At 42.9% G+C, this 144,179-nt stretch overlaps 1 protein-coding gene across 1 annotated transcript; it reads right to left on the reverse strand.

Moving 5' to 3' along the window:
• Window positions 1-28,825: 28,825 nt before the first annotated feature.
• On the reverse strand, window positions 28,826-107,911 carry LOC147684133 (cytochrome P450 2J4-like). The gene is made up of 9 exons (XM_086944522.1): window positions 107,250-107,911; window positions 80,262-80,424; window positions 78,832-78,981; window positions 63,513-63,673; window positions 60,208-60,384; window positions 53,348-53,489; window positions 35,371-35,558; window positions 33,206-33,347; window positions 28,826-30,258 (listed from the first exon to the last, which is right to left on the reverse strand). Exons 1-9 carry the CDS (start codon window positions 107,418-107,420, stop codon window positions 30,080-30,082), a joined length of 1,473 nt encoding a protein of 490 aa, XP_086800648.1. The 5' UTR covers window positions 107,421-107,911; the 3' UTR covers window positions 28,826-30,079.
• Window positions 107,912-144,179: the final 36,268 nt, after the last annotated feature.

Below are 144,179 nucleotides of genomic sequence, written 5' to 3' on the forward strand. Positions count from 1 at the left end.
CATATTGGGCAAATTCAGGTGCTGTATTGTTGACTTCAAGCGGGCATTCAAACTATTGGACCGTGGGATTTTGTGGGAAAAATTAGTTAGATGTAGTATTCCCCAATACCTGCTGTCTTTGATAAGGAGATTACATGTAAACAACTGGATTCAGATCGACCTAAATGGACCAAGAATTTCCATGTATTAAATCCCAATAAACAAGGGTTTAAAACAGGGATGAACTTTAGATTCCCTTCTCTTCATTTGTTTTATTTCTGATCTCCCAGAAGTGCTAAGGACTGTGGATTTTTTCTCCCCTAAGATAGGCGGCCACATACTCATTGTTGTATATGCAGATGACCTAGGCCCTTATTTATATGTTGGTGAGAGGGTACTCCATTTCAATGGCAATAGAGTTCCCTCCCTGCCCAAATAGTGCTCCGCCTGCCGAATGTAATTGCGAGCAGAACTAAATTTGGACATGGTGGAGACTTCTTTGTCTCCACCATGGACAAACATATATGACGGCCCTGCAGAGTAAGAACCGTTGTAGAAATGCCTACAAGTCCACCCACCCAATTTAGATGGATGGACATGTAGGGGCAGATTTACAAGGAACTGATGCACCTGCATAGATGCGCCAGTTTCCTTGCGTCACCTTCAAATGTCCTTGTGCCCCATGGATGCGCTGTATTTACAATACAGTGCACCATGGCACAAGGAAGTACAGATGCATCAGAAATTCTGACGCATCTGTTGGAGGAAAAGTGACGCATTGTTGGAGTTGGACACAAAAGTGACACAACCCCAGCAATGTGTCAGCAAACATAGGCAAGTGCCAAGTAAAAAGCCCTGTGTCAATCCCTACCCCTGGTTTGAGCAGGCGTAGTGAAGGCGTAGAGTGACGCAGTGAATGTAAATCTCATGGCCTTAGTTCTACGTGGCTTTTTGCATGAGAACGAGTGGGCTGCATACATTATACCTGATGCAGGTATAATGTGCCGCAGGGCTTTACAACCTGACGTATTTCCCTAGATGAGTCACATTGCAAATTTGACGCATCGTTTGTGCAGCCGTTGCATCAAAAAAAGTAAAGCAATGGCAGCGCAAGGAGGCACAAGGGGCTTGTAAATCTGCCCCGTAGTATGTTTTTTACTGTACTATGCCGCCATTTAAAACCTAGCAGTAAGGAACAGTAAAGCATTTAAAATACTCCCCCACCATGGGAAAAGCCTCCCATGGTGAGGGAGCATACATTATTTTCTTACCAGAAAGAAAATCCCAATTGAAAAGAAAAAATAGAATACTGTTTGCAACAGGGCTGTGTCCTTCCCATGCAGCCCTGTAGCAAACAGTAAAGGCATTGACAGGAACCACAGTGATGGTGGTTCTTTCCAATGCCTTTGCAAATACTGCCTCGTGGGCATTATTTTAAAATGATGGGAGTGTTTGTATTTCGATACAATGTGTGTCTTCGAAGTAAAGTATTTTATACCTCAATGCTTATATATATATATATATATATATATATATATATATATATTTTTTTTTTTTTTTTTTTTTTTTTTTTTTGAAAATGCTCGCTTTAGCCACCAACTCCCATAGGGTCAGAAATAAAAACGAGGCAGACCCTCCTTGGTGCTTTTGCTCAGTTTATTTCACCAGTCCTCACGACGCGTTTCGGCAGATCCCTGCCTTGATCACATGACAACACGTCAGTGAAGCACATCCCTTTTTAAAGTGCTAGTGCTCATAATAGACATAGAAGAGGTATTTACATATATACATCGTGATAATCCATTGGGCATTTCGTTTTCAAAACTACACCATTGTTACATTGTTTGTAATTGTACGTATAATACATTTATGCATTCTGGGAATTTAAAGAAACATATTATGTCCACCTTGCATTATGGCATTACGCCGTTTTCACCAAAAGTACCTGTATAATACATTTTAACTCTTCACCGTTACTCCAATCTTTTGTATAAATACATGTAACAGATTTTCAATGTTGAGATGGCATAGTTACGTGATTGTATACTTTTCCCATTTCTCATTTGAAATTTTGGATGTCTTTTCAATACCTCTATTATTGAAAATCAAAAAAACTGTGCTCCCCCCGGAACATCTCCCTATTAGCCTTTTTTAGTGTCTCACATGAAAAAAAGTGCTATTCAAGTGCATGTAAATAATAAAGTGCTCTGTGCCGTATTTTTTCATCAATACCAATTTCTCGCATATATAAGCCGGTGTCTTTTTCACGCTTAGTAGGTTGCAGGTTAAATGGATTATATTTTAGCTGGGTAAAACATGATTCCCACAATTAATTTTATATAAATATGACTATAAAATTCATAAAAAATCAATTCATGTTTAAATAGCTAAAACTTCCCTTCCATTTAAGATCATAAAACCTATATAAAAGTACATTTTGTAGAAAAGGCACATTTATACAATACAATTCTAAAAGTTAATATATATGCTAAACTTAAGATACATATCAAAAATTCATAAAATCAATTAACTTAGAGATTTACTAATTACAACGATTCCTGGTGTTCTTCCTGACTTGACCCCTATGTGTTTCTATGTTCAGTATGTTATCATTCCAGATATGTGTACATGTCCTCCCCCATATTTAATCCATTGGGTTGCTTGCTATCTAATAGCAGGATATAATGGGTTTCTAGGCGACGTAATGCCCCTTCCCTATTACCTCCCCTTCTCTGAACTGGGACATTATCTATAAGGTAATATTGCAGATCTTTGGGCTTGCCACCATGATGTTCTTTAAAGTGGCGTGCTACTGGGTAGTTAGGGTCATTATTGGTTATCGCCCTAAGGTGTTGTAATATTCTCTGGTACCCTGGCAGTTTGGTACTCCCTACGTACCTGAGACCACACCCACACTCCAGAACATATACTACAAAATCATTTCTACAGGTTAGATGTTGCCTGATCTTATATGGTTTGGGACTAAATGCTGTCATATATGATGTTGTATTCTTTCCATGTGTGCATGCTTTACAGCTAATACACTTGAAAAATCCCTTTCTAGTGCTAAGCCAGTCCACACTATTTTCACACTCAGGACTGCTCTTTACTAGAGTATCTGACATTGACATTGATTTCCTGTACGTTATGGTGGGATATTCTGACAGAGTGTTTCCAATGATAGGATCATCTTTGACTATGTGCCAATTGTTTTTAAATATCTGGCGCAAGGACTTATGCTGACGATTGAATGTTAATATCAGTCTGGGATTTCCCTCCATTTCTCCAGTATTGGATTTGCCACCTTCCAAATCCTTCTTGCCGTATAGCAACAGGTCCTCTCTTGCTCTAGTTCTTGATTTTTTGATTGCGCTCTTGATACACTTGGCACTATAGCCCCTTTCTAGAAACCTCATTTTGCTTGCTAGCTGATTCTTGGACAGTTCTGCCTCACTACTGCATATCCTACGTAATCTTAGCATTTCCCCATAGGGGATGCTTTGAATGAGGTGAACAGGATGTGCACTCGTAGCGTGCAACAGTGAATTTCCAGATGTTTCTTTCCTGTATAGTGTAGTGTTCACTGTCTGGTTTTCTATTTTAATCAGCACATCTAGGAAGGGTATTTGTTCCCTACTCATGTGTGAGGTGAACTTGAGGTTGATTTCATTATCATTCAGTTCTTCAATGAACCTCTCTGCCTCCTCCTCTGTCCCATTCCATATGATCATTAAATCATCAATATATCGTAGCCACGATATAACTTTGTCTCTATAGGTGTCATTGTGCTTTCTCATAAGGACCAGCTCCTCCCACCAGCCCATAAATAGACAGGCATAAGTGGGGGAGAAGCTGGCCCCCATTGCTACACCTTGTACCTGTCTGAACATCTGTTTTTTAAAAAGAAAGAAATTATGTTCTAGACAAAATATTAGGAGATCCATCAACATTTTGTTGTGACCAGTGTATTCAATAGGTCTCCTGGCCAAAAAGTATTCAACTGCTTTTATGCCATCAATGTTACGTATGCAGGTGTATAAAGACGTTACATCTAGAGTAATAAGCATGTAACCTTCCTCCCATTCGACTTTCCCTAGTTTACCCAAGAAATCCCCTGTGTCTCTCACATAAGATTTTAACCCTTGTACATGTTCTTGGAAGAAAAAGTCAATGTATCTTGACACATTTTCAAGAGGGCCATCACAGGCCGCAATGATGGGACGTCCCGGTGGGTGTTCTTTATTCTTATGGATTTTCGGGATAAAATAAATCACCGGGGTTTTTGGAAAGTCCTTCTTTAGGTATTTGAATTCTTCTAGACTCAATAAGCCTTTACTTTTCCATGCTAGTAATTTACTCCAGAGTTCGTCTTGCATCTGCTTATATTTAAGGGGCGTGCTGTGATGATAACACTGTATATCGCTCAGCTGTCTCTCTGCTTCTGACAGATATTCCTTAAGGGGCCACAGCACTATGTTCCCCCCCTTGTCTGAGTTGCGTATTACAATGTCTTGTCGTTTTTTCAATTTTTCCATTAGTGCCCCATAATTCCTTTCTTGAGTGGTAAGTTTCCTTTTTGTATTCATAGTTTTTATATTCAATTTCTTTATTTGTGAATCAACCACATCACTGAAGACATCGATGGCATCTTTTGTCATTATTGGTACAAATTTAGACTTCTTTCTGAATGGGGTTTCTGGTTTTTTATTTCCAATACTGTCTATATCCTGAGTGTTTAAGATTGGAAATCCCCCCTGACTTGCTTGACTTCCTTGAGGAGCACTTTGTGTTTGGTTTTCCGGTACAGTGTTGACTATGGATTGGACATCCCTTAACAATTCAAAGTCCCCGGCTGATAGGTTTGGCATTGTCGTTGTGTCAGATGATAGATTGCTGTTCCTCGTTTTCATGCTCGCCTGCTTGTGATACTTGCACAATTTAAGTTTTCTTATAAACTGATACACATCGGCCCGTGTTTTTGTGTATTGAAAATTGGATTCAGGGCAATATGAGAGACCCAGTAATAAGAGCTGTTCTTCTGCTATTGTTAGATCTATTTCTGCCAAATTGATGATGGTATTGGCAGTACCCGAGGTGCTTGCAGGTTCAGTTATTTGGTTTTCTTGTTTGTCCATGACCCCCTGCCTCTGCCTCCTCTCTTTGTTGTGTTGTTTGTTTGCGGTCCTCCTCGCCCTCCTCCTCCTTGTACGTCGTTTTTTGCCGATTGTGTGGTGCTCGAGCGTAGCGTTTGTCGCCTACTTTGCCTTACATATTCCAATTCCTCAGCCGGGGTTAGTTTGTCCAGATCATCCAGGCTCTCTGAGTCGGAATTACTTCCCCCTATCCCGCTGCCTTCTGACAGTGATGAGATTTCGGGCTCAGATTCCTCCACACGTGCCGACGGTTTATCTCCATTCTGCATGCCTTTTTGACCTTTCTTTGCCGCTGTTTTTCGCATCACGTCAAATTTTCTCGCAAAGGTAAAGATTTTACCATCCTCATAGTCTTGCTTGTCTCGTCTAAATTTGTATTGTTTCCTTGCTTTAATTTTTTCCTCCTCTTTTTCTAGTCTTTGTTCCATTTCTTCGTTGTATTTAGTTTTTTGATCTTGTGGGTCACTCATAGTTTCAATTTCTTTTCTTAAACTCTCTATCTGTGGCACTAGTTCCTCTCTGTCGCTTTCCGCATATTTGACCAGCAGTTCAACCAGTTTGCGTGAGGAATCCAAGTTACATTGTGCCCATTCAGCCATTAGTCGCGGGTTTGGGGTGTCATAGCTAGGGGCAATCATTATTCTTAATCCCCTCGGTATACGGTTCACTTCTAAGTATCTTCTGAGTGATGTGGACTCCCACCATTTTGCTGTTTCCCTACGAATGAGTTTCTCCAGCTGTTTGTATTTGTCTCTCAATCCTGCTCCTACATTTGCGTTACTTGTACCGGCAGTTTTATTGCTTTTCGCCGATTGCTGTGTCTCGTCCGAGAACACGTCGGCCGCCGCACTCTCCCTGTTCCTCAGTGTTGTCGCGGACATGGTGTAAGTCTTTTATATATTATTCGCCCACTACTGCAGATAAGCGCTTAGTGTTACGTTTCCACTTACTTCGCTTTGCGCTACCACAGTCTAGGCTTAGCACTCCCCCTCACCTGCCGGTTATCTTGGATCCCGTCCTTTTCCAGCGACGTCTGGTTTTCCCGCCACCGGGCTCCCTCGATGCGGCTCCTCCGAACCGTACTCGGAAACCTGTAGGCGTGTCACCTTCCGTTCTGCTCAGCCGGACGTGTTCCTTCCAATGCGGCAGAGGGCTCCGTGTATTTTCTCCGTTTCCGGTGTGTTTCGAATCCGACACCCTCCCGAAAAGCGCTTTTCTCCGGGAGTCAGGTACCTTTGACTTCTCTTGTATACATATATATATATATATCCACAGCCTTGGCTCCAAACTCGTAGTCCAATGGCGCTCTTATCATCGGTGCTGACTACAAAGCAGAGCCCCGCTTTCGTATAATCCACAAATCTATCCACTGATAGAGCAAGTCAGCACTCAACAAAGGATTTGCTTCCCAAATTTTCAAGATTTATTTTCAGATTGCAGCATTCGCACAACACCAACGCGTTTCGCAACCCACTGTACCGTGATCAAGCAACAGTGGGTTGCGAAACGCGTTGGTGTTGTGCGAATGCTGCAATCTGAAAATAAATCTTGAAAATTTGGGAAGCAAATCCTTTGTTGAGTGCTGACTTGCTATATCAGTGGATAGATTTGTGGAATATATATATATATATATATATATATATATATATATATATTGACGGAAACTCCACAAAACCTCCGGCAAGCAATTCTGCAACGCCAGCGAAAAAGGAGACCGATCGCAGGCTCAGGTGCAATAATTTATTCCGCACAGAGAGAAACAGCTACGCGTTTCAGGCTACACGAGCTCTTGTTCACGCTGCAAGTCGATAAAGTTTTTGTTGCTTTTTTATGTGTGCATAGAGGTGCTCGCCGATAATAGTGACATCATTCAACACATGATCATAGAAAGGGATAACATACTATTTGTAATCTCATATTTTTGTTTAAAACATACATATTAATAGAAGTTATTGCGTAATTATTTCTGCCTAAATGCAGTAAATATATACAATGTATATTCAGGTTCACAACAATCTAATATTAATGGATAAATCCAATATTAACACAAATGACCAATTTCATTATGTCTGTATAAATACATAAAATGGGAACCTAATAACTTGAAATTTCTCATAACATCCATGATTATTCTATACATGTATAATTAATATGCAGTATTCTATATGATCAAATTGAAGGGCAAAATTTAGCAAAAGCAGCAATCAGTTTAAAGTGCAGAAAGTTGTGCAAATTTAAGTGCAAAGAAGACATGTTTAAATATGAAGTGCAAATAACTTTTCGATTCAAGAGGCGTTTCAATATTCATAACTATAATTCATTTCAGAGCCCTGTAATGGATTTGCTAAAATCATATTAATAGCCTTCTAAAATTCATCAAGACAGTAATAATAGTGCTTAAAAGAGGGGAAAGAAAGATGATATAAATAGGAATAAATATATGCAGATATATACAAGGAAAACATTTCATATAACAAGAAAAGAGAGAGAATTTCATTTCATACTATATACACATCAATTAATATCCAAGATATAATTGTAATACAAATACAGTATAAATATATAAATAATTTCATTCAATGCTAGTACAGCTAAAAAAATCAGACCAGTGGAATGTATTGAATTGTCCTACACTTTTAAATCTTAATCTGTCATAAACCCTCAATATTAGGGAACCTATTTATTGAGAGTCTATGTGGTAGTAAAATGTAGGGCAAATAAGGGAGACAGAAAATATGAATAACAGCGAGGTGTGTATATATATATATATATATATATATATATATATATATATATATATATATATATATATATATATATATATATATATCCACGCTTCAAACATCCAAGAATACTCAATCCATAAAGAACGTAGCACACGCAGGGGGTAGTTCCACAAAAGAGTTATTGCTGGAACTTTTACAGCAATGACGCGTTTCGCCTTCGGGCTTTGTCAAATTGTGCAGAGAGCCAAGGCGCCCATCTGCCTTAAAAGACGGCACTTTTAAATCTTAATCTGTCATAAACCCTCAATATTAGGGAACCTATTTATTGAGAGTCTATGTGGTAGTAAAATGTAGGGCAAATATGAATAACAGCGAGGTATATATATATATACATATATATATATATATATATATATATATATATATTTATTTTTTTTTCACTGAAAAAACCATAGGTTATAGACCATATATAGTTAGGAATTAGCATTTACAAAACCTTGAAAATTCACTGAAAAAACCATAGGTTATAGACCATATATAGTTAGGGATTAGCATTTTCAAAATCTTATTTTACTCGCACAAAACCATTGAAATTCGCATATATAGTTAGATGCACTAACTATATATCGCGCACCCGCAATCCACTGCTGATGATGTCACATATTACATCATTCATGACATGGTCAGTGACATCACTGATGACATCACTGATGACAACTCAAATGACATCACTGACAACATCACTGATGACGTCATTCATGTGATAATACGATGAATCTGTTCAGACTCTAATATAACCTTAGATACACTCAGTGTAAACAGACACTCACAGATTGTCACTTATCCATAGAGTTACTCATACACCTAGTCAGTCATGCAAAGAATCAATCACACCTCCATTTCCTCAACTATACAGTTATACACATCCTACTTATTGAAACTTATTCTAACACATATTTACTCTCTTATACAATCACTGATACAAGTTTTCAATGATCCATGCAGCCACTCACACATTCACTAGCTATTATACACAGTAATTTATATATCTCAACTCTCACATGCACTGTGTTTTACATATGTACTTACTTTGACATATAGCACTGAGCTATCCATTTACTCACCAATACACTCATGCACACCGTCAACCACCCATACAGCTGTTTCCACATGCAGTATTGAACCCATACATTTAGTGAATCAACTGTTCACACATCTATGCACAGAGGAACACACCTCCCAGCCACCCACACACACACACTCACTCTCCCATACAAATACTTGGGCAACCAATCAATTACCCATATAGTTACTCATATAGCTACTTATCAACACATGCAGCAGTTTACAGAACAACAGACATAATGATGCACAAATTAAGACAGTTTAGCCACTAACCCATGCACTCAGTGAGACACATTTAAACACTCTCTCATACAGTCTGTCATGCATCTACTAAATCCTTCATCCAGACACTTATACATCCACTCATTCTTCAATATGTAAGACATATTTTAACTTTACAGAAACATACAGTCACTGGATGATGTCATCAGTGATGTCATTTTATTTGTCATTAGTGATGTTGTCAGTGATGCCATTTGAGTTGTCATCAGTGATGTCATCAGTGATGTCACTGACCATGTCATGAATGATGTAATATGTGACATCATCAGCAGTGGATTGCGGGTGCGCGATATATAGTTAGTGCATCTAACTATATATGCGAATTTCAATGGTTTTGTGCGAGTAAAATAACGTTTTGAAAATGCTAATCCCTAACTATATATGGTCTATAACCTATGGTTTTTTCAGTGAATTTTCAAGGTTTTGTAAATGCTAATTCCTAACTATATATGGTCTATAACCTATGTTTTTTTCAGTGAATTTCAATGTTTTTTTAATAGCAAATATCAAAAGCTGTAAAATGTATTCTTTTTTTTTTCTCCAAAGTACGCTCCCCGGTTCGCTTACTGGAAATTTTTAATTTTTTTTTCTTTATTTTTGCATGTATCAGCATCCTAATCCCCCCTCCGAAAACCTAGAGGGTCACAAAGTGTCTACCGTGCCCCCTTCTACCCATTCCGAACATTGTTTGTCCTCCATTTTGTGTCTCAATTCTACCAATACTCAAAATGGAGGACTCCCATAACGCTGCCGGTTTGCGTACCGGGGAGAGCACCGGTAAGCGCTCGATAAAAAAAGGTGGGAAAGTAATTTACAGAAAAACCACTACAGACACTTTCATCAAATATAGAATAGCCCCTACTACATAGCAGTCCCTACCATTTCCCCAAATTTGATGGAATTTCATTGTGAAAATTATGCTGTAAGCCTGATAAAGTATCCTGAGGTAAATTACCTAACCAAAACACTTATGAAGTGTTAGAATTGACAACCAATCAAAATGCTACTTTCAATATCTTCTATTATTTCATGACATTTGATTGGTTATGTACCTGAATATATATAAAGAAAGAGAGAGAAACACAGCCATTTTGACTACTACTTCTTGAAGTACATATCAAGTACATTTCAACTGATAACTTAAAGTTCTATTTGAAAGGTAAGATGTTATTTTAAAAACTGAAGTACGTTCTGTACTGTAAGTTAATTAGGAAAACATTTTCTGATAGTTATATACTATCCCTCTGTAATACTTATAGAATAAAATAGACTTCTCTGTTTTAGTTATGGATGGAGTTAGACTTGTCTTGTATAATTAAGAATTGACTTAGAGTTTATCACATAAATGTTTGATATTTCTACTTCCAGTTTGATACCATACACTGCCCAACGAAAAAATCACTGTTTAAAAAACCAAACTACCTGTCTGTACTTAAACCCAACAGTGCCCTATCTGTACTGATATATTTTTTTAAAATTCATTTTACAGCATACAAAATGGAAGGAGAGCAGAAAAATAACATGGAAATTGTGGCAGAATGCAACCAAGACACAGAAAATGATTCAGAATTCTTTGATGAATCAATGGACATGGAATTTCTGCAATGTGTTGAAGCTGTGGATTTCTTAATTGAAAATGAGTCAAAATCTGACCAAGAATTATTAGAAGTTCTTTTTAATTTTGAAAATAAATCAGAAAAATAAATTTATATATAAAAATTCAAAAATTGTTTGAGACATTATTCATTTTTATATGTATTTTTTAAACTAGTAGCAAATTGATTTTAATGTAAAATCATACTTTAAATATACTGTGCAACTTTAAGTTTGCTCATAGTTACTTCCTTTCTTCCACTATATCATCTCCAATGTGTATTTAACATCTCTTCATCATCTCCTGCCTCCATTGTCTTTCTGCTTTCCTGACAGACTACGCTATGAATTCCATATACCTCAATAACTTCTGAAACAACCTGCAAGATATCTACAAAGGAAACAATGTATTTTTATTTTTTGACTCTGCATTGGTACCTACATGTTGGTACTTAAATAAAATAAATAAAAAAAAAAAAAATAACAATCAATAAACATACAATATTTGAACATTCTTTCATCCTATTTTCCCAATATTACGCTTCCCGGACCGCTTCCCGGTGAGCGTACCGAGCGCTCCCCCCGCAAAAAAAACGATATAAAAATTATTATTTTTTAACCCTGCGAGGCCCTTTTAAAGCTTCCTCATCAAACCTAGGAAGTCAGGGAGGATGTACTCTGCCCCCTTATGCTCATTTCCCCCTTTGTTTTTGCCACCTCTTGTGTCTCGATCCTACCGAGACACTAGATGGCGGCCACTCTTGACTGTTTAGAATGTTTACAGACACCGGAAAGCCAATCAGCTTCGCTTCGCGAAGTTCCGTTACGCGTCAGGTACGCGAACCGGAGCGCTAACCGGAGCGCTGTCACAGATATATCTGTTTTTTAAAACGTTAATTTCACAAAATCCACTGCAGCACATATATTGAGACATAGCAAAGGCACGTCGGGCAAACCATATCTACAATATTGCCAAGTTTCGTATAAATCCATTCAGCCGTTCGAGCTAAAAGTGAGTCCAACCACCCTATGGAAAACTCAATGTTAAAAACGCGTTTTGGGACCCCCCTTTTTTCTCGGCCCCCCCTTGACGAAACCCCCCAAATTTTCAAGGGCTGCTCAGAAACAAAATGTGCCATTTTCCTGAAAATTTCAGCCAATTCCGTCCACAAACTCCAAAGTTATTCGACATAGAATTTTAAAAAATCCCATAGGAAAAAAATCCTAATTATATATACCTACTGGCGACCGCCAGTAGGTAATATATATCTATACTACTATAATAAAGCAGAAACTTTCAGGCTTTGAGTCGGGTAAACTCAGGAACCACTGCGCCAATCTACACACCCGATACACCGTTGAAATCAGCAGGGTGTGTAGATGGTTATAGGCTACATAAATTAAAAAAATAAACATTATTTAAAATTTTAGATTAAAAAAAAAGTAGTCCCTCAAAAGTAGCGCCGGCCGCGACGTGCGTGGTCACGTTAGGACCATGGTTCCCAAAGTGTGCGCCGCTATGAGGTGCCTGGTGCGCCGTGCTCTGGATGTGGGAAAGGCATTGTCTCATCTCCATTTTATACGCAACTCCGATCGTTTCAGGTGCGTTGTTGCTGTCCGCCGTGCCTCGTGGGAGCCTCTCCTTCATAAGGTTAGTTACAGTTAGTTGTGCTCCGTTTTGTTTTTGACTGTGACTTTCACTCGGTCCCTGGAGCCCGCCTTTGCACAGTAAAATTATTAATCAAGTACCATGCTGATCTTCGGCCCGTTTTACACTCGTATCACCAGCATTATTTTTACTGTAAAATAATGCTGGTGATACGAGTGTAAAACGCAGGTTGGGCCGAAAATCAGCATGGTTATTATTTTACTGTGCAAAGGCGGGCTCCACGGACCGAGTCAAAGTTTAAACACAAAAAGCGCAAATCGTACCTTTGAAGTAGACTGGGACAATTAGTAAAGTCTTTACAACTCCTCACCATGAGTCTCGGGGCTTCAGATAAAAAACGAACAGCATTCCGTTTGTGAAAGTGGAAAAGGCAAGAAGTGCACGGGAGTCTTTATGGCCCAGACAAGGCGTCTGTTTTCTGGTCTTTACAACGCCTCAGCATATATATACCTTTCATTATGACTTCAGAGGGATTTTGAAGCGGCCTTTGATCTTACCTTTTATTTATGAATGTCCAACTTCTTACTTCAGGTCAGACTGGAAAGGGCAAGGGTTATGGCAACTAGATTCAAGGGAAAGAATCCTGTTAAAATTGCTCCCAGCCATATGCTTTTAACTGGTTTCCAGCTTCGGGAGCACGCTGAGCAGGGGACACTCTGGTTCAGAGATTGCGAAATCCATGCCTGCATACATTGGTGGAGGCCACGCATGCAATTTTGGTCTCTGTGTTTCATTTTTGGATGACATGAAGCACTACGGCGGCTACCTACTGCTGTAAAACCAGCTCCAGCCTATTCTCTTCCTGTCACTCTGCGCTCTGGTTTTCAGCACGAGGCCGGATGCATGGTCGCTCTCAGTTTGTAAATACGAAGGTTGGGCCGAAGATCAGCATGGTACTTGATTAATAACCACGGAGTGAGTTAAACTTTTCACTCGTGCTCACTGGACATATGGGCAAATTTAGTGTTGGTTGGGATTTCCAATACTGCCATTTGTTTCGGGGAGGATGCCACTGAGGGCTGTACTGGGCAGTTGTTCACTAAACTTCAGTTATTTCTGATCCTGTGTAATGTGCCTTATAAATGTAGTTCACTGTAGCCACAAGTTAAACTCCCCAACCCAGTCCAAACCCACGTCTGCCTGAATGAAGAACTGGATTATTTGGAGTGCGCAGCCACAAGTTGCTGGGGAGGTAACCGGGTTTAATAAATATATGCTGGCATTTGCAGAAATTGTTTACTAATTATCCCTCTTCTTTAAAAGTATGATTTGCGCTTTTTGTGTGTAAAGTAAACTTATACTTGCTCCGTGGAGCCTGCCTTTGCACAGTAACATTTTTAATCAAATACCAGGTTGGTCTTCGGCCCAACCTCCTATTTACACCCGTACCAGCAGCATTATTTTTACTGAAAAATTTACATGTATTTTAATGTTTCATCTTTTTTTGTTCCAAACGACCCTTATTTCTGTGGGGAAACTCGTGCACATATTAGGGGGGACAGTCAAAGCAAGAGGACCGTAGAAGTGAAGCAGGATGTTATATTGATTTTTTTTAGATAGATGGTCCATTTTAAAGTGCATGGTCCAGATTTTCTGAAGTGACTGAAGTTCCTATGGACATTTCATTGATTTGTCAGCAAACGGAACTGTGAATTGTATCATTTTTCCACGATGGTTTGATTTTTGTGGCGAGAGTGAATCCTCAACATTACATCAAATTGATCAATCCACCTTGCTTGGCACACTGTGAAAGTACTGCAATAGATACTTCATGTGCCTCTCTTCAGATGCAATGGCTTTGTTGTCAATTAATGATGTGAACATTGTTACAAATATGATTATAATACCTTAATTGCATCCCAATTACTTTAGGAAGCCAACTTTAGGTACTCCCGAGGTCGCGCTTACATCCCCCCCCCCCACGCCCACCGGTAAAAAAAAATGGTGGGGAGCCACGGCCAACTGCCAATTAGGTCAAGGGAGCCAGGGGTCAAAAAAGATTGGGAACCACTGCGTTAAGAGCACAGGGAGGAGCGGCGTCCGAGGAGCGGCGGACATGGCGCGGGGGAGGAGCGGTGACGTCAGGAGCAGAGGACCGCCGGCGGAGGAGGAGCGGCAGACATGGCGCAGGGGAGGAGCGGTGGTGTGAGCGGACAGGAGGGAGCAGCGCAGGCGGAGGTAAGGGCACTCATGTAGGGGCAGGCGGGGGACGGGACAGGCGGGCCGGGCAGGGCCCGCGAAAAGACAAACGGTGCATTACAGGAGGAAAAGGAGGAAAAAGTGACGTGTAGCCACAGGGGTTATAGATGAAGGAGCCCCGGCGGAGGTAAGGGGACCCCAAGCCCATTGAGATGTGGTTCGGGTCGGGGAAGGTGGGGGACGGGCCGGGCGGGGGCCCGGCATAATGGACAATGTAGGGCGGGCGGGGGCGGGAAAGCTGCCTGTTGCTCCCGGACAAGGTCGGGACGGGCTGCTAGTATATATATATATATATATATATATATATATATATATATATATATATTAACCAAAGAACCTCTAATCCCCATCAGGAAAAAAGCACGCACTCGAAGGCTAGTCAGGTAAAGGCTTCTTTATTGAATTATGCCTCCTCTGACCCAGCAATGCATTTCGCCTGTCACAGCAGGCTTTCTCAATCATATACATATATATATATATCCTATTAGCTGATCACAATCCCTTTTGAAAAGCAAATCAGAAGGAAAAGACAGCTCTTTTTTCTTTGTGCAGAATTTCAACTGTAATTGTCATCTGTGCTCCTACTTCTGCCATCTCTGCTGGCAGTGGCAACAAGCATTATAATGTCACAGTTCAACTGTAATGACCTATTACACTTCATCATTCATTTACAGATGATTAGAAATGCAATTACTATACTGTGATAAGGAACTAAGGGACATGTTTTATAAAGGATGTGTATGCTCCCTTTTGTTTTTTTAAATATATACCAGTATTAGCCATCATGTAATTTCACTATCATACTAAGGACAAAGTGGGAAAGGAGGTGTCTAAATCACATGCCTTTGGATCTTATTGCTTTTAGTTATTGTTGTGAATGTATAACCTCAGGTCGTTAGGTTTGTTGGGTATCAGTGGTAAGAATGGACCACCTTGAAAATGCCTCACTTATCTGTTGTCTTAGCACTTCCCTACCTACTTTTTTCACATTAACCTGAATCAGCTTTTTACTCCAAAGCTCTTTTTAGAGTCACTCAAAAACAATTCCACTCCTTCCTGACTCCTCACCCTAACTTCCCTACTTCTCCACTCACTCCTCCTATTTACTCTGCCCTCTTGTGACATGCCCTACCCCTCCACTCTTTATATTGTGTCCTGGCATACCTCCACCCTCTCTCTATATGCTGTGGCCTGGTCTTTTCCCACGCTACCCACCTAGGTATTTCTTTCGGAAAGCACTCTTCTTAACTTTCTGAAACTAACCTCTAAACACATGTAAATAAATAAAACCAATGCTGAAAATATGTGCCACACTGCTACGCCCTTCTCTGCCCAGTGGCAGAAGACACATCAGCCACAACCCCTCCACCTTGCTTCAATTTCCCATATGCTAAGTGCATTTCTATAGTTTTTTTTTTCTCGTTTATTTGCATTCTAGAAAATCCAAACATCTCACAGCATTTTTATAGAACATTATAGATATCGCATATGACTGATCCCATGGGTAAACAAACATAACTAAAACGAAAAAAATAAATCACAGACAGGAAACAGCAATCCACATTCTTGTTAAGCAGATATTAGGCATACTATACAATGCTCATCATCGCATTGTGTGTAAAGGACATCGGGCTAGATCATCCCCAGAGCTGTCAAAAGCAGAAGACACAGCTGGCAGTGCCTTGGTACCTACTACCACCCACAAGAGCTATATGTCGGATGCCACACCTGTCAACTTGATGCAAGAAAACTAGTCTGTATGACTCACAAATTGCGCCCCAGATGGCTCTGTGTCGCCAGCCACCCCCAGATTGGGGGGGCGGGGGGGGGCAGATACATCCTCTTTCAGCGACTTTAACCAATCTAAAAAAGGTTCCCATATATTCCTCGGCCTGGAGGCCCTAGGCATCTACTCCCAAAAAGTCGACAATTGGGTATGGCTTAATGTAACATCAATGATCCAAGCTTTAACTGTGGGTGCTCTTTTCTCCCCCCAATAGATAGATACTCTGCGTCCGGCCATCAGGAGTAACAAAGCATACAGTTTACGGTACTCAGCCTTTGTGTCTTTAACATAGCCAAGCAGGCCTATTAACGGATCCAGCACATGGCGTGTCCCTAAAATATCATGAAACATATTGAAGGTGACAGTCCAGTAGGCAGCAATGGGCGGACAATGCCAGGACATATTTAAAAAGGTGACAGGAGTGAAGCCACATCTCCAACATCCAGAGTCTGGTCATAACCCCATACAGGAAAGTTCACTCAGGGTTCTATAGAACCGGTGAATATAATTGAAGTGTATTAATCCCAGTGTATAATTGGGTGAGAGTACTTGGAGTTGGCCGCAGCAGAAGACCCACTTTTCATCTGTCATCTGTTTATCTAGTTCTGTCTTCCAATCTAATTGAGCCTTAGGAATGACAATAGGTGAAGTAGCTTGCACAGAACCATACAGTCGTGTTATGAGTTGCTCAAGGGCTGGCAGCGGTACAGGGGATTTTGGGAAAGAGGAATGCATTTGCCTACGTGTGGCCCGAACTCTGAAATAAAGGAAGAGTGACGAAAAATACTTTTAGTTGTCCGCGCTGTTGTATGTCGTTTTAGATTCTGTATGGATTTTCCCGATTTATGCCCATATATAGGTACAATTTTTGTTGCCCTTATATAGGCATAGATATCCAGCTGAACTATAAGCATTCAAGATGGTGCTTGAAATAACGGACCGTGAATTCCCCACACTCATAGTGTGCAATTCGTATTATTGTGTTCAATCTTACAATAAATACTTGCAAAACTGGCTTCAAAACAGTTTCACAGATGCAAAAGGTGGCACAATCAAGCATAAATTGCTTTGGGAACAGGTAGTTTAGTTATGACAAGGACTACAAAACACTCATGTGATACATACTCTGTGACATCAACGTGATGGCATTCTAGTTGAAGGGAATTCATTGGCTGATGAAGCCGCAAAGACAGCTGTGCAAACGGCTTCCGTAGCTGCAATCACTCATTCAAAAATGAAAATAGACAGCAAAATAATGCTAACTGCCAATGCCACAAGCAAAGGCAGCGGTGCAGCGTTACCTAAAGGCTTTCCACTCAATTACTCATATATAACTGATGCGAACAATGTTCCGTTTGCTCGAATCCCTGGAGCGGGGATAGAGTGAACCCAAACATGGAACATAGATTAGGACTAATCTTAGCAGTGCATGAAGGGCTCGCCTCTGCACATGCAGGTGTTTCCACCACAGTGTCATTATTAAAACAGAGATACTGGTGGCCACGCATGAGGAAAAAAAAACAGAAACTATGTTTTGGAATGTGAAATATGCCAAAAGATGAAGTCTCTGTTGTGAAACGCCCTGCGCAGACGCCCTTGTTAATTTCAGATAAACCATTAGCTTGCATTTACCTGGACCACTGCGGCCCCTTACAAAGGGATGGCAACTATAAATATATCATGGTTACCGTGGATTCGTGTTCAAGGTTCATTTGGATGTGTCCTCAGCGCTCGGCTGATGCTTGAACTGTTATGAAAGATTTGCGAGTCTTTACCGGCACATGCGCAGTTGGCACGCTACATTCTGATCAGGGTCCTGCGTTTAGCTCTTGAGCTTACAAGGAGGCCATGGCCAGTTTGGGCGTTGCATTGCAGTACTCTAGTCCATTCCATCCTGAGGGAAATTCAGTTGTGGAGAAAAAAAACGGGACGTAAAGCAATCTATAACAGCTAGGGTATTTGATTCAGGTGACGGATGGGTCAAACATCTAATAAGTGTCCAACGTAGTCTTAACAACTTGCCAAGAAGTTCTCTAAGGGGTATCACTCCATATGAAGTCCTTTTTGGCAGCACAATGTTAGTAGTGAACTCGATTGTCAGACATCAGTGGTGAACACAAAAGATTTTGATATCAAAGATCGTTTGGCTGTTTAACAGGACTTAAATGAAATAGGAACGAAACAAAGCAACGTGTTCCTGAAGCCAACCACCACTGAGGGAAAACCGACCGTCTCAGCACAGCCTGCCTGGATTCCCAAGCTTGGTGATCTGGTCAGAGAAAAGATTGCGGACAAGAAAGAATATGGGCCTTCTTACAGACTACCAGTACCTGTCCTAGCAATCCACGGATCAAGAACAGTTTTACTGCCGCCCCTTGCTGGAAAAAAGGTGTATGTCCATCGACCTGATAAAACCATACTATGTGATTGAGACTGAGCAGTAGGCCAAGTGGACACCGACCAAGTTGCAGACGCCCTGCTCTAGCTCCCATCCAGGACGTTCAAACAGAGAGCCTCATCACCTTTGAGGAATCTGCAGTACAAAATGAAGGCGTAAGCAACAAAGTTATGGAACTTGTACCTCTTGAGATCCAAATAACAGTTTGTCAAGAAACGCCTGTCTACAATGAAGTAGTATCTGACTACCCAAATGTAACAAGTTATCCTGTGGTTCCAGCGATTTCAACTAATCCGCATGCAATCCCTACAATTGACAGAACTGCCTCTGGCTATTTTATTAACTTTGATACGTTTTCTGAGGGTCCCAGCCTGAAACGAACTTTCAAATAGCAAGCTAATTACCTTTCTCATCGCCTGGAAAAGACTTATCTGGTTTCACCATGGATTGAACTTTGGATTGTGTTGGGTGTATTTTTTCTTTTACTTTAGTTGACTCTGGTGATAACTTTGGGAATGCTAATTAATGGAAGATATGTCAAAATCGACACAGCAAGTAAGAACATCAACTTACTCCTCAAGCCACACAAATCATCCCATCGTGAACAAAGAGACTTGTCATCAGTGAACATCCCAGCCGTTCCTATACCTGGTGGTATAGCTTGGGAAAAAAGGGATTATGACATTTTTTGCCCATTGGAGCTGTTGAAGATTCCACACTTATTCAAGATTTCATTGAGCGACTTTGTTTCATCAAGTACCTTTTCTGATGATTGGGACTTTGAGACTGTTAATAAAATGATGTCAGACTTAGAAATGTCTGCAGTATTCACAAATCATGAATATTTAGAAGGTTCATCAGACTATGAACAAATGTATTGTTATAATCAGTATAGTCACCATTTCTTGCACAAATCAACAATGCATAGAAATGTATTAATATATAACCAATGGGAAACATTATCCTACGCCACCAAAGGGTAGCTCATAAACATTTGCAATGGCATTTCTGTCCTTTAAGAGTTCAATGTAACTAATGCTGATTCATTTTACTTTAAAAATGTAAACAAAACAGGAATGAAAAGTATGTTGACAAATACCCAACAGATTTATTCTGCAGCCTTTTTTGCCCAACTGTCTAAACTAGGTTTTGACTTTTGGAACAACAACATTGAGACAAAAACTGTCTGGGGTACAAAAGATTGGCAGCTACAGGGTATAGAAGCTATGTTTAGAGCCTGTATAATCCCTGAGCAAATTATGTTTTTGAATGACACTGTCCAACAGACGTCTTGCCTTGGGTTACCCAAGATATAAGACATGAACAATCCGTCCATACCTACACCTACACCTGATAGTGATAACACTTCAGAGGGGTAGGTCGATGTACATACTATTTTGCATCACAACAGAACAGATTCAGATTAGAAAAAATGGTTAATCTGGCCCACAGACACAAACAACTGTCAAGATAGATTCCTGAACAAAACACAGGGTTTTACTTTCAATAGGCCAGATCCAAGATATGTTGATGTTCCAAGACAGCATCCTCGAATAGTAACAACATACAGTGTAGAGAAGCTTTGCCTTGAATGGCTACACAGATCAACACTTAGGGATATAAAGCAACACTTATCTTTACTTAAAGAGGGCACAGATTTTAGGGAATTCTTGCTAGGACCAAGAACAGTGTGTCATAAACGTTTTATATATGCCGGTATCTATGCTGCTTATAATGAAGCATGGAAGATTATGCAAGCAGAGACTGCAGAAAGAATACGAGAAATTGATCGTATTAATTTAGAGAAAACTCTGTCTGTGGTTCACAATGGGTTAACAACTCTGTCGTCCAGGATATATTCATTGGACAACATAGTGTCTTCTGCCATAGACATCATGAAACAGGACTTGGTCATGTTGCAACATGGTCAGTCGCAACTACATTCTATCATGCTATTAGGCTGGACGTTGCAAAACCTTCGTTCAGACTATGGGCCTTGGCATTTATCAATACTACGTCACTGTTTTCAAAATTCAATTTAACTGATAAACAGATCAAATTGGCACAAAGGGGAGCAGACTTTATGGTGCTGAGCATTGAAAAACTGGAAAGATTGCTATTTACTGTAGCAGAAAAACCAGCTATTGAATGGATAATACATGGAACAATCACTCTGCCTGTTACACTTTTCCATTTTCAGTATTGCTTCAAACACATACCAGCAGGCACATATGAAAGGTTGGGTAAAGAATACATCAAGACATCCTGGGAATTACCGTATACACATAGATGTTGGAGTGGGGGACGTGAAGGGTTTCTTAGCGGGAAAAACTGTGAAAACGCACTAAGCGGTTCTCTCCTTTGTCAGGGTATAAACTTACACGGGGCCTACGATGGTTCCTCTAATAATTTATCCTACCACCTGCAAAGTTCACCAGCTGTGGTGATTGATCCAATTTTCGGACAACTTTCAAATGGAAGTTACCTCATGTTAAAAGATCACAGCTGCTGTGGCATGTTGCCAGGTATACCATATCTAGTAACTGTTTTGGCCAGGGTCACTTGCTGTATGCAAGTATTGTTTCCTAAAACCAAGACAGACAGGGAATTGCCTTTATGGCCTTCACTGTACATTTCTTCTATAAGAATTAATACTTTAAGCAGAATGAAAGCCATTCTTTTGCAAAAAACTGTGCCACTGACCTCGGCCAAAGAGACCTATGATCTACAAGTCGCAAGGACTTCTGCTGATATACATGCCCTCTTAACTACAAACTGCCCTATTCATTTCTTGGAAATGTTAAGTCGTATCTTAAACATGTCTGATACGAGTGGTATTGTACATGTATTTAAGACCGTGTTTTCTGGACTGTTAGCACCTTTTGAAGCAGTCCTAGGAATATTTCCAAACTTCGTGAACTCTGTGTTTGGCGGATTGTTCCTCATTGCAGAGATACTATTTTTGCTCCTACTGCTATGATATGGCAAGCCAATTCACAAGTGACACCCAGTTCTCCATGGAGACAAATCTATTGGTGATGAAGTGTCGTGAGCGCATCGCCCAAATTTTGGGACTATTTCGTCTACGAGAATTAAATACCACATGATTTTTGTCATTCAGACAAATTTGGAAAGATTGCATCTTACCTGTTCTACGCTGCCTGCTATGGGGAGAAGAATGCGTGTTAGACACATGTCTCACACTCCCATCAGTCATGCCAATGGATGTTGATACTTTGCTTGAACCAGTAATGGCCCATGCACTGTATTCTCCCCAGCGGCTACCAATTCTGATGACGGCATTCATTGAGATCTCACAGACGCAAAAAGCTGATGCTGAGGTATGAGAGGAAACAACAGGCGCGCAGGTACCATCCAATACGAACATTGCTAATGCGGCCAATGCTGACGGCTATGTGAGGTTAATCTTCTAAACGTGGTAATCCAACTTTCACCTACAATTGTAGACGACTTTTTGTCAACAGACATAGAAGATTTCATGTTTTCTCCAAGCCCTAACACTGACTTGATTTTGGCACACAGTGTTCTTAGAGACTTTGAATTCGACCTTCATTTTTCAAAACAAAGTTCTAACTTTGGAACTCTTTTTTCTATGATTAATTTTTTTTCCCAAATTTGTATTTTTCCTTTTTGGCACAAGTAATCTGCTTAAAGTAGAACTATTCATAGAGAACAAGAATTCTTTGAAAAACTTCCAGGGACAATATTGACCTTGTCCACATACAAACAGTTTTATGTAATCTGACATGAAATGGTTTTGGCACTTTTTCTTCTGTATTTACAAGCCATTTCATAAATGTATATTTTCTTGATTCTTTCAGTTACCATTCAATATGAAAATATATGCTTAGAATGAAAATTTGCTTTAAATGCGTACAGCACCAATGCTTTTATGTGTACAACCAGTTCAAATGCATTTTTTATGTATCTTGGGTGGGTTTCCACACTCATGTGTAGATATGTTTTAGATATGTTAAACATGTTTAGGATTTAGTAACGCCATACATAAGAAAGTGGGGTGGGCATTGTATGTCGTTTTAGATTCCGTATGGATTTTCCAGATTCATGCCCATATATAGGCACAATTTGCGTTGAACTTATATAGGCATAGATATCCAGTCCTTATTAAGGCATAGCTCATGCTGCCCTAATACAGGCATGGCTACTTCCATCCGTTCATCTACGTCACAACGATTTCGTGGAAAACCAGACTCTTAAGCTGTTAGGGACTTCCCTTGCTTAAATATTGATTTCTCCAAGAACTCAGTTATAATGCATGAACAACTATTACTTAGGTGTTCATTCATGACGTTCATATGCCCGACTTTACGTCAATGCTGGCATTCCTAAACACCTTCAAGGTATAAATATACCTTCACTTGCTATAGCAAAGCACAGTGTGGTTCATTGCAGTTCGACTACCTACTTGTCCGACGCAGCGCGCTACAGCAAGTGCCGAAGAAAGCCGACTCTCCAGATGACGCACTGACTAGAAACTGTCATCCTCCTGACGAGAAATCCAGCTCCCGTGTTTCTGACTCCCCATGCGGAGTGTTGGGAAATGAAGTCCAGAGACAGAGATACCAACTTCTCTCATTCTAAGGTATGGAGCTGGTTAGAACCTAGAGAAACCTTTGGCAATTCTTGGCAAAACTAAACTTAGCTAAAAGACAGCACCTACTTCCTCCCTGGTACTAGTCCTAGGTTAGGTACATTGGGGTAGGCATATTTTAGAAGCAGCAGTTGAATATTTTTGCCTGTGTTATTTATGTATGTATTTTTGTATGTCATAGCACCAGACATTGCTATTCCAGTAATATTTTATATTACTGTTTGCGCTGTACGCATTATACTTTGCATTCTGTCTAACAATTGTAGCAGTTCACCTCTCTTGCATGAGAAAGAAGACTGTTCAATAAACCCTTTTATTGAAAACGCCCGTCTCACTATTTCTCTGCAACTCTGTAGAAACGAAGCATGCACGATTGACTGAGTGAAATAGTTATCTATTGCTTCCACGACTGTGTAAATATTTGTTCCAGTCCTAGGGAAACAAAGTAGTCATATTTATGTGGTTGTCAGAAACAAATCCCTTCTTGTGTATTCAAGAACGTTTCTAGTGACCTCTGAGTTAGTCAGCACGCTTAATTAAGTTTAATATACTCGATAGAGACATACTGACTTCAGTCCTATGTCAAATCTGTAGTGTATATTATTCCAATGCGCAGAGCCTATTGGGAATATAGGAACTATACTACAGCTCCAGCAGCTGGTGGGGCACAATACTTGTCTCCAGGGTATAGGTCTGCAAATGTTTCGAGTCCCATAGACGTTGCCAGTGTCACATTTCCTCCATTGCTTATGGCCAGGATCTGTGGATTGTAAGGCAGAGCGACTGACGGCACATATAGCGTCTCTAGCCCAGCTCTAATACGGAAGCGTTCCCAGGCCTACCTCAGGGTCTCTACAGTGTCTATACTGTCTCTAAGATTTTCCATATACAGTGACTTGTAGGGGGATAGGGGCCGCAATGTACGTCTCAACAGCCACATGTGGCTGGAATGGAACTGGATGTATCCAAAAATGTAAAAACTGTGCTTGTGCACAGTAAGCGTATAGTGGCATATCCAGGGCCCCCAGACTCCCTTGTGCCAAGGAGAGGGTGAGTATCTACCAGCTCACGCGAGCCTGCTATCCTGCCCAGACCAAGGAGACCAAGAGAGACTGAAGGGTGTTAAAAAATGATTGTGTCAACGGGAGCTGTATGTTGATGAATAGATACAGAAACTTGGGTAAAATAACCATCTTCACTACAGCTATTCTGCCAGTGAGAGAGAGTAGAAACTTGGCCCACATCCCCGTCCCCCCCCAACCAGGCAATGGCGCAGCCATAGTTAAGATTCCATATTTCCTGCACGTTGCAGCTCAACCAGATGCTCAAATATTTTACAGAGCCCTTCATCCACTGGAGTGGAAATTCTTGATCAAAAGGCTTACTTGCCGACTTTAAGGTAACAGAGTCGAGTGGTGCGAGGTTGACCTCTGGGTCGCTTACAAATAGCGCCATGTCGTCTGCATATAACGATATCAAAAGCCCCCTAGAGCTAAATCCCAGTCCCCTAGCAGCATGATGTTGACGGATCCTGACTGCTATCGGCTCCATCGCTTCTACAAACAATAGTGGGGACAGGGGACAACCCTGTCTTGTTCCGCAAGTGATATTAAAGGGACTAGAGATCAAGCCATTCATGCGCAGCCTTGGCAATGGTCTTGTGTACAATAATTGAATGAGGGCTATGAAGTTGGGACTGAGACCCATCCTGCCTAGGATGGTTAACAGATAGGGCCATTCCAAAGTATGGAATAATTTCATGGTGTCAAGAAATGCCACAAGCGCTTTGGTGGTTGGGCTCAGGTAATATAGCAAAGTGAAGAATGTGCGGAGATTGTGAGCGGTAGATCTTCCAGGTATAATCCTGGATTGATCTGGTCTCGCGATCATGGGAAGCAAGGGCTGTAACCTGTTGGCCAATAATTTTGCATAAATCTTTGCATCTATATTAGGGATAGTGGCCCGTACAAGGCTTTCTCACATATTGTCATCTTTACTTCTCCCAATAGCCCACATAGTATCACAGTCTGCGACTCTATCATTGACCAATTCAGCCCCTGCCAAATCAATATCGCCACACCTCTAACATAATTCGAGTATATAGAGGAAAAGGTGTGACCCCAATGTTTATGTTGTAATTTCACATGCGACGTGTTATTCAGATGAGTTTCCTGCAACATACAGATATCTACAACGCGTCTGGTTTTTCTGCAAAAGTTACAAATCTGACAGTAGTCAAGCCATCACAGTAACCCAATATTCATACCATAATCTTTTCTGTCCCTGCTGTGCCATTAACAGCCACATTCTATAGGAGCGGCTCAGTCCGTACCACCATTTTGAGCCATGTGTCCTGCATGCTGGAATACCAGTAAGGTTTTGTATAGTGCAGTAGATTCCATTTCTATTCAACTTAACAACAATAGCAAACCCAGCTCCACCCCCCCACACCAACCCCCCAATCAGGTTGTACAAAAGACCCACCCTCCCAAATCAGGAACAACAAATAGACCCAGGGCCAAACCTGGTGGTAGTGCATGGGAGATCTCCCCTGGGGCGTGGAGGTACACAACCCGGCCCTGAGGCGGGGTAGCCGAGAAATATATTCCACCCCCATGGTGTACCTTCAACTGCACTATATTTTAACCCCAAAGTGTAAAACTAAGCCTAGCAAAGCCTGTCAGCAACCAGGTGAATCACAACACAGCGCCCATGTAAATGCGACAATAAAAGGCATGCCAACAAAACATCTATCACTAATGCTGAGTAATTTTTTGCCATTATCACTCAGAGTCCTCTCAGGGCTCTTCTGGCCCTTGGGGCAGTGGTGGCACCATTGTTGACTTAGCGTCCGTGAAGAATTGAGGGGTGCCTTTGTGGGAGACCTTCAGTTTGGCAGGGTAGAGGACAGCGTAAGGAATCTCTGCCTGTAGCAGCAAGTGTTTTACAGGGACAAATTCACGCATCGCCACCTGAACTGTTGGGATGAAGTCCGGAATAAATGTATTTGTGTGGCCCTGGTACTGGATGTAGTGCCCCATTCCCTGGCAAGATGGAGCACTACATCTCAGTCTCGGTAGTTCAACAGACGGGCCAGGATCGGACGCGGAGTGGCGGCCACAGGAGGTCGAGGCCTCAACATGCGATGGGCGCGCTCCACAATGACCGGTGAGAGAACAGTTGCAAACAGGTCACGCAGTACATCCCCCAAAAAGGTTTCCAATTTGGTAATTGCCGTGGTTTCAGGATTACTAAGCAGTTGGAAGTTGTTACCCCTGGTCCTGGCTTCTAAATTGTCATTTGTGGCTCTAATTAGGGACAATATCTTAACCATTTGCAGCAGTTGTTCCTCGGCTTCCACCTGGAAATTGTGCGCATCCGAGGAACGGTTCTCCAATTGATCCAGATGAGTTTCATGGGTGTCGACGTGTTTCTTGACATTTCTGAGCTGTGAGGTGAGTACTTCAAGTTTTTAGACTAGATCTCATTTCTGATAGTAAGACACGCACATCTTCATCCCGATCATCGGCATAACCAGATGGAGGGTTATTGCCATCACCCTCAGTTCCTGAGTCCATTTGACGTGTGTGCCTCTTGCGGTAAAAGGACAGCTTGGACTGCTTGGGATCTGACTGCCCCATCTTGACTCCGTCACCCACCCTGAAGAGGGCACCGGGAAATCAATCTCCTCAAGACAACCCTCCAAGTGGTGTTCCCAATAGCGAAGTCAGGCATCTCAACTACAGACAGTCTCTCCTTAGTGGTAAAAAGTAAGCCAACAATTCAGGTAGACACAGTGGAGCACCCAATAACACAAGTGCATTCACGCCCACACTGAAGTTCAGCTGAGGCCCCAGACACAAATTTAGATGCTGTGTGCGATGCATGCCTCTCAGTCTAACGCTTCGGTCCATAAATGCACCAGTGATCAATGAGGGGAATGAGATAATGATCTTTATTGCACGATTATTTAAAATCTTTGCAATTACTCTATAAAAAAGGAATGAGATACATAATCAAAGCGTTTTACAAAGCAGATAAAAGCAGTAGAAAAGTTAAAAAAAGAAGGAAAAAAAACCATGCAGACTAGAACAGTACTGTGCATTTGTATAAAAGGCCTTTCAAGATTTGCTGTATTCTTAGTTATCAAAAAAGAATTGTCTTAAGTGCGAAAGCAGATCTCGATAAATGAAGTTCAATCACTAGCCGCTGGATTTAGGGCCGTGTTAACTATTTTCATGGAGCGCACTAGTCTACAGGCTAGTTGGATGTCTTCTCCCTTGAAGCTAATCAGCAGAGCTTGTCTGCGAGTTAGCACGCCACTTTGGTTCCAGAGCTGTGTTAGTTGGCTCCTTCGAGCTCTATCTAGAGCTTTGCATCTACATAACAAGTGCAGAATGTCCTCCTGATCAATGAGGCAGCCGCCACACCCCCACAGTCCGACACAGGGGTCAAGAATCTCACCAGGTCACCACTGAGGGTGGCCCCTATCCATACTTCCACACTGTTCACAGAAGCCTCGGCACAACTCCTGATGCAGCCCCACGATCCCCGTGGGGCCTGTTTCTATAGCCACACACAGATTATTGAAGGCAACTGAAGTCCCATGAGGGACGCCACCTGACTCGTGTTCCCTGTAGGGGCTCACCTGGCGATAACCCGCACCAGCCCCAGGACATCAGGCAGCGCGGAACGGTCTGTGGCCCCCCCGTTACCTCTGTCCAGTGCTGATGCTAAACTGCGGTCAGCTAACTCCCAGTTTGCAGACAGAGGATGCGCCTGGTGTCGTAGCCCGAGCGGCGCAGCGCTGCTGCCCAGCTCCACAAGATGGCAGCTGCAGTTCTTTTGCGGGCGGATCCCCACTTTTGCGCCCAGTTCACCGTCTTCCGGCACAAGCTGCACCACAGACAAGGTGTCCGCGTCCCCACATCTTGCCACAACCTTGATCAAATCACCGCAGATGTTGGCGTCCACCCGTGTCTTCGCACAACTCACACACTGCACTGGCCACCCTATGCAAAGCGGGGTCAAGAGCGGCACCCAGTCGCAGGAACAGGCATAACCTGTAGCACCCCAGTAGCGGTATCGATCTGCTTCACGTCACAAGAGGTGGACTAATATCAGCAAAAGTGCCACCTCAGGTGCAGCTAGAAGGATGTATTAATGGTGGATGTTGTCTTGGCCGGCGGAGCTCGCTCAAGGAGCGGCCATTTCATTGTGCAGCGAGGCCACAACCTGCATTTCTATAGTTTCTAGCCACAATTTTAGTGATGCTACACAGCACTGGTCATCAAATCAATTTAATGAATTCACAAGGAAAAAGTACATGCATATACAAGAAAACACACAGCACTGACTTTTGCTAGCCCTAATTTATAAATCAAGATGTTACTGAGCAGTGGCCTAGGTGTGGGCAATGCCTTAATGTTCTCATTCTGAACACAAATCCATCTCTCATACCTGCTTTAATCTGCAGGAGAGAGCCACTGTGTTATCCCCATGTCTCTCTACCATCCTATTCCCAAAGATAAATCTTCAGAGGGTCATGAATGCGCCTGATATTGTGATAAAGACTTCTTGCTGATCATGTTGGGTCCTCAAGAAGCTCTTCTAATTGGGGATTCTTAGAAAATGTAGTCATCTACCAGGTACTGTGGACATCTACCAGCATCTAACCAAGTACCATTTATGTATTTCAACACCAATGGATAGGTACCTATTCTCTTGTGTGGTTGTCTACATCAGTGGTCCCTTTGAAGTCCATCAGGTAGCATATTTTTGGGTTGGTGGGGGGTGATTGTCCAAGCTATGTTGTCCAGTCATCATAATCCAACAAACCTGAATACATGTTTGAGATCTAGCTAGTAAATGAGCCCACTTGCTCTAGCTGCAATTTACAAAAGACAACACTATTAGGGGTAGTGGGCCTTCTATAGTCCAGGGACAAACATTATAACTGAGTACTCTATTTCACACCAGTTCCAGGTACCAATTTTAAATTATAGCTCCAATGCAGTCACAAAGTCAGGGAAGGAGCAATCATAGGTGCACAAGCTTGAAGAATGAGAGATTCTCTAACAGTTTGTCAGAAGACCTGATATAATTACAGGTTCTAACACAAGGAAGTGCATCTGAAAATGTGAAAAGTGGTGGAAAGCATATATTTTACAGCAATATTGAATACTTCAGCACAATAAAATGGCTGGTGTTAGAGTAAAAGTGGTTGATTAAATTTACACAAAGGTGTAACTAAAATTGAGGGAGCCCCTCTGTAAAGTACATGAATGGGCCCCACTCACGCTTTGGACCCAGTCAGGATCTCTCATGCCAAGGGTCTACTACCCATGCCTCATGCCAGACTGGGCCCCCTGGAGCTTGGGGGCCCACCTGCACCACAGGCTGCTGGGGCTATTGTTACGCCACTGGATATACAGCATTTGTAGGTAGTTATGAGATGGCGCAAGGAGGACACTGATTATGTAAATAAAACAATTCTGAATCATGGGCCCTCTCTTCTGTCCAGGGGCCCTCTCTGCCTAGCAGGGTACTGCACAGATCTGATATGGCTGAGGCTGTAGTGTTCCACCGTATATAGGGTCAAAGATAACATTCGTCACCCCTTTGGGAAGCCGGAAGGTGAAGGCCCGGAGGAGGCTTGTGAAGAAGATGAAGATCTCAATCCTGGCCAGCGTCTCCCCCAAACACACGCGGTGTCCTGCATGATTAAGAACAAGACAGTTGCGGTCACTTCTCTTACAGCAGTCACATGCAGTTTTTATCATACATAATCTGCAATAACATGGGAGAAGGAATACCCCTCATGTGGGGGTGGGCAAGGGGCATAGGAGCACAAATGGGGGAGGCTACAGTGCAGTAACTCCAAGCAGCTTTGAATTCAGACAGGCATCTCTCTACACATTGCCATAACTTCAAATAAACATTTGAATGCAGGGAGGCTTCTCTCTGCATTCAGATTTTGGCTCAGATTTACTATGATTTTCTGTCGGGGTTGTGTCACTTTTATGGCACAACCCAGAAGCAAAATACTTTTTGATATTTACTAAGCCATGCAAAGTACATTTTAGTGGTTTTACATGGTGAAGTAAATAAAAAGTTGCAGCAAGGCAGCGCATAATGCTGCCTTGTGTCACTTTGCATTGGCTAGGCGTTTCCATGCATACCCTTGTAGTTTGATGCAAGCCCAGATTTACAAAGACTTGTAAACCTGGGTTTGCATCAAAATGGTGCACCTAACCGAGAGAGGTATAACAAGGAGAAATATCTTTATTTCTTATTGTCTCTTTCTCCTTTCATGTGTGCTGCTCTCAACATCACGCATAGAAAGAGAAAGACGCCTTTAAGGATTATTTTTGTGCAAGAAGGTATTCCTTCCTGCACAAAACAATCCTGCTCTTAATGCAGGCACCCTTGCCCTATGGTGCAAGGATGTTTGCCTTGGCTCTAGGCAGCCTAAAGTATGCCAGTGTAGAGAGGGAGCTGAAACACTTGATACCAAAGTAGATATGTCACTGCTATGCACTCTCCCATTCCTGCAATGTAGCACAGCAACTTTGCTTGCTATCCTGCATAGCGGGAACTTTTAATAAATATCCCCTTTTTTGTTATGGTTTTCATGCTTCACCCATTTAGGGCTTTTGTCAAAAACGTTTTCAGTCCAAAACTGTTCCTCTTAATAATAGCCTCTGCTGTGCTTTCTCCAACAAAACCTTCTTAAAACAATATGTTTTAACCAGCTACTTTTTTTAAAACTTCTTTGCAGACATCTTTAAGTTTCATGTGCAGATCTTCACAAATGGCTCAGACCACCTGAATCTTTAGAATAATGGGGTAAAATAGAAAACAGTTTGCAAGCAAAGTAGTGACCGTGAATAATAATTTTGTTTGAGTTTTGGTATAGAACTGTCCTTGAGAAGGGTGGCAAAAGAAACTACAGAGTTGAGAAAGAAGGCTGGGAGGACAGGAAGCGAACTGCATTCCAAAATTATTGTACACCTAGAGAAATTATGTTGTGAAAAATAGCAATATTCCAAGTTCTCTTTTTGGAACATTGGGATTATCAGTTGTCCCTCATCCCAGTACCTAGAATTCAGAAAACAAGGGTAATATTACACAGTGGAAAACTGGACCTGCAGTATCTACATTGCCTCAGCAGTATTTCCACTTCTTGAGAAAGGTGGGGAGTGTTGCACCAGTTTCCACCCCTACCAGTACTTGGACAAAATAGGGGACATAGCTGTTAGCTGCTCTTATGTGCAAATTGGAACCTCCTCCAGCCGCACCCCAATGTATATCAGAGAAAGGATGGGCATCGGTCACAGTCTACGACTCTTAGGTCACAAATTCCTCCACCACTGCTCCTCATGACGGGGAATGAATGTCCCTGCCCTAGGGCAGTGTATGGGAGAAGGACCTTTTCAGTGCGATCTCCCCCCAACAGAGGAAATCAAACTCCTCTTTGGGGGTGCCGAGGAGAAACCTGCATGTTTGTACGTATGTAGAACTTTTATTACTGGAGTCTAGCCTAGAAGGAAAGGACACTGCAGACATACGTATAAACAAAAGGGACAACAGTGCAATAATGGAATTTCTTAAGAAGAGTGATGTCAACCGTAACTACAGAGGAGTAATAGCATTTAATGGACCCTTTGAAAAGGAATACACACTCTTTGCACCTTGGACCAGGACTCAAGTCTGCTCCTGCACAAGTCCACCCCAACGCATGCATAGCTCCTCAGATCGACACCAAAAGTCAAGTGGAGTAGCCACTCTCTGTTTTGTTTTATTTATCCTGCATTTTTTTATGTATTTTGCTAGAACAAGATGTTGAGGTCTTTTCTATGATTTCACATGTATCACTCACCTCTGACCTTGTTTAGTTTAGAAGAAAAACTAAAACCTCAAACTAGTCAAGGAGAAGTATTTATTTTTAAATCAGAATTGCCAATACCATATTAACTTGAATAAAGGCAGGGAGACCTCAGGAGGGTGCAAAAAGGAGAAGAATTACATTACTTGATCATAATATATTAGTGACCTGGTTTAGAGTTTAGCAACAGAAAATGCTATCTCAAATGTATATGATGGCGTACCCTGCCCGCTAAACCCTAAGTTCGCCCAGCTTATTTAGAGTGTGGTGGACCATAAGTATTACATCTACGGGGCCCGTTGGATCCATTGATGGAAACCGTACTCTACTGGCCCAACGGCATATGGCTTTTCAGAGGAAGAACCTTACACAATTTGTCCTATTTAGGGAGGATGGTGTAATGCCTTTTTTTCTGTCAGTCAAGAGCACAGGAAAAAAACAATTATGACACTGACATCCTCGGAGAAAACTCTTGTGGTGTGGTGGAAATTATGTTTTTATTTTTGTTTTTCAGAAACAAACGCCTGCTCAGTAGTTTGTTTCTGAAAAACTAAAACAATAAAATAAATTGGTGGCCAGCTGTCAAAAATGACAGCCGCCATCCACCAAAGTTTTTATACATTGAAAGGAACCACTGTGCTATTAAGTTGGCTGGCGGTCATTTTTAAATTTGGTGGATAAAGCATACTGAAGATGAAGGATATAATGCCCTTCGATATTCTGATGCCAAATACTTAATCAGGTCCTAAATATCTTTAACTCTGACTAGGCGTACCTGCAGAAAATGACAAGAAGGCCTCCTTGTTCACGAACTTCCCTTCTTTGTCAAGGAAATGTCCTGGATTGAAATGTCGAGGTGTCTCCCAGTGGTCAGGATCAAACAGAACAGAGGAATAATTAGGTATGATGAGGGAACCCTACAAGCAAAAACCAGGTTAGTGGAATAGAACGATAGACAAAATATGGTCCTATTATTTAAATTATTTAAATAACTATTATTTCACATTTTCATACAGCACAACTCTCCCTAAGGTTGGTGGCAGTGCTCTAAACTCTGCTCCTAGAAGGTAGGAGTTGGACAGGTGTCTTAATCTTACTAGACTCAAAAACTCATGCAGTCATCTCAGTGAGTGTAACAATGATCATTGCGGGCCCGATTCACAGAACTAACTTAAGACAAAATCCTAAACTTACTACTTTTTGGTATTCACAGAAGTTAGGATTTTGTGTTAAGTTTGTCTTAAGACAGACTTAAGACAGACTTAAGTAAGGATTTTGTCTTAACTCTGTTTTAAGTCTCTCTTAAGACAAACTTAAGACAGAATCCTAACTTCTGTGAATACCAAAAGTAGTAAGTTTAGGACTTTGTCTTAAGTTAGTTCTGTGAATCGGGCCCTGAGAGTTTGGTGGGAAGATGACCACGGAGTCATAAACTATCTGGGGAATGATAATACCGAATTTTCAGATGAAATACGTGATGAACTTGAACAGGTACAACAACACGGATAGTGGTCCAATGGGAATTCAATATCTTTGAGACTGCAGATAGAGCCCCTCAGCAAATAGAACAATATGTTCACTTTGAGCTTCTTTTTAAAGGTCTTCTGTTTGAGGGGTTTAGAACTTTAAATACTCCAGCAAGCCAGCTGAAGCATTTAAAGTTCTAAACCCATCAAACAGAAGACCTTTAAAAAGAAGCTCAAAGTGAACATATTGTTCTATTTGCTGAGGGGCTCTATCTGCAGTCTCAAAGATATTGACAATATTTTTTAAAGAGTACCCTTATGAAGATTCCTCTCTAAGAAGATAGAGACATGTTAGAGTTGATTTACAAAGTATATGGCCAGATACTCTCTGGCAGAATTATTTGGGTTATTATGGTGTTCAGTTCATCAAAATATGGGAATGTTGAACTCAACAGTAGAAAACGTATTTGAATTTATGGCATTTCTTAGTAAAATTCAGGGCCTTCAAGGTCCCACAAGAAACGCAAACTGTAAAAGAGGTGGCTGAACAGGAATGATAGAATAAGACATTCATGAAGAAGCATACACTTAGAGTACCACGAGGAAATTAGGATTGTAAAGCAATTACTTTGGAGAATAGATCAGTTCTGGTTTAGATGTTCCAATAGCAATCTTTGGAATCTATCGTAACCCCCAACTGTCGAGATGACAGAATTTTTTTTTAAATTTATTTCACCACTTAAGTTTAATTTTTGGACACAGCATTGCTGATTTCTTCAACCACCCACAGGTCTTCAGCTGATTGCCTCTTTGGCCTCAATGCAGATGAGCAACATCTAACAAAAGATTTTAAAGGTCCATTTCATACTCTAATTCATGTGTGAGTTGTGTCTTGAATGAACTGATAGTAAAACATGTAGGGCCCGATTCACAGAACTAACTTAAGACAAAATCCTAAACTTACTACTTTTGGTATTCACAAAAGTTAGGATTTTGTCTTAAGTTTGTCTTAAGACAAACTTAAGACAGACTTAAGACAGACTTAAGTTAGGATTTTGTCTTAAGTCTGTTTAAGTCTGTCTTAAGTTTGTCTTAAGACAAAATCCTAACTTCTGTGAATACCAAAAGTAGTAAGTTTAGGACTTTGTCTTAAGTTAGTTCTGTGAATCGGGCCCTTAAACTCTGCCCCTGCACCTCCTTGTAATGCTGATGTTTATGTTTCTTTTCATGGGATAAAGCCTGCTTTTTTTTTCTTCCCGGCCTACCTAACAATGCTAGTGTATTTACCTTGCTTGTCGATAGATACGCCACTTGTCTGCCACAATGTTAGTGTGTTTGCATTTTGCCTGATGGTAAACTTTATACTCAATGTTCTGTATTTTGCCTCACAGTAAGGCATTACCTATATACTACAAGATGATGACCCTGCTCAGTCTGCATCCCATTTTGTCTCTCAATGCTGGTGCATACGTACCTTCTCAATGTTGAATCCCTGCAATGAGATCTCCTTCACAGTCTTCCTAAAAAGACCAATAGGTACTATGCTGCTTATGCGCTGTATCTCATGGATCACTGCATTGGTGTAGGGAAGCCTCTTCCGGTCCTCATAGTGAATGATCTGGGACTTTCCAAGGACATGATCCAGCTCCTTCTTAACCTTCTCTGGAGAGAGAGATATTCACAGAAATAAGGGAACTTGTGAAATTCTAACCCACTAATGTCTGCACGTATTCACCTGCCAAAGTGGGTTAACTTTTAACCACATCGCTGCTGTGGTTATTTTTCCCCTGTGCTGGAAATTGCCATTTTGCTGTGTCATGACGAGCTCAGCTCGTCATCAGCACAGCTTAACTGTGCCTCATGACGAGCTGAGCTCGTCATGAGCATGGAAGGGGTTAAATAAATTGACTCACCATGATCAACAGTAATTAACACGCATATATACTAATTAACACATTTTCATATAGAGCATGCCCCTTGCCAACCTAAATATAGAAAATAATAAAGTATTATTAATTTAAAAAAAAATAAAAATATTCCTTTAAACTCTTGATCTGCCCTCCTGCCCAAATGGGCTTCCACAGGCAGGCTACAATGTGTAGTGGAAGCCTACTGGGGCAGGAGGGCTGATCAGGAGTTCAAAGGAATACAATTAAATATATTCACTTATAATACCACACTGGGAGAAAAATATTTTTTTTGTTGAGCAGTGTATTTTTGTATTTATTAGATGAGTCCCTTTACACAATTCCCCACAGGTGCCTAACTCCGTGTGTCCACAAACCAAATTTTTATTTAGTTTTAGGGTTCTGTGGGTCAGCAATCAAATGATAACCACCCCTTGCCCAAGCATATCTCCCCCCCCCCTTCCAGAGTGGCACCAAAAACCTTGCACAATTTTATACAATACATTTATGTGGAAAATGTGCTGTTAATGCATGAATTGGGTAAAGTTGTTACCCTACTATCTTTATAGCCTACTGCTGTTTTGTTCTTTTACTTTATAAATCAATAAGTAAAAAGTATTTGAGATAAATAAAAATAAGGTAAGTACGAAATGATCAATAATTTGTATGGGTTTACCAGAGAATAATGATCAGCTCTTGAAACAGGTGGTCAGAGCCGTAGGTTATGATAGACAGGTGTCTGTAACTTACTAATTCACTCTATTAGCAGTTAATAACACCTGAAGTCTTCAGTTCATTGTTAATCTGACAAATATTTTGAGGCTTTCAAGACCATTGGAAAATCATAAAAAGAGCTCAAATATAGTCATAAGAAACATGCACAAGGAGAAGATGCAGTTGTATTGTTGCATAAATAAAAGCAATATCAAAGCATACAATAACAAAGTTGTATCTACATTGCACTCTTGGTAAACAAGATACCTATACATTTTGGTGTTTGCTGAATTAATCGAATAGACTGCATATTCAGACAAATACATACTATGTTTCTTGGTTAAAAGGGAGGAATACATTCATAAGCTTTACAGTGGGACTAAATGTGGAAACTTTTGCTTGGTTTTTAAGTATGTACTACATTCATTGTTAGGCATTTTGTTTTTAACAACTTTGTTTTAGGTTTTGAAAAAAAACAAGACACATATTACAGCTTTGTTATGGTGGAAAATATATATTGAGTAAGGTAAAGTTTATTATGCTTAGTTAATTAAAACCAGTGCAAAACATGTTACAAAAGGATCATAACATATCGTGATTTAAAACCGTTAAAAAAATTGAGCATATAATTAAATAAAAGAACCGTGTGGCTGTCGATGCGCCTTTTTACAAAGATTGGACAGTGGGTTCCCTTACTTCCTTCTGACAGTCTGCTTGATAACCTGTGTCTACATTATTGATCCCGGTTTTAGCGGTCTTGGAATTCTTTGCTCGACCATCGCGAGGAATTTGACGTATCTACAGTTCAGTTTGGTGTTTTGAGGATTCAGGCAGGCGAGCACCGCTTGCCTTCTGGTGCTGATCCCTTTTTGCTTAAGCTGGTACTTGAGGAGCAGTTGTCGTGCTTGTTGAAGTTCTTCACAAAGACAAATGACATGGAGAATGTCCCCATTGTCCGAGTCGCAAAGCGGGCAAACCTTGTTGCCCTCTGTCCTGAGCCATGGCGGAATATACTCTGTGCTTGGCAGAATCCCTAATCTGTGTTTCAAAAACTAATTTTTGTTGCTTTTGGGTAACCTTGGCTAAAATATATTTGTGGTGTCAAGACTTTGTACGTGTTGAGGGTCAACCATGCATGAGATCTTTTGGAAAAAAGAACCTTGTCCTCTAATAGGGAAAGTGATTTAACGTTTTTCCACACTAGTTTTTTAAAAGCGCTGTGCCCTAGTTGCATGTCCCAAGGCACGGAGAGTTTAGTAACTTACAGCGCTGCCTGCAAGTAAGTTCTTGCCTGAGAGGCATCCTTGCATTGCATGTCCTGCCATAGTAGAGAATTTAATGTTTCTGTGGTGGCGGATCTGAGTTTGTGACAGCAAATAATGTATGCTCCGTGCCTGGCTAGATCTTGTTTTTGCAGACCAAACTCCAATCTTATTTGAGCCGGGGAGGTGTGGAGCGGGAGCGAAAACATTGTTCTGTAGGCTTTGACCTGTATGTGGTCCAGGTTTTTGGAGTCTCTTCCCCGCAAGGCCTCGCTGCCGTAAGTGATCGAGGGAAGTAGCTTCGCCTGAATGACTTTCAGATAAGGAGTCATGGTCGGTCCCGTCAGTTGGGTAGCTAGATTTTTCAGCGTTACGTTCAGCTCCTCTCCTTCTTGTTTCCTGCTTCTGCTGCACAAATGAGCCTTCTCTGTCAGATATGACTCCCAAGTATTTGTACTCACTGGCTGGCTCGATCTTTAGACCACCATATATATTGAGTAGTATTTGACCCCATGAAAGCTCGCAGGATATTACTCATGCATTTTTGTCCCCTCGTCTGCCATCCAAACCCACCCAGGCAGACTCAACATCTCCTGCTTCCTGGGATATGTAAGGACATATTGCTGTCTAGTTCGATTGTTCAGGACAAGGTTTTGGACATTGTCAGATGTATCCCCCATGTTTTGCCATCTTTTCATGTAAGTGGTAAAATGGTGCCATATTGAATCAAATTCTGTGACCCTATTATGAACAATTTAGAAAAGGGGGTGGTGATGAACAGAGTGTCTGAGTTAAACAGACCACTCTTACCCAGTCCAAAGATCAGGGCTTGATCCATCACCGTTATTTATCTCACTGCCCCATCCCAGCTCAGAACCTGGCTATATGCAAATCAGTCTGTCCCTGGCCCAGTGCATTATGGGAACAGGGCAGACTAAACTACCAAGCCAATTCTTCACCAGAAAAAGGAGACAAGCTTCCGGGGACCGGTTTCTGGCATTTCAGCCTTCTTCGGCCCGGCTTGCTTGAATCCTGATGGAGCAGTGAGAAAGGGACTCATGTCTGAGTATACCCTGCCACACCTATAGTGGCCAAAAAAGATTTAGAAAAGGGGGTGGTGATGAACAGAGTGTCTGAGTTAAACAGACCACTCTTACCCAGTCCAAAGATCAGGGCTTGATCCATCACCGTTATTTATCTCACTGCCCCATCCCAGCTCAGAACCTGGCTATATGCAAATCAGTCTGTCCCTGGCCCAGTGCATCATGGGAACAGGGCAGACTAAACTACCAAGCAAATTCTTCACCAGAAAGGAGACAAGCTACCGGGGACCGGTTTCTGGCATTTCAGCCTTCTTCGGCCCGGCTTGCTTGAATCCTGATGGAGCACTGAGAAAGGGACTCATGTCTGAGTATACCCTGCCACACCTATAGTGGCCAAAAACGATTTAGAAAAGAATCTCTTGACTGGGTGAGAGCTTTCTGCTAAATTCAGAGACTCTGTCCCTCACCACCCCTTGTTGTAAATATTTTTGTCCACCCTAAGCGTGGAAGGGTATTCTCAGATGTGAGACCCTTGCTCATTGCAAAATCAGGATTCAAGCAAACCGGGCCGAAGACGGCTGTAATGCCAGAAACCGGTCCCCGGGAGCTTGTTTCCTTCCCAGTGTAAGAATTGGCTTTTGTAGTTTGGTTTGCCCTGTTCCCATCATGCACTGGGACAGGAACAGACTAATTTGCATACAGCCAGGTTCTGAAACTGGGATGGTGCAGTGAGCTAAAAAACGGTGTTGGATCTAGCCCTGATCTCTTGACTGGGTGAGAGCTTTCTGCTTAATTCAGAGACTCTGTCCCTCACCACCCCTTGTTGTAAATATTTTTGTCCACCCTAAGCGTGGAAGGGTATTCTCAGATGTGAGACCCTTGCTCATTGCACCATCAGGATTCAAGCAAACCGGGCCGAAGATGGCTGTAATGCCATAAACCGGTCCCCGGGAGCTTGTTTCCTTCCCAGTGTAAGAATTGGCTTTTGTAGTTTGGTTTGCCCTGTTCCCATCATGCACTGGGACAGGAACAGACTAATTTGCATACATCCAGGTTCTGAAACTGGGATGGTGCAGTGAGCTAAAAAACGGTGTTGGATCTAGCCCTGATCTCTTGACTGGGTGAGAGCTTTCTGCTTAATTCAGAGACTCTGTCCCTCACCACCCCTTGTTGTAAATATTTTTGTCCACCCTAAGCGTGGAAGGGTATTCTCAGATGTGAGACCCTTGCTCATTGCACCATCAGGATTCAAGCAAACCGGGCCGAAGACGGCTGTAATGCCAGAAACCGGTCCCCGGGAGCTTGTTTCCTTCCCAGTGTAAGAATTGGCTTTTGTAGTTTGGTTTGCCCTGTTCCCATCATGTACTGGGACAGAAACAGACTAATTTGCATACAGCCAAGTTCTGAAACTGGGATGGTGCAGTGAGCTAAAAAACGGTGTTGGATCTAGCCCTGATCGCTTGACTGGGTGAGAGCTTTCTGCTTAATTCAGAGACTCTGTCCCTCACCACCCCTTGTTGTAAATATTTTTGTCCACCCTAAGCTTGGAAGGGTATTCTCAGATGTGAGACCCTTGCTCATTGCACCATCAGGATTCAAGCAAACCGGGCCGAAGACGGCTGTAATGCCAGAAACCGGTCCCCGGGAGCTTGTTTCCTTCCCAGTGTAAGAATTGGCTTTTGTAGTTTGGTTTGCCCTGTTCCCATCATGCACTGGGACAGGAACAGACTAATTTGCATACAGCCAGGTTCTGAAACTGGGATGGTGCAGTGAGCTAAAAAACGGTGTTGGATCTAGCCCTGATCTCTTGACTGGGTGAGAGCTTTCTGCTTAATTCAGAGACTCTGTCCCTCACCACCCCTTGTTGTAAATATTTTTGTCCACCCTAAGCGTGGAAGGGTATTCTCAGATGTGAGACCCTTGCTCATTGCACCATCAGGATTCAAGCAAACCGGGCCGAAGACGGCTGTAATGCCAGAAACCGGTCCCCGGGAGCTTGTTTCCTTCCCAGTGTAAGAATTGGCTTTTGTAGTTTGGTTTGCCCTGTTCCCATCATGCACTGGGACAGGAACAGACTAATTTGCATACAGCCAGGTTCTGAAACTGGGATGGTGCAGTGAGCTAAAAAACGGTGTTGGACCTAGCCCTGATCTCTTGACTGGGTGAGAGCTTTCTGCTTAATTCAGAGACTCTGTCCCTCACCACCCCTTGTTGTAAATATTTTTGTCCACCCTAAGCGTGGAAGGGTATTCTCAGATGTGAGACCCTTGCTCATTGCACCATCAGGATTCAAGCAAACCGGGCCGAAGACGGCTGTAATGCCAGAAACCGGTCCCCGGGAGCTTGTTTCCTTCCCAGTGTAAGAATTGGCTTTTGTAGTTTGGTTTGCCCTGTTCCCATCATGCACTGGGACAGAAACAGACTAATTTGCATACAGCCAGGTTCTGAAACTGGGATGGTGCAGTGAGCTAAAAAACGGTGTTGGATCTAGCCCTGATCGCTTGACTGGGTGAGAGCTTTCTGCTTAATTCAGAGACTCTGTCCCTCACCACCCCTTGTTGTAAATATTTTTGTCCACCCTGAGCTTGGAAGGGTATTCTCAGATGTGAGACCCTTGCTCATTGCACCATCAGGATTCAAGCAAACCGGGCCGAAGACGGCTGTAATGCCAGAAACCGGTCCCCGGGAGCTTGTTTCCTTCCCAGTGTAAGAATTGGCTTTTGTAGTTTGGTTTGCCCTGTTCCCATCATGCACTGGGAAAGGAACAGACTAATTTGCATACAGCCAGGTTCTGAAACTGGGATGGTGCAGTGAGCTAAAAAACGGTGTTGGATCTAGCCCTGATCTCTTGACTGGGTGAGAGCTTTCTGCTTAATTCAGAGACTCTGTCCCTCACCACCCCTTGTTGTAAATATTTTTGTCCACCCTAAGCGTGGAAGGGTATTCTCAGATGTGAGACCCTTGCTCATTGCACCATCAGGATTCAAGCAAACCGGGCCGAAGACGGCTGTAATGCCAGAAACCGGTCCCCGGGAGCTTGTTTCCTTCCCAGTGTAAGAATTGGCTTTTGTAGTTTGGTTTGCCCTGTTCCCATCATGCACTGGGACAGGAACAGACTAATTTGCATACAGCCAGGTTCTGAAACTGGGATGGTGCAGTGAGCTAAAAAACGGTGTTGGATCTAGCCCTGATCTCTTGACTGGGTGAGAGCTTTCTGCTTAATTCAGAGACTCTGTCCCTCACCACCCCTTGTTGTAAATATTTTTGTCCACCCTAAGCGTGGAAGGGTATTCTCAGATGTGAGACCCTTGCTCATTGCACCATCAGGATTCAAGCAAACCGGGCCGAAGACGGCTGTAATGCCAGAAACCGGTCCCCGGGAGCTTGTTTCCTTCCCAGTGTAAGAATTGGCTTTTGTAGTTTGGTTTGCCCTGTTCCCATCATGCACTGGGACAGGAACAGACTAATTTGCATACAGCCAGGTTCTGAAACTGGGATGGTGCAGTGAGCTAAAAAACGGTGTTGGATCTAGCCCTGATCTCTTGACTGGGTGAGAGCTTTCTGCTTAATTCAGAGACTCTGTCCCTCACCACCCCTTGTTGTAAATATTTTTGTCCACCCTAAGCGTGGAAGGGTATTCTCAGATGTGAGACCCTTGCTCATTGCACCATCAGGATTCAAGCAAACCGGGCCGAAGACGGCTGTAATGCCAGAAACCGGTCCCCGGGAGCTTGTTTCCTTCCCAGTGTAAGAATTGGCTTTTGTAGTTTGGTTTGCCCTGTTCCCATCATGCACTGGGACAGGAACAGATTAATTTGCATACAGCCAGGTTCTGAAACTGGGATGGTGCTGTGAGCTAAAAAACGGTGTTGGATCTAGCCCTGATCTCTCGACTGGGTGAGAGCTTTCTGCTTAATTCAGAGACTCTGTCCCTCACCACCCCTTGTTGTAAATATTTTTGTCCACCCTAAGCGTGGAAGGGTATTCTCAGATGTGAGACCCTTGCTCATTGCACCATCAGGATTCAAGCAAACCGGGCCGAAGACGGCTGTAATGCCAGAAACCGGTCCCCGGGAGCTTGTTTCCTTCCCAGTGTAAGAATTGGCTTTTGTAGTTTGGTTTGCCCTGTTCCCACCATGCACTGGGACAGGAACAGACTAATTTGCATACAGCCAGGTTCTGAAACTGGGATGGTGCAGTGAGCTAAAAAACGGTGTTGGATCTAGCCCTGATCTCTTGACTGGGTGAGAGCTTTCTGCTTAATTCAGAGACTCTGTCCCTCACCACCCCTTGTTGTAAATATTTTTGTCCACCCTAAGCGTGGAAGGGTATTCTCAGATGTGAGACCCTTGCTCATTGCACCATCAGGATTCAAGCAAACCGGGCCGAAGACGGCTGTAATGCCAGAAACCGGTCCCCGGGAGCTTGTTTCCTTCCCAGTGTAAGAATTGGCTTTTGTAGTTTGGTTTGCCCTGTTCCCATCATGCACTGGGACAGGAACAGACTAATTTGCATACAGCCAGGTTCTGAAACTGGGATGGTGCAGTGAGCTAAAAAAACGGTGTTGGATCTAGCCCTGATCTCTTGACTGGGTGAGAGCTTTCTGCTTAATTCAGAGACTCTGTCCCTCACCACCCCTTGTTGTAAATATTTTTGTCCACCCTAAGCGTGGAAGGGTATTCTCAGATGTGAGACCCTTGCTCATTGCACCATCAGGATTCAAGCAAACCGGGCCGAAGACGGCTGTAATGCCAGAAACCGGTCCCCGGGAGCTTGTTTCCTTCCCAGTGTAAGAATTGGCTTTTGTAGTTTGGTTTGCCCTGTTCCCATCATGCACTGGGACAGGAACAGACTAATTTGCATACAGCCAGGTTCTGAAACTGGGATGGTGCAGTGAGCTAAAAAACGGTGTTGGACCTAGCCCTGATCTCTTGACTGGGTGAGAGCTTTCTGCTTAATTCAGAGACTCTGTCCCTCACCACCCCTTGTTGTAAATATTTTTGTCCACCCTAAGCGTGGAAGGGTATTCTCAGATGTGAGACCCTTGCTCATTGCACCATCAGGATTCAAGCAAACCGGGCCGAAGACGGCTGTAATGCCAGAAACCGGTCCCCGGGAGCTTGATTCCTTCCCAGTGTAAGAATTGGCTTTTGTAGTTTGGTTTGCCCTGTTCCCATCATGCACTGGGACAGGAACAGACTAATTTGCATACAGCCAGGTTCTGAAACTGGGATGGTGCAGTGAGCTAAAAAACGGTGTTGGATCTAGCCCTGATCTCTTGACTGGGTGAGAGCTTTCTGCTTAATTCAGAGACTCTGTCCCTCACCGCCCCTTGTTGTAAATATTTTTGTCCACCCTAAGCGTGGAAGGGTATTCTCAGATGTGAGACCCTTGCTCATTGCACCATCAGGATTCAAGCAAACCGGGCCGGAGACGGCTGTAATGCCAGAAACCGGTCCCCGGGAGCTTGTTTCCTTCCCAGTGTAAGAATTGGCTTTTGTAGTTTGGTTTGCCCTGTTCCCATCATGCACTGGGACAGGAACAGACTAATTTGCATACAGCCAGGTTCTGAAACTGGGATGGTGCAGTGAGCTAAAAAACGGTGTTGGATCTAGCCCTGATCTCTTGACTGGGTGAGAGCTTTCTGCTTAATTCAGAGACTCTGTCCCTCACCACCCCTTGTTGTAAATATTTTTGTCCACCCTAAGCATGGAAGGGTATTCTCAGATGTGAGACCCTTGCTCATTGCACCATCAGGATTCAAGCAAACCGGGCCAAAGACGGCTGTAATGCCAGAAACCGGTCCCCGGGAGCTTGTTTCCTTCCCAGTGTAAGAATTGGCTTTTGTAGTTTGGTTTGCCCTGTTCCCATCATGCACTGGGACAGGAACAGACTAATTTGCATACAGCCAGGTTCTGAAACTGGGATGGTGCAGTGAGCTAAAAAACGGTGTTGGATCTAGCCCTGATCTCTTGACTGGGTGGGAGCTTTCTGCTTAATTCAGAGACTCTGTCCCTCACCACCCCTTGTTGTACCTATTATGAACAATGGCATTGGGCTTATCATGACATGCATAGACTACACCATCCCCTACCACATGCTGTGCGAGGGTGCCTATAGTTTTATCCATTTCTGGGCCACATGCAGGCATGCGGCCAGAAGAAGTTGAGAGAACAGCCACCCCTGATGAGTCATTGTAGGGTAAGGTCGATCCTCCCCTGGGTTCCCTAAAAAGATCAGTAATGGGTCATGGGGCAAGGAGACATTGGTAAGGGAGTGCATCCTGAGAAGGGATTCATCCTAGAATGCCTGGATTTGCAGCTAGGTCGGCTACCGTTGAACATCCTGTGAAATCACACCGGTATGAGGCACCAGCATATGAGTATTTTGTAGGCATTCTCCTTATAGCAATAGTGAATGGATGACTTGGAAGCCCTCTGCCATATAGCGCCTCAAAACTCATTTGAAATGTCAGTGGCCAAATTTGTCACATATGCATGATTTTTGGTGGCGGTGAGAGCTAGGATGTAGTGGTATAGCCATAATATGCCTTTACAGCTAATGTTATTGGTGTATAGTGATTCAATTGGTTATTTCTCTGCAATCGTGGTCTCTTCCAGCCCAGTGTAATGCCTGAGTGGCCCTATATGTATTGCCCATACTTAGTGAGTATTTCTCTATGAGGTGCCCTCTTGTCCTAAGGTCGTCGTTGTAAAAGTCCTTTGGAGAAGGTGACCGGCCTTGATCCCAAGAAAAAGAATCCGGATCCGACACACCTAGGGGAAATCTGTGTTATCAGCAAGTGTGGTAAGGGTAGAACAGGAATGCTTGTTTTCTCTTTACTGTTTGCCAATTGGCCAGGAGGTTGGCCATCAATGGCATGGGATGGAAAGCCTGCCCAAGCAGGGACCAGCAGCCACAAAAGTCCACTAAGAGGGAAGAGGGAAAAGACTTGTTCCACCTATGTCCATGGGCTTACCCTTCGGTCGTGGTTCCTGTCGACGAAGGCTAGCACTGAGCTACTAGCGTGTACGCAATTATGCCTGGGAAACCCAAGCCCCCAACAGCAGTAGAGCATAATAAAGATGATTTTGCTACCATCTGGGATATACCCTCCTCTACAACATTATGCATTTGGGTCCGGATCTGCTCTTGGGTTGATTTAGAGATAGCTAGTAGAGGAGTCAGAAGGGCATACATTGATTTTGAGGCTACTGAGCTATCCTAACCAAGATATCTCTAACTTGTCCCATCTATAGAGGACCTTGAAGAGAGTTGTGGGGAAGGGTGGAATATTGCTGTTATAAAGGACGCTCTTGTGGATTGGGAGCTAAACCCCTAAATGTGTTATGACTGATGCAGCCCATGTGAACCCACCTCTTTGGATGGGATCTTGAAGGGTTCTCTGAGAATCTCCTACCTCATTTCCCTTGATCAGGAGTAGTTAATTGTGAACTATGATGTCTGTGTAAAGCAATCTGGTTCCTCCAATAGTGCTGGTATGCTAATTTCGAGATCATTGGCGAAAAGGGCCGGTTTGTTTTCTTTGTCGTCCATCATCATATCATTGGATTATTCTTGATTCTAGCTACTAGGGGTTCCATGGTCAAGACAAAGATGACGGGGACAATGGACATCCCTCCTCATACCCCTAATCAGTGGGTGGTCAGGCATGAAGGCAGCGTTAATTTTGAGCTTTGCAGACAGCCTATTGAAGTTTGCCTGTATCAAAGTTTTCATCTTGGGGACTAAGTGACCTTTATCCAGTATCCCTGGACCAATATGCCCAATCACTCGATCAAATACCTTTTCCGTGTCAAGAGAGAGGAGAGCCATCAGCTGGTGAAGCTTCTCCACCACCGCCATGAGCGCCACTGTTTGATTGACTTCTTAGCTGCCTCCTTCGTCAGTATCTGTTTGAGCTCTTATTGAAGCCTGCGTAGGGTTCTATTTCAGTGCCCTTTCTTATGTTGTCCCTCAGCCTGGAATATCTGAGTTTTTAATTCTGGCTTGAGAAATTTTGCCCTGTGCTCAAATGCAGTCATGTGGGAGATGAATTTTCCACAGAAGACCTCCTTAGCCACGTCCCAAAGGGTTGCAAGAGGCACCTCCCCGTTATCGTTCTCAGGGAAATTGTGTTGTATTATATCTTTGCTATGGTCTCACGGGGTTGGGTCTTGGAGCTCTACCGTGATCACCACACACTGCACAGTGGGATATTCATGGGAGTAAGTCAGAGTAGAACTCTTCTCACTCCCCATTGGGTCCATAAACAGATATTGTTGTCATCTAAATTCAGCCCAGTATCCCCATCTGTCGCCCTTCTCGGTCCCTGTATGTGCTTTCCAATTTGAGGAAGAGATCACTAAGGAGGTGGATTGTCATGCCTATAGACTTGCAGGTATATGAAAAGTGAAACTGTGTTGGGCACCAATAGTAGAACAGGCGCTTGGTGTGGATTTTAAGGAAGTACATCTCCTGGAGCAGCCCAATGTCCACCCCCTTATATATAAGTCAATTTTCAGGGCTTTACACTTTACTAGGGAGTTAAAGTCTTGTACTTTTAAATCAGACTATTTGTAAGGCTGTCATGTCTAACTGTATGACCATCTTTGAATATGTGGACGTTATGCCTGCGTTAATGAAACGTGCCCCCATCATATCATCTCAGACTACGCTATTTGTGTGTGTGACTGAAGTTAATAATAAACAAAATTGCAACAAAAAACATAATAAGAACTGAAGAACTATAGTCGCAGTGTTCTGCAGACCTCTCTCCAGGCCAGGATCCAGGAGAACATCTTCCAGGATGAGAAGAGGGTAGAGAATAGTAGGAACATTAAATGCTATATGGAAAAGTAGGCCAGGATCACAGAAGTGACCACCCCCACCCCCAGTCAGCCTCCAGAATCGAGGAATCAATGTCTAGCAGGAAGTGAAGGATTTTTATTTTGGCTCCTTCCATTACACCCTGCTTGGGCCTGATGTGTCTCTGGGAAAGTTCAAGGTGGAGTGCCTGCAGACACCAATCTTTGTTCCTTTTCTCCTTGATGCCATTGATTTTGGGCTTTCTTGTAGACTGAGTAGACTGGAAATGCAAAACCCTCTTTGGTCCACTTGCATGAGTGTCCTGGATCCCTAGGGGGATCGTCATCCAGACGGGGGCCGCATGCTGATTGTCTGAACTGCAACCCTCTTGTCTCTCAAGCTAAAGTGGCGATGAAAGGGAATCCCTAACTGTACTGTATTTTGTGATTTTGCAAGTGTTTTGTGATAATTATAGGAGCTCTCTCTGTCAGGCTAACTTGTGGGCAAAGATATCTTGAAAAAGTTAAATATTGTCTCCTTGGAACAGTATTGGCTCCTGTTGCCTTGCAGTCTGTAAAATGTTTCATTTTATGTGGAAATAATGAACTCTAGTGACAGTGTTCAGGAAGAGATTCTTTTGTGGCTGGAACGCCGAGTACACCCGGTTAGTGCAATCATGGAGGAACTCAGGTCATCGGGTGGTTGTAGTATGTGGGCAAGGTGTAATACCCTTGATCTGAATGTTGTTCCTTCTGGAGAGATTTTCAAGATCATCAAGCTTGTCATGTAGAGTAGCCTGATAGCGTTCCAACTTTTCTATGCACGCCTTGTAATCCATATCGTTCTGTGTATGGTCTACCACAGTTGACTCAACCTGTGCCAGGCGAGAGTATATTCGACATAGAGATCAGTTAAGAGCCTAGTGAAATCCTGCTGGAGTGAACTCATGTATTTTTGGAATTCAGAGATTAATACCTGGATGTCTTCTTTGGTCGCTCGGGCTTGGGGATCCGGTTTTCCCCCTGAATCACTTAGTTCCGGCTGGGAGCTCTTCCCCAAATTTCCTCTCAGGTTTCTGTAACATGTCTCTGTTGGACACTATCAGCGCAAGGAAACAGATGAGTCCAAGGGCACCAAGGGCCCTGCTCACAGAGAAGCAACCTAATGACAAAACCTCTGATAAGCCCCACCCCCGGGCCCCAGGATCTTTGGGTTCTATTTCACTCCAGGCCTGCCAATAACATCTACAAGACCTACAAGACATCCAAGTCCATTGACTGTGCCTTCCAGGGTCCCTAAAGTGAGCCAACCAGTGGTAGCTGCGGGCGCGATGCACCCCGCTTGGCTAGGAAAACCCCCTCCATCCAATGACATGCTGTAGCTGTCTCCTTTCGGTCTCTGTTTCTTGAATGTTGTGCTCCTTTTTAAGCCTCCCTAACAGAGGTCACTTGCTCACTTGCACTTTTGCCACCCTGTTATCCTTATGCAGCCACTGTTCACTGCTCAGACTGGCCCACTGCCACATCAGGGCCCACCAGCTCCTACACCCTCCAGAGGTCATCTTTATGGCAGCCTAACTCATATGGGCCTGCCTTCTCTATTTGTTGTTCTAGGTGCCACCTTCGGCCTTTGCCGATCTCCAGGGCGGCCTACTGCTCAGATCGGACCCACCAGGATCGTCCCCACCTCAAGGACCCTGTCCAGGCTTGCTTTCGCCCTGTATGAGAACCTCGGACTACTGAGATAAGACCACTGCCAGATCTGGTTCCACCCACTTCTTCTCTGCTCTAGGGATCATCCCTAGGCTACTTCCACCCCTGCTTCAAAATAGAGTTTAGCTTGCTTTACTGCAGTTCGGGATGCCATCTCCAGCACATCAATGGGGACTCTGTCTGGGCCTGCTTATGAGCACGGCCACGTGTCGCAGAGGGCCTAGGGCCCTGAAGGAGCCCCAAATCTCACTCCTGGCCTTCTGAAAAGGCCCACCGCGGTTGGGGCCCTTGTGCTATCTTCTTATAGCTGTCTTTGTTGAGGACTTGTCCTCATGGATCACTTGGATGTTGCGTCTAAGGTCTGGTGCTCACCAGAATGATGGCTGCTGCCTTGCCGGCAGATGCACCTTGCTAGGGCCTCCCCGCCGAGCCCGGCATTGAAAATGGGGTTCTCTTGCCTCCAGTCAGGCATGATGAGGTTGGGCCCAGGTTCAATACTGATGGGATTGAATACGTTGGGGGTAATAGGTGCTCATGGGAGACACATTTTGCCTGGTCTCCTCCCTAGCCACTCCCTTCTCAGCCCTTTCTCAATCAAAAACAATCAAGATATAAAACGGTGGCCATGTCCTTAGAGTAAGGGTAACTGTTGGCACAAAATTCCTTTTTCGGTGGTCAAGCAGTGGCACTATTCAGCCACCTGAAGGAACATCACACTTGATCTTCCATCTGCCGCCAGAGGAAGAGGAGATAGAGCAATCTCCAACCAACATGGAGGTAGTAAGTGTGCTTTGCCTGCTCACACTAGCCAGCCAGTGGTGCGATTTGAGGCCCAATGTGTTTTACTGTTTCTGTTGTACATTATTAGGAAAACCATTGTTCTGAAAATCAGAATGTAGAAATCTATGCTTCTCTTTCTTCATAAAACCAATCATGTTCCAGAGTAACATCTTCATCATCTACGTATTGAATTACACCAAAATACATTGGTTTGGGGGGCTTGTGGTTAGGTATTTTTTCTCATTGCCAGCTTGATCTACTAATCAAGTGATGAAGTAAGGCGGATATTTCACTGATGTTACTCAGACAATACAGAGCATAACTAAAGAATGCCCCGAACAAGTGCATACTTTTTCTAGTGGGTTGTGATATTAAACATATTAGACCTGATTCACAAAAAATAACTTATACTGTTGAGCATCTTTACTACTTTTCAGTATTTACTATCTGTGCTTTTTAGATAGCCCCCATAGGAGATGATATTAAATGGAATCAATTAATTTTGAATAGTTAAATAATTTAAATATATAAATCAATAATAAAAATAAGTTATAAAGAATGTATATATTTATTTTTCGATTATAACATATTTTAAATGCCTATTTCAAATTTGAAAAATAACATAACAATACACTTTTATTAAAAATCATTTAAATACTTTTAATGCAATCTGTTCATCACTTTTCATAATTATTAACGCACATTAAAAAAACATCACTGCCTTGACATCCACATTCAGGGTGGAGATGACCGCATGCTATAGTACAGGGAAAACGTATTTTTGAATTAAAAATAGATATTACATATATATTTATGTTACATTTTAAAGAAAATGTACTCTACATATTTGCTTTCATGTAAAATAAAATAGTGCAGCATTATTAAATTCATTTTGACCTAAAACCTTAATTAAAGGCACTACATTTAATTTAATTTAAATATGTTTCTGACATTTAAATAAAAAAATGAATTCCTTCCTAGGGAAAAACTGTAATGTCCATGAATAATTATTGTAATTGATACAAAGAATTATTAAAAGTAACTTAATGAGGTTGAATAAAATGAATTGTGAGATTATGTTTAATGAAAAACAGGTTATTAAATATTATGGGGCATACGTTGGAAGCCGTTTGCGATTCGCAAATGCCCGGAATTCGCAAAATTCCGGCGTTTGCAAATCGCAAAAGGCGTTTTGGTATGTATGGGCCACATAGCAAAATAAGGAATCGCTAAAATTGTGATTCCTTATTTTGCTCAGCATTTAAGGAATCGCAATTTTTTTTTTTTTTGTTGTTTTTCTTTTCGCGCCAAGATACTCTGGTAGTAATAGAGCACGCTATAAAACAGCTAAATAAATAATAATTTCGCGATTCCTTAAATGCTATGTAGGGGTGCCTTGAAAATTGAGATTTTGACTTAAGAATTCGCAAAATACCACCTACTCCAAGTAGATGGTATTTTGCGATTTCCTGTCAATACGCATTTTAAAAAAAAATTCAAAGTGCCATGTGGCGCACAGACATGCCCTTAGGGCATGTATGTGCCCCACATGTGTTTACATGCACATTCCAGGGGTGCAACAGGTGTCCTTTGGACAACCTGGCACCCTTGGAATTGCGATTCTCAAATTGCGTTTTTCTCATAGAAAATCACAATTTGAGAATGTATCCCCATTCATTCCTATGGGCCTCTTGGCCTATAGGAATGAATGGGACACTCATTCCTTAATTGCGATTCGCAATTTGCTAATCGCAAATAAGGAATTTCAGCAATTCACAAAAAAATCGCGATTTTTTTACCTACATTCCATTTTTCAATTCTCAAATAGCGATTCCTTAAAAATTGCTATTTCAGAATCGCGAAATGGAAATTACCTACATATGCTCCTTTATAATTAAATATTAAATATGTACTAGTTCTACATCGTTTTCAATAATAATAAATAAATAGGTACTATTTGTACATTAATTTCTAATTGTAACTATTTTATATAGTCTAATTTTATTTAAACTATTTCCTATAGGTTTTAATTTTAAGCCCTAACTCCATTATTTAGAATAGGAGGGTGTTTTTGTACCAGTGGTTGGTCCTGCATAGTGTTGGACTTATTACAAAATTTAAACTTACTACAAAAGTTTATGTTACAAGTGTATGTTACTACCAAAGTGTAAGTTACACATATATGTCATTACAAAAGAGTAAGTTAGGGAATAGCACTTTGTAGAATGTTTTGTAGTACTACTTTAGTACTGCATAACTTGCCACAAAGTGAAGTTTGTGAACCAGGCGTGAAATGTAATCGTATGAAACGTGTAATTGTGCAGCTGACCTAAGGGAGCACTGTACTTGGCATATAGTTGGAATAGAAACAGAAACTCCTGAAGGAATAATTTCCATTGATTACATCGACTGTTGAAAGATTGATCTCAATTGAGTCCAAAACTCAGCTGTAAGTAATACATAAAGAGATCTATTCAAGCACATTTAGTTCTATCAATATTAAATCACACAGTGATTAATGTTTTTTCCACACATAGAAGAGCCACCACAACTAGCACAAAACAACATCAGTTTTCTTAAACTGGTTTGTGCATCAGTTCATAGTGACATTTGGTAGTCTCTGTAGTAATTTATGAAGCATCAGCTATTCGTTTGTTAGGCTGATGTGGATTGGTCTGATAAATAGTGGCTGCACCCTGGGTGCTATATGTTGTATTGATTAAAATATATTTTTCCAACTTTTTAAAGATTTTTATTATTTTAAACTTTTTGTGGTTATATTAATCTTACACTTTTTTGTACTCTGTTTAATGCTCGTTTTGATATTTTTATGATTTCACCAGTGTCAAAGATCCCTTCACATCTCTTCATGTTGCATGTTAACATGGTCAAAGGTAATGAGATGTTAGAAATTGATAAAAATAGCAGACGTACTAAGGTTGTGTGATCTCATTTCTGCTACCCATGGTATTTTAGTGAATTGATGCCTTTGACTGTATGCCTATAAAAGTACATTCTGCAAACAGTGCTTGGTTTTGAGTGGGTTTGACAGCCCACATACATTGTGTCACATCTGCAAATAAACATCCATCTCTTAGTGAAATATCATGCCTCCCAAAAATAAGTATATGAAAACATTTGCTAATCTACTGAACAAGCCCATTCCTTAGATTCAAACCATATGGGGCATAACATACTTTCAGTTGTACCCATCCCAGCCCTCACCTTGGATATCTGGGTATTTCACCATGTAAAGGAGAGTCCAGCGTAAGGTGGTGGTGGTGGTCTCTGTCCCAGCTAGAAACAAATCAGCTGCCAGGCGGACCATGTTATGCTCATCAAATGTAGAGGCGACATCAGGAGAGTCCTAAATAGAAGATTAATATGCAAACTCATCAAATAAGAGTTATTTAAACAGCCTATTTTGAAGACATTATAACTTTGGGAACTGATTGATGATGTAAAGTAGTCTAGTCTTGGTCACAACATGGAATTGATGGAAATTTAGTATGGTCAACTGTAGAATTAATTTATACAGAATGCAGATTTCATTTTATCATAAGAATAAATTACATTGGGTAAGCGAGTTTAACCCTTTCCATGCTTAGAACGGCCTGGAGCCATCCTGACACGGTGGGCACGTGCTCAGGATGGCTCCTAGCCATCCTAGCACCCACCCATGGCGGAAGTGTTGGCGCTCTCTAGTGGGCAACCGTTTATGCTGCCCCTACCGGGAGGACAGCAGAAGCCCTTCCTCCGGGCCTCCAAGCCATCTAATGACATCAGCGTGCATCATTAGATGAAACTGGTCGCGGTGAAAACCATTTGCTTCCACCGTGTCCAGAACAGAGGAAGTGAGTTTCTTGTCTGGGAGGTGGGATTTTGTTATGAAAGAGGCATCAGGGTAAAGGAAAGGGTTTTCCTTTATTCCAAAGTCTCTTTGAGGAGTCCTGCTGCAAGACTGCACGATCGTGCTGCAGGAATGCACCCTAGACACCATGGACCATTTTTATTTTAGCGTATTTTTTAAAAATTTGCAATGCATGTGGGGAGTAGCCCCTAAGAGAGACATTTGTTTGGCCGTTTCTGCCCCCCTGGGGGGCAGATCGGCCCAAATAAATTTCAGATGGCCCAATAGGCCACCAGGGATTTATGTTAGTTATTATTTTTTATATTACTAAAATATGCAGGGAGCAGCCCCTTGTGCAAGGGTCACTACCCTTTGGGGGACATTTTGTTTGGCCATTTCAGCCCCCTGGGTGGGGGCACATTGGCCCAAATTAATTTTAGATGGCCCACTAGGCCATCAGGGATTTTTTTCTTTTTTTTAATTACTAATGCATGAGGGGAGTGGCCCCTTGGGCAACGGTGGCTCCCCTTTGAGGGACATTTTGTTTGGCTGTTTCTGGGGCAGAGCAGCCCAAATTAATTTAAGATGGCCACCAGGGATTTTTTTTGTTTTAGTTCTTTTTTTTATGGTACGAATGCATGCGGGGAGCGGCCCTTTCAGCAAGGGGCACTCCCCCCTCAAGGACATTTTGTTTGGCCACTTGGGGGGCAGCAGATCAGCCCAAAATGATGTTAGATAGCCCATTAGGCCCCTTGGGCAAGGGTCCCTCCCCTTTGAGGGGCATTTTGTGTGTCTGTTTCTATACCCCTGGGTGGCAGATTGGCACAACAATATGTTAGATGGTCCACTAGGCCACCAGGGATTTATTGTTTTATATAAATGTTTCTAGGGAGTGGCTCCTTGGGCAAGGGTTCTTCCCTTTATGCGATGGAATATTTCGGCTGTTTCTGTCCCTCTTGGGGGTGGATTGGTCTTGCATGTTTAGGCCCACCTACCCCCCAGCTTGGTTGGTAGAATGTGTGTGGACTGTTTCATTATTTGCATATGTTATTGTAATGCTTTAATTCTCCTTTTTATTCTATTGCAAAGCTTTTTGTTCTTGTTTGCGGTTACAGCAGTAATTGATCTGCAGTTTTGCGTAATAGCATTTATTTGGTAAGAATTCTTTTTGTTGTGTTTACTCCAAATGAGTATTATTGTCATGCATGAGTGATTTTTTTGTAAGTGGTGTCATAACAGCCGCATATTTAGTTTGTGTTTTGAGTGTGATATTCTTTGTAATTTCTATTGCATTGTATTATGTGTAATTTTCTTTTTTAGTGCGATATTGTTGGTCCTTGCTGTGTCTGTTCAGAGTAGGTAGTGGTGAGTCTACCTGCTCTGACAAGAGAGTGGTACAGTGAGTATATAGGTATTTGTGAGAAAGCCACATTTTGCTTAGTACTTATTCTACAAAGTGTTTATTGTTGTTGACTTGATTGACAAGTTACCTTTGTTAGTAAGGATTATGGCTAGCCACAGAATTACTGCTCAGCAGGTGGTTGGTATGCTTTGTGAATCTTCCTCTGACCATGATTATGAGACTGACAGTGCTAGGGAGAGGAGGAAGTGCAAGATTCTGGCAGTGAGTTTTCTGCCCATGAGTAATCATCTGATGATGAAGCTAATCTCAGTGCAGATGAGGCTACTCTCAGTGCGATGAAGTACCTGTTTCAGAGGAGGACACTGATGTGTCGATGGTGCAGCAAGAGGCATCTGGGTTGCAGTCTGGGGCTGCAAGGTTTCCCATCGGAAGTTCTGGAATCTGGGTTGATCCAAACACGGTGCAACCGGTGTTGCCTGCCTTTAGTGGTGATGCAGGGTGTAGAGTGAATTGTGAAAATTATTTGCCTATACATTTTTTTCAGTTGTTTATGGATGATTTTTGTTTGGCTGAGATTGTTAAGCAGACTAATTTGTAATCTGAACATCATTTGAGGGACAATAGTGACAGACTTAGGCCCCACTCTGGAGCTACCCAGTGGACTCCCACAAATCTGGAAGAGATGAAGACGTTTTTGGGTTTTACTTTTTTGATGGGTTTGATAAGGAAACCGTCCATGGCTTCATATTGGTCTACCAGTCCATTGATGGCACCAGCAATATTTCTTGCAATTATGAGTCGTGATTGGTATTTAATTGTGCTTTGGGTGCTGCATTTTGTTAATAATGCTTCGTTGTTGCCTTGAGATCACCCTGACTGTAACCATCTTTTTAAGATGCGGCCTATTCTTGATCACTTTATAGATTGATTTTCAGAGGTATATTCTCCAGGGAAAGAAATAGCTATTGATGAGCCTTTGGCTCTTTTTAAGGGTCATTTGGCTTTTATACAGTAATTTCCTAGCATGAGGGCATGTTATGGAATTAAGATGTATATGTTGTCTGATATTAGGACAGGATATGTCTTTAGTTTCCGGGTGTGCACTGGTAGGGATTCCACTATTGTCCTCCCTGGTTGTTAGGAGTTTCAGAGAAAATTGTGTTGGAACTTGCTAAAGGACTTTTTAACAAAGGTCACCATGTGTACCTAGATAACTTCTACACTGCTGTGCAATTGTTTAAGGAATTGTTCAAAGTGGACACTCTTGCTTGTGGCACATTCTACTCTAACCCTATAGGTTACCCAAAACAGCTTGTTTGCAAAAAGCTTCAGAAGGGAGAGTGAAGTGCCTTGCGTAGTGATGAACTGCTAGCTGTGAAATTTGTCAATAGGAGGGATGTGTACATGCTGACTACCATCCATCATAAACGTACTTCACCAGTGCCTGTTTGGGGTCAGGTTGATGAAGTGCATAAACCTGTGTGCATTGTATACTACAATGAGCACATGGGCAGTGTTGATAGAGTAGATCAAGGTTGGAACCTTACACTGCTACTCGTAAGGCTTATATTTGGTATAAGAAGCTGGCCATCCATCTTTTCAATTTAGCAACTTTTCATGCTTTTGTTGTGTTCAAGGAATGTTTTCCAGCGTCAAATATGCCTTTTTTTCAGTTTCAGGAGTTTGTGAAAGGCAGAATTGTTGTAATGGAACAGGCAAGTGCTTCTAAAGTTGGAGTGGTGGAGGATGTGGCTAGATTGAAAGATCACCACTTTCCCGATGTAATTCCTCCCACTGCCTGATCTGTACGTTTTTTAATTTGTTGTTCAGTTACATGTTTGGCATTAGAATTATGTCTTTATTACAACTGTTGTGTTTGTAGTTATAGTTTTGTATCAAATTCCAAATGGTTTGTGTTTTCTTTCTTGTTAAAAAAGTGTGAGTGGTCTGGCCCGTGGCTGGTGGTGTGCGTGGACTGGCGCATGGCTGGCGTGTGCAAGGACTGCCGCATTAGCTGGCAGTGTGCGAGGACTGGTGTTTGACTGATGCTTGGCTGGTGGCGTGTGTGGACTGGGGACTGGCTGGCGGTGTGCGTTGGCTGGCGCTTGGCTGGCGGTATGTGTGGGCTGACGCTTGGCTAGTGGTATGCATGGGCTGGCGCTTGGCTGGCGGTGTGCGTGGGCTGGCGCTTGGCTGGCAGTGTGCGTAGGCTGGAGCTTGGCTGGCAGTGTGTGAGTAGTGACTTGCTGCTGGTCATTACATACTCTGCTAACCAAATGCCACTGCACACACTATGTCAACCACCAGCCAGTGTGATTGCTGTGTCAGTCAATGTGGGCATATGAAAGTGATGAGTCTTTGAATGGCGCTGTCTGTTGATGGGAATGTTGTAATCTTCTGGGCCCGAGGCTGGCAGTGTGAATGGTCTTGTGCATCATGTATGAAAGGTGTGGGAATGGGCTGTAAAGAGGTTGGTGCCTTGTTGTGGCTTTACAGCTCATGAGCTGTGAGTCATTGGTTGGGGGTTTTAACCTTTTAATTATTAACAGTGCGTTTCTTTTTTGTGAAATCTCTTGTTACTAAAATGTTACAATCTAAACCTTCACTCACCCTTGTGCCAAATACAACCAGTATGTGTGTGTACTTAAGGAATTGTTTGTTTTAAATTAATATTTATCTTTTATTTCTCTCTATGCCAGGTTGTAGATTGTCTCCACATTGTCTGTTGATGTGAGTGTTGTAATGTGCTGGGGCTGCAGCTGGTGGTGAGAAAGTGTGTGTCAAGTATGAACGGTGTGTGAATGGCCTGTAAATAGGTTGGTACCTTTTAATTATTAACAGTGTGTTTTTTGTGAAATCTCTTGTTAAGAAAACTTACATTTTGAACCTTTCCCTCACCCTCGTGCCAAATCCAACCAGTATGTCCGCAGTCATATTTGTCTTATCTTTCTTTCTGTCCTAAGGTGTAGTCTGTCTCTAGGGAAAAGTTGCCAACTTTAGATATTTCTGTAAACCAAAAGCATGGGGAGTGCTGGGTGGTGTTACTCCCAGTTCCATGCAAACCTCAAAATGTGACTATAGCCACACATTTGTCGTCCATTACTGTGTCATATTAATCTGGTATCAGAAAAAAACACATTGCTTCTACCATACAGCAATACCCCCAGGTCGTTTGATAAAAACGGTACCTCACTCGTGTGGCAGGCCCAAGTACACGCAACAGGCAAGGGCCCAAAGTGTATCGAGGAGACATCAAAATGATCTATCACAAATAACCTGGTTTTGCAAGGGGGTCACCTGAGTTTTGGGCCCTGAAGTCAGCAGCCATCTTGGGAAACTACTAAACCCACACATTTCTCAAAACAAGACACCTGGGGAGTCCAGCAAGGTATAGCTTGCTTGGACATCACCAACATTTTTCTACCCAGAATCCTCCCCAAACATTCCCCTAGGTCTCCCAATAAAAATGGTACCTCATTTGTGTGGGTGGTCCAAGGACCTGCAACAAGCAAGGGCCCAAAATGCATTGAGGAGACATCAAAATAACCCACCAGAGAAAACAAACTGGTTTTGCAAGGGGGGAACCTGGGTTTTTGGCCCCCGGCTCGGTGGCCATCTAGGGAAACTACCAAACCCACACATATCTCAAAACTAGGCACTCCAGCAAAGTATGGCTTGCATGGCCCCCCAACATTTTCCTCCCCAGAATCCTCTGGAAACCTAACATTTTGCTGAAAAAATTCCTTTTTGTTCTCAAATTTCCGTGTGTGAAATTTGTGGGATCATGGGCTGACATAACCTTCCTACCACTCAGTGTTCCCCTAGGTCTCTTGATAAAAGTGATACCTCACTCGTGTGGGTGGCCCAAGTACCTGCGAGAGGCAAGGGCACAAAACGTACTGAGGAGACATCAAAATGACCTATCACAAAACATCCTAGTTTTGCAAGGGGGGTCCCCTCGGTTTTTAATCCTGGGCTCAATGGCCATCTTGGAAAACTACCAACCCCACTCATTTCTCAAAACTAGACACCCGGGGGAGTCCAGCAAGGTATTGCTTGCTTGGACATCCCAAAGTTTCCTACCCAGAAGGGGTTAGGGTAAGGTTATGTTATGAACTTTGACATAAGGGCATAACGGATGTGGATAAGGGCTCATGCCTGCAGTATTTATGGATGGGATCAATTGATTCCTCTATGTAGAGGAATTGAATTGAAGAAAGACTTCAGAAATGAGAGGGATGGATAGTTTCAATAATCCCACGTTGAGGAGTGATCGGGAAGAGCAGTATCTCCCTCTGATAGGTGGAATATAATTACTTAAAAGCATATATAAAGAGGTAAAGGAAGAAAGGACAATATAATTAGTGAAGTGTGATGTATTTATTCATTTTGTGTTCTGTTAATTGCCACATTTATTGCCGTTGACTTCCTTTGTAAATCTGTGAAAGGATCTCTGTCAATAGGGTTTAGTTGACTTGCTGGGGCTGTGTTTTCTGTTTATTCCTGTAAGAAATGAGGTGAGGTGCTAAGTTTGCTGATGATGGGGGCCCCTTCTTTTTAAAGAGGAAGAAGGGTTTTCAAAGAACTGACAAGGTTATGACCTTAAAAATGCTTGGCTTTTGAAAGCTCATTTGGTTTGTTAGTTAAAAGCTGAGGTTATTCAAATTTTGTGAACACTGAGCTTTTTTATTCTTTACTCACACACTTAACTCTTCTGTTAATTTTAGTATAAATATCCATGTGCATAAGAAATCAATCAGTCATAAAGAATAGTGTTGTGTGAAATTTTTTCCTATCATTGCTTGTGTTTTGTACAACACACCCCCTGGGTGCTCGACAAGAGCAGCCACCATGGGAGAAGAGAACACTTACACTTGATATTTTAGTTTGGTAAAAATCAATCAAGTCCTGGGGCTCCTCAGGCACTCCGTTTTCTTTGTGACTCTGTATTTCCTTATTCATGAATTCCTCCAGGAAGGCATTGCTCCTGAAGATATCCTGATGAGGTCCTGGAAGATGCCGCATCAGCCAAGGGAACGCATCAAAGAGCTGGAGTTAAAGATATTGTAATGATTAAGCAGAGTGTCCTTTTCTGATTAAACCTTTAACAAACATATTGAAGGAACTTAGCAGAATGCTCCTTTGAATATTCTTGTTAGACACAATCTACCTCTAAAACAGATACATTCTGAATTATGGATAGACAGTCATGAAGCCTCACACCCGCATTTATGTGAGTGGGTATGTGGGACAAGTGCTTGCGTGAGTGTCTAAGGCAAAACTAAATTAGAAACTGCATTGCAAGAAAAGTTTAGAACATAAGTAGGAAAATGTTGTGGTATGAACTGTACAACTACAATGACACTATGATAGGACTAGGCAAGAGAATATAGATTAAACCCAATCTACACAAGTCCTGATTCTCCTATGTATTCTCCAAGGAAAGTCTTGCTGTTTGTGTCAAGCTTCTAAGTTTGAGCTTGGATTTCCTACCATGATTAGTGTTTAGTTCTTGGTGACATATTGTGTAACTGTGTTAGAACTGACCCACAACACACAGCACCTGTGTGGCTTCTCTTCCTCACAGCTTCAAGGTCCAGTTTCATATGTCCATAAATCCTCCTTACTCTACCTCTTGTTCGACTGATCCCAGGTCACCCAATCCCCTAAGGCCTTTGGTGCCCACCACCCACAGCAGGGATCCATACAAATCTCTGCTACTTGTTTGGAGAAGCATCTCCAATATATCGGCTGTGAAAGTAGATTTGTCTCTAATACAGTTTCCTACACTCCTATGAGAAAGTTAGGGCACTAAAAACAAGTAATAGAGCAGGCAAGTAGTTTGTGATTTACATGAGAAAAGAATGTGCAAAAGTACAGGGTAGAAAAAAATAAAATCTTAATAAAAGAGTGGAGGACAGATGGATAAAAACTAAAGCACACATCTTATGGGGAATTAAACACAGTCAATGTAAATTCAATTTCAATGGTGATCAGTTTCTTACCTAAACCTACATACATAAGTGAGGAACACATCATACTATACTGGTCGCTATCTGTACTGTGTTCTTTCTTAATGCATGATGTAAGCTCTGTTGCCATCTTCTCTGTTTTGAATTATCACTCTGCTTCTTCTATTTTGTGTATATTTTACATTGTTTTGAATTGGATTAATCGCAGACTCCTAGGTGAAATCCCTACATAACTCTGTAAGAGAGGTACTAAAATAATCACTAGGCATGGGAACATTGAAATTATGAAAAAATCACAGAAACCTTTCATTTGTACCAACTTGACTAGGGACTAGTCAAGAAATGGGTCAGCACCATATATAATCAGATGAAATTTAGGTTAAACTGATGAATTAGGAGTGCTTATCACACAACACTGTTTGAACATTGAAATTATGTCAGCTGTGGTAGAGTATTTCTACCTTTGGAAACATCAGGCTTCGTGATAAATCGAAATTTCCCCTTGCTGTAAATTTAATCCACAATAGTCATTGAGGAATCTCTTTCAACTCAAATGCCCAGAGATCTGTTCCAGTAAGGGGATGTTGCGAAACTGGGTGAGATTGAGAATTACTTCATCTCATCCTGTGACTGATGTAGTCATCTCTCTTCATCACCTTCTATGTCTCATTCTCTTAAAACATATATTGTATTCCACTTTTCTCACCTCACTTCTATTTTTTCTTTTATGTCTTTCTCTTTTCTCTGTATTGGTTGTGTGCTGCCTCCCTTTTCTTTTATCCATAATCAACTTAGGCCTGTTTTTTGACCTTGCACAGGTTCTCTCTTCTACTGCTGCAGTTTTTTTTTACTATACATGGCTTTGCTTTCTTGTTTTAGCATACTTTCTTTCCTTTTTCTCCTACTCACCCTTTCCATTTTTCATTTATGTTTTGATATTCTCTCCCTCTGCTCTTCCTTTTCATGTTCTCTTTCTCCTTTAACTTCGTTCTCATTCTACAGACTCTTTTACTCAATCAATTTCTCTGTACTTGGGCGTCAATCTTCTGCCTAATTTTCTCTTTCTAACTTTAACAGAGAGCTCAGGTTGCTTCCTCATCGGGGGAAGCTCCATGGATTGTTCCGGATCCGTTTCTTTAGTGAAATTTGTTATCAACCCACAAGCATATGATTGGGGACAATAAACATTGATCATTTCGGCTGTGCCATCATTCAAGGTGATAGGAAATCCTGATCACCTGATCCATGGATAGAAGACACTTCATCTTAAAGCGAGTCATAATTTTATCCACAAGGGTGCCTCAGTTCTCAGAAGACTGACCCATACGATCAGGGCTCCTGTTCAGTTCCTTTGGAGCTGATACCAGCTTAGGTTTCTCAGGCACCTGCAGCCTCTGCTGCATTATGTTTTATGTGCCCTGAAGAAGGTGTGACCCACATCTGAGGTCATCCCCCGAAACAAGCATCAGCGTAGGTGCCCACTGATCTACACGTCTCATTCAAAATATTCAACTTTTTGTCTCCCCTTGAGGTCTACATGAAGCTTCAAAGAATATGTAATAATTATTCATTGGGGACACATGTCTAAACTGTGGCCATTCGGCCTGGTGGAATAATTATGAAGCATCCTGTGTCTAATCTTATGTATAATACCTTCAACTATCATTTATTGGAGATTATTGTGTCTGATGCAGTGGATCGCCATTGAGCAATGGGTTGTGTGAGTGAGGGAGTATAGTTCTGTTAATAGTATGTGTTACTGATTTGTATGTTTTGTCGTGCCTGGGTACCACTAGTATGTACAATCATGTGTTGATGTGGTATTGTATTTATTGGAGTATTTAATAAAGGTTTATTATATATATATCTGATATTTTTATATAACGAGAATGGGTAGAATACATTTGATATACATGCCCTAATAACCATGGTTTCATAGCATTAGTTATACAGCAGCCTACCCCTTTTTGCTGTTGCACACTGTTTTTTGCCTCCTGAGAATGTATTACATAGTTCCCTTTTTCTTTATCTGTGACATACAGCTTTTTTCTTAATTTACTTACAGGCAGTGCGTGTGTTCTTGATTGATACTTGTGTTTTCCCCTGTTCCCCTGCCTAGGTGTCCTCTCAGGGGCCCCCTTCAGTGTGATTGTGCTTCCTTTGATTAACCACTCTCTTAGAATATGAATTCATCTTAACACTCACCCTGCCCCACGCGCTGCCTAGTTTGATAGCAACAACATCATTGGCTTCAAGGAGCTGATGAAATTCTTCATCGTCTCTGGAGAAGTAGTGCCCAAAAACCACAGTAGAGATCATATTAGCGACAGAATGGACAATCGCCTGAAAGGGATCCAAGCTCCTCCCTGCAACCACAAAATGAAAAAATCACTCACTTAAGCAATTTATAGTAAACCAGAGAGTTGTAGGGCACTTGGCTGATCAAACCAGGCAAACTGAGGAAAACATCAAAGGACTAGGATGGTTTGCAAAATAATTTTAAGAGGTGTTTTCAAGAATTCGATCTAATCCTTTTTTTAAAAATATTTAGCTTACAGGGTTATTCCCTTGTTTTCTCACGTGCAAGGACAACCTACCAATGATATGTTTATGAACCCAAGTGTCCGGCAATAATCAAGAAACAGATTACTCTCTTTGCAATGGAAAATTGGCTTCCCAATCCTCCGTGATTTTGGCAGTAGCTTGCTTTGATCAGTGAAGGCCTGGCTCTAAAGATATGGCGTGAAGCTCGATGTTAGATACAGTGCAAAACAGATGAAGGTGAAATGAAGATGAATTTCCAGAGTTTCTTTTTTTGTTTTTTGTATCAAAGAACAAAACCTCTATATCAACTTATATATATATATATAAGTTGATATATATATATATATATATATATATATATATATATATATATATGGTTCTGTGTGGGAACAACCTTTACATCACGGTCATTACACCGCGATGCCATGACAACGCGGTTGTTACAGCGATCGCGTTGTTACCACGCAATGCCATTACTACGCAAGTCATTGCATCGACTTGCAGTAGATGGCGCACTAACATAAGGAATAGTATAGTTTACTATCCCAACACCTTCCCTACTGTTGCGTTCGCTGGAATTGGAATAGTATATGATATATTTCTAATGTTAGCGCACCATCTACTGCAAGTCGATGTAATGATTTGGGTAGTATTGGCATTGCATTGTAGCTACGCGTTCGTTGTAACAACTGCTTTGTAATGCCAAGCAATGAATTAACTTGCAAAGTAACAAGTCATGTTCGGTTCTGTGCAATAAGATTAGTAGCCAAAAAAAAAAACAATGCAAGCAAAAAGCTGACACAAAGAAATACAGCTTCAACACTGAGCACAGAAGTTACAAACACTATATGCTTTTCTGAGTTCCCAAGTGTTTATGAACACTAAACAATTTGTAAACAAAAGAGAACCCTGTTCTACTTGCCTAAAACAATAACTCTGTTCATATTAGGTACCAATGATGCTTAACCAATATCTCATGACAGCTTCCACAGGGTTCAGATTGCAATCGCTTTAGTTCTCTCCTGCCGATTTTATGTTAATGTATTAATTTATTTATAAAGTTTTATATAGTGCGAACAAGATCCCGAAGGATATCAGTGCATTTAGCAATATGATGGGAGGAAGAACATAAATGCAATATCAACATTCAGTAGAGAAACAGAGGAAAAAAAGACTGGAATGGTCATGGAACGCGGGACAATTGCGCCCAGGAGGGTAATACAATAAGCAGGTGTACGCAGGCAACAAGGGGGGGGGTCACAGTGTGCATTAAAGAAGAGCCGTTACAAATGGAGTTGCCATGATAGTGGGAACAATGTCAACGAGCAAGTGAGCCTATCCCTCTCAGAGTAAGAATTTGTTCATAAGGAATCGTTTAGCTTCCAATTTGAAAGCCTTTTTTGAAGAGATTCTGCATACTTCTGGTGGAAGAGAATTCCATATCTTTAATGCAGCGCTGGAAAAAGCTTGGTGACCAGTTCTTTTTTTGTTAAGGGTGAGTGGTTTCAAGAGAAAGGTAGTGGCTCTTCTTGAGACTCTTACACCACAGGATAGTTGAACTTTTTGCGCAAGGTACCTGGGAGTATTGAAGTGAAGGGATTTGTGCGCCAGAACGGCAATCTTTAACTGAATTCATGCTTTGTAGGGTAGCCAATTGACAGACTTTAGGACTGAGGATATATGTTCAGATCATTTGTTGCCTGTGACAAGTCTAGCCGCTGCGTTCAGTGATGACCTTAGTTGAGCCAGCTTGTGTTTGGGAAGGCCACAGAGGGTAGCACTGCCGTAGTCTAGCTTTGGTAGGAAAATTGCTTGAAATCATTTAGAGGAAGGAAAGGTTTGATATTTCTGAGCGACCTCAACAAATGGTTTGCTCCCTTACATACATTGCTGATATGATTTTTCATATTCAGGAGCTTGTCCATGGTGACTCCGAGAGATTTGGCTGAGTCTCTGATGAGAGGAGAACAATTGAAAGCAGTGAGGTGACTCAGCCATAGGTCTAGCTAGGGGATGTGGTTCGGAGGGGAGATGAGCAGGAATTCCATTTTAGAAGTGTTAAGCAGGATATGGTTCTCCATTAACCAGTTATGAGAAGAAATTAGGGTAGTATTGAGGGAGATGATGTATTCCAGGGATGAGATTTTCAAATAGAGTTGCGTGTCGTCCACATACATGTGGAAGAGAATATTCATGGAGTTTAATGAGTTAGCAAGAGGTTACAGGAAAAGGTTGAAGAGGATAGGATATAGAGAGGACCCTTGGGGGACCCCCATGAGTACAGGAGAGGGCTGGGAGAGAGAGGGGTTTGCCTTGACTCTTTGTGATCTGTGATGTAGGAAAGACGAGAATCATTGTAGCACCTAATCAGCAAAACCCATTCTGTTTTGCAGGATGGATAGGAGGTTGTCATGATTAACCGTGTTGAATGCAGAGGAATAGTCAAGGAGAATCAGGAGGCAGGATTTGTTTTCGTCAAGCATTTTTAAAATGTCATCTATAACCTTAGTGAGAGCCGATTCTGTGCTGTGCCCCTTCCTAAAACCAGATTGATGCTGGTCTAGGAGTTAATAATTCTCTATGTGAGCACAAAGTTGAGATTGAACACATTTTTCTAGAAATTTCGCTAGGGTGGGGATGTTGCAAATGGGGCAGAAGTTATTGAGATCAGATATGTCGGCGTTAGTTATTTTTAGAATAGGTGAAACCTGCGCTGCTTTTAGGCAATTGGAGATTGTGCCTTGTGAAAGAGAAGCGTTTACTATCCTTGTCTAGGTGGGGATGAGTGCATTCTTGATTTCTTTGAAGATGGCCGGGGGAAGCGGGCCACTGAAGTGGTTGGAAGTGTGGATATTCTGAAGAATCTTGTGAATTACATTTTCACTAAATGGGGTAAAGGCCCCTCATGACGCATTGTTCTTGGTGTTCTTAGTGGTCGATTTGCCCTTTTCAAAGGGGTCATGGGGGGAGGCGGCAATTGAGGAAGGCAATAGAGCCTTCTTAGAGGCGAGGTCAGCAGAGATGAGTCTTGATTATTCCAAGAAGAAAGAGGCAAGTTTGTCGCATGAGGGTGGGCTACCACCAGGTTCAGAGTGGTTTCGACCAACAACTGATTTTTGTTTGACCAATTCGAACAGGTTCTTGGGGCGGTTTGCCGTTTGATCCGATTGATGTCTGAAGTAGTCAGCCGTGGCACTGGATTACCAGGAACGTTCACCTGCCCTAAGGTTGCGTCGTTCTTTGTTTAAGTTGTCATTATACCATTTTGGATATTTTTGTTGAGGCATTTTTATGTTGGAGTGGAGCAATGTCCTCCATGATGTTGGTGATTGTCGAATTGTAGGCGTCGGTGAGTGATTGCACCTCGACCAAGTCAGCTTGGGTGGAGAGGGCAGATTTGCATTGGGCAGCTAGATCGTCAGAGTTTATTGATCTGAGGTCTCATTTCCATATCTTTGATTTCAATGGTTGAGCCTTCCTCATCAACACCTCCCTGTTAATGTAAAAGAGGATGCTATGGTAGTCGGACCAATCACAAGGGGTAATGGAAACTAAGGTGATGGTCTGCCCTTTAGAGATGATGAGGTCTAGAGTTTCTCCTTTAATATGAGTTGGTTGGTCACAGTGCTGAGTCAGATCTTGATCATTTAACACCTTCAGAGCGGCGCGAAGTTTCGCGCTGTCCTGAAGGTTAAAAAAACGGGCGTGGTCGTGACGGAACGGTTCCGTCATCAGCACTGCCCAACCGACGCTGATGACGGAATCGTTCCGTCATAAGCTTTGAAGGGGTTAAGAAAGATTTAAGGCAAGATACACCAGAATAATTGGGGTTAGACCAGTGAAGGTTGAAATCACCAAAGAAGATTTGGGCCACCTCTGAGTCGACATTGCTAGTTCGGATTTCCATTTGTTGCTCAATGAAGGGGAGATTGTCACCCGGGTGGTAAAAGGTGTGAAGTTTGCAAACCGGTAGGTTCTTACTTGAGATGAGACACAGGTATTCACTGGAGGAAGGCGCAGAGGACTCCAAGTGAAAAATCGAGAGTGTGTTCCTGTGAATACAGGCTAGGCCACCACCCAACTTCAGAGCTCTGTCTAGCCCAAATATTGCATGAGTGGGAGGTACTAGGAGGTGTAAGATAGGAGTGGAAGCATGATTTAACCAAGTTTAAGTGAGAATAATAATGTCTAAATCATTGTGTTGGATGAAGTCACAGATATTGGAGGAGTGTTTACTGGCTGATCTGCAATTAAGTAGCACACATTTAAGTCGTAGTGGATTAGGGGGGTAAGGAGTCTGGGTGATGTTCACACGGGTGAGGTTGTCGGAAGTGCTGCATCTAGGATTGCGAGGAGGTTCTCTGTTCGGGTTAGAAAGGATGGAATGTATTTGTATTGGCTGGACCATGTTAGATTTGGACCACAAAGAGCAAGGGCCCGATTTACAGAACTAACGTAAGACAAAATCCTAAACTTATTACTTTTGGTATTCACAGAAGTTAGGATTTTGTCTTAAGTTTGTCTTAAGACAGACTTAAGACAGACTTAAGTTAGGATTTTGTCTTAAGTCTGTCTTAGACAAACTTAAGACAAAATCCTAACTTCTCTGACTACCAAAAGTAGTAAGTTTAGGATTTTGTCTTAAGTTAGTTCTGTGAATCTGGCCCCAAGAGTTGTGACTGTCCAGGAGATCAGTGGGCACCGGGTGTGTCTCACATCCTCTGGGGCTGGCGGAGGAATTGGGTAGGGGAATGGATTACGAGATGGAGGGGGCTATAGGCTGATCCATGTGGTCACTATCCCTGATGCACTATCCCTGAGGTGAGGAGGGAGATCATTTGAGAGGGCTTTCAGGTCATGTAGCTCAGAAGTGAGAATGTGCAACTGTCAAGATATCTCGTGAAAGCGCAGACAAGTCTGAGTGTTGGTCTAGGAATGGAGGGTGTGAGGGAAAAATTAGCGGTGACGGGGAGCATCTGTGTAATCCAGTTGAGGCCTGTGTAGAGGATCGTTGTCCAGATTCTGGCATAGCATGTGGCAAAGTTATAGGGATGGGGAAGGAGCATCGTCTAATAATCTAGGAGATTGTAGGTCTTGAGGGAACTTCTCAGCTCGAGAGAAACCCTGTGTCGGACTGACAGACGGTGAGGAGATTGAGCCCATAGATCCGCCAATCACCTGAGAGGGAGATCTAGTGCGTTGACATAATTCCACAGGGGACAAGGTGGCTCTGGGATCAGCTAATGAAGATGTGGGGTTAAGGAAGAGTAGGGTACTCACAACTGATAAGGGGGGAGTACTGGTTAAGCCCAGCAGAGAAGTAGTGGTTGAGTAGGGGTCAGTGGAGTTGCCATATACCGCTTTTCTACGAGTGGGGTAGAAATTGGCCATCTTTGCTAAATTGATATTAGAGCCTTGGATTAGGATGATACATATCGGGGAGGGCGTCCAAGATGGCGGAGTGAGGACGCCGTAGAGCAGCAGCTCACTCTGAGGCTCCTACCGTCTTAGCCAATTCTATGGTGAAAAGTAACGGAAAAATGTTTGTTTCCTGAGAGCCGGCAATCTGGGAAAACAAGCTTTGACTTTATTCTCTAACTGAAGTATTGACCTTACACCCGATCCGGACGGGGGTCAGTGGGCCTGTCTCTGTATCTGGCTTGTTTCGAAGTGGTATGCGAAGTGGTCTGCTGAAGCTATGGGGCAACTTCCTCTCATTTTTTACTCTGGGCTATCATAGAGGGGTGGAAGCGACGAATGCTGTGTCTCGCTAGCAGCTCCCTGCAGTCTGTCAGGCATACGATCCCGCGGCTGGTTCCCGGCTCAGCGCTCAGCTGGTTAGGTCTGTCATTACAGCGAGGGCGGCTCTCCCCAGCTCAGGATCTCAGGAAGGAGAGAATGGCTCCAAAAAACCCCAGAGAGCCACCCGCACCGCTAAAGCAGCTGCGTGTTACGATGGATACAACGAATCTGCCCGTGGAGACAGCAGGAACCGGTAAGCAACTTCTACGCCCACCGGTTTTTGTTATAGCGGACACTTTGTTGCCTAACAGCGAAGACAGTGATAGTAACAATTTAAGCACTGGCTGTAACAAATTTAACCCTCCCTCGGAGCAGGCGATATCTGGCACTGCTTCCCCCTCCACTTTAAAGGCTGGACCTCCTACGGTGCAATTGTTGGAAAAGGATCTGAATTCTACTGTCTCATCTGTCTCAATTGGGGGCCCACAGGAGGTTTCATCAGTTGGGCATAAGACTCCCGGCGCCTGTCACAAGGCAGAGGGAGAGGGGGAGGGAGATATTGTTTTGGTGGTCTCCCTGGAAGAGGAAGAGGAAACGAGTCCTGGGTTGGTAAATACAAAAAACATACAGGCCATCAGAGATATCTTTCCCTCTCCCCTCCTTGGTGTGGGGGCCGAGGATGGCGAGGACGGCGAAGGAGCGGGCTCAAATGAGGACTACGAGGAGGTGGATGATGAAGCTGAGGATGGTGAACCTGCTAATTCTAAAGCCGGCTTCTCCCGAGATACCATCACATTTTTGACTGGCCAAAGGGAAAAAGCTAAAACCAAGGCCAAATCAAAGAACAAGAAAGGGAGAACACCTTCATCTGAGGGTCCACCGATCATCATTACTGCCCCTATTTTGAAAAAGACTTTTCTTACTGAAAAAAGCCCTCTTAGAAAATGGATACAGGCTTAAGGGCTTGTCAAAAATATGACTTTGCAGCTGTCTGGAACAAGCCCACTGATTCCTGAGTCTCCGAAAAGGCATCCTGTGGCATCAAGGGGTCCCTCACCTATAGTTACCGACAGTGAGAATGGAAACACAAATCCTTCTCCAACAAACATCAGTGCCCCGCCAGCCAGTGCCCCGCCAGCTTCGGTAGCCGCACTACACGTCTCCCTCTTCGACGCCAAACTGGCTCCTAGCCACCCTCTTACCACTACCATAGGATCCTTACCAAGCCATATTACTCCTTCTCCTATAGTAGCCTCATATTTCCAGGGTCTACCCCCCCTATCTAAACCTCAACAAACTGATTCAATCTCCGATGCAGATAATACAACCCCACTGTCATCCATCTTTGGAGAACCTGAATCTGCTATCTCTCCCCTTGATATAATCTTGCAAACCTTAACAAATCATAATTTGGAAGCTCAAGAACATTTTCTACAGTTGCGGGAGGACAATAATAAATTACAGAATTAATTATCAGAGGTGACTTCCAAATTAGGGAGGTTGTTACAGGACATCGAGGAGTTACAACAGAGAGTGGTACACATTGAGGAGGACTGTGCTCACACTGAGTCTTCCCTGAGTCCACATGATGCTCAGATTACATATTTACAGTTGAAAGTGGAAGACCTAGAAAATCGCCAACGGCGGTCGAACTTGCAACTTTTTGGTATACCAGAAGGGGTTGAAGGGTCAGATTCGAGGGCGTATCTTGTTGCGTTATTATCTAAGGCTTTCCCTGATTTAGCGGACTGGGATTGGGGCTCTCAGGTCCAAAGAGCTCATCGCCTCCCTTAAGTCCAAAGGAATAAAGAAAGTAAATTCCCTAGGCCCTTTCTTATTTATTTTGGCAATTTTCTTTTGAGGCAAGCAGTCTCTCTGAAGGCACGCCCCAACTCTCCAGTCACTATCGAGAACTTGTCCCTTTTCGTACGGTCAGATTTGAGTAAAACTACTATGGATAGGAGGTGGAAGCTAAGGAAACTTATAGATCCTTTTAAATTGAAAGGGGCGCAAGTGTTCTTACAAGAGCCGGCCCGCTTCAAGGTTATTAAGGGAGGCCATACTTATTTTTTCACGGATGAGAAGGAAGCAGAGATTCTGTTATCTAAATTGGGTTAATGCCCGATTTTCTTTTTTTCTTTTCTTTTTTTTATTTTTTATTGGGATTTTCTGGTGCATATAAAAAAGACATAACAATTAATTTAGCAAACATACAATAGACAGAGCTTCGGCTCAGCATTAGAACTGTACAAACATAGGCAAATTTATCACTACCAAACCAAGAATAAATACACAGTTAATGATAAAAAGACATTGATGATAAAAGCAGTTTTTAGCGGAGACCATCCCAGCTGGACATACAAATATAGACATGGTGTACTACATCCTAGATCACAATCTTGCCTCCCTCCACTTTGTGATAGGAGCCCATAAGCGTCTTCCAATATTCCGTTTTTTTGCCCCCTTAAATTCTTAGAGGCTGGTCTCTATATTATGTATGCCCAGTGGTCTGGAGAGCCACATTTGGAAGGAGGGAGCAGTAGCGTCTTTCCACCCCACCGATATTAGGATCCGGAGTACCGTAACTGACATAAAAACCAAAGCTTCCTCATCCTTCCCCAGATTTAGCTTAGAGTCAGTACCCAATGGCATCAGGGTAGGGGATAGGTCGATCTTATAGCCTAGCAGCCCCTCCCAAAATGTCTCTATCTCATCCCTAATTGGACCTAGCATACTACAATGGAAAAACATATGCAGTAGATCAGCTTGACCGACATTGCATCTGGGGCACCTGTAATCATCCCTAACCCCCAAGCATATAGTTTGGCTGGCGTATGATAGAGGTTAAACACCGTTTTGTAGTGCTGGGCCCGCAGGTTAGAGGCCCGGAATAACTTTTTATTCAGACATATGGCGAGATCCAGGTCGACATCAGGGTTACCCAATTTCATAGCCCAAGTGCATTCAGTCTTCTCCATATCATCTTGAATTCTCATTACGAGAAGATTATACACTACTTTTATCTTCTTGCACACTTTAGATGCCCAATTTTATTTTTGTAGTATAGTATACAGACCTTTATATTAGACTTCATGGAGTTTGCTCTAGACTCTTCTATGACTTATTCCTCTCTCTCCGTTTTTTTTCCCTCTCTTTCTCTAATAAGTGTATTTCTTTCTCTTTTATTGTTTATCTTCATGAAAAGTAGTTAGGCGGTAGGTAGTCCTCACGCTGCTGCTCTCATTAGCTGCCACTCCAGCAGCAGCAGGTTCAGGGGGGTCCCCTCTCCATATGGTGAGAAGGATAGGGGGGAGGGTGGGGGGGTTTTGGTCCTTTGGGGGGGTGGGTTCTGGGGGGGTAAAACTATAAAAAAGAACAACACAACGTGGTGTACTATGGAATATGTTGGGAAGGAGACATATATGTTTATGCAACGGGCAGAATGTTAGAATAAATTCAACCTATGTTTTGAGATGTATAAATTAAAATGCCTGGCTTGGAATGTTGCAGGGTTGAACAGTAAGAACAAAAGACGACTTGTCTCGGAGGAGCTTAGATTATATGACCCACATTTTATTTTTTTATCCGAGACACATATTGCCTTTAAGGATAGGAAGTTACTTAGCCAACTTGGATATCATGTTATAATCAGTTCTATGCCACAAAGAATCAAATAGAGGAGTCGCCATTCTTAAAGATAGACGAATCAGAACAGAAACTCTTAAAACTACTTCAGATAAAAACGGCCGTTGGTCCATTGCTCAAGTATCCATAGGAAACTACAAATATGTACTCTGTGTAATCTATGGGTCAAATAGCGATGAAGACTATGTCTTTGACCAATTAAATACGGAGGTTCTGGGGTGGGAAGGGGAATTAATCTTGATGGGGGATTTTAATTGTATTATGGAATACCGGCTAGACACCACCAGACAGGGCGCCTTTCAGCGTATGCGCAAAGTACGTGCAGCAACTTTGAAAATCAGACAGTTACATAATATCAGGGTCATCTGGCGCTCTATTTATCCTAAGATCCCCGGCTATACTTATTATTCAGCACCACACAAATTATGTTCCCGTATTGACATGGCTTGGGCCTCTACTAATATATTATCTACAAGTTCCATGGAGATCTGCCCTCGGGTTACTTCGGACCACAACCCAATCTTACTGACTTTCAATTATCTACACGCTCCGGCAGGCCCAAGAATGTTTTCATTTCCGCGTTATTTATTATCTGATGTAGGATATATAACACAACTTAAGCAACATACCTCTCAATTTATTCAATTCAATCTTGACTCAACTTCATGTATAATTGTTTGGAATGCCTACAAGGCCAGCATTAGAGGGTTTACCCAACAATTTGTTCTTAGGCAAAATCTGGATCGCCGCAAAACCAATACTAAACTGATTTCTAACATTTCGGCACAAAAATCGCTTTTGGCAGACGCTCTACGATCTGGTTCTCCCAATCTAGACAAGCTTGGGTTAATATTGGGGCGTTTAAAAGCTAATCTGAAAACAACTCTCATTGAAAAAAGTAGTGCTAAGCTGCATAAATTAAGAATTTTTCATTCCGAAGGAGGAGATAAAATAGGGAAAATATTGGCTCATAAAGTGGCGGATGATAGGGCTTATACTATGATCAAAAGCATTAGGGGCTCGAATAATATTATACATGATCAGCCAGCACAGATACTGGCACAATTGGTGGAATTCTATAATCTCTTATACACTCCAGAGAATCAACCTAATGTAGGAAAAATCCAAGATTTTCTGGATAGCAACATCAAAGAGAAACATAACTTATCAGGGCTAGATCAATTATCGGAGGAGATTACTATTTTAGAGATTAGACCAGGCTATCTCCTCACTACCATTGGGGAAAGCAGCCGGGGCTTTATAAATTGTGTACTGAAGAATTGATACCTCTTTTTTCTCAGGTTATTCAATCCATAGGGGAAAATGGGAAGGCCCCTAGCTCCTGGAATATTGCGAAAATGGTTTTCTTTCTTAAAAATGATAAACCAGCTGACGAATGTGGGTCCTACAGACCCATTTCTCTGATTAATACCGATGCCAAGGTTTTTGCCAAAATCTTTGCTAACCGTTTGGCACCATATATCCCAAAAATAGTAAATCCTCAACAACATGGATTTGTAATAGGTGGGGACACCACGGTTCATATAAACACAACCATAACTGCTTTTGATATAGCCGAGACTGAGTCCATCCCACTCGGTATGATTTTACTTGACGCCGAGAAGGCCTTCGACCGAGTGGGATGGGACTATCTCTGGTCAGTTTTGTCTTTTATGGGATTTAGGGGTCATTTTGTTAACTGGATAAGAGCACTATATGATAGACCCACGGCGGGTATTAGTTATGCCGGGCTGACTTCTCCTACTTTTTCCATTTCTCGGGGCACTCGGCAGGGGTGCCTATTATCACCCCTGCTCTTTGCCCTATCAATGGAACCCTTTTTATCAGCCCTTCAGCTCCAACCTCGAATTACACCGTTTAGACATGGCCCTCACCCCTTGAAAATCACTGCGTATGCGAACGATATTGCCATTTATTCCACGGATGACTTCCAGGCACTAGAGGGTATCACTACAGAGGCCAGCCGATTTGTAAGTGTCTCAGGATACAAATTAAACATCAATAAAACACAAATAGTTGTAAATTATAAACCACAGGTTACTGTCACCGAAATATGTAAGGTTGCTAATTATTTGGGGGTTAAAATCTCATCTAAAATTAGTAATGTTATTCCCATAAACTACGATGCTCTATTAAAATCTACAGCCTCGTCACTGAAAAAATGGCATAAACTCCCCCTAAATATTATAAGCAGAATTAATTTGATCAAAATGAAAGTACTTCCCAAATTCCTTTATTTATTTAGTTCTATACCCTTAACACTTAATAATTCCTTTTTTAAGAAGCTAGATGATTTATTCAGTAGTTTTATTTGGGGACATAGGAAAGTCTGCAGATCTTTGACGCTACTAAAGGGTACAGCAGAGGCAGGGGGACTTAATTTCACAGATTTTAAATTATACTATTGGTCCATCTTTATAGGCCATTTGCGTTCTTTGTTGAATTCTGACACTCAATTTTTCTTTCATACTTTTATGCTCCACTCAGACTCTAGAATGTTTTTGTTAAGATTAAACGATCCACACTACTACAAAAGGGTCAAATTTAAGACAGCCAGAGATTCTGCTAAAATCTGGTCTAATATTATGACTTTCTGTAACACTTCATTTTTTCATTCCAGAATGCAACTTTGGGGAAATCCGGGGCTTCCCGGGATCTTTAATGATGGCAGGGCAAACAATTGGTCTGCTCATGGAATCACAACATTGGGGGATCTCTATGGCTCTCAAGGCTTCTTAAACTTCGGGGCACTTAAAAATGTATTTAAACTTACTGACTTAATGAGGTTTCAGTATATCCAAATCCACAACTTTTTGATACGAAAGATGAAAATTTCAAAAACTTCGGATACTGATATCTGGGACTGTTTCTACTCATTGAAGACAAAGTCTTTAATAAGCAAAAGCTATAAATGTTTAAACACCCATAAGACAGGGGATAGTTCTAAATTATCAGAGAAATGGAGCTTGAAGATGGGGTGCAATATAACATCTAACCAGATTGCTCACTCTCTTTCTAACCTGAACAACCTTGTTAGTTCGTCAAGCTTAAGGTTGCAACAGTTTAAAACCACCTGCTTGCTCTATTACACTCCCGAAGTAATTTCCAAATGGACTACTAATGTTGCCTATAGCGATCGTACCAAATGCCCCAAGTGCGATAGTGCTGATTTAGAACATATGTTTTTTTCTTGCCCTTTGTTAAAAGAGTTTTGGTCAACATTAGATAAGGTTTTGAAAATGAAACTGAGTAAGCCACCTGCATTATCGGCTCCATTGATATTATTAGATATTCATTCTTATTCTTTTCCTCAGCAGAATCTAGTTACTATACTAATGTCTTGCGCAAAATTAACTATTGCTCATGCATGGTTTTCCCCTAAACCCCCTCACATCTTGGAATGGTGGTCGTTGGTCAATGAAATACACTCCATGGAGGCCGCCCTGACTAAATTCAGGGGGGTACAGTCATTAAGGAAATTTGAAAAAATATGGGGAAACTTCATGTAAAATGTAAAACCAAATTTATTCCATTGATATTTTCTTATATGGACTATTATTTCTGCTCCCCAGTTATTCTGCTTGCTTTTCTTCTCCCCTTTTTTTATTGGATTGATTATTTACTTACTGATTAATTCTACCATAATATTGTTAATGTTTTCTTCCCACAGGAAGTATGTTCCGTATTTGTTTTTTGCTTCCACTGTCGTGTTGTCAATAAAATTTTTTTTTTTTTTAAAAAAGGATGATACATATCTACTTTCATATCTAGAAGACATGTGGATGTGCAGAAAAAAGTTTGTGCCACGGGACACATAGCGCCCATCTGTGAGCCACCCATTTTTGGCAGATTTTTGTAGGGTGGTAGAGATGGCCAAGTAAGGTCACTGACATAAGGGTCCCTAGGGAAAGTATGGTTATCAGTTGAAACCCATGACAGCTCCAAAATACCATCCTGGTGAGTGAAATGTTCATCATGAGACAGGCAGGCAATAGCGTTGATGAGACAGGTTAAGTAGTTGGCTAATCATAGGCTATCAAGGCGTGACGGATACAGTTCTACTGAAAATGCAGGACACTTGGTAGGTACCTGATTGACAAAGGAAAATCTACATGTAAAGATCTCCACATATATAGCATTCAGATTATGCAGATGTTGTCTTGTCTGTCCAGAAGATATGCACTAATTTAGTGCTAAAATATAGAGCTAAATGCATAATTTTATGTATTTTTTGCGGCATTTATTTGAATTCGCAAAAGCAAATGACACCCCTAACTAAAACCTCTCACAAGGCATATCTTGGACTATCAATCCAGCATTTGTTTTCCAAGAGCTGGAAACAACACAACTGTGATCCTATTTTTGTAAAAAGTTCTTTTTATCCATGAATATGCACAAATCCGGCTCATAAAGAATAATTTTGACAAAGAAGAAATCGACATATCTTTCACAACTGCAGTTCCATTTTCAGTGCTAATAACTCAATTGACCTGGGCTTGCACAACATGTTACAAAGAAAACATCAGTTAAAGTCACAGTCGTCTTAAGTAGTACAATCTGTTGTTAGTGGGAATAACTAGATATCTTCTCACGATACATTCTGCAGAATATTCATACTCAAGATAAGGGTATCCCAAAAAGGGTATCCCCAAAAATATTATTACCAACACAATTGTGCGAATGTTGTAAAGCACAGAATGACGAAGGCTGAAGTCGGGCCCACCTAACTTATCAATGCCGTGTTGATTTAGAATGTTGCTGGAAGAAATTCTGTGCCACTCTGATGGTGGGAAAGCTGCCGTGAATTGAGTTAATAGTTCTGCCAGTGCAAGCTTCACCACCATAGATTCCGCCTCCATCGTAGGAAGAGGGGAATCTTTGGCTGATTTTCAACTGGTGCCAGAACTTCTACCATCTGATGTGGATACTGGTTAAATATCCATACAGTGATGTCATGTTGTGAGTGTCCAGTGAGACCAGAAGTCAAGGCAAGGAACAGGAGATCACATCCTGGTGACCAGCCAGTAGTATGACCGCCTCCTTTCTGGCGATGGGGTTTGAGGTTGGAGGTGGCCACCATGATGCTTTGTGACCACCACTTTGTGACTTATTTCAACATAGATGTAAACTAGTCTGATAATAGTAAGGCTATCCTTGTTCACTCTATCTTTGAGTATGGCAACCATGTTGAAAGATGGATGGTGCCCATTCGCTTTTGCTTTTCTTTAGTTCTTGCCTTTAGTATGTTAATCTCCACTTATCCTCACAACTAATGCTAAACTTTCTGTTGAATCTGTTAATGTGTGATCTGTTAATGTGTGATGATGGCTGCTTTATATGTATGTAACTACAAAACTTTTATGTCTATACCAACCCATACACCAGTTGTTTTGCAAGCTACTTGCATGCAGTAGTAACTTTTCTATGTAAAGCCCATAGATATCCCTTTGAGTCTGTCCTGTGCTAAATGAAACAACGCAAATAAATAAATTCATATTACGTCAGATGAAATAGAATGGGGATCAGATGTTTTTTCATTACAGAAGTGGCACCTGGGCCTGAGATTATTTACCTTTCATCATCGCAAAGAACTCCACCATGCTCTGAGCCTCCTCCTGGATCCGCACTTCTACACTCTTCTTGCCAACCCCGAGATTCCTCAGAGACGTCATACCAAAGCGTCTCTGCTGCTTCCAGTTGTGTCCAGAGGCAAACAGAACTCCTAAGTAATCAATTGTGTGTTAGGTCATTAGTTAATTGTCCCTTCAACATAACATACGCATTTTATTTTTATGTTTGGCTAAAGAAAGCTTTGGTCCTGTCTGCTAATGTAATATATGTACAAGTAGAGGTGCTATATGCAAAAGGCTGCAAGAGTGACTGGTTTGTCAAAGACTTTAATTTTTGAGTTGTCAAAATCATTCTCTCTCTCTCTCTCTCTCTCTCACTCTCTCTCCATCTCATTTAGCTCTAGTTGCTGTCTTTACTAATTGGAGATAATAGAATGTGAAGATAGAGTCGCTGTGGGATCTACAGTTTTCTTCTTCCCTTGCACTTCCAGGAGCCCTATATCTTCAGCACAGGACACACAGTGGATTCATTCTGTTTTTGTTTAATGTATAGAATGCTATCTCTTAGATTCAGATTGTTGCACATGTATGCTCGAACCACTGCATAGGGCCACTCTCTTTTGAAAGCAAGCTCAGTGCCAGGATACCCACTCAGGCGATAGTGCACTCTACAATTTTGCATAACATACCAGTGTTCAGAGGTGGGTTAGCAGGATGACACCACTGTGACCACTGTCAGTAGCTGACACAGCATGGGCTTTGACAGAGAAAGCACAGATCTGTATCCCGCTGGAGAGAAAAGGCTGCTGAAAAGGCTTCCTGACAACCAGGTCACTATTCACACACTGGCCCTGTGGCAGCAGCACTGTATTGTCTAACTAATGCACAGCCTTCACTGGCTGCCAACCCTGAAAGCCCTAGTTCTTCATTGTTTGCTAATACTGCTCCACACGCCATCAGTTTGTCTGTCAGTCCATCCATCCATCCACTTACTCAATGTATATCCAATTCACAAAGCTTTGCTCCATGAGTAGGAATAGGTGAAGAGGAAGTCTCACAATCCCACTAAGAGATCTGTTTATATCCACTCAGTAAGTCAATACAGTTGTCATTAATGTCTACAAATCTCATATCCCATCCTTTCATAACCCAATGAATAGCACCTCATGCTCTCTGACCCCTGCTGTGTAATACTCTGAAAAGCTGAATGAATGGCTTATTGAGTTGCACCTAGAAAAGGTTGTGCAGATCACATATTCCAATACTTGCATCCCCTTGTTCTTGCATCCTCTTATTCTTCAAGGTTGGTAAGTTGAGCACCATTAAACTGGATCTGAATATTTTCATAGCGCTGAGAAATTAAATTACTAAACTATATAAATACATGTTATTTGCTGCTCAACTATGCTGTTGTGAAGCAAGAGCTACCTACCCTTTCCCCTTGTAAGTCCCTGGTAAGTTGCGGTTGCAGGGCGTCCAACAAGCTCTTCGGAGTGAGAGATTAGACCATCTCTCATTGCCTGGCATCCATTCAGCACAACGGCCGGCTTCTGCCCCAGCCACACAGTGAAAACATTCCCATAGGTCTTCGCAAGCTGGAGGTAGAAAGTAATCATGCAGCGATTTAACAGAACAGAAAGCAAGTACTAACCTGGCCAATAAATATATGATCTCTTGGGGGAAGGTAACTACTATCCATTTCAGACTGTGGGCAGCCTGTACAAGGCATGTTAGCTAAGTGCTACTTATGTTACTTAATGTACAGGATTGGCTTCTTCGTTTTGGCGGAGGATCGTCGCCCCACTGCTGAAATGCAGCAGTCAAAGGAAAAATAACATGAATATAAAACTATTTAATTGTCATTTCATCTTTATTTCCAGCTTGCTGATTTGAGTGCAGGGGGGGGGCAGGCCACCTGTCACACAGAAGGGGGAGTGGAGTGGTAGGCACCAAAAGTGGTTTGGCTAGGCCTCCACAGTCAGCCAAACCAACATGCGCATTAGGATACCTCCAGACTGTTCCTTCGAGATATCCTAGTTCTCAGGGGCACAGGCTACCCGACCATGCTGGAGCATAAAACCGGCCCATTCCACCCAAATCCAGTGCTACTCTCATGCTGGGAGAAGCGCTGGATTGGGTGGGGTCTGGGAGCCTGTGTCCATGGGAATTGTAGTGCAGGGACGGGTATAGAGGAGCAGAGCGGCACCTCTACGGTCAAAAGTGAAGAAAAATAAAATGGATTAAAATGGATTACACTGGTGAAATTGTATTATTCCAAGATACAAATGTGCATACAGATGTGCAACCCGCTGACCTGCGAACCTAGCAGGCCACCTTTTGATTGAATTATGCCCTGTTGCAAAAAGGAATGGCGCACTAAAATGGGTGCATGCACGCCAAACAATGAAAAAGGACGATAAAACTAATCGTAATAGAGAATAAAAGGGTGTGCTTTGGAATATTGTTCATAATATTGTACAATAACCCACAGCTTCTCATCAGACATATACCTTTTTTTGTCATGTCATAGCTTTGATGTAGAATGCTCAATTCCAATGCTTCGCAAGATCATGAGGGAACTTGAATGTTGGACAACTTCAGACACCCTTTCCAGAGGGGGTTGACTACCCCCTTAGTGCTGTTTAGTTTAGCAGTGGATGAAGGGTTAACATATGGCAATACCTTACTGTAGAGGGCATCCAAGCAACACAAGAGAAGTTACTACTCTCCAACTAGAAATCGTGGTCAGGAGTCTATAATGTACTTTGGACTTTCAGACATGGCCCAGAGATCATACCACTACCAACACAGAAAATGCCACTAAAGTCATCAAAAATCACATAACCTAATCTAGCATAATAAAGCACACAAAAGGTGATAGGAGGAATTCTTGCAATGTGTCTAAGCGCTGGCAGTTGCACAGGACAGCATCCCAACCCATCGTGGTTTTACTCACCATGCCATCTCAGTTTGGACTCTGGCATATGCATATGCATTCCTCATTCCTATTGGTTGGTTTTACGATTATCTATAACGTGCCCCTATACCTTTCTAATCCTAGATAGGCTAAATAAATGTTCAATGGTGAAGAAATAGGCCCAGAAAGTAAATTGACTAACTATTTACTGATAATCTTTATTACTCCTGCAGATATCACAATATTCAATTACTTAGCCCTTTTTCTTCAGGGCTCTTTTGGGTACTCTCTGAGTTGGTTGGGTTGGTATTTAGAGCTTAGAGCTTAAAAACTCAATGGATGAAGAGAGGAATATATTATGGCTCTTTTGCCGAGCAATTCCTATACCTCAACACCCACTAGCTCTGCAGGAGCAGGAGAGAAAACCAGGGAAATGTGTGACTTGTTCTGGACAGGGGAGCTGTAGAACTCTATGTGGAATCCCCGTACTGTCTGAATGACCCAAGCGTTTATGGCAAGGGTCATCCAATTGTGGATGAATGTTTGACGTTTGCCCCAATGCCTGGTGGGGAAAAGACTGACCATTCACCTTGGTTGACTCCACTCTCCTTATGGATCAAAGTCCCTGGTGCCTCGACGTCTTCCGCTATATCTAGGATGTGCATCAGGGGACCTGATTTGCCGGAAACTTGTCCTGGAAAGCTCGCCAGGATGATTGATCCCCTTCTTGGGATCATGCACCTATTTTCTGAAGAATGCAGCCATTCGTTCATCACTGTCAAGTGTTACCGTCACCTTGTCCTACAGGGAGCGGCATGGGCACTCTGCCCGCCCGCAGTTGCACAGGTCTTTATCCAGTGGCTTACAAAGCCTCCAAGCAACAAAAGGTGTGACTTTCCCTGTGGGTGCCCATTCTAAGGAGTGTGGGTGTACCAAACTCTCCAGATCTAGCTTGCCTTGGATAGGCTGGGGAGTTTTGTTCACCAGCACATCTTGGTCATTATGGGGGATGGACGCAATGGCCATCTGTTAGACCTGGCATCCTTGGTGTGCTTTCCCCTGACTTTTTGCCTCTACCTCCTGTGTTTTTGATGCTATGCTGTATTTAGTTTTTTCTGGCTTAGATACTTTGGGCACTTTGCCACTGCTGATCAGTGACAAAGTGAAAGTGCTCCCTGTGTAAATTGTGAATATGATTGGTTCTACCTGATAGGCATATTTGACTTACTAGCCGGTCCCTAGTAAAGTGCACTAAGTGTGCCAGGGCTGGTACATCAAATGCTACTAGTGAGCCTGCAGCACTGATTGTGCCACCCACTTGAGTAGCTCCATAGAGATGTCTCAGGCCTGCCATTGCAGTGCCTGCGCACAGTTTGCTAACTTGATTTGGCAAGTGCACCCCCGTATCAGGGCCTACCCTTCCATTTCCTTACACCTAGGACACCCCTATGGAAGGCCCAAGAAACTCCCTTGGGCAGGTTACAGTGTATGTGAAAGGTAGGACATGTACTGGTGTGTGCACCATGTCCTAATGGTGAAATATTGCCAATTTCATTTTTCACTTTTGAAAGGCTATCTTGCCCATAGGACAGAATGGGGAATGCTGTGTAACATTGTACCTGCATATCTTTCCATAGGAGTGAGATTGAAAATTGGAGTCTGGTATAACTGAACCTCGGAATTTAATATCACACCTTTTAGTAAGGATGTTGTTTAAATTCTGTGTTCGAAAAAAAGCCCTTTTGAAAGTGGCTATTTTCTTGTTCAACCTTTCTGTGTGCCTCTGCCTGGTTGTGGATTAACTGTCTGGCTTTGGAGTGACAAGAGCTGGGGTGGCTCCAGGAGTCTGGGTGAGTCAGCCTGAGCTAAATATGCCAACCTGCATTTGGAGTGGTGGGAGGAGCAGTATCTGTCCCTGACTAGGGCTAAGCCTGCCTTCCGTAAAAAAGACTGGCTCCACCTCCGGCGGTGCATCTGAAGACCCTGGCCCACATACACAAAGGAAGAAGTTGTGCACTGGCAGAGTGCACCCAGAACTGGTTTAGACTGGGTCCAAAACCCCTGACACATAGAGAACAAAGACTTGGGGGTAAAAAAAATGTGAGCTGAAACCTCTGTAATTTAGACTACTTCATGATCAAGAAGAACCTATTGCAAAAGAAGACAGCTGAAGAGACTGGGGAGAAGTACTGCCCTTGCTGTGTGTCTGGGGCTGGCCTGCAGGTTGCTGTTCTGATAAGAAGAGGGCAAGGGACTTTGCTGTGTGCTGTGTGTCCCCTGCTTGAAAAAGAGGACTTTGCTGTGTGCTGTGTCCTGAAGTGAAACGTCTCCAAGGGCCTGAGGAGAGCTGGCCTCCTGTTGAGGGAACATATCAAAGGTTGCTTCTGAGAAGCTGTAAGCGTGTGTCTGCATACAGCTGGTGACTTCATGTGCCACGCTTTTTGCCAACACCAATGCTGTGACTGCACTCAGCCCTGCTGGGACCGTGGCCTTTGTAAAACCAGCATGATCACTGCAGTAGTACTTGGGGTGTGTCACTCCCACCGGCACGAGTCAACTCAGATCGCTATCGAGAGGAAGGGAGCAGCACCGATGTGTGCGTGTGACAGAGCGCCGTCCTGCCTCCATTGAGCCCATCGCAAAGCCTGCCATGTTTATTTGGAAGCTACGTGCCCGAGTTTGCTGACGCTGTAAGGGAAAGCCACACTAGCACCCACACCGCTGTGAGGCATTGCCTAGCAACCAGTACTCTCCTGTTCTGTTCTATTCCAGCTGGTGGAACCGTCGGATGTACGACGTTACAACGCATACTTTTACTCCGCATACCATTACAATGCGGTATTCACAACGCATACCATTACAATGCATAGCGCTTTGGGGTGCTGGATAGTGGTAAGTATAATTTACTATTCTAACTCCAGTCCCCGTGGACCCTAGGGAAGGTGTTGGATAGTAAATTAAACTTACCTCTTATCCTAGAGCGCCCCCCAGCGCAATGCGTTGTAATGGTATGCGTTGTAATGCCTGCGTTGTAGTGGTAGTGCGTTGTAAAAAATGCGTTGTAACAGGTGCATACCGGAACGGTCCAGCAGGACGTCGTCAGAGAGGACGCGAGAAAATCAACCCCCCAGGTAACATTCATAGTTTAATCTGAACGGCTACGAGTGGCGCTGCCTGGGGCAGGTTGTGGGTCTGCAGGGGGCTGTTCCTGCTATCAGAGCTCCTCTCCTAGGGAGATCAACAACCTGAGGGATAGGCGGGACCTGGGGCCATATCTCCACTATTACTTCCCATCGAGTAAACATCTGGGGCAGGCTGTCAATGCCCTTCATGACAGAGTCAGTTTAAGAATTAGCAGAGTGGTTCTCTTTGTTTTAAGAAAAAGAAGGGCACCGCGCTTCGGTGTCAAGTGACCTGGGAAAATAATGATACGTTCACCATGGAAAATACAGTCTCTGCACATGTCTTATTTTAGTTTTGAGACTGTTTTTGATCCCTTGTCATTGGCCTAAATGAATACTGTAACTACCAGCTGGTTTTTGATAATACTTGCAGAATACAGAATTTACAAGTTGGTTTTAAACCAGAACCTTCCAAAGAACATTTGAAAGAAAAGCTTAATTGTGCATGTTGGAGTTTCGTTATCTTGGTCTTGCATAACTTAGATAAAAATACTTTATTTTTCTAAAACCTGTGTGGTGTCCATTTGTGGTGTTTCACTGTGTTACTGTGAGTGTTGGTACAAATACTTTACACATTGCCTTGGGGATAAGCCTGTCTGCTCGTGCCAAGCTACCAAGGGGGTGAGCAGGGGTTATCTACATTGTGTTTCCCCTTAACCCTAACTAGAAGCAAGGGTCCCTATTTGGTCAAAGGTACCTACCTATGCCAACTAGAGACCCCTTTTTCTAACACCCTCACCCCAGCTCATGCTCAGTATCAGAGTCTGAGGGGGAATCAAACCCCTATGGCGCGTGGTGGGACAGGAGGAGAAATAGGACCTATTGGTTGCAACCCCCAGGTTCAGTTGAGTCTAAGGGCAGAGTTTGAGCATTGTCCATAAACACCTGCTTCAATCTATCAAAAGCATCAAGGTCAATGCTGGACAGAGGACCCCTCTTACATTTGCCATGCAGTGCTGATAGGGTGAGCTTTCCCAGAGGTAAAAGGTTTAAGCCCAGGGGTCTTTCCTCCAAAGGGAGGGGTCTGAAACAATGTTCTGCATATTGTAGAAACGTCCTCCTCAGGGTAGGCCCCGCCTGTAGGACTGCTTAAGACATGGAGGCATCCACAACCTCACAGACAAGTTCATCAATGGGGATGTATGTCAAAATATCCTCCTCCTGGTAAGTCTCCTCCACATCACTCATTGTTGGGGAATAGTTATCTATACCTAGGCAATAGGGCAGTCAATTGTATAAAGAGTGGGACCACCATCCAGTCAATGAGAGGTGAATAAGTCGGGTTTTCACAAGACAGTTTTGCAGCCCAGGAGGCCGATGACAGAGTTGTTAAACCCTGCAGGACACCACAAACTCCTTCTAATCAATGGGGTAATGGACATTGCTGGGTGGTGTACCAATAAACACTGTGATCAAGTGTGCTAAGTCCTAACAATACAGAACCTTCCTGAGTGCTTGGGGCACTACAAGGACAGGCTGAAAGCCCGGCCAGTGGCGCTGATGATTTCAGGAAATTAAGGTGCGTGCCAGCATGGGGCACTGAGATGCGCTAGATAGAATGCAGCTTCCTCTAGTGGCCGGTGGGCCAAAATGCATTGCCCCAGGCTCTGAAAGAAAAATCACACACAACTGCCGCAATGGAGCAACAAGCATTCCCACAGCCATGCAATACTGGCAAAGACAAACAGTGTACAAAAACCATCAAACTCACAGTTCAACATATAATCAGTCAGACACATAATGCCACTGATAGAGCGCTTACAGCACTCTAAATTGTATGAGTGCACTATACTCATGGTTTAAACGCACTCACATGTATTTTCATAATTTCCAGTGTTTCACGATTATTAAGATGCATTCATTCGAGTTACATTCGCATTGAAAAGTATGGGCCAATTCACAGAACTAACTTAAGACAAAATCCTAAGCTTACTACTTTTGGTCTTCAGAGAAGTTAGGATTTTGTCTTAAATCTGTCTTAAGACAGACTTAAGACAGACTTAAGACAGACTTAAGTTAGGATTTTGTCTTAAGTCTGTCTTAAGTCTGTCTTAAGACAAACTTAAGACAAAATCCTAACTTCTGTGAATACCAAAAGTAGTAAGTTTAGGACTTTGTCTTAAGTTAGTTCTGTGAATCGGGCCCTCTGTGTGCACATTTAAGTAGGACTTTGTATGTATTAAAGAAACCTATAATTCCTGTATGTATAATTCGCAGGATGAAATAATATTCATGTAATGTAATTCTTGTCTAGTTTAAGTTGCCTGAGTTGTAGGCCCAAACTGCAAGTTGTTTTGAGTTTTGTTTCTCCTTAGATTGCTCAAGATTTATAATTAAATTAATCTACCTATTCATGAATTTGAAGAGATTCAATTTGACCACCCAATTGTTGGGGGACACCGAATTAAATAAAACAAATGGCTATTCTTTAAAATAGGCAATTATTAACCCTGAACCATTAACTAGGAAAGTGATATTGAACTGTGAATCCACTATCGAGATTTGTTTGAGCGACACTATGTCTGATACGGATATTGTCCTTTGCTTTAATGACATCACTAAGGAGGTCAAGTACTTACTTACGGCCCAGTATCATAACAAGTTGATTACCCCTGGCTGGTTCGACAAGAAATGAACTAATGACCATTCCACCTTAAAAAAAGAATTGCATAGGCAGCCTAGATCCCCAACAAAAATTAGAGCAGAATATAGAGGGGTGATAAAAGCGAGAAAACTAATACTACGAAATGAGGCTGGGGTGGCTCTTCATTGCGCAGCCCAGTTAAAAGACTGCACTGTGTATATATATATATATATATATATATATATATATATATATATATATATATATATATATATATATATATATATATATATATATATATATATATATATATATATATATATATATATAGTTGCCCTATCTCTCTCTAAACTAGCAAAATGTGTTATACACAAGGGAAGACTTCCCTTAAGGATAAGACCCCTCACTCACCCGAGGGTGACATGCTTCATCATATGGGTCCTCCTTACCAGTGTGGAAAACCTAGTCACCACTGGGAGCTACTACTTCGAGAGTTTAAGGAAGGAGCTCAGAGATGTTTTAAATTGGTAGGGAGTAGGATAGTAATCCCATATGTGTGATGATGGGTTATAGTGAGGTTTGCAGCGCTGTGTGAAAAAGGAATGAAAATGTGAATTAAAACTGCCTAGATAGAATCACCAAATAGTTTTATTAATGTGTTCTACCTGACAGGATTAAAATGTAACAGCACAGTGGTATGGATATAGAACCACTGTTACTTAGAGGTCAACATGTTTCAGCCTGTTGATCAACCTGTGTATCAGCGGCTTTCTTCAGGACCAGATATTAACATTGCTGCTGCAAATAAGTGATAAATAATACATTTTAATACACCACCAGTATTCCTGCTCTTTTCTTTGGATTGTCAGGTCATACACAGGGTTTCTGTGGATGAAACACAAGAAACAGGACGCAGGGGAGGTTATAGAAAAGAGAAGAGAAAGCAACCAAACAATCAGTTAATCACATGAGAACTTGTGCATTGTGCTTTGTCACTTTGTCACATTTGTAAAATTGCTTATTTAACTATTCATAAGCGGAAAGGACTTACCCTCCATTGTAGGATAGCCCAGCCTCACCTCTACCTGACAGGCTGCTCAGGAGGGAGGCCCCGCTCTGCGGGAAAAAACACAAAAAGGTGCAGAAATAATTAATGCTTCCTACATCATTTATGTTGTGAATATCCTTAATTTTATGTTAAACAGAGGATCAAAGGCACGTCTAGGTGTAGCAGGAATCAAAAAGACCTCAAGTACACTCAAGGCATAAATTAAGATTGGGTCAGTACGAGACTAGTATTCTAAAAGTTTAAATTGTGGAGCATTTTCTTTTAACTGCAAACACAAGGGCAGTCAGAAAACAAATGTTGTTTAAACAAGAAAAAGGAGTGTAAACAGCATAGACTAAATGAAGTCAAGGTAATCCTTTGCTAAACAGAGGTTCCCTAACTCGAAGCTTACCTGTCCATCGGTACCTCGTCGCGAAAGTGAGCTTGCCCCGGGAGGTACCGAACGGCAGGTCTGTTCGTGTATATGTACTGGCGGTTTAATTGTTCGCCGCTGTGCAAGGCAGGGGGGTCCTTACAATTTTAGAGGGCGTTTAGGTCGCCTGTAGTTCTTTATGTCTCACGCATGCGTCGGCAATCAGCATTACTTTCCCGCTCATGCCCGTGCTCGTTGTATGAAGGAGACACTACATTGCGCGTTCAAGCACTGTTAATCTTTCGTTGTTAATGCGCAAAAGGGTGAACTGTTCCTGTAAGCCAGTAAATCTATACTACTATTATAAAGGAAGAACTTTGAGGCTTTGAGGCGGGTAAACTCGGGAACCACAGCGCCAATCTACACACCCAATACATCTTTGTAATCCTCAGGGTGTGCAGATGGACATAGGCTATATAAAGTAAAAAAATACATTATATTTTAAAAAAATTGCATTAAAAAAATAGTCCCTGAGAAGTAGCGCCGGCCGCGACCTGCGTGCTCACGTCAGGAGCGCGAGGAGGAGCAGCGGACATGGCAAGGGGGAGGAGCGGTGACGAGCAGTCGGTAAGGAGCAGCGGACCGGGCGGACAAGGCGCGGAGGAGGCACGGTGACGAGTGGCCGGTGAGGAGCAGCGGACCGGCGTGAAGAGAGGTGAGCGGCGGAGCGGTGAACTGAGGAGCGCCGAAGAACAGAGGTGAGAGGCGGAGCGGTGAACTGAGAAGCGGCGGCTGAGGTAAGGCTCCTGGGGACAATGTCGGGGCAGGCGGGGGACTCAGAGCGCCTCAACACGGACAATGTCGGGGCAGGCGGGGTCGCGGCAGGCGGGGGACGGGGACTTACGCACATTCTGTTGACAGACTGTGGTAGAGGCCTTTGCATAGTGGTAAGTCTGTCACCCAAGCTGGGCTGCGTTGATAGGTTCACAGGATTTCGAAAATCAAACACCGGAACATTACATAAACAAGGAAGTAAGACTGCAATTTATCATTGATCAGTGGGCAGAGAATGACTTAACCAAAAGTGATCAGCATCATAGAAAACACTAATAGTGAGACACTAAAAGGAATTAAATGCAACGTTTATGTCGGGGCAGGCGGGGGACTCAGACCGCCTCAACACGGACAATGTCGGGGTAGGCGGGGGTCGGGGCAGGCGGGGGACGGGGACTTACGCACATTCTGTTGACAGACCGTGGCAGAGGCCTTTGCATAGTGGTAAGTCTGTCACCCAAGCTGGGCTGCGTTGATAGGTTCACCGGATTTCGAAAATCAAACACTGGAACATTGCATAAACAAGGAAGTAAGACTGCAATTTATCATCAAACAGTGGGCACAAAATGACTTAACCAAAAGTGATCAGCATCATAGAAAACACTAACAGTGAGTCACTAAAAGTAATTGAATTTAACGTTTACACACAGTTTCCTCTGTTTTATACGGCCATAATTGTGTACTTTTCAGCATTTCACAAGGTAAGGCTCCGGGGGACAATGTTGGGGCAGGCGGGGGTCGGGGAAGCCTGATTGCTCCAGGACAACGTCCGGACGGGCTGCTAGTTTTATATAAATATGCCTATCTTGCTTAGAGTGTTACGAGACCATTTAGTGGTGTAGACACTATGCATTGGTGTTTACAATTATCTTATTCTTAAATCCCATATCGGCTATGACAATAATGCAAGGACGTTTTCTAAAAATCAAAACTACACGAATATTAAAGTGTAGATACTTGTCCTCAAGGATGTTTGTTATGAGTATATATAGGTGATAATGACATGTAACTAAACCTGTTGACTAGGTTCTTCCAGGTCAAAGGTGTACTGTGCTTAAGGTTATATCACGTATTCTTCTGAGTGAAAGATTGCAGACATTCTCCTCATTCTGCTCCTCTCAGTAGCTACATTATTTACTTGTCCGTAATAATAATACTGTCCAGATATCATGTTTTATTACGGACATATGAGAATAATGTATTAAATTAAATTAAGATCCAGGGTATTTCATCATTTAGACCTCTTGTGTCTGTTCTCAATTTATATACCCACTGTTGTTCTTTACGGAATAGAAGCTTTGAAGGATCTATTAAGTGTGGTGGTATCCAAGGTTTTTCTAAGACCACCCACTTTAAATCTGCTTCAGTATGGCCTGTGTCTAGAAAGTGGTTGATCAGTTTCGTTGACCGTTTCCCACACCTAATTGTGCTCTTGTGTTCTTGGATGCTGATTTTAATTTTTCTAGTGGCCATTCCCACATAGCGAAGCTGACATGGACACCAGATCAAATAAATCAGACACTCACTGTTACAATTAGTATGTTTCTCGATCTTCCAAGGGCGGAAGTGCCGATGTCGATCTCTAACGTTTTTTCTGTTTGTGGGCAAACTGTACAGGTCCCGCAGGGAAAATGGCCTACCACTGGAGGCATGTTCCATAATGTGGTCTGAGCCCCACTATTTTTCAATCTTTGTGGGCGGGTATGGACTAATTTGTCTCGCAGATTGGCACTCCGTTTATATGCGAACAGGGGTCGTGGAAGCTCATTATTCGCTAAAGTCAAGATAGGCCAGTGCTTAATAATGTTTTTTTTAACAGAGTTTGAGAAGCTGGAAAAGGTGTTCACGAACGTTATTCTTTGGTTTGCTTCTTTATTTGTTCTTTGTTCTAATAGTGATTCTCTGTTGTTATTGGCCGCTCTTTTTTTAGAATTACGAATTATACGGTCCGGATATTTCTTCACTTTTAGATCTTTTGTTAATTCCTTTGCATGTTCTTTATATTGTTCCAATTCTGTACAATTTCGTCTTATACGTAAAAACTGACCGAACAGTAAGCTTTCACAAAGAGCTCGTGGGTGGTAGCTCTGGAATGACAATAAGGAATTACACAAGGTTGGCTTTCTGTATAATTCTGTTATTAATTCTCCATTCCTCGGTTGGATCAACAGATCCAAAAATGGAAGCTTGGTTTTGGAGAATTCTAAGGTGAAGCATAAGAAGTCATCTTGATTGTTTAGCCATTCATGAAACATTTTCAAAGTTTTTTCATCTCCTCGCCAGATGAAAAAAATGTAATCTATGTACTTTTTCCAGGTACGTAGATGATTGAAAAATGGGTTACTTGCTGTTAGTATTGTCTCTTGTTCGATTTTATGGACATATAAATTAGCCAAGCTGGGGGCACAAATGCTGCCCATACAAGTATCTGATATTTGGAGGTACAATTGGTCCTCAAATCTGAAAAAGTTTTCTTTGAGCACCATCCTTGCGCAAAACATCACAAAATCAATGGGTGTGATACTCTCCCAGATTAGGTTTTCCAGCATTCCTCTAATAGTGGCTAATGTCTCTTCTTGGGGAATACACGTGTAGAGAGATTCCACATCGAAGGATACTAGCCAGTCATTTTCTGTATCGAACGGAAGTTGTTGAATATCCGTTTGAAGATGCTTGGTATCTTGGATCAAAGTTGGCATCTGCGACACCATCGGTCGATGAAAAACATCAACGAAGCTAGAAAGAGGCTCTAGTAATGAGCCGATCCATGAAATAACCGGTCTTCCTGGTGGGGGTCTTGTGGGTTTATGTATTTTTGGTAATACATAAAAGTAGGGTACTATTGGTGTAGTGGCTACCAAATATTGTGCTTCATGGTCCATAATCCACTTCTTATCTTTAGCTTCTTCCACTTTCTTACTGATCTCATTCTTCAGACGTGATGTGGGGTCTTGTTGTAACCTTAGGTATGATTTGGGATCACTTAATTGTCGTAGACATTCATCTCTATATGTTTCTGTATTTAGAAGCACCACTGCTCCCCCTTTATCAGCAGGTTTTATTATTATCTCTGAGTTGTTAGCCAGATTTCGTAAGGATGTCTTCTCAGTTCTTGTGAGGTTTTGAAACTGGCTCGGATTATTACTCGAGATTTTTTCAAAGTCATAGAGTACTGCTTCCTCAAAAGCAATAATACATGCCGGGACCAGATGTGTAGGAGGATTAAAAGTAGATTCAGGACGTAGTCCTGTGTTGGTAGGGCTTATATCTCCTGGATCTTTATCTTTGAAAAATGCATTGAGGTGGATCTTTCTGAACAAAGACGCCAATTCTTGACGTGTTTTGAAGGCATCTCATTTGAAGGTCGGCACATATCCAAGCCCTTTTTCCAGGACTTTGAACTCCAATTCAGTAGGAACATAGGAACTAAGATTGACTAATATTTGTTTGTGCCGCTCGTTGTCGCCGTTCCCGGAGGTTGAGTCGTCATTGTCGTTGCCATACCTAAGGTTACAACAAGACCCCACATCACGTCCGAAGAATGAGATCAGTAAGAAAGTGGAAGAAGCTAAAGATAAGAAGTGGATTACGGACCATGAAGCACAATACTTGGTAGCCACTACACCAATAGTACCCTACTTTTATGTAAGCCCAGATCCTGGGGGTGACCGGCACCTGCTTCGGCCTTTTAAAAATGCTGCGGAGGTTTCTGCCCCTCTTGTCCGAGGAGCACAGGTGCCGCCAGTGTGGAAGCAGGCAATGGTCATCCCGTTGCTTAAAAAGCCGGGACTTGACCCGAAAGCTCCAGCCAATTATAGGCCAATTTCGCTGCTGCCGGCCCTTGTAAAAATCCTGGAGAAGCACGTTCAGTCGGTGCTCTCCAATTTTCTGGAGTCCCATGAGATCTTACATGACTCCCAGTCGGGCTTCCGTTCAAATCGTAGCACCGAGACCGCGCTCCTTGAGGTTTCTGAAACCATTAAAGGGGTGTTGGATACCGGGGGCAAAGTCATGCTGGTGTTGTTGGATTTGTCGGCGGCTTTTGACACCGTCCCCCATGAGGGCCTGCTCGCAAGACTCTTTGAAATTGGTCTGCGGGGGACGGTGCTCAGATGGTTTTCATCTTTTTTAGCCGGCCGCCGGCAAACGATCTGGACATCATCTGACACCGCTGTAATGCCGCCTTTGGGAGTCGGGGTCCCTCAGGGCTCTATACTGAGCCAGACCCTTTTTAACATCTTTATGACCCCTTTGGCGGCAGTGGCGGAGTCATTTGGTGCCCGGATCGTGTCGTATACCGACGACACCCAGCTCCTCTTCTCTTGCGAGAGAGGGGCTGACTTTGACGGGGAGAGTATCCAGAATTGCCTTTGGGCTGTGTTCTCATGGTTCCAACTGAACAGCCTCAAGTGCAATTCTGACAAATCTGAGGTACTCTTCTTCGGGTGCGATACGGAGCCTAGCTGGCAGGCCTGGTGGCCCATCGACATGTTCCCTCCGTCCGGCTCTTCTCCCATGGCTAAAAACTTGGGGGTTAAGATGGACAAGGGGCTGCCGATGAAAGCCCAGATCCTGGGGGTGACCGGCACCTGCTTCGGCCTTTTAAAAATGCTGCGGAGGTTTCTGCCCCTCTTGTCCGAGGAGCACAGGAGGCTGACTGTGCAGGCTCTGATAGGCTCCAGGTTGGATTATGCCAACATTCTTTACCTGGGCCTGCCAGAGTACCTGCTGCAGAGGCTTCAAGTTGCACAGAACGCGGCGGCCAGGGCCATCTTTGGCCTAAGTAGACGCACCAGCGTCTCTCTGGGTTGTTGGTGACGCTACACTGGCTACCCATCCGCAAACGGATCGCCTTTAAGGCTCTGACTTTGGCCTACAAGGCGCTCCATGCTGTGGGAGCAAAACATCTCCAAAAGAGACTGACCTTTTACCACCCGGCTCGCCCGCTGAGGTCGGAATCTCTACTTTTGGCGGCTGTTCCGCGTGTGAAGAGGGCTCGCCTCGGGGGCCGCTCTTTCAGTCTGTTGGCCCCACAGATGTGGAATTCATTACCGCTCCCATTGCGGGGGGCGACTACGCTCCTTGATTTTAGAAGAGGTCTCAAAACCTGGCTGTTTTCCCAATAGGTTTGCTAGTAGTTCCTCTTTTTTGTTCTGTTTGCCTTTTAACCTCTTTTAACTGTGTTGTGTTATTCTGAAATCTGTTCTCCTTACCTAAAGCGCCGGGACACTCTTTTTGAGTAACCGTTGCGCTATACAAAAGAATAAGTAGCATAACATAACATAACATAACATATTACCAAAAATACATAAACCCACAAGACCCCCACCAGGAAGACCGATTATTTCGGGGATCGGCTCATTACTAGAGCCTCTTTCTAGCTTCGTGGATGTTTTTCTTCGGCCGATGGTGTCGCAGATGCCAACTTTTATCCAAGATACCAAGCATCTTCTAACGGATATTCAACAACTTCCGTTCGATACAGAAAATGACTGGCTAGTATCCTTCGACGTGGAATCTCTCTACACCTGTATTCCCCAAGAAGAGACATTAGCCACTATTAGAGGAATGCTGGAAAACCTAACCTGGGAGAGTATCACACCCATTGATTTTGTGATGTTTTGCGCAAGGATGGTGCTCAAAGAAAACTTTTTCAGATTTGAGGACCAATTGTACCTCCAAATATCAGGTACTTGTATGGGCAGCATTTTTGCCCCCAGCTTGGCTAATTTATATGTCCATAAAATCGAACAAGAGACAATACTAACAGCAAGTAACTCGTTTTTCAATCATCTACGTACCTGGAAAAGGTACATAGATGACATTTTTGTCATCTGGCGAGGAGATGAAAAAACTTTGAAAATGTTTCATGAATGGCGCGGGGACACGCCGGGAGGCGCGGGGACACGCCGGGAGGCGTCACTAGCGCGGGGACACGCCGGGAGGCGTCACCAGGCGCTTTATAAACTCCTATAATAATAATAATGGCTAAACAATCAAGATGACTTCTTATGCTTCACCTTAGAATTCTCTAAAACCAAGCTTCCATTTTTGGATCTGTTGATCCAACCGAGGAATGGAGAATTAATAACAGAATTATACAGAAAGCCAACCTCGTGTAATTCCTTATTGTCATTCCAGAACTACCACCCACAAGCTCTTCGTGAAAACTTACCGTTCGGTCAGTTTTTACGTATAAGACGTAATTGTACAGAATTGGAACAATATAAAGAACATGCAAAGGAATTAACAAAAGATCCAAAAGTGAAGAAATATCCGGACCGTATAATTCGTAATTATAAAAAAAGAGCGGCCAATAACAACAGAGAATCACTATTAGAACAAAGAACAAATAAAGAAGCAAACCAAAGAATAACGTTTGTGAACACCTTTTCCAGCTTCTCAAACTCTGTTAAAAAAAGCATTATTAAGCACTGGCCTATCTTGACTTTAGCGAATAATGAGCTTCCACGACCCCTGTTCGCATATAAACGGAGTGCCAATCTGCGAGACAAATTAGTCCATACCCGCCCACAAAGATTGAAAAATAGTGGGGCTCAGACCACATTATGGAACATGCCTCCAGTGATAGGCCATTTCGCCTGCGGGACCTGTACAGTTTGCCCACAAACAGAAAAAACTTTAGAGATCGACATCGGCACTTCCCGCCCTTGGAAGATCGAGAAACATACTAATTGTAACAGCGAGTGTCTGATTCATTTGATCTGGTGTCCATGTAAGCTTCGCTATGTGGGAATGACCACTAGAAAAATTAAAATCCGCATCCAAGAACACAAGAGCACGATTAGGTGTGGGAAACGGTCAACGAAACTGACCAACCACTTTCTAGACACAGGCCATACTGGAACAGATTTAAAGTGGGTGGTCTTAGAAAAACCTTGGATCCCACCACACTTAATAGATCCTTCAAAGCTTCTTTTCCGTAAAGAACAACAGTGGGTATATAAATTGAGAACAGACACAAGAGGTCTAAATGATGAAATAACCTGGATCTTAATTTAATTTAATACATTATTCTCATATGTCCGTAATAAAACATGATATCTGGACAGTATTATTATTACGGACAAGTAAATAATGTAGCTACTGTGAGGGGCAGAATGAGGAGAATCTCTGCAACCTTTCACTCAGAAGAATACGTGATATAACCTTAAGCACAGTACACCTTTGACCTGGAAGAACCTAGTCAACAGGTTTAGTTACATGTCATTATCACCTATATATACTCACAACAAACATCCTTGAGGACAAGTATCTACACTTTAATATTTGTGTAGTTTTGATTTTTGAAAAACGTCCTCGCATTATTGTCATAGCCGATATGGGATTGTCATATGGTTATTACGTTTCCATAGGTTGTGTTAAGTTAGCATGTGCTTGTTAAAAGTTTAAACGCCATCTTTTCTTTCTGCTTCGGTTTGCACACGACACCTAATTGTTATTACAGCTTTTAACCTAGACGAAAGATGTGATTTACTTCAGAATAATATATTATTGTACTGGTATCAGTCGTGCCTGGGACACTTGGTACAACTGTCTGCACACTGAGAGCTGCACACTCTAACACAAGGTTATTGTAGGCCTGATCCTCGCACTACGTTAGTCATAACACAAATAATGTTTGTGCCAACTTTGGGCTTTACGTGAGTTCAAGATACAGTTACAGGGAATTGAAAAACACACTTGATGCTGGACATGCTGAGAGCTGGTAGCTGTTGATGTGATCTCCTACTACTGAGAATTTGAGGTATGGGTTCGCCCAGCTAAAGCCCAAATGAGACCTTCTTAGATATAATATAATATGCTAATTAGGGTGCGCGAAATATAGGTGATACAGAATTCTATAGATTTTGCATCATAATATGTTATCACAGTTTGCTTACTATGGATTAGTGACTATGCTGCTGACTTTGATTTTTATAATATGTATGTTGGTATTATACAAGATACTGCGTTTGAGAATGTTGCATTGAAAAAATAAACATTTCAAACTTACACGTGTTCTCATTGCCTCCCAGTTTCGGTTTGGAATGATAATATAACGAAAGAGTGTTCATGTGTTCCACGATACCTGAGGTATTCTAAGTTCATGTTCTGGATTGTCTAAGACATCGGGAAGTATTCACTGCCGATGAGATACTGTAGCTAGCCTGGTAAGGGGATTTCTGAAACATAGGTGAGTTTTGGGTCACCCTGACTCACCCAGGTTCTAGGTCTCTGAGCACAGTTCTGTGAGAGAACGGAAACCCTGCGACAGGATTTAAGAATAAGATAATTGTAAACACCAATGCATATTGTCTACACCACTAAATGGTCTTGTAACACTCTTAGCAAGATAGGCATATTTATATAATATTTACTGGCTTACAGGAAAAGTTCGCCCTTTTGCGCATTAACAACAAAGGATTAACAGTGCTTGAACGCGCAATGTAGTGTCTCCTTCATACAACGAGCACACGCATGCGCGGGAAAGTAATGCTGATTGCCGACGCATGCGCGAGACATAAAGAACTACAGGCGACCGAACGGCCCGCTAAAATTGTAGGGACCCCCCTGCCTTGCACAGCGGCGAACAATTAAGCTGCCAGTATATATACACAAACAGACCTGCCGTTCGGTACCTCCCGGGGCGAGCTCACTTTTGCAACGAGGTACCGACGGACAGGTAAGCTTCGAGTTAGGGAACCTCTGTTTAGCAAAGGATTACCCTGACTTCATTTAGTCTATGCTGTTTACACTCCTTTTCCTTGTTTAAACAACATTTGTTTTCTGACTGCCCTTGTGTTTGCAGTTAAAAGAAAAGACTCCACAATTTTAACTTTTAGAATACTAGTCTCGTACTGACCCAATCTTAATTTATGACTTGAGTGTACTTGAGGTCTTTTTGATTCCTGCTACACCTAGACGTGCCTTTGATCCTCTGTTTAACATAAAATTAAGGATATTCACAACATAAATGGTGTAGGAAGCATTAATTATTTCTGCACCTTTTTGTGTTTTTTCCCGCAGAGCGGGGCCTCCCTCCTGAGCAGCCTGTCAGGTAGAGGTGAGGCTGGGCTATCCTACAATTGAGGGTAAGTCCTTTCCGCTTATGAATAGTTAAATAAGCAATTTTACAAATGTGACAAAGTGACAAAGCACAATGCACAAGTTCTCATGTGATTAACTGATTGTTTGGTTGCTTCTCTCTTCTCTTTTCTATAACCTCCCCTGCATTCTGTTTCTTGTGTTTCATCCACATATACCCTGTGTATGACCTGACAATTCAAAGATAAGAGCAGGAATACTGGTGGTGTATTAAAATGTATTATTTATCACATATTTGCAGCAGCAATGTTAATATCTGGTCCTGAAGAAAGCCGCTGATACACAGGTTGATCAACAGGCTGAAACATGTTGACCTCTAAGTAACAGTGGTTCTATATCCATACCACTGTGCTGTTACATTTTAATCCTGTCAGGTAGAACACATTAATAAAACTATTTGGTGATTCTATCTAGGCAGTTTTAATTCACATTTTCATTCCTTTTTCACACAGCGCTGCAAACCTCACTATAACCCATCATCACACATATGGGATTACTATCCTACTCCCTACCAATTTAAAACATGTCTGAGTTCCTTCCTTAAATCTCGAAGTAGTAGCTCCCAGTGGTGACTAGGTTTTCCACACTGGTAAGGAGGACCCATATGATGAAGCATGTCACCCTCGGGTGAGTGAGGGGTCTTATCCTTAAGGGATGTTTTCCCTTGTGTATAACACATTTTGCTAGTTTAGAGAGAGATAGGGCAACTATACATATATTGCATACACATGCATGAGACTGTAGGTGTATAATTTTTTTTTTTGAGTCTTTATGAGGGAACATACACCTATAGGTCTATAACCTCTCCCTCCTGACCCCTAATCTACGGTAGTGTTATAAAGTACTTAATTTAGGTGGCAAAGCCCCAAGACCCGATGGGATCCCAGTTGATATATTCAAATTAAATGTTTTTCTTTGGGGGCCAATTTTAACCCAAGTTATTAATGCCAGTATTAAGACAACATTCCCTAAAACCTGGGTGCAATCAATGATCATCCCTATCTTTAAAAAAGGGGATTGTCACGATCCGGGGTGTTACAGACCGATTTCACTCTTGGATTCCACGATCAAAGTGTTAGGGCGGCTCATTTTAGAATGCCTTCAAGACTGGTCAGAAGACACCCAGATTTTGTCAGATTTTCAGTACGGTTTTCGTGCCAGACTCTGTACCATCGAACAGGATCTGAACTTGTCTATTTTGATAGGCAAGTATACACAAGCAAAGAAGGGGAGTCTTTTCCTGGCATTTGTTGACCACACCGTGGCCTTTGATTCAGTTAGGCATCCTAGTTTGTGGGAGGTCCTTGAGAAAGTAGGGGTTGACCCCCAGATTATATATTTTTTAAAACGGCTGTATAATGGAGATACCGCAAGTGTTCAGTACGGTTTGGGGGGTGAATGAACTCAGCAGTTTCCCATTAGGAGAGGGGTTAGGCAAGGCTGTGTGCTGGCCCCTTTTCTTTGTAACCTTTACATTAACGGACTGGGTGATGCTCTACTCTTGAAAGGTAAAGATTTTACCAAGCTGGAGGGCGGTTTATACCCGCCCTTCTTTATGCGGATGATGTTGTGTTAATGGCATGTTCTTAAAACGGCCTCCAGAGAGCTCTGGATGGGTTTGGAGATTTTATGAAGGACTTAGGTTTAAATACTAACATCTCAAAGAAGTTTGTCATGAGATGTAGACAAGGGACCCAACAGACGCGGGAAATGTTTGAAGATGGTGAAAAGTTAGAAACTGCTAGAGATTTTTCCTACTTGGGAGTATTATCTAATCAGCGTGATCTATGGGCACAAACTATTTCCTCAAAAACATGGCTCTCATTAGATCAATAGCAGCTTTGACGAACTTTGCGAAAAAGCTAGGTATGAAACCTCCCGCAGAACTCTAGGAAATATATAAGACCAAATGCGTTAGAATGGTAATTTATAGGGCAGGGGTCTGGGGGTTCACAAATGCTATCCCACTACAAACGGTTGAAAACTCATTTCTTAGCTACATTCTTTCTGTTCCCCCGAGTACCTCCTCCAGGCCCGGACTGGCCGTTGTGGGCACCGGGCAATCCCGCCCGGGTGGGGGCCAGTTTGGGGCCCCTGGGGCCGTTTTTGTTACAGGGCCGTTTTTGCAGCATGGCTGCAAAAACGGCCCTGTAACAAAATCGGCCGAAAACCGGCCCTGGCAGAGAGCGCAGCCGCCCCCCCCCCCCCCCCGGGAGGTGGGGAGGGGGGCCGGCCGAGCACTTTGCCAGGGCCGGTTTTGGTTCCCAGTCCGGCCCTGACCTCCTCATATGTTTGCCATGAGGAGTAGGGCCTCCATTATATTGTTGATCTTATAAAATTCGAACCAATACTCTTGTGGCATAGAGTTTGGGGTGAAGATCAGACCAAGTTCAACAGAGAGATCCTGAAAGATACTTTGAGATTGGAGGGGGCTCTAACGATCCTTTTGATTTGCTTTGTTCATGATTTCATGAACAACCTGGGCCATCCAGAATAATTTTCAAATCGGATCTCATTGTTGGAGATCCCTAGAAAGATTCTGAGTAAAATCTTTGCATCTGTTGGCCGCCAAGTATACGGTGGTCAAGGAGGGGTCCTTGTACTTAGCGTTCATGGACCTCTCCTCGGCCTTCGACTTGGTCAACAGATCCAAGTTATGGGAAATCTTACTAAAGATGGGCATTGAGGAAGACTTGGTGGCGTTTATAGCGTCCTTACACCGGGACCTTTTCGCCGCAGTTAGGGTAACAAAAGAGGGAAGATGTACTACCCGTTTCCATTCGAAGCGGGGAGTCAGGCAGGGCTGCATACTAGCCCCCCTGCTATTTACAATTTACATAAATGATTTAGGAAAGCACCTAGAAGGGGCAGCTACAGACGTGCCGCGTGTAGGAGAAGCTAAGATCCCTGCTCTCCTATACGCGGACGATGCTGTACTCATAGCACGTACAGGGGTGTGCCTCCAAAAGCTTTTAGACGCATTTGGGTCCTTTATGGACCGGCTCGACCTGAGGATTAACGCCACTAAATCTCACACTATGGTCTTAGGCCACCAGGGGAAAAGGGCCAAAGCAAAAACATTTTGTTGCAGAGGTGAGGTAGTGTCGAGAGTGCAGGTCTTCCCATATCTGGGAGTGCTTTTCGATAGTAGGGGGACCTGGGGTCCTCAGATACGAGCTAAAAGTTTAGCGGTTGCAAGAACATCTATGGCTACCCTAGGTTTTGCCAAAAGGTTGGGACATAGACCAATGAAAGCAATCATAAAGGTGTATAATAGTAAATCCCTTCCCGTGGCCCTATATGGTGCACCATTATGGGGCTATGCATGCATAGATAAAATCCAACTAGCGGAGAATAGGTTTTTACGCTCTCTCCTGTCCCTCCCCCAATCTTCCCCGACTTTCTCCATTCATATGGAACTTGGCCTGGATTACGTTCAGGATAAATTGAGACTGGCACCCTTGATATATTGGCTTAAGACTTGGTTAAACCCAGAATTAACGTTAAATCATATGATCATGAGGGATGTGATAAATCTGGAGAATTGTTTTAAGTGCCCATGGTTGGTCTATGTAAAAAAATCCTTCAATGATCTGGGTCGCCCAGATTTATTCACTGTTCCCTCTGGTATAACAAAGCAGGACGTGGACATAATTAAAAAACAGTTTATGACAAGGGAACGTTTGCTCCGAGAAGAATCAGAATTGCAAAAGCCTACAGTACGATTGCATTATCTCTCACTCAATTCCCCTGCAATCGAGCCCTATTTATGTTTTGTCACAAACCCCTTTCATAGATTTTTGTTAACCAAATTTAGGTTTAATCTTATACATTTTTATTTGGGTAAATTTAATTCCTGGATGAAACCAGAGTTAGCACCTCCCTGCACATGTGACAATTTTTCAGTTCAGGACACGTTGCACTTTGTTATGTTTTGTGATTTCTTTTCTGTAGTAAGAAAAAAACACTTGTTACCTGTTTTAAGGGAAGCTGGTTTCCTACAGGTGAGACCAGCCATGCTTTATTTAAAATCCCTGGGAAACATACGCATCACATTTGCCATGGCAAATTTCCTAGTGGCAGCGTCCAGAACAAGAAAATGTATGAACTAGTCAAACCAGTATGCATAATTTTTAATTCTTTTTTAACTATCATGTCAAATTAATTCGATTGCAAAGAAACTGTTTAATAACTTTTTAATTGTAAATAATCTTGTTTTTATGTCCTTTGTATGATTTTAACTGAATCGAATAAAGTTAATTTGACTGACTGACTGAGTAAAGAGGGCCTCCATCGATTGGATTCGATCAGAATGCCAGAAGAAATTTCTAAAGGCAACATCAATCGATAGGAATAACTTTGGGGATGGAGCCCTACCTATCTTTTGTACCCGGGACGTTCAATAGGTTTCTTTTAACCAGGTTCAGACTGGGATTTTTACACAGATTAGTGTCTATACCGAAAATGAACGATTAGTTCCATGATCTGTTACCCTGTCCTTGTGATAATACCTCAGAGCAATCCACCATCCACTTAGTTCTGTTTTGTACATTTATGCTGAGCCAAGGAAAGTTTGGATTTTTTTTTTTTTTAAACCAGGGGCTCAGACAGTGTTGCCCCGCTATGTACTTACTCCAGCTGCTTGAAAATGAGCATGTAGCGTAGAGAGAATAGCTATGTTTTTAAAGAAAGTCCTTCAATATAGGAAATGTTGTACAATTACTGAGCTGTAGTTGGAGTATCTTGTATTATATCAATTGAGCTTTTTTATTGTTATATTATTGTGTATATATTATGAATGAAGATGTATTTTTATATTTATGTGCTTTTAAGCCGGTTTTAAAAAAGCAGCCGAATAAAGCTTTCCTTGAACAACCTATAATTAAATGAATCCTTTTTGTGTTCAAAGACAGTATGTTCTCATCCTTCTGCAGGTGCAGGAATTTGACCTTGTTATTCTTAGATTTAAGGAGATACCCGTCTTTGAAGAAGGCTGGAAGGCGAAAGACGGAGGGCGCCTTTCGTGCCTGGCCTATCTGAGAACCAAGGCCACTGAACATTGAACAAATTTAATTAGACCTTCTGTGGAATCTTACTGAAAATGTTGCAAATGGAAAACTTTATCTTATGACGTATTGTGGGTTGAACATTGCCTTTTTTATGATGCGCAGGGACAGATTAAAGAGACTTCTACTTATTTTCGGAGGAGGAGCATCTTAGAGTGAGCTCTATAGCTTTAAACTATCAGACCCTTTTGACGTGATTACTTCTTAGGAAGTCAACACCTGCTGACACCTTTTGGATAGAGCAGTGTAGGGAAAGATACTTTTCTTTTCTTCTCTAATGAAAAGAGAATAGGACTTCTATTCTTTGTTGCATTTTGAATTTGGAGTTCATCATATTATGCCCTTTGTGCCGAATTAATTATTTTCGTAGATGCGGCTCTGTATTGATTTTTATATATTTGTGCACTCTGATATTGAGGTGTGTTTATATTCAATTATTTTTGGCCTTATAATAAATCCACAAAACTGAAAGTTGGAGCCTGTGGTCCTTAAAAGCATGACTAAATTGAAAGTATAACCTTACATTGTTTTGCTCCCCTAAAACACTTTAAGCGGCTATAAATAGACCATCTGATTTGAATTTAGTAGGGAAGACAAGGAGTATAATTTAGCGTAATCACCACCAAAGGATGGAGGCACTTTACTCAGCTGCAGAGCAGCGAAGAAAGAGTGGGCGGTAACAGCAACTTGGGATTATCAAGGGGTCCTGCCCTCATTTGATTCAACATTGTTTCCTTTTTATGGAATGTTGACTTTTTTCCGAAGGTTTTTGAGAAATTACGTTTTTTTTGGTGCTTTTCACTGATGGTTATTGTTAATAAAGTGGAGAGAGAATACAGCATAATCCTCGCCTCCTGCCCTGACATAGAATCCCAGTTTCTGTCACTCTTGGGGTTGAGGTGTTGGAGAAGGTGGAGCGCTGATGGATAAAAGTTAACATAGAATTTTAAGACATTGTGGTTTCTTTGTAAGAAGTTTACTTCCTTGAGTAAGGAATTAACCAAAAAAGCTGGCGCCAGGTGTAATAGGCAGCCTGGCCTCCATCAACGTTTTCCCTCACTGTTTTCAGGGCTACTAACCTCTTAGCAGCTATGGAACGTCCAGCTCCAGTGCTGAACGTTCCATTGCGCAGGTGAGGTTCGAACGTCCAAAAGCCGACGGCAGCACTCCTGAGGTAGTGGTGCCGTCGGCCGTTGGAATAGGCGCAGCACCTAAGAGGCTATAGTGGATTTTGTCATCTCCACAGGCAGTGCAGTTAGTTCACTAAAGTTTCGCAGGTTTCATCAGTGCAGGTGGTGAATAAGTGCTGAGGTTGCAACAAATTTATTTGGTTGTGACCATCTAGCAGGAATTGTGGTCTTGCCTGCAGTTCAGTGAAACCTGTGTGTGAACCTCCAACTTAGATGTGATTACTGCTGCGGAGTGGGGAGAATACCGGATTGCCTATTTACTTACAGATAAACTTAATTAATCCATGTCTTAATGGCCAGGTAATGCTAGTGTGTGTGTCTGTTTTGTTTACTAATACTATACAGTATAAGCAGAGTACCTGTGTGATGCTCATATTATAAATGTGTTGCCTATGCCACCCCTGTCATCTGTGATTGAATCTTGCATTGATGTGATTATTCTGGGTGTTTGATGGATATCTGCATTGCTCCTTTCATCAGCAGCACCTTTTTCTGTAACACTTGGACTGCTGACACCTGTGCGATGCCTGTGTATGAGGGAAGGTTGCCATGCTGCTGTCTGTGCTGTTCCTGCTTTGCTTGTGAGGGAATCTTGCATTTCTCCAGCCTGTGCTTTACCTGTCCTATGTGTGAGGAAAGCTTGCACTGCACTTCTCTGTGGCGCGTGGCAATGTTGTGCTTTACAGGTCCAATGTGGACCCCACCATGGTCATTTAATAGTCAACATAGAAACAGGCATAGCAATGTGTGCTGAACTGTGGCAGCGTGGAAGCTGGTTTGATAATGCCTGCTCTCTGGGCTGTGTTTGTAAACTAGGTCATTGCACTTTCTGTAGCTTGAGGGGAAATCTCCTTCCTGAGCATTCAAACCTTTTAATCTGTGCCACCAACTCTGGCACCAACAGTGTTGATTTAGAAAAAGTCCAAGTAACAGGGACAAGCGAGCAGGGACATATAAAGTGGATAAACATAGTTTCTGGAATAGAGGCTGCTTGTTTGAACCAACATCAATAGGACACAATATACTAATGAATCTCTGAAGAAACCCCTGGCTGATCGTTCGCACCTCAGTGAAGGCAGGATGAGCCATCCTCATACTCTGAAAATTAACTGACACATTTTTGAGCTACAAGGGGGAACAACTCTCAGCATCAGAGAGCACTGGCAAGCAACCAAGATCTTCGGTTTTCTTGGACAGAGCCTGTCAAAAGCCATCCATGAAAGTTTGACTGAGATAACTTTGCAGTAAAAGTGAGTGAAACTCAGTTTAGGAAAAGTTTATGCTTGGTGTGCTAAAAACTGAACCTTTGCACCTGATTAGCACATACCCGGAAGAACTATAAACTTACTCACTAGACTGAGAATTCACTTACTACAGAAAAGCCAAGTGAAACCAGCGAATGGGCAACTCCTCTGGCACGTGTAATATGTTAGTTTATTTTTTGTGTTCAGAAAGATTTTATTAAGTTTTAAGACAAAATGAAAAAAAAACAATGTTAGTTTATTTTTAAGTAAAACAGGGAGCAAAATTACGTGGCACAGGTCATTGGCAAGCTATCAAAATCATTGGTCATCTTGAAAACACGACTATGAAAAGCCACCTTTAGGAGTTTGATTGAGGTGACATGCATCGTAGTAAAACTGGTCATAGACTAGTTTGGGAAAAGATTCACCTTAGTACACAGAAGACCTAAAAATGCACCCTTGGGAAAACATGCAGCATTACAAGTATCATTATAATTGAGCAACATTATCATGGTGGACGGAAGAGTGGTAGAAGAAGCATTACAATTAATAGGTAATTGATTTGTGTTTGTGTGTTTGCATACATTTATACACATATATGTGCATGTTTGTTTTCGTGTATATGTATGTATGTATATATGTATGTATGTGTGCGTGTGTGTGTGTGGTCAAAGACAAACTCTAGCCTGAACCACTGTGCTAGAACAACAAAAACAAGCAATCTTTGATCAGTGACCCACCTTCAACTTTTTTCTTAGCCCCAAATATCAGGGTGTGTGTCTGTGTAAAGAGCACTATAAACTACACACGCAGCTGGGAAACATTTACACACTCAACAGAAGTAGCAACAACCTTCTAGCCAGGTCTACAGTACCTGCATGAGGGTATCATGATGAAGCATAAAGTTCAGGGTCCACAGGTTGCCAATGATGGGGAGGGGAGCTGGTCCAGGAGGGTATCTTCTCCTCAACCACTGAAGCTTGAAGTAATTTGCAATGAAGAGAGTAAAAAACAGAGCAATGAACAGCTCAGTGATTAGCGGCATGGTGGACGCCTGTCTCTGCTTCGAGCTGTTCTCCTAAACAATGGACTTTTACTGTTCAATTCTTCTACTTGCTATTCTTTCCTATTGTCTTAGTAAGATTTGTGACTATTTATGAATCCTGAATCTGTGCTCTAGCTGTCTCTTGTTGCTCTAGCTGTCCTGTCTTTTTCTCGTAATCTCTTTCACTCTCTGTCTCTTTCTGTTTTACTCTGTCTCCCTCTGTACTCTGATTCTACTGCATGTCTTTCTCTACCGTGATTGTCTGCTCTCCTTCCTTGCCTTTTCTGCTGACGTTTTCTTTTACTCAATTTCACCTTCCTTTGGCTGCTTTCAGTTCCTCATCCATTTGCTTCCTTTTCTCCTTTATGTCAATGTCTATCTTGTATATACGCTTAGCCCGTGCACCTCTGTCCCTTTCCAGTTCAATAAAGGCTCCCTTGCCTAACTAATTATTTCTCACGTTCTCTCCCCTTTTATACTTTGTCTAAATACTCCTGAGGAGGCGTATATCCTCGGTCTGTAATATCTGAGGGTTTGTTTGTGTGACAAACATGCTTATCAAATGTAAGTTGGAACATTTGCTCTTTCCTCACTGCTTGTGATTGGCTTTGTTGGACCTTTAAGTGCAAACAAATATACTGCCAATAAACACAGCTCTAATCCTGGGCTCCTGTCCAGTGCTGGAATCTGTGCTACAGGTCCTGAAGACTCATTTAGATAGTTATGGGCCAATTACATTAAACTTGGTGCAAATAAGGAATAAGTACAGTGGGTATTTTAGTAAAAGGTGACCACAGCCATGTTTATTAGATAATGTGAATGGGCCCGATTCACAGAACTAACTTAAGACAAAATCCTAAACTTACTACTTTTGGTATTCACAGAAGTTAGGATTTTGTCTTAAGACAAATTTAAGACAGATTTAAGACAAAATCCTAACTTAAGTCTGTCTTAAGTCTAAGACAAAATCCTAACTTCTGTGAATACCAAAAGTAGTAAGTTTAGGATTTTGTCTTAAATTAGTTCTGTGTATTGGGCCCAATGTTCTCCAGTTACTCTGTACATGACACGCTGGTTGGATGATTTGCTGTTTGTCGCTATCGTGGGATCGTAACTCGTTTCGTTTATTTGATATGTGCAATTGCTGTACAATTCGGACACCAGGTTTGTCACGACCCCCAAAGCTCATATTCATGTTAAACCTTCTTAACAGGTTTTAGTCACATAGCTGGTTAACTTCCTTCTGTTCCTGACCCCCCATTGCTTGATTTATGAGTAATTAAAGTGTTCATTATGATGTATTTCCAATACATGATGTAATATTGTGAGGAGATATAAATGTTAAATATGATTCATTTCACGTGCTTGGCAAAACACGTGGGGGCAGATTTACAAGACCCTTGCGTCACTTTTGCGTTATTTTTCCCAAAAGTGGCGCAGGGGGCTTGAAAATCTGCCCCCTGGTGTTATCATGAGGACTCAATACAAGAGCAACGTGTGAACTCACAAATTAAAAATGCTTGCAAGCATTGATCCCAGCAGGTGATTAGAAGCCCTTACACGTGCTGTCCAAACGTGTTGCACGCTTCTATGGAAATGAACACGAGCGCTACAGCTATTTAAGTCGCTCGCACCTCCATAGACGCGCTTGGTCTCGTCTTCAATCAACAGATCCAGAACGTACCTGATCCTCCACTTCCGACTTACCTGATCCTCCACTTCCGAGGCCTCAGCATCTTCTCGCTCGTTTTCTGCCTTCTCTTGGTGCGATCTGTTGTCCTCTGGCGCCTTCCAGTGGAGATCTGAAAAACTCCGGATTGCCTTTCTTTCTAGAAAGCTGGATTCTTCTCAACAATCTTCTTCCGGTGAACCCGCGCACACAAGAAAAAGAAAGAGAACAAGGTGGCAAATATTTATTAATACCGATAGAAGACTTCCATCGGTGAGTACAGCATTTACTTGTCTTAAGAGTACAGCAAGAGGAACAAGTATTGGAAACTCTTGAAGGAGTTATTTCAAGAGTAAGTCACGTTAAACTTTATTTTTGATTACATTTTTGGCATTGAATTGCAATTGCACATTTTAGACTAGTAAGAGAGACTTTGGTTAGGCCTTCAAATAGGGCTCAAGGAATTCAGTGTAAGACTCTAAAGAACAAGAACCAAAGAGTCATTGATCAGAGCGCATGAGGAACAAACTATCAGAGACACTTTTAAGAGTGCATTAAGAACATTCATCAAACGTTATATATATATATCTATATATATATATATCTATCTATCTATCTATCTATCTATCTATCTATCTATCTATCTATCTATCTATATATCTATACTACTATTATAAAGCGAGAACTGGGAACCTTTGAGGCGGGTAAACTCCAGAAGTACACCATCAATCATAACACCCAATACAGCGTTGGAAAGGGCAGTTGCAGCAGAAGGACATAGGCTATACATTTGTACAACATATACATTACGAAGGGCAAACAACATTCCGGAGAAAGTAGTTCCTTGTGGGCGTTGTTCTCAATGTGGGCGGTAACATTGGCAGAGGGGCATGTCCCATTCGCTCAGTTTCCAGCACTCAAGCACACACAAAGCAACAGATTCTGCAACCACACACAAGCACACACACAACACAGCAACTTCACCACTGCAACCACACACAAGCACACACACAACACAGCTACTTCTGCATGCACGTCCACTTCAGGAGCGATAAACACCGTTTTATGCACATAGCCTTGAGAGCATAAACATCGTTTTCCTTCAGGAGCATAAACTTAGTTTTCCACAAATGTGCACTAAAAGAGGTCGGCAAATTCGGTAATCACTGCCTCCGTAAGGGTTCCGAGCCAAGATAAACAAAGGGGCGCGGCTTCGACCAGAAAAGGAACAGTAACATCCAATCGTGTAACACTCTTGCCCGCCCCTTCCACCAAACAGCCATCCAATCGCAGCACAAAACCTTCCCACACCGTTTTATACATGTAGCCTTCTGGAGCATAAACATTGTTTTGCTTGATGAGCATAAACATCGTTTTTTTCAATATGTGCACAATCATGGCTGTTGGCGCAGGGGGCCCGGGGTCCGTCCCAACTGAGAGGTAGAGGCTGGCTGCACAGCTCACTGGTTTGCGGGCGGCAGGTGCACCGGAATCATGGTGCTCGGCTGGCTGGCAGCACTACAGATCGCACCTTCAGTCTGTTGCAGTGGGGCTAAAATATCTCCCCTGCCAGTAAATAATTATTTCCGACCCGGGGCCGGTCGAGGGATCGTGCTGGAGCCTGTGTCTGACGGAAGGTACAGGCAAAGTGAGGCTGCTGCTCATCGCAGCTGGACAGGTCTCTGCAGTACGAATGGGCCCCTTTTCTGTCTTGGTATACAGAGACTCGAGCCTTTAAAAAAATGGAGTATAAGTGTCGAGACAACACCCTCAGAGAATCAAAGAGCAGGACCACTAATGTCAGTCATGCGCAACAATTAAAAGTGCGCAGTAAGTTGTGACCAGTGAAAAACAGACCGGAGCAGGTGCCTTGCTCTGTGGAAGGAAGGTAGGCCCAAGAGAAGCGGGTAGTACAGAGCGTTGTTTGGGATTTTTGGAACAGCAACTTACACTGCTAAGGCTGAGTGAATGCAGGTGCGTAGCTGTTTGCCAAAAATGTTTTCATTTTTCATGACGGATATTTAAAGGCAAGGTGACATTTTTCACAACTGTGTGAAAATGGTGCTTCATCTGTATTTGCAAGGCGGCCTCTATCGAGTAAAATGCCTCAAAATTAACGTTTTCCGATCAAAGCAAACAGTGCAACCTGGTGAGAGAGGGGGAGAGGGATAATGACAGAGAGGAGCGGGCTAGAGAGTGAGCGCATGAGAGAGGAGAGGGATAAAAAGAGACAGACAGGAGAGGGATGAAAGGATAGGAGAGGGATGAAAGGATAGAGAGGAGAGGGATAGAGAGAGAGAACATGCAAGGGGGGAGGGGAATAAACACAGGAGAGGTCTAGAGAGTGAGCGCGTGAGACAGGAGAGGGATAAAAAGAGACAGACAGTGTGTGGGAGAGGGGAGAGGGATAAAAAGAGAGGAGCAGGATAAAGAGAGAGGAGAGGAATAAAGAAAGCAATAAAGAGAGGGAGAGAGAGAGGGGGAGGGATAAAGGCAGGAGAGGGATAGAGAGCGAGAACATGCAAGGGGGGAGGGGAATAAACACAGGAAATGTCTAGAGAGTGAGCGCATGAGAGAGGAGAGGGATAAAAAGAGACAGACAGTGTGTGAGGGAGGGGAGAGGGATACAAAGAGAGGAGCAGGATAAAGAGAGGGGAGAGGAATAAAGAAAGGGAGAGAGCGAGGGGGAGGGATAAAGGCAGGAGAGGGATAGAGAGCGTGTGAGAGAGGAGAGGGATAAAAAGAGACAGAGGAGAGGAATAGATAGAGCGAGAGCGTCGTGGTCACACACAGAGGAAAGCTTGCATTGTGAGATATAGTTGCCGTAGTAGTTTATTCAAAAGACTGACATGTTTTGATTGGAACACTCTTTGTGGTGTTATTTCTGATATTTACATGTGTTGATCGTCTTCATTGCTTAATTTTGTCCGCAAGAAAGTGTCATAGTCGTTGAAATGTCACTCATAATTACACTGAAATTATGAAAATGTCACACATGGCAATCTGAAACCTTGGCAGCTTTGCTTTCACATTCTACAACGAGGCATAATCTACGCTCATTAAAAGCCATTACCGGACTCGCGCACTGTTGATGGAAGGTGCTTCACAGGGGGCGGCCAGGGAAATATTCAGGAAAAGAACAAGTCTCATTGCACGTTAATTCACGACGCTTTACTACCGTCTAACGTTCTTGCAAGGGGGAAGCTAAAAAAACATACTCAGAACACTCCCTGTAAACATTGCTGGCAGGGCCACGAACGCGATAATAAATAAATCAGCACTACTTTAACACAAAAAAAACTCAGAGGCCAGGGGAACATCCAAACGCTCAATTCCACAAGCCTCTTTTACATTCCACAACGAGGCCGTATAAAGCTGTTGCAAGGGCCTGCACAGAGGGCAGCCAGGAAAAAAAAAAGCACATTGAACAGGGGGCAACCAACCAACAGTTACATTTGCAAGGGCCTGCACAGGGGGCAGACAGGGAAAATAAATAGGCACATTCAACAGGGGGCATCCAGGGAAAATACAAAGGCACATACAACAAGGCACATTTACATCTGCAAGGGCCTGCACAGGGGGCAGACAGGGAAAATAAATAGGCACATTCAACAGGGGGCAGTACCGAGAAATATTAAAAGCTTCATAATATTTTTTCACACATTACTTTTCTCCCCCGGACAACGTCGGGACGGGCTGCTAGTATATATATATATATATATATATATATATATATATATATATATATATATATATATATCTATCCACGGATTCCTTTCGAATCAGGAAAAGGATGACGAGCCACATCACCAGGTACTGGAAAAGTTGTTTATTTCAGGGCATAAACAAGACGCGTTTCGAGCTCACGGGCTCTTGGTCACATATATATATATACCTGTTAGTTCCAATCGACAGCACACCCTCAAATCAGGAAACGCAACAAGGAAGAAGGAACAGAAGACCCAGGAAGCAGGTAGTTTTTTATTTGGCACACTTCGTCAGCATAACGTTTCGGCCTGCCAAGAGGCCTTGGTCACATGAGGCAATGAGAGAAGTGGGCAGTATTTAAAGGGCAAGTGCAGGGAAAACAGTGCATTTCATTGGCTGTCGCAACATTAAGGCAGTGGTTTGTATTAATAGACATAGAAAACACTTTGATTTAAATCCCGTGGTGAGGTAATCCCCGAGAATTTACAACATTCACTGTATAAATACATAAATTAATCCGATAAAAGCAACAATAATTATCCTGAACACAATTAAATGTAAAATACTTGGATGAAAGCTAATAAATAATTTTTGTTAAAAATTATTTCGGATTATTTTAAGACAGACATGAAATATTATGTTTAAATACAAAAGTCCATTAGCATTTGATTTTGTAATTTGAGTGAACGACATGTAGATCGTAGAATTCTCAATTCCGGCCAACCTTTTTCCTTTTAGTCAATTTTTGTTCTGCTTTAGTTTTCCAACAGCAGTACCACCACACTTATATTTAACATCAAGCTTTTTCAAGGACAGCCAATTATGTGTGAATATGTGAGAGAAAACAAAAAAATACTTTTTTTCAGAATTTCATATAATCATAAAAAGCGAGTAATGCAATATGTTTCATGTAGGTTACTCATAATCTACAGCAAATACTCAAGGTGATAAACAAAACGCAGAAACCTCACGGGCGACTTCTTTCTTTACCCCACTGGCCAACCTAGCTGGTAATGCATATAGAGTTGGTCCAGTGGAAAAAAATTATATATATGTATATTAAACAAATATCAGAATATCTCTCTAATAGATAACGGCACATTTGGATAGAAAACTAAACAATCCTAGTTGTTAGAGACAAGTATAGAAATCTTCTGTGGAATTAAGGTCCCGTGGGGTCTTACTTTCCATTTCTAAAATATATCTTGTTTCTAACGCTCTTAGGATACCCTCCCTGTTACCTCCTCTTCTCAAAGGACCCACAGTATCAATGGCATAATACCTAAGGAGTCCACTGTTGTTATTGTGGCACTCCTTAAAGTGCCTGGCAACAGGGTATGTGGCATCGTTGGTGTTGATTGCCCTTATGTGCTGGAGTATCCTTTTGTGGACCTGCAACTTGGTGCTACCAATATATTGCAGGCCACACGGACACTCCAGCACATAGACCATATACTCACTCTTGCACGTAAGTTGTTTATTGATTTTCCGGGGCACCGGGGAAAATGCAGTCATGAATTCAGTTTTACTGATTCCATGCGTGCATGCCTTGCAGCTGGAACATTTTCTAAATCCCTTACTGGTAGCCATCCAGTTTTTAAGGGAGATCACCTCCGGACTCGATTTCACTAAGGCATCCTGCATGGAATAAGCCTTCCTGAATGTGATCGCCGGTTTGCTAGGCATGTGTTCACCAATCACTGGATCAAACCGGATTAAATTCCAGTGTTTGTTCACTATTTTCCTTAGTGCCCCATGTTGCCTATTGTAGGTCCAAATGAGTCTCGTTGGTTGGTGTGTCTTGGTATCTTTGGATCTCTGAGCTTTCTTGTGGACCAGAGCGTCATCACGGGACAATGCATTTGCCTTATTGATAGCTGTATCTATTATATTCTCTTTATACCCTCTAGCCAGGAACCTCTGTTTACTCGCTGCCTGTGCTAGTTTGCACTGATCGTTTGTGCTGCAAACCCGCCTGATCCTGAGCATTTCCCCATAGGGGATGCTTCTAATCAGATGCAGGGGATGATGGCTATCAGCATGTAGTACAGTGTTGCCCGCAGTGGGTTTTCTGTACAAATTTGTTTCCAACCTGTCCTCATTGATTTCGATCGTGATGTCCAAAAAATGTGCCTGAGACTGACTGATGTGTGATGTAAACACCAAGTTAAAGACATTGCAATTCAGGGTTTCAACGAAATTAACTGCCTCTTCATGTGAACCTCGCCACATCAAAAGGATATCATCGATGTACCTATACCATCGTATGATGTGGCTATTGCAGATGTCACAGTGATTACCATAGAGGACCTGTCTCTCCCAGTAGCCCATGTGCAAACAGGCATAACTGGGAGAGAAACAGGCCCCCATGGCGACATCCCTGACCTGCTGGTAGTATTGGTTGAGGAACATGAAATAGTTATGGTTTAGGCAGAAAGTGGTCATAGACAGATCAATCAGCCGCTGGCCCAGATAAAATGCAACGGCTCTCATTCCGTCTGCATGCACAATACTGGTGTACAGTGATGCTACATCAAGTGTTAATAACCAGTAATCGTTGTCCCATTCAACATCATTAATTTTTCTCAAAAAATCACTTGAATCTTGGATGTATGATGGGAGTACAGTGACATATTCTTGTAAGAATGAGTCAATATAGGCCGTGGTGTATTCTAGCAACCCTCCACATGCCGAAATAATAGGTCTTCCAGGGGGTTTGTCGGCATTTTTGTGCACTTTGGGGATGAGATATATCACAGGGGTGATGGGGTGGTCGTTAGAAATTTGAACTCATCCATGCTGATTAGTCCAGATGAACGCCAACCCATCAACATTGAATAAAAGTCAGATTGTGCTTTTTTCACCACCCCTACATCACAGTGCTTATAGCAGTTTGAATCATTTAGTTGCAGGAGCGCTTCCTCCATATATAGGTGTCTAGGCCAGAGCACGACGTTGCCGCCTTTGTCAGACTGTCTGACTATCATGTTGCCATCTTTTTGGATCTTTTTAACCAGCTTATAGTACTCATTGTTGCACCTGTGATTGTATTGCTTGATCTTCAATGTTTTTGCATACAAAGTCTTAACTTCTTTAATGGTCGCATCGTGAAAAATGTCAATGTTATCATATGCCATGAGAGGTGTGAATGTGGAACGTGGTTTGAATTTAGTTAATCTACCCATGTTGGTAATTGGCTCCACCTGTGTACTTTGTGAAGAAGCCTGTTCCAGTCTCAAGCCTCCAAATCTTGCATTAAAGGAACATCATTCACAGCAAGCCTCAAAGCTGTTGGCGTAACATCTATTCTCCCTGCTGTATTACGTGACTTACTGTTAACAAAATGTTTCTGCAACTTTAACTTACGAGTGAATTTAAAAAGGTCTATTCTTGTCTTTGCGTAGTTAAAGTCACTCGATGGGCTAAAGGATAAGCCCATCGACAAAGTTCAATCAATCAATCAGTGACACTTATAAAGCGCGCTACATACCCGTGGGGTCTCAAGGCGCTGGGGGGGGGGGGAGCCGCTACTGCTCGAACAGCCAGGTCTTCAGCTTCTTCCTGAAGGAGAGGTGGTCTTGGGTCAGGCGCAGGTCGGTCGGGAGGGAGTTCCAGGTCTTGGCGGCCAGGTGGGAGAAGGACCTTCCTCCTGTAGTCGCTCTTCGGATGCGGGGGACGGCGGCGAGGGCGTGGTTGGCTGATCGGAGGTGGCGTTTGGGAGCGTAGAAGTTGACTCGGCTGTTGAGGTAGCTCGGGCCTTGGTCGTGTAGGGCTTTGTGTGCGTGGGTGAGGAGGCGGAAGGTGATTCTTTTGTTGACGGGGAGCCAGTGAAGGTCTCGCAGATGTCCGGAGATGTGGCTGGTTCGTGGGATGTCGAGGATGAGTCTGGCTGAGGCGTTCTGGATCCGCTGGAGTCTCTTCTGGAGCTTGGCGGTGGTCCCGGCGTAGAGGGCGTTGCCGTAGTCCAGTCGGCTGGTGACGAGGGCCTGGGTGACGGTCTTCCTGGTCTCGGTGGGGATCCACCAGAAGATCTTCCGTAGCATGCGTAGGATGTTGAAGCATGCCGAGGAGACGTTGTTGACTTGCCTGGTCATGGAGAGGGAGGAGTCCAGGATGAAGCCCAGGTTGCGTGCATGGTCTGTCGGTTTGGGTGCGGTGCCCAGGGCGGGAGGCCACCAGGAGTCGTCCCAGGCGGAGGGAGAGGAGCCCAGGATGAGGACCTCCGTCTTGTCCGAGTTCAGTTTCAGGCGGCTGGTCGTCATCCACTCGGCTACCTCTTTCATCCCTTCGTGCAGGTTGGCTCTGGCGGCGGCGGGGTCGTTGGTCAGGGAGAGGATCAGCTGGGTGTCGTCGGCGTAGGAGATTATGCTGAGGTTGTGTTTGCGTACGATGGCCGCGAGGGGGCTCATGTAGACGTTGAAGAGGGTGGGGCTCAGAGATGATCCTTGGGGGACGCCGCAGATGACTTCGGTGGCCTCTGACTTGTACGGTGGTAGGCGGACTCTCTGTGTTCTCCCGTCGAGGAAGGAGGTGATCCACTCCAGCGCCTTGTCCTGGATTCCGACGTTGCTGAGGCGCCGTACTAGGGTGCGGTGGCAGACCGTGTCGAATGCCGCGGAGAGGTCTAGGAGGATGAGGGCCGCTGTTTCTCCATTGTCCATCAGGGCTCGGATGTCGTCGGTGGCGGCGATGAGGGCGGTCTCGGTGCTGTGGTTGGCTCGGAAGCCGGACTGTGAGGGGTCGAGGGATCCGTTCGTCTCGAGGAAAGCGGCCATCTGCTTGTTGACGGTCTTCTCGATGACTTTGGCTGGAAACGGGAGGAGCGAGATGGGGCGGTAATTCTTGAGGTCGGTGGGGTCCGCTGTTGGTTTCTTGAGTAGGGCGCTGAGTTCGGCGTGTTTCCAGCTCTCGGGGAAGATGGTGGTGTCGAGGGATGTGTTGATGATGTCTCGCAGGTGGGGTGCGATGACAGCGTCGGCTTTGTTGAAGACGTGGTGAGGGCAGGGGTCGGTCGGTGATCCGGAGTGTCGGAGTGTTCGAATCTCTGATTCAGTAAGAACAGCAGATGTGAGATTAATCACAGACAGACCATTGTCAAGTATATTAGACAAGTTGCTTACTTCTTTTTGTTGTTGTTCCACCGTTTGTTGTAGTTCCTTTTCTTTGGTTTTGCGCCTTGTGTTGGATTTCAGCCTCTCTTGTCGCTTGGTGTTAGCGCTTTTGCTTGTGGTAGGATTCTGGGGCGCAGTGTATCCCATCTGTCCTGGCGAATACAGTCTAGTTCTTGAGCCAGGGTATACCGAGTAAACCCCAACCGCGGCGCCCCTCTGGATGCGTCAGACTCAGAACCACTATCTATGTTTGAACTGAGATCTGTGATGGTTGAGTTGTCAGGTGATTTCACTCGAGATGGTGCAACCACTAGTGAGGTATTAGGGGTAATACGCGGTTTTGTAGCTTTTATGGCGTCGTATTTCCGCGCAAATGTAAAGATGCGCCCCTCCATGTAATCGGTCTTTCCTCGCTGGAACTTGTACGTTTTCCTTTTCCTGATTACATCTTCCTCCTTCTGCACTCTCAACAACATTACCTCTCTGTATTTTTTACAAACTGAAACAGTATCCGTATTGTCTGCACTCATGCTGTCGATTTCTGCATTTACCTCGTCAATTTGTTGTTGAATTTTGACCCGGTCACTCTCTGCATAACGCACCAGGATTTCCACCAATCACCGAGACGAGTCCAAATTGCATTTTGCCCACTCCCAGAGCATTTCTGGATCCGGGTGTTCGTAACTGGGGGCCAGCATGACTCGTAGCCCCCGAGGAATGCAATTTACTTCAAGATATCTGCTCAGGGAGCGATGCTCCCACCACTTAAACTGTTCGCGTTTGAGGAGCTTTTCAAGGAGTTTGAACTTTTCACGGATGCTGGAACCTCCCGTTGCGCCTGGTTCCTCGGCAAGTGTTCACCTTCGACCCCCCAGCCGGGGAGTCGTCGAATGCTTCGAGAGCCGCCACCTCTCTCCCTCTTCGTGCGTCTGCCGACATCGTGTTTGCCAGTCATACAATGCAAATGCGTTCTCACTCAATACGGGGATCCAGCAACAATAGCCTTAAGCCACCGTATATGCAAAACTTCCCCACCGGAACGATCCTTACGTCACCACTCTGCAGCGGGCTCTCTAGACAGCCGTCCCACCGTACCGGACCCGATCTCAGGTGCGACAATAGTCTTCAGTGTCCAGGGGCTAGAGCAGTCTCTCCCCAATGGGAAAAATAAACGACTTCCAGGTAATCGGAGGTCAGGGCTTCCTGCTGCTCCGCCACTCTTCGAGGAAGGGATCTTTTAAGACTGGAGAAGCACTTAACCCGCTGTGTAGATGCCTGTTAGTTCCAACCGACAGCACGCCCTCAAATCAGGAAACGCAACAAGGAAGAAGGAACAGAAGACCCAGGATGCAGGTGAGTTTTTTATTTGGCACACCTCGTCAGCATAACGTTTCGGCCTGCCAAGAGGCCTTGGTCACATGACGCAATGAGAGAAGTGGGCAGTATTTAAAGTGCAAGTGCAGGGAAAACAGTGCATTTCATTGGCTGTCGCAACATTAAGGCAGTGGTTTGTATTAATAGACATAGAAAACACGTTGATTTAAAACCTGTGGTGGGGTAATCCCAGAGAACTTACACATTCACTGTATAAATACATAAATTAATCTGATAAAAGCAACAATAATTATCCTGAACACAATTAAATGTATATATATTTTACAGATATTCTTATGGTGAAAAAGAAGAAAAATCAAATACCATGATTATTGTATTATTAATGTGTGGTTACCTGAACTCTGGAATATTGTTATTTTCTGTCTGTTTACAGGATGGTAACGCAGACCATTTACTAAACCATAATTCCAGAGAGAAGTTCCTTAGGAATTCTAGAATGTTTTATAGGTATTGAAAATAACTTAATCTTGTAATCTGTTAGGTGTCAAGTATTCATGTGTCAAAGGTTTTTATTGATATCATTGTATATTTCTTATATAGACGCACAACAGAAATCTTCCAGTATCTGAAAGAAGAATCCCTAGAATAATTGCAAGCAGCCAGTAACGACAGAGGATTCGCGCTAGAACGGAAGATTCTGTATTTCTCTTCTCTCATTCCCATTCCACCTTTTCTCCTAGGGATTTTCTGAGTGACAGAGTAATTTACTACTTCTGTGGTTTGGGGAGTTTCCAGGGAGACTGGAGTTTGTTTGTTGTTAACAGAGAGCAGGAGTTTCAAATGGGTGCTTGACAAGGTTTGCGCTCAAGCTGCAATGGACATCTGATTACCTCCATCTGATTACCTCCTTGTAAGCCTTCCTCGCCAAATGATTACATTCTGACTGGGCGGCAGGTGTTGTTGTCCTCTCCTTTGCCCTTTTGATTTTGATGGAGCTATGGACTACCCCCTTTGTCTCTTGTGGGGTTGCCTTTAATCTGTCTGGGTGGTAGATGCTTTCTTCCTGTTCTTTTGTGCGTATGTGTGTCTGTTCGAGGGATGAGGAGGTGTCCCTGTGGACTAGCGATGGTGTCTACACCGGTTCCGGTCTCTGGCACTTCCGTAATGGGTTCTGGCTTCTAGGCCTGGTGTTTCAATGGTTGAAATATGTTGTGTGGTTTCGGCTTTTTACTCCTGTGGTTGTCCGCCTTTTGTTGTTCACAGGCCAGTGGTTTCCTCAGACTCTCGCCCGCTTGTTGCGCCTTCTGGTTGCTTTTGGGTTTTTGGATGCCTGTTGTTGCTTGTGTTTGCCCTCCTTCCAGGTTGCTGGTGTTGGTTTTCTTCTGGACGGTACTGTTGTCTGTTTTTTGTGTTCGCCCTTTACGTTTGCATTCTCCGTTGCAGATCCGTGTGTGTTATTTGTCGGTCAGCATTTTGGGTGGGCAAGTTGGTTCTGTCACTACAATCTGAGCCTTGTCTCCTGCATCCCATAGCATCGGAGCTTGTGCTTTTGTTGGTTCTGTTGGCCTTCTGTTTGGCTGGGTTGAGTTATGGCCTTCCTCAGTCAGGGTGGTGGATGCTTTATTTCCTCATTTCCTTTCTTTACCTGCGCTTCCTGTGCTGCATTTGCATTCTTCTTTGTCCCTGGTTTTAGGGTACTGGGGCTTGCTGGCTCAGTTTTGCTCCCTGGAGGTGTTTACGTTGCTCGGGCTCGTTTCGGCCGGCTCTTCTGTCCTTCTTGCCTTTGGTGTGTTTCTGCCTGTGGCCTTACCTCCCTGTCCGCTCCTGTTCCTGTCGGCTCCTCGTTGTTCGGCTGGGTCGGGCCTGGTTGTTGGCTGGCTGTATGGCCATCTGGTTGCCCGCTTCAGTGGTTCACTTCCTGCATGTGGTGGGTTACAGGGGCGGTTTGCTTGGCCCCTGAACGGGGCGGTCTCGATCATTTGTGCTGCCTTCCCCTCCCTACCGAGTTCTGTGTACTTTCTTGTGCATGGTGGCTCCTGGTGTGCGTACTCACTCCTTTCTGGTGGCTTGGCCTTGGACCTGGTCCCTTCCACTCTTCGGGCTCTGTGGGCAGCCATTGGGGCTTTCCGCTTTTCGCTGTTGGACGGTTGGGTTTCCTTGGTGGCTGAACCATTTCAGAGTCATTTCCTGCAGATTCCTGGGTCTGTTTTGCCTTGCGCCTGCCTGGGTTCTCTCACTGGTGTCGCTCACACTTCCTGTGGGGTCCTTTGTGCAACTGGGGTCCGTGTCCCGTCTGTTTCACTCCTTGCTGTTGGGATTTTGGTGACCTTCCTTTTTGGTTGCTCGGTTGGCGTGCTGGGTTCCTGTCTGCACCTAAATCCGTTCTTGCAACTCCTGCCAGTCTGTTTTGCTTGCATCTGGTTCTGCTGCTTCAGTCCTCGGTTGCCACCAGGCATGGAGGTTTTTGTTTCCTTCTTTCCCTCTGTTGTTGTTTTTGGGGTAGATTTGGCTCTCTCATTGTTGGTGGTCCACTGTGCAGTATTGCTGTATTTTGGTCGGACTGCGTCTCTTTACTGCTGTGGCTTTTTGTTGGGTCACTGTGGTGGGGATGCCCTCTGTTTCTTCGGTTCCGGAGTCTGGGCTTTTGCTCCCCTCTCTCTTTTGGCTGTCATTTGGGCAGGCTTGGTGTGTTTGTAGCGACTTGCTGCTTTCTGTTCTGGGGCCTGTTTGTTGTTGCTTTTGGCTCCATACAGTCTGTTCCTGTGCCTTCTCTGTCCACCTTCTGTTGTTGGTTGGGGCTTGCTTTCTGCCTGGCCTCCGGGGTCCAAATTTACGGCCCTCACGGTGTCTCGCTGTCCCGGTCTTGTTCTTCCTGCTCGTGGTTGCCTGTCTCTTGGGTGGTTTCTTCCACTCACCTGTGTTTTTTTGTGGGTTTGCCACCCTTCTTTGGCATCTCCTTCTTTTCGGTTGGTTTCTTGTGAGTTACCATGAAGCCGCTTGGCTTGGGTATGTGCTCTCTTTGTTAATCATGTGACGTGGAAGACTTATGAGGAGGCAATGTCCCGATTACTTACTGGTAATCTTCATTACTCCGAGTATTGTCTTCCTTGCCAGATGAGCTCCCATTCCTCCCTCCCTATGTTGCTATAAGCTTCATGTGTAGGCTTGGTAATTTTCAGGATGTGACGACCTCAATAACTTCAGACCTGTCTCCAATCTCCCGTTCCGAGCAAAAATACTGGAAAAGTGTGTTCTCCTCCAACTCAGCCAGCACATTGACAGCAATAACCTACTAGACACTCATCAACCGGGCTTCAGAAAAGGTTGCAGTACAGAGACAGCGATCCTGACTGTCATTGATGATATATACAAATCTCTAGACACAAAGCAATGCAGCATACTCATACTCCTAGAACTATCGGCAGCCTTCGACACGGTTGACCACAAACTACTCACCAAGGGTCTTCAAGAAAGAGTCGGAGCTGATGAGGTTGTCTTGCAATGGTTCTTCTCCTTCCTGCAAAACCTCACTCAACGAATAAAAATAAAAAACTCCATGTCTGGCCCACTCCCCATTAACAGGGGTGTTCCTCAAGGTTCTGTACTCTCCCCACAACTATTCAACATTTACATTGAGCCTCTCACCAACATACTCAAAAAAGCCAATATTCCCTTCCAACTCTATGCGGATGATACCCAGATCTATCTAGAAACTTCCTCAATCGGCGATATTCAGAGACTAAACAACACCATAAAAGAAGTTCAATGCTGGCTATCCCTCAACCACCTGAAACTCAACAAAGGTAAGACGGAAATCTTTCTCATATCTAATAAAGAACAGACTCCCCAAATCACAGAATGGCTTAAATCTATCGACGCTCTCAACTGCCAGCTTACCCCAGCCGACTCAGTTAAATCACTGGGGATCACTCTGGATCCAATCTTAGACATGATCAAACATATCAAGAACACTGTGAAGAATGGTAATGGACCAGTGCCCTCTGTGAGAGGGAAAAACATATCAATGACCTTCAAATTACCTCTCTCTCTCTCTTCATACATTCATTCCCTTTCAGTCCAATGATCTTCTCCCTACCCTCTCTCTTTCTCTCCTTCTTTCTCTTGAAGCCCCCCTTGCCTTCTCATAGTTGCCAACTTTACAGTTTGCTTATGTGTGACATTTCCAGTGATTGGTTTTGCTTATCTGTGACATTTTAAGGCCATATGTGTAAGACTTTGAGTGACCCTTTACTGTGAATTGAATAAAACAGTTATAATCATGAAATAAGATAAATATTGGGGAACTCTCGCTTTGCATATTAAAACGGTTTAGAAATAGCATTAAAACAGACCAGAACACTGAGGGATCTCTCAAGGAAAACAAGAACAGACTGAACATACTTTATTTAAAAGCGGTTATGGGAAGAAACTCGTTTTAGTGCTGACAAGCCAGTTAATAAAAGCGCGGGCACTCTGCTGGTAAAATACGCAAAGATTGTCCTCTATAACTCAAAAATTGGCAATTTCTTAAATGATAAATATTTCAATTGTATTGCTTCATTAACCTTCTTGCTTGCTCAAGTTTGCTTGAAGATGCACCATTTGTCCACTCTTTTTTTCAAAATGCTCTCGGGGGAGAGCCCACGCAACCCCCCTTAAATTGTTCAGGCTCGCATGCTACACACGCTCGCCATAGTGCAGTACCGGCAATTATTTTACGCCTTACCACTTACAAATGTCACCAGCCACCACTGCACTATCCTATTATCATTCGCTCTCTCCAAAGTGTATGCAAATACATTGGCGACAGAATATGTATTCTGGGCTGTGGCCCTGTGCTTGGAGGATAGGCCAGAGAACCTGGCTGCTCAGGGGTGTCCATTTGTCTTGTTAAAGCCATTTTTAGACACAAACATGGAGTGTTGACTGTGGATGAAGTACAGTAAATGACTTAAATTGTGCACAGAACATTATCCTTGAAAGCATAGTGTGAAATGGTACAGCCCTCCAATGGCTAAGCATATGGATCGATATGTCAGTGCTTTTTTCCAAACAGACCTCATCCACCAGCTTTCTCATCAACTGGCTCCACATAGAAAATTTCCTCCACATTCCATTACATCACATTCTTTAACATTCCACAACATTATACTTCTTCCCCTTTTTGTTTTTTTTACCCCCAAAACAGAGATACCAGTAGACTACATTTAGAACAATGTAATGCATGCAATAAAAACTAATTGTTCTTCTTCTTTTCTATGTTTTGAACATTTTCTTTCAGTTATTTGGGGTTCGGAGTTTTCCTAACCCTCCTGCTTCTTCCTTTGCTTTCTTAATGATTCTCATCACTCAAGTCTTCCAACTTGGACAAAGGAATTCTTCCTTTTGCTTCAGTAATCGCAATATATCATCACCCTTTCAAAAACATACATTTTGCAATAACTTATTTTTTCTAAACTCTACTTTACCTTAAAAGTAACCCCACATAGGGATTTCCTATCCACCATAACCTCTTGGTTTACATCAAATATTTTCAGAATATTAGGTTCTCCATCCAAACATTGGTAGTTTTCCTAAGACATTACTGTCAATCTTGAACATGAGGCGAAGAACATTCTCACCTTCATACCCTCTATAATTATGGCTTCAAATAGGTTGCCCATGTTGCTACACAATTATAAAATAACTTCACAACAACTTTCATATGTCTTTTTGACATTTATTAATTACTTGCAACACTTCATAAAATTACCTTTTTCTACCTTTGTTACAAATACTTTCTTGGGCAGGGCAATCACTGAAACTGGCCATATGCTCTTTCTGTACACACTAATTGTATGTTCCCTTAATTCTCCCATCATTCTTTATACTTCCTTTTCTTTCACACCTTTCAAATCACTAACTTGTGTCTGCGCATTCACACTTGAATTCCACTTTAGCTCCTACGATTGAAGCGATCCACTCTTTTAGTTGTCATTAATACTTTGTGCAAATTTGGCTCATCTTTTGGTCAAAATTCCTTACTTAACCTCTCTCCCTTACACTTGGAAGCAATTGATCACTTATATGGTCTTCACACAGTCTACCAAATTTACAACTTCCAGCTGGTTTTTGAAGATTTGTAACAAACTCCTCCAGACTTTTATTCTCTCCCAGCACTCTTATAAAATGGTAATGCTCCAAGCAGGTGCTTATTTTTTATAAACTAACTAGCGTACCCGTCGCACGTTGCTGCGATCTCAGAAGAAAGGGAATTTAAGTAAACTTGTTATGATAACATTCAATTTACATTGTGTCATTTTCATTGAAACTTATTCATTTTACTATTGAAAACATTTTAAAGTGTTTTAATTCTGTTTATTTATTCGAGTGCTTGTGGATACACAGTATTTTTTGTTTTTCCGTCTGGTGCGTACACAAATAAATCAGAAGGTTTTCCGACGCATGAGCAGGCCACATACAGTTGTCCATCTGAGAAGCACAGATTCTCCAAATCTAGTCCACACACTTGCAGCGATTGTCCTTGTGCTTTGTTGATGGTCATTGGAAAAGCGAGTCTCACCGGAAACTGTAAACATTCAGTATTGAAAAGATTATGAGGGCCCTGGGGTCTGATATTTAACAAATTCTTTTTTTTTGGCAGAAACCTTTGCGGGAGTTTACTCAACAACTTTTAACAATTTTTTTTTTTTTTTTTAATTTATTCATTTTTTGCCAGAAACCTTCGCAGGAGTGTACTCAACAAATTTCCAAAGTTTCATGCCGATCGGATGAATGATGTAGTAATGCATAAAGGACAAACAGACAGACATACATTCGTTTTTATATATATATAGATAGAACTGAACTTTTTTACACAAATGTAGAATTAATTTAAACCACAAACCTCCTCTGTATTCAACTCTGGTAAATCTTCCAGTACTTCGTGGCCTTCCACCTCTGGACAATGTACCAATAGAACCATTTTATTATCCACTGTCATATTGTTTGGACATAAACAAACATACCTTTTTTCGACCACTGTATTTGTGGTTCTCCAGGTCTGAGTAGGAAAAATGATAATGCAGAAAAATGTAACATTTTTAATAACAATAACTTACTCACAGCAGATGAACACTTTTAGTAATAACATTTCTTTAACTACATACCCCTATTTGACATAAATGACCATAATTTGCCCTAAAATATGTTCTGTGCCATCCCAAAATGGTATGCCACTCCTTGAAGGAGGCCCGAAAACAACTAAGTTTTGATTTTTGTTTTGTAATTGAATCAGTTGGTGTCATTTGCTCCTCGCTTTACAAACTCTGCATATTTGCCCAGAAAATGTGTTGACCGTCACTGGGTATGCCTCGAGTCAGCACACATACATGTATCCTTCAGAAGCTAAATGTTGTGTCAGTCACTGAATATGATCTAGGTAACACACAATGATGATAGATCAAAAGCTTAATGATCTGTCAGTCACCAGTGAGATCTGAGTCACACACTGGCATAACAAAAAGTGAGGGGGCCTCCCTGCACAGTACTTAGGGGGCCCCCTCCGGGCTCAATCAGGAGCTCTCCCGGCCAGAGTTCAGTGCCGAGGGGGCCTCTTGGAGCTAGGGGCCCCCCCGCACCGCATGGGCTGCGGGGGCCTGTGTTACACCCCTGGGTCAGCACACAACACTAATAGATCACAAACGTATGCACTATTACTTCTGTATGTGTGTGCATACCAACATAGTTAATTACGGTCAACTGTACCTTGGTCGAAGTTTACCTTGTGTGCAGGGATCGAGTCTAGGGGCTGCGTGGGTGGACTGCGTTCCCCCACTTATTTTACCAGAGCTCGATAACTGGACTAAACGGAGCGACACATTCACTATTTGGCCTCTCTGGGGCGAGATCGGAGCCCATCCAGAACACTGCTCATGCGCTGGCTTCTCTGATGCAATCGCATCTAAGGGGTGAGCGAGGGGAGGCAATGAGTCTGATGGTGCAAGCCACCTTTCATGATGTCACTTCCTGTCATGATGTCAGCGTCACCCCACTTCTTTTTTTAGGACTTGTGCCCTGCTTGTGTGCCTATCACCTCTAAGACATGTTTACTACCACATCACAAATACCCAATGTGGCACTGCTGGAGTTGCACAGAGTAACTTGTGAGCATGCGCAATACTTCCTTCCAATGCACCAATTTAATCGTCCCGTCTACAATGGAAGCCTTACCATTCAGTATGCAAAACGTGGTAATAATGTGCTTTCTACATCAAATTCGGCTGAAGCATTTCCAAAGAATCCAAAATTCTCAAGATGGCTGCCAAACACTGCTCAACAAACCCTGCAACATTTACCTACAATGTCTTGCCATTTCAGACTGCCTCAATCAAACTGAAAAGTGTCCCACGTCTTGCTACAGCCAAGCTTTGGGTCTGCCCCATTTCTACAAACTGTGAGGTGGGGCTGGAATGGCAGGATGGTATCAGCATGGGTGTTGTGTATTATTTGCGCTGTATGATGGGGACAGGTTTGTGACCTTTGAAGAAACTAGAACTAATTTTGCAATAGGGTCTGATCAAGTACTGTTCTAAACTAGCATGACACAGGCTGCACACTGTACATGGGAGGGAAGCCCACCCTAATCAACTAAACTGGCAGACCTTTTTGAGGTCACAAAGGGGAGTTAATGTCTGCTATATACAAAACACCTAGATGCTGCCCCTAAAGATATTCATAATATGGAGCATTACCTTGCTTTTCAAAGCATAATGCATAGGATGAAACACTAGTATACTATAAAACTGTGGCAAGTAATACAAGATTACATTGTACCCAGTTTAAGATTATACACAATTTTCTTATCCATAATTGCTGAGTAAAATATACATACCAGCTTAAAACACCACTTTTGATGACACCAATTGGAGGATGAATTATTTCATATACTAGTATGTGGGGAAATGTGGTTTAATGTATGGTGTGGTTGTGAACCTCACAGGGTAATAAACTTACAAACCATGAATGGGTCCAGGCAGGCTCCTTTTTAAAACCTTAGCTAAACCCTGGGTAGCTGTAGCTTCAAGCAGTCTAGTTTTATCAAAGGAACAAGAGCAAAGAATGTAGACATATCAAAGCAATCAAATAAGAAGAAACTGTAACACAAAGGAAATTCAACATACATTTTTAAATACAGATCTTATTTTTATGAATTGTTAGACACCAAAATGAATAAAATCCACTGGCTGCTTTCTGAGGTATAAATTAATAAACAAATCGTAAATCACTGCCTTTGCACAACAATCGCAAGAAAGCATTGGCAACTACTGAAGGTAGCTGTTGCTTTAAAACTTTGAAAACCTTTTGTAAAGTTGAGTTCCTTTACTCCAGCCAACTTTTGGCAACCATCCCAGTAGGGAGCAAATCTCAGGGGCCAATAATACTTAGCAGAACAGTTACCTCAATGCATGGAGTGGTCCTGAAGCAAGGCATACAGGATGTTGAAGATGCTGATTATGCTGTGCATACTGATCCTGTCAATGGGGTTCTTCCTAGGACCACCCCTCGGTCCATGAACACAGTGGGTAAGTGTGGCCACAGAGGTCAATGTTCCTCAAAGTCCAGGTGAAGTCCAGTCAAAAACCAGTTGCCACTGCTCTACATGCCTCCCATCACAGTAAAACTAGCTGTTCCTTTAACCGAGGCTAGTGTTCATCTTGAATGACCAAACTGAACCCCAACGACTCTCTCGATGTCCAGCAGACTCAGGTACAACATTTGAGTGTCAGGTCTTAGTCTCCCTGGTTGTTTTGAGCGGTCAGCTGCAATCAAGTAATTGTTCTACCAACTCGCCAACAGCTTTTTCAGGTTTTAAGACCCAGGATCTATAACAGGAAGAGAGCCAACTGACTCATGGAGTTGCCTGGGTTCGTGGATGATTTTTCTGGAGCCGGGCACCACAGGCACAGTGGACGTGGTGATTCTCGGCTTAGAGACACTGCCAGTTGCTGTGTGATTGTGTGATTGTGAGCTTGCTACTGCGGTAACTGTTTTTATTAATCGCCACATTTTAAAGTATTTTGTGAACAATCCTACCTTCCTACTCTTCCCGGCCCGGTCCGTCGCTGCTATTGCCGTTTGTGCGGAGGGCCTTCGGTAGCAGATTCACACTTCCGGTGGGGTAGCACTCTAGTTCTGGAGCACCCTAGACTATTTAGTCACCACCTCATGCGCACGAGCAGCGGACGCTGTGATTCTCAGCTGAGAGACACTGCCAGTTGCTGTGTGATTGTGTGATTGTGAATTTGCTACGGCTGTAACTTTTTTTAATAATCTCCACATTTTAAAATATTTTCGGACCATTCTTACCTGCCTACTCTTCCAGGCCCCGGTCCGTCGTGGCTATTGCCGTTTGTGCGGAGGGCCTTCGGGAGCAGATTCACACTTCCGATGGAGTAGCGCTCTAGTTCTGAAGCACCCTAGACTATTTAGTCACCACCTCATGAGCCCGGCTGGGACCAGGGGCCAGGATTCCTGGTCATCTTGACAAAATTAAGACCATCTGCTATAGCTATAATTCACAGACACTGTGGAATCTAAGGGCGGCCCCTGATAATATGTGTCTTCAATCCATGTGTCCGGCTAACAATCTTTCAAACTGCTCCCACTGTGATTACAAACTCAAACCTCACATTAAGGCAGCCCAGGGGTCCCGGCCACCAATAAAAATGTTTCTTCTGAATTGCTGTTCCCTCGTCAAGCATTCTGATGAACTGTCACTTCTTTTGGAAAATTTTAATCCCGATGCTCTTTTTCTATCTGAAACATGGTTGTGGGATGAGGCTGACCCAGCCATTACACAGATTTTACAGCCAGGGTACTCACTACACAGAGCAGATCGGAAGACTGGCAGAGGCGGGGACTTGGGATAATCTTTAAGGATTGTTTCCGTTGTTGGTCATCAACTGCGGAAGTACCCGACTGCGAAAGTATGAGCTTTGCACTTGAAATCTCACCCACGGTTACCTTTTCTGGCCTGTTACTTTACCGGCCACCAGGACCTATGGGCCAGTTTGTTGATAGTCTTCCATCCCTTTTTGCTGAGTTAGCACTATTCCCAGCGAACTTCACAGTTCTCGGAGATTTGAATATACACCTAGATGACCCTACTGATCACCAAGCAAGGGTTCTTCTGTCCAGTTCAAATTGTGGAGAGGAGCTTTACGCCCACACATATTAAGGGTCATCTCTTAGATGCTGTGCTCAGCAATGACCAAAAGCTCCATGTGGGTCTCCCTATCCCCCTCCCATGGACTGATCACCTACTTGTTCCTTTGAATTGGGAAACTTTGACTCTCCCCGTAGTGCAGAGTCCAGCTCCACTGCTGGGAAGGAAATGGTCGAACCTTTCTGTCAACCAGTGGTCCACCTCACTGACCGCTATCACTCCTTTGTCTGGCTTAGACCCTGGCAAGGCCAACAGTAACTTTGATGCTTGGAAACACTAGGGACATTTTTAGGATTGCTAAATCTCACATCAACGTCCTAAAAAAAACCCTGACCCTAGAGAGGCCCAAAATCGCTGTGACAAGCAGGCCGAATATTTCCACAAAAAAATTCAGCTTATTTCCCTATCTTTTACCTTGCCCCAGGGTAATTCCACTTGTTTTGGTACTGAGAGTAGCCCTCCGACTACACAATGCCCTCTAATGGAGTTCCCTCTGCTTGACGAGGGACTACTGAACATCCTAATATCGAGAGTAGCATCTGGCTCTCCGACTGATTCAGTCCCTCCGCGCCATTTTATGCTAGTCTCTGATGTAATCCGGCCAGTGATCCTGAATGTTCTAAATGCCTCCATCACCACAGGAAAGGTGCTGCTGGCAGGGAAATGTGCCCAAGTCAGAGTATTGTTGAAGAAACCCAATTTGGATCCTTCCATCGTGGCCAATTATCGTCCAATCTCCCTCCTTCCATGGTTGGGAAAGCTGCTTGAGAAACATATTAATACCATCCTGGTCCACCATCTGGAGTCTAACAATCTACTCCATGATTCTCAGGCAGGTTTCCCCCTGAAGCTGGGGACGGAAGCAGCCCTCTTGGCAGTGACAGAGAGTGCTCGGAGGTATTTGGACCAAGGCGGCACTGCAGCAATTATTTTGCTGGACCTCAGCGCCGCCTTCGACACTGTGGATCACAACATCTTGCTCTCCCAATAAAAACATCTTGGGGTGACAGGTCTGGCTTTCACCTGGCTGCAATCCTTCCTGGAAGACTGTGCTTTTTCAGGTCTCGGAGGGTGCTACTCAATCCAAACCATGGCCCCTTGGCTGCGGGGTCCCTCAGGGATCCTCCCTGAGCCCCACCCTTTTTAATATCTATATGGAGCCTTTGGCTGGGCTAGTGCATCCTTTCGGCATCAAAATTGTCACCTATGCAGATGATTCCCAACTGGTGGTTGCTTTCAACCAACCTGAGGGATTATCTAGTACTCTGGGCCGCTGCCTAGAAGCAGTAGCCAACTGGAAGGCATTCTCTCATCAAAAGTTAACCGGGGACAAGACAGAACTGATGTTCCTGGGTAAGTCCCCGTCACCTATAGCAGCCTTGGGTTGGCCGACCTGTATGGGCACTCTGACGGTGCCTAAAGATCAGATTAAGAGTCTCGGAGTGTGGTTGGACAGCACGCTCTGCTTCAATCATCAAGCTACCAAGCTCTCCGCCACCTAATTCGGCCTGATGAGGTTGGTGAGAAAAGTTCTGCCCCTTCTCCCTTTTCAGGCCCGTAAGATTATGGTGCAGGCTCTTATCCTGTCCCGTCTAGACTACGGGAACGCCCTGTACCTGGGTGCCCCGATGACCACCATCAAAAAACTACCGGTGACTCAGAACTGTGTGGCCCGCTTACTTCTGGAGTTGCCCCGGAGACACTCAGGGTCAGCTGCTTTGAAAAAGCTCCACTGGCTGACAATCCAGGCCAGGATTTGATTTAAGGCGATGTACATAGGCCATAAAGCTATGTGCCACTCAGGCCCTTCTCTGACCCGTTCTTTAGTGACTCCCTACCATCCCTCCAGAAGTCTGCATTCTAGCACAGCTTTTCTTGCAGTCTCATGGAAAGTTCAACAAGCTAGATGGGGAGGTCGCTCCTTCTCTTGGAATGCTGTCTCCTTTTGGAATTCTCTGCCCCCCAACATGCGTCGCGAACCTGATCTACAAAAGTTTCACTTTTGAAAACTCTTCTTTTTCACTAAATCGCTCACCCGGCATAAGTGCCTCAGGGAAGAAGTGCGCTATAGAAAATCGATTTTCATTTTATTTCTCTTTGCTCACCAAAGGATCAGCAGATGTAGTACTGTATTTGGTGCAGCCTCTCTTTTTTGGGTTCAAGGAACAGCAGAGCAATTCTTCGTTGGTCCTTTACCCAGTGCAGATGTGATCTGAGGTCTGGGTCCTAGGGGTACCACTTTTGTGCCCGAAATTTGCTCTCAGGGGATACAGTGAGTCCTAGCCTATGGGCTGCCAAGTCCTGTCTGCCCTAATTAAGACTTCCTGCAATGTGTGGCATCTATCTATTTTAGAGTGCACTATTCTGGCCGCTCCCAAGATGGCAGAAACCTATTCTCGGTGTGTGGAGCTTGGGAGCCCACCCGAAAGGTGTGTATCCCTCATACTCGGTTTCTTCGACTCCAGAACCCGCCAACTTATCATCCAATCCATGATCCTTGCCCGGCTGGACTATGCCAATGTTCTATTCTTGGGGGCAAATAAAGCAGAACTAGCACGGCTGCAACGTATTCAGAACTCGGCCACCAGAGCTGTGGTTGGCCTCCCACGCAGGTGCTCTGCCAGAGCCACCATTCGTAATCTGCATTGGCTGCCAATTGAATCCCGAATTCATTTCAAAAACCCTTACCACTGCATTCAAAATTCTTAATTCAGACTGCCCTGAACTCCTACGCCCGTTCCTTGTACCCTACACTCCCCAGCGCACCTTGCGCTCACTGGGACAACACCTCGTGACGGTCCCCCGAACCAGGCTTTGTAGAATGGGCGGCTGTTCCTTCAAAGTCTTAGGGGCAAGACTCTGGAACTCCCTGCCTCTACACATCCGCACCCTTACCAATTTGACTGCCTTTCGAAAGGAACTCAAAACTCATCTCTTTTCCGTCATCTAGTCTTCTGTTGGTTTTCCCTCCCTCCCCTCAGGTACTGGTTAGGTCAGCGCCGGGACGCTCCGTTGCTGGGGCAGCTGTTTGCGCTTTAACAAAGGGTTAACATAACATAACATAACATAGATACGTGCCCACTCAAAAACCGGGTTGGCAACTGTTATTCTATGCTCCTGATGCCAACCTGTCCACCAAAACAAAAGAAAAGTAAACAAAAGACCCTCTTGTGTGTCTCCACCATTTGGATTTCGAAGGAGGCTTCCCTTTTGCCGTTTGGTCTCACACATATTTGGCTTTCCTGCCAAGAAGAGGTAACACCTCCTCCAACAGCAGGCCAAAATTGTGTCCTTCACATCTCTCATAAGGAGGGAATAAGGGTGTCTCATGGCCAGCAACTGTAACTTGCCACTGAAGATTTGGGTAATTAAGTGACAACTTTCTGAAATTGCCTTATACTCAACAGAGCCCTACATAGAGTTACAGCCAGCGGACTTACTCTAGAACCTGAAATCAATCTGCAGGATATTATGGGGGACCTCAGGGCCTGCAGGGTACCTGAACCTTGGTTGCCATGGGATATTTGGTGGTAAAGAGACAGCCTTTGCATGATGCTGGTGAGACACTCACTCCGTCCCCCACAATGGTGGAATGGGTCAATGGGATGAACATTATGGGCCTCATTGCGATGATGATCGCAACCAACAGGCCGCCGGTGTGGTCCAATTGGCATCTGGTGCCACAGTCCGACGCCACAATATGATGAACAGCGGCCGGAGGAAGTGGGTGGAGGAACCGACTGACTCTTCCGACGGGTTCAAGAAGCCTGTCTGCCCATCAGTGAGAATGTAATCCCTACAATAGGGTGGTGCCTGCTCAGGCACCCCTGTAGGGATTAAATTTCCCTTTCAAAGAATAGAAATCCATAAAAAGGTTGTTGGAAATGGACTTTAGGGGCCTCCAGCAGGGCCCCGTCCTTCCGCAGCCTTCGCTAGGAGGCCTGGGGGGATTTTAACATCAATACCCCGCTTGCCAAGCACAACATGGTGCCTGGCACACAGTGCATGGATGTTTGAAAACATTCATTTTTTCCTATGTGGCTTATGCTGTGGCCCTTTCCCAACTGCAGCACAAACCCCAAAGGAAAAATGGATGCTTCTGACCGCATCATGGGCGGTCACATCTTAATTTGTCAGCTGGAATCGCTGACTACTAGTCCAGTTCCAGTTCAGGGAGGACCTGGCCTGTCCGCTTGGGCTGGACTGTTCCCAAAATTATTGGTCCCATTACCCAACATACCAGCATGCAGGGGTACCATTGTATAGCTCGCACTGAGGTCCACTGCATTCTTCCTACCCCACAAAAACACTTGTGGACCATGGTGAGCATGACCTATGGTACTCCCCAGCATTGTCATGGACAAGGTGACAGGCACCTCGCGGTGCCTGTCACCTTGTGCATGACAATGTGTACACAGTGCATTCCCAGCATTGTGGGGGGCGCCCGCCACAATGCTGGGAATGGAGGATGCCTAATTGACGGTGTGGGACCACCACACCACTGGCCGCTGGTCTCAGCACCGCTAGACCATCCTAATGGGCCCCTAGGTATCTTAGGTCGCATGTTAATCAAAAGAGCTCCTTTTCATTAAATCTATTCATCCATTTTGGGTCATGTGTTAGTCAATAGTGTTTCTTATCATTAAATCATAACCCATTTATTCATGTGTGTATTCAGTCAGAGATTTGGAGGGAAATATCTGTGCTTAGGTATTTAATTGTAAAATCCAATGAATGCTCCTTTAGGTTTCAAACTTGATCAAACACTACCAGTCATAAAGTTCAGATCTCAGTCCAATTCCATATATTCATCTAAACCCTGCTTACACTTATAGTGCCACAAAACAAACCAATATTTGATATCAAAATGTTCTGCATTTAATCAAACAAACGTGACCCACACTTTCTTCACAATAGTAAAAATCATCATAAAATTACTATCAAATTCATTAAATCCATTAACATAATCAATTGTATTCCATAAGTATATTCACCACTGTAATCTATGAAAAAGAAATCATCAGACAATTATTTTTAACAAATATATCATAATCACAATTTAAAAAGACTACACATTTATATAAAAAGGAAAATAGAGAAGAAAATGAGAGATGTAACACATACGACAATACACTTAATCTTTTTGTTCATTGACTAATCGGGTTGAATAATCTTAACAGGCATTGAAAGGGAGCATTCATTCGATGTTACCATTTATACAGAACCCTGTCCCTGTAGTGTGCGGGCCTCTCTCATAACATTATTATCTTAAGTATTCAATATCATCAAATTCTAAATCCCAGGAAAATGTATCCAGAAACCTATTGATGAATCTGTAGTTTCTGCGATCGTACTATATAATGTTTAGAAAGCTTGATGCAAATCATAGACCATAGATAGATAGGTATTACAATGTGCCCTCATATTTCTATATCGATTATCATTTCACATTTTAACAGTGCTCCTAACTTTTATAATCTCCCTATATCGATAGATATAAATGTGACAGTTCTAGACAATTTGAAAATGATACAATACTGCATATTGCAAGTGGTTCAATGTGCCTTTATGACGTTAACTCACTCTAAGTAGTGTAGGTCAGATAAACAGGGAATCACAGAGGTTTTTATACATGCAATATCTTTGTCACAGTTTCGATTGCAAAAGATACCTCATATTCTGCCAGGTAGTGAGCATTAATGAAGCACCCACATCCAAGTGAATGAATTCCAAGTAATAGAAAGCCATAAGAAACAGTTTACAAAAACAATGCATGAAAGTCATGAGTCTCTCCGAAATTAATGGAATTCATGATCTATTTGCAGCCCTTATTTAACAGCTTTTAATGTCAGGATCGAAATAGCTTCTGACCTTCAAACTTTTATTTCTCTTTTACCATGCCTAATGTCAATGGGTACATGTTCCACAACCAGGAATCTCAGACCAATCTCCACCATATTGTAATGGTTCTCAATGCAACCACTAGCTAGAGGTAAGGTCATGTGCTGGGTCCTATTAGCCCTTTTGTGGTCAGCTATCCTTGCTCAAAGAGGTCTTATCAAGATTCGCATTGGGCCCCATGGTGCGGCCAACTCATACTTGCGGGTGCCTGCAGACGCCCTTGCTATTCTGGCCCCAGTTGCAGGTACGCTTCTCTGGGACTAACCGGCCTCTTTCATATCAGCGAAGCAGGCCATACAGGTTTTCTCCACCCTCATGAGTGACCAAGTATAGGCCAGCGGTAGGGGGGGGAGGCAACAATACAGTCAATAGAGTTCTACTAACCCTGCTGCATTGGAGATGTCACCATTATTTCTGTGCCCCCTTGGGACCAGACTTGTCAAGTCACTAAGCTTTGAAACTCTTGCTCTTTCCCTGGCTCACTGTAGGGGATATGTTCAAGTGCCGATTTGCTTGTGCCTCCTCCCTTGCCTAGTGAGACTCCTGGTGCATTTGACACTGTTGTGTTGGGGGCTTGGTTCTGAAAGAAACATTTGCTCAAGGAATATATATGGGCAGGTGAGGCCCCTTTGACCAAGGAGACTACTACCCAACTGCAGGTTCACAGATAGTGGTGGCCAGCTTCATTTTTAAATTCTTCTTATAGACCTTTTATGACTAGTTCCCCCAGACTTGTCTTGCAGTTTCCTGGGGTGACGCTGCAGTTTTCAATGTCTATATTGCCTGTGGCTGGTGTTGTTGGACCCTTGTCAGTGGCAACTCACAGATTCGGCTCCTGGAATCTGTGACATACTTCTCTAATTGCACTGATCTACATGACCTTCTCTCCAGGATGTGTAATCTTAGTAGCTACAGTTTTGTCTGTCATTTTGGTTGGTGGCAGCCAAAGTGCGCTGCTGAATGTCTATCAAAGTAGCAAAAGTAATATCAGTCTTTCTTTCAAGAGTATTCATGGTACTGCTTTCTCTGGGATGATGTCGCTGTCGTACTTCGTTGGCCTTGTTCCAGAAGTGCACCCAGTTGTCCATTGCTCTACCTATCTTATTGGTAAATCCATTTATGTTCACGTTTGCACCCCTCCCTCTGCACCATATCCTCTGTGATTCACTTCTCTGAGTGGATAATGTGGTATCAGGGATACCGGAAGAGAATTGTTCCATTTTGAATGCAAGCTTTATTTTAGGTGTGTAATTCCAGTGGTTGGCTTTGGGTTCCTGTAGCCAGTCTTGCTTTGCAGCCAATTAGCCTTATCTCCTTGGATCACTGACATAATATCGAATACACAAATAAGAATTACTAAAATATCGAAGAAAAAATATGGAATGCAAAAATATCGAATTCCTATCTACAAACAGGTAAGTACAAAAATATCAAATCAAAAATATCGTTTTAAAAAATATAGTTAGTCAAAATATCGAATTTATTTAAATGGCTTAAAAGTAATTTATAATTATTGAAATAATAAATATAATTAACTAAAACATATTTAAAAATACTTAAATAACCTTAAAACTATTAAATAATTAATTTAGGTTATAAAAAAACATACAATTTTATTTGTTAATACATATATATATATATACATTAACATAATATTAATAAAAAATATACAATATTTTTTCTGTAGGATAACGGGAGGGTAACATTTACTATTCCCACTCCAGTGAGTGCAACAGTAGGGAAAGCGTTGGATGGTGGGAGGGTAAAAATTACTATTCCCACTCCAGTGAGTGCAACAGTAGGGAAAGCGTTGGATAGCAGGAGTGTAAAAATTATTACTCCCACTCCAAAGACTGCAACAGTAGGGAAAGCGTTGGATAGCGGGAGGGTAAAAATTAGTATTTCCACTCCAGAGAGTGCAACAGTAAGGAAAGCGTTGGATAGCGGGAGGGTAAAAATTACTATTCCCACTCCAGAGAGTGCAACAGTAGGGAAAGTGTTGGCTAGCATAGTGGTAACCATTACTATTCCCACTCCAGAGAGTGCAACAGTAGGGAAAGCATTGGATAGCGTAGGGGTAAAAATGACTATTCCCACTCCAGAGAGTGCAACAGTAGGGAAAGCGTTGGATAGCGTAAGGGTAAAAATGACTATTCCTACTACAGAGAGTGCAACAGTAGGGAAAACGTAGGATAGCGTAGGGGTAAAAAGTACGATTCCCACTCCATAGAGTGCAACAGTAGGGAAAGCGTTGGATAGCGTGGGGGTGAAAATGAATATTCCCACTCTAGTGAGTTTAACAGTCTGGAAAGTAATGAGATAATATAAATAATAAAAATAAATTAATTATCAATACCAATAAAACATTAATTAAAATTAATTGCCAATTTAATATTATGTAATAATTAATCAATTATAAATACAAATACATATTAGGTATTCAAATTAATTACCTATTCATAATTAATTAACAACTAATTAATTTTCAATAACAAAAACTAATTACTAATAAAAAGTAATACCAATTAATAATTAATTAACAGTAAATTCATTATCAATACACAAGTATTTTTAAGATGCAATTAATTACAATTAAATTACTTCCCACCCTATTCCCCCATAAACTCACAACCCGCTACAGAAAATAAATTAATACAAGTAATAAAATTATCAATAATTAATTAATGAAAATGAATTACCAATTAGAAAATAATTAACAATTAATTCAAAATGAGTACCAATAAATAAATAAAAATATTTTGTTAATTACAGTTAAATTGCTTCCCACCCTATTCCCCTATAAACCTACAACCCGATGCAGAATTAAATTACGCAAAAATAAATAACATAAAATTCATTACTTAAAATAAATTTTAAAAAATAATATACACTTTTCACACATATACTAACATACAAAACACTTCGATATCATTAAAAAATCGATATATTTTGATACCTATATTATATACTTCGATATTTTGACTTTCTATATTTCGAAAATTGATATTAAAATACTTCAATTCAATATTTTTCACCACTATATTGTGTCCATTCGATATTTTGTCCATTCTATATTTTGACTTCGATATTTTGGTAATTCTATATTTTAAATTCGATATTTTGTCTAGTTTACTTGCTTCAGGTATCCTGATGCTCAGTGGCCTCTTTGGCAGGCTATTTACACCTCTGTTCCTGTAGCTGGGGGGGGGGGACTTTGAGAATGTAATGACTGTGATGAGGGACACGGGTGAGGTTGTAAAGGCTTGATTACTTACAGGTAATCTTCATTACTCTGAGGTGCTGGTCAGCTGGCTAGACATCACTGGCTCCCAATTCGCAAAGGGATAATTTTCAAGTTTCTTTGCTGGTGCATTGGCCAGTTTTCAAGATCTTTCCTCATTTACAGCTATTCATATTTCCATATTTATATACCTTCACAACGGGTTTAGGCTGGGAATATCGAATCCCAAATATTGACGGGACAGAATAACCTTACAACAATATCTCTGATAATATAGTGAATGGTAAATGTCTTTACATTTCTATACCCAACTCCGCATATACGTACCTTGGCGATACATCTCTTCAAGGTATGTAGATCTGGATTTAAGATTAGTTAATTATTGCTTACAGGTGGACACCAACCTTTTGATATGTTGTCCATCGATATTGTAAAGATATTCAGTGTTTTCAATATTGGGATTCAAACCTTATGATCTTCCACACATCTTCCACACATTAGCCACTTCACAGTCTTATAGCCAAAAGAACCCATGCAGCAGCTTGTTTCTATTTCTGCCACTCTCCATAACAGTCGTCCCTTTATTTAATCTGTGTATGATACCCAACCTTATGAAAAAATATAAAAACTTCTATTTACAAAATTTGTAAATAAATTGATAGACCTGTAACTATGTTATTACTTTATCACCAGGACATTTTGGACGAACTGTGCTTTCTAAATACGCTGCATAAATATTCCAAACTACTTCCTAGTCAGTATTACAGCCCGGCCTTACTCCTTCCAGGACCTCCTTTGTTTGGTGGCCAGAGAAACTCGGCCAACCACCCGAATGTAGAGGCCATGTAAGAAACTTGGGAGTCTGGATGGATACTGAGCTGTCTTTTACTCTCCATACCAAAAGGGTAGCAGCTACCTGTTTCGGTATCTAACGTAACCTTAGACCCATCCTAAAGTTCTTTGACCACCAAACCCGCCAAATTGTTGTGCAGTCAGCAATCTTGTCAAGACTGGACTACGCCAGCTCTCTCTTGTTAGGAGCAAATGTAGCAGAGAAAGCGAGGCTCCAGCGAGTCCAGAACGCCGCAGCGAGAGCGCTAACCGGTCTCCCACGCTATAAGTCAGTGTCTACTGTCCTTATGAAACTCCATTGGCTTCCTGTAGAAAAAAGGATCCATTACAAAACTCTTTGTCTTGCGTTCAAAATCCTTAAAACTGCCTCCCCCCCCATGCTAGGCTCCCTCCTCACATCGTACGTTCCCCGACGTACGCTGCGTTCAGAAGGACGGAACCTGGCAGTAGTACCCCGCTTCGAACTAGTAAGAATGGTGGGTCGGTCATTTAGACACCTCGCCGCAAGACTCTGGAATGGACTCCCTATACATATTCGAAAAATCGAAGAGCTTTTACCTTTCAGGAAAATGATAAAAACCCATCTCTTCTGCTAATGTACAACTGCCTCACTGTGACAGAACTAACACTCATCACTGACACACTTCTTACAGCAAGCGCCGAGACGCCCCTTGGCTGGGGCAGCCGTGCGTGTTACAAGTTCATTTAACATTAACATTAACATTGTGCTTTCTGTCAGGGCTTATGGCTTTTAGGTCAAAGTTGTGGTGATGCATATTATCTTGCAGATGTAGACGTAAGGGCTTTTTATTGGTCATGGGGTAAATGGTAGTAAACTTTAGAGAGGGAAGAAGATCTAAGGGCCTCATTTTGAAAAGAATTGGTGTAGGGCAGCGCTGCAAGTATTTTTGCTGTGCTGCCCTATGCCAATTTTAAAGGGCAGGAATGAACCGTATTTATGAGATACCATGCATTCATTGCCTTTCTGCCGGCACCAGCGCAAAATTGGGTGACAAGCACCAAAGCAGGCAATCTTGCACCATGGGTAAAGGGATTCTGCATTGTTGGCAGGATTGTTTTGTGTAGGAAGGAGGAAGGGGCACTTTGGTACCCCAAAACAAACCATGGAGGAGTTTTCCTCATTCTATGTGTGCTGCAGAACAGCACTCATGGAATAGGAGAAGCGAGGAGAAATAAAGACATTTCTCCTCACTAAGCCTGTTCTGGGGAGACGTAAGATGTTGCCGCTGCCTCAGGTTTACGTGATTTTGTACATTTGGAGCTCTGTTAAAATCCATCGGAGTTGCGTGGGGTCACCCACTGCAACGCCCATGGAACTCCTCCTTGGCACAGCGTAAGGCAACGCACCGCTTTGCACTGCCTCGCCCAGCTCCATATCTATGAGGCCATGCAAAGCCAAGCAGGGTGGATTTGCATCGCCTCGTAGCTATGATTGAGAGGCCTGCATCACTAAAGCATAAAAAAAAGTGTTGCTTCGGTGGCTCAGGCCTCTTGTAAATAAGCCTCCTCTCACCTAGTGGTTCAGTAGGTAAACAGAAGGTTGCCTGTCTCAGATGTTTAGCTAATTTTATGCATGTCAAGAAGCCCAGGACTCGAAATAAAGTAGATTACAGGTAAGTAATCGAGTGAGCAGCAACCTCTGTTGAACTTCACATTTTCTATTGATTCATTCTCTGACCTCCTCCTTCCTCTGCAAAATGCTGAACTCCAAAGTTTGGTCAACAATCCCTTATCTTAACTTCAGTTAAGCTCTGGCATCCACATCATTTGAAACACGCCCTCTAAGCTCACATGGAATACCCCTTGCCACCACACTCTGACCCTACGGAAGAGTTTACTGCTTGGCTTCCAGCCACTGGGATTTAGTGTGCCTGTTTACAAAGGTATCTAAGATCACTGTACTCTGTGTACTCTCCCTTTTGGGAAGTGTCCAATGGGTGTCTACCTCTAACAAGAGAATGTTCACGTTTCATTACTTGGACAAACGGCAGCAAACAAAGAAACTTGAACCTGATAAAGGCACCTTTCGATAAACATGTTTTGCTGCGGACAGAGTGCAGAATTGCTCATTGATCAGTGCACACAGTTTTTACAAAAAGATTCTTCTGTCCTCAAATTATTTTATATTAAATTTCTCTTGTGCAAGTCCTGCCGTTTGTCACTGGAATTGTGCTTTTAAATAAATGGTTCTATATTAAGTTTGTATTTGATTCCCATTTGCACTTAGTGTCCTAGTTGTGTAAATTGGAGGGATAGCTCTGCTGTGCAAACATCAAGGGTGTGGTTTAGAGAAGTGTGATGAAGTGACAGTCCTTTTATCAAGAGTGGTGTTAGAGTGCCAACTGGAGTGCTACCCTGAAAGAGTCGCCATAGTGATTGTTTTGTGTTGTTGATTTGTATGGTGCACTTATCACCCAAGAGGTATCTAGACTCTTGAGCGAGGTGTAGGCGTGTGGCCCTCGCTACATTTTTGGAAGAGCCAGGTCTTCAGCTATTTGCAAAACTCAAGTAGCGAGGAGGACGCTCTAATATGTTGTGAGATGTCTTTCCATGTTTTTAGTTCAATCTGTGAAAATGGGTGACCTCCTGTTCTGCATTTGTGATTGTGGGAGGTGTGTGTGAGTGAGTGTGAGGCTGAGCGTAGGTTTATTGATGGGTTGAGAAAGTGTTTGTGGCTGTTGAGGTAAACTGGTCCTGTGTTCTGCAGGGCTTTGTAGGTTTCGTGAGGAGTTTGAATTAGCAGTGTTTGTGGATGGGGAGCCAGTGGATTTCTCAGAGGTAAGGTGAGATATGGGTGCGGTGATGGAGGTTGAGTTTGAGTCTTGTAGCAGAGTTCTGGATGTTCCGGAGCCTGTTCAGCAGATGTTTGACAATTCCGGCTTATGGTATGTTTCTATAGTTGAGTCAGCTTGTGCTGAGTGTTCGTGTGATGGTACGGCTGGCATTCTACAGGGACCACTTTGAAGATTTTTCTTAGCAACTGTAGGATGTGAAAGCAAGAGGAGCTTACTGTGTTGACCTGTGCCTTCATGTTGAGCTTGTCGTTCAGGATAATCCACACTTTTCTGCTGTGTTGGAAAGGGTCTGAGTTCTGCTGGCAACCAGTCCCACCCATGACAGACAAGCGCTCTATCATTGACAGAAACAGTGGCATTCTACTATGTCATGACAAGGACTGTTCTGTTCATGATAGTCTTGATAAAGAGAGTCCTCTCCACAAGGCACATATAATGCTCAGCCCAGCTGTTTCTCCTGGCTTCCTACTTGTTCTGACGTACAGGGACCTCTTAAAGGATGCGTATCCTAGGATGCTGCCTGTTTGCCTTTGGTTTTGCTTGCTGGTGCTCTAGGTGCACTGTTGTTTTGGGGCTTGGGCTAGGACTAGGGTGTGAGCTTGGTATCATGGCTCTCCTCAACCTCTGGTGTTTTTGAATAAAAAACAGGAGGGTCTGCATTTGAGTCCCACTCAGGTTGTTCCATTTTGTGGCCTGATTAGCTAAAATAGGGACCATTTGGTGGCTTAATTTTCTTTTTAAAAAGAATATTGATGAGTTATTTGCCAAAATATCTACAACTAACATACAGACATTTATAAGCAATACATGTGATGCATATGGTCTCACAATTTCTTTCCTCCTTTTTTTTCAAGCATAACAATCGGTCCTTGATACGGAAAGCAGATTTTATCTGCTACTTTTTGTGATGTACAATCAGC

Source organism: Lissotriton vulgaris, chromosome 11, assembly GCF_964263255.1.
Source record: "Lissotriton vulgaris chromosome 11, aLisVul1.2, whole genome shotgun sequence".
NCBI classification, from domain to species: Eukaryota; Metazoa; Chordata; class Amphibia; order Caudata; family Salamandridae; genus Lissotriton; species Lissotriton vulgaris.

Excerpts from the sequence above, each read along its gene's own strand:
- LOC147684133 (XM_086944522.1), bottom strand. The coding sequence starts at position 107,420 with ATGCCGCTAATCACTGAGCTGTTCATTGCTCTGTTTTTTACTCTCTTC. Across the intron at positions 53,490-60,207 it reads ACCAAACTAAAATATCAAGT|GACTCTCCTGATGTCGCCTC; the intron begins GTAAGTGTTCTC and ends TCTTCTATTTAG. Across the intron at positions 35,559-53,347 it reads GAAATACCCAGATATCCAAG|AGAAGGTTAAGAAGGAGCTG; the intron begins GTGAGGGCTGGG and ends CTCTCTCTCCAG.